The sequence below is a fragment of the Chiloscyllium punctatum genome, chromosome 18, assembly GCF_047496795.1.
Source record: "Chiloscyllium punctatum isolate Juve2018m chromosome 18, sChiPun1.3, whole genome shotgun sequence".
NCBI classification, from domain to species: Eukaryota; Metazoa; Chordata; class Chondrichthyes; order Orectolobiformes; family Hemiscylliidae; genus Chiloscyllium; species Chiloscyllium punctatum.
This window is the reverse complement of record NC_092756.1, coordinates 71,447,404-71,578,945: the sequence shown is the minus strand read 5'-3', so window position 1 is coordinate 71,578,945 and position 131,542 is coordinate 71,447,404. Positions and strand designations below refer to the sequence as shown.

The 131,542-nt window shown below is 42.2% G+C and overlaps 2 protein-coding genes across 12 annotated transcripts; one reads left to right on the top strand and one right to left on the bottom strand.

The window, feature by feature from the left end:
* Positions 1-29,752: 29,752 nt before the first annotated feature.
* On the top strand, positions 29,753-39,645 carry mb (myoglobin). Its single transcript, XM_072588455.1, has 3 exons — positions 29,753-29,922; positions 35,355-35,574; positions 37,817-39,645. The coding sequence occupies exons 1-3, from the start codon at positions 29,840-29,842 to the stop codon at positions 37,961-37,963; spliced, it is 450 nt and encodes a 149-aa protein (XP_072444556.1). The 5' UTR covers positions 29,753-29,839; the 3' UTR covers positions 37,964-39,645.
* A 23,371-nt stretch (positions 39,646-63,016) lies between these two features.
* LOC140489186 (putative RNA-binding protein Luc7-like 2) lies at positions 63,017-129,210 on the bottom strand. Of its 11 annotated transcripts, XM_072588446.1 has the most exons (15): positions 128,901-129,209; positions 127,281-127,367; positions 113,790-113,860; positions 107,643-107,697; positions 107,229-107,282; positions 105,344-105,438; positions 95,351-95,449; positions 89,513-89,623; positions 87,786-87,929; positions 84,947-84,985; positions 78,732-78,908; positions 73,748-73,836; positions 68,948-68,977; positions 66,121-66,333; positions 63,017-65,197 (listed from the first exon to the last, which is right to left on the bottom strand). In XM_072588446.1, the coding sequence occupies exons 7-15, from the start codon at positions 95,444-95,446 to the stop codon at positions 65,056-65,058; spliced, it is 1,041 nt and encodes a 346-aa protein (XP_072444547.1). In that variant the 5' UTR covers positions 95,447-95,449; positions 105,344-105,438; positions 107,229-107,282; positions 107,643-107,697; positions 113,790-113,860; positions 127,281-127,367; positions 128,901-129,209; the 3' UTR covers positions 63,017-65,055. The 11 variants fall into 11 exon arrangements, with proteins under 11 accessions (XP_072444547.1, XP_072444546.1, XP_072444548.1 ...); XM_072588445.1 differs by having other exon boundaries at positions 107,229-107,697; XM_072588447.1 differs by lacking the exons at positions 107,229-107,282; positions 107,643-107,697.
* Positions 129,211-131,542: the final 2,332 nt, after the last annotated feature.

Sequence of the window (131,542 nt, the reverse complement as noted above, 5' to 3'; positions counted from 1 at the left end):
GATGTGGAGGAAATATATAATTGTTTTTGTATTAGCTAAAACTGTATGTCAGAATGAGATGTGCCAGCAAAACAATGGTAGACATTACGGGCAAATAGATAAGATGTTGTGAGGGGATGAAGTTAAGCTAGATACGCCTGTACAAACAGTAGGAATAAACATCTGCTTCCCACTTTTACAAAAACACAGGAACAAACCCCAATTAAAAGGGTCATAGGGATCAGAACGGCCTCGGGAAAGGCACAGATGAAGGGGGTAGATAATGATGAAGAAAGAATATGCCTAACAATGACCTACAGCAGGATGAGGTCAAACAGCCTTGTGAGGCCAGAAATAAGCATTTTGTCACAGACAAGGCCGGATAAGGCAAGAAATAAACAGGGGTAATGGGGGCCGGTCTTAGGGAAGTGGAGGATGTAAACAGGGGAGGGAGCAATGTAAAACAAAAGACATCAAATCATATAAATATTATGTATGAATTGAACTTTGTGTGTGGATGTCCTCTACCTTATAGGCACTGGACATCACACCCACTTGCAAGTGTAAAATAAATGACACTACTGATTCAGATCTTGTCTCGGACTGAAATTATTGAAGTGAGTGGGCTTTGTTTCTCACATTTGGATTGTGAGAGGAAACCCACACAGACACGGGGAGAATGTGCAAACTCTGCACAGACTGTCACCCGAGGCTGGAATCAAACCCAGGGCCCTGGTGCTGTGGGGTGGCAGTGCTAACCACAGAGTCACTGAGACACCCTAATGATTAATGGTCATCATTAGACTCTCAATTTCCGATGTTGTTATGGAATTCAAATTCAAACGTCTGCTGTTGTGGGATTCAAGCCTGGGACCCTGAGACATTAGCTGCGTTCCTGGATTAATAGTCTCGTGATAATGTCACTAGATTATCACCTCCCTAAGTTCCACATGAATCCAATGGGAGGTGCAATCGGTCACATCTTTAACCCAAAATGAGGAAACTCTACCTCTACAACAAACATATACAATCAAATAGATGTGTACAAATATATATACAAAATTTTAAATTTAAAACATACATTCAAAGATCTACATGTAAACATGTAAATATATACATTCAAACAAATACATGTGAATGTAAATACATGCAAACATACGTAGAAACATGAACATGCAAACATTCATACAAATGTATATGTGCAAACATACATAATCATAGATACAAACATTTATATGAACATATAAAAAGGAAACACACAAATGTGCACAAAAAATATACATGCAAACATAGAGATACAAACATCAAATATAGACACAAACATCTACCTACAAACATATGAGTTAGGATTTGGAGTAAGCCACTCAACCCCTCAAACCTACTCCATCTGTCAAAAAGATCATGATTACTCCACAAATCCTGTCTATGCCAATAACACATTTCAAACCCTTGCTTAGCCTCTTTGCCTTTTACTTCTTCAACAGTCTTCTTCTTGTATGGCAGTCTTGTCCCGGTGTGGAGGTCTTGTCTCCATGTGGAGGTCTTTTTCATCTTCTGTCCAGGTGTTCCATCGGCCTGGCAGGTGATCGCACCCAGGAATGGTGGACTCAGCCCCACATGATGGTCTTCTTTGCCAGAGACCTTCGGCCCAGTGTTCCAGCAGACTGGCATGGCAGTCTTGTCCTGGAATGGCAGTCTTGTCCTGGCTGTATCTTCAGGGTATTCCATCGTTCCTTAATCAACTTTCCCTGATCCCAGGAGCAGTAACTGAACTGTGATGAACCTTTTCTGAATTTTACTTTTTTTCATATTATGCATGACTCCTGTCATTGGTGTAAATGCTGGGATGAGGTGACAGGACAGGACTTATACACTTAATGGTAAGATCCTGGGGAGTGTTGTCAAATAAAGAGTACACCTTGGCGTGCAGGTTCATAGTTCCTTGAAAATTGAATGACAGGTAAACAGGATAGTGAAGAAGGTGCTTGGTCAGCTTTTCTTTAATGGTCAGTACATTGAATACAGGAGTTGAGAGGTCATGTTGCGGTTGTACAGGACATTGGTTAGCCCACATTTGGAATACTGTGTCCAGTTCTGGTCCCCTTGCTATAAGAAAGATGTTGTGAAAGTTGAAAGGGTTCAGAAAACAATTACAAGGATGTTGCCAGGGTTGGAGGGTTTAAGCTATAGGGAGAGGCTGAATAGGCTGGGGGGCTGTTTTCTCTGGACCATTAGAGGCTGAGGGGTGACCTTATAGAGGTTTATAAAATCATGAGAGGCATGGATAGGGTTAATAGACAAGGTCTTTTCCCTAGGGTAGGGAGTCCTAAACTAGAGGGCATAGGTTTAAAGTGAGAGGGGAAAGATTTAAAAGGGCTTAAGGGGCATCATTTTCACACAGAGGATGGTGGGTATATGGAATGAACTGCCAGAGGAAATGGTGGAAACTGGTACAGTTGCAACATTTAACAGGTATTGGATGGTTATATGAATAGGAAGGGTTGAGAGGGATATGGGCCAGGTGCTGACAAATGGGACTATATTTATTTAGGATATCTGGTCGGCATGGACGAGTTGGATTGAAGGGTCTGATTTCAAGCTGTACATCTCTGTGAGTCTATGACTTATAAAACTATTCAATGTATGTTTCATGTAAAAGGACATATGGCCATAAATTTCTATTCTATTCTATTTACTTAGAATTAGGCTTATTGTCACGAATGATCAAGCATAGGAATACAGGAGGACAGTGAAAAGTGCACAAAGTCTGTGTGGAGTTTGCACGTTCTCCCCGTGTCTGCGTGGGTTTCCTCCGGGTGCTCCGGTTTCCTCCCACAGTCCAAAGATGTGCAGGTCAGGTGAATTGGCCACACTAGATTGCCCATAGTGTTAGGTGCAGGGGTAAATGTAGGAGAATGGGTCTGGGTGGATTGCTCTTCAGAGGGTCAGTGTAGACTTGTTGGGCTGAAGGGCCTGTTCCTACACTGTAAGGAATCTAAAAAAAAAGAGCCATAAGGTAAGAAAACATACAGATCTTAAACTCTAAAGCCTTATCTCCATATAGGTTTTCTCTTCTTTTACTTTTGTTCTCCTTTGTTTTGTTTGTTTTCTTTAAAACCTTTTGTGGTAATTCGCCGGCATTGTCACGGCAGTGATAGCAGGCCTCCTGGCAATCAGGGGTAGCAGCAGGATTGCAGGCAGTGGCCTCCCAGGCTCCTCTCATCGATCAGAGGCAGGGGCAGTGAGAGCGGCCCTTTCACATAATGGCGGCTGCCTGCTCGTGGTCCCGGTGATTGGATACAGCAGCAACAATGACATGGCTCCTTCTCATGTTCGGGGGTTGCGTCAGTGAGAAAGCTCTTCCTGGAGGGTTCCAAACACCTTTATGGAGATCAGACTTTTCAATCTATGCCTCCTGATTATTGATGCCTCTACTAATGGAAGAAGTGCCTTCCTTTATGCCCTTCAGTTCCCTGTTCCTGCTTTCTCCCCATGTCCATTGATCCCATTAGTCCTAAGAACTGTATCTAACTCCTTCTTGAAGACATTCAATGTTTTTGCCTCAGCCATTTTCTGTGGTAGTGAATTCCATAGGTTCACCACCCTCTGGGTGAAGACATTTCCTCTTTTTGCAATTCTGAATGACCCACCCCAAATCCATGGATTGTAACCCCTGGTTCAGATGTCCCCAGACATTGGGAACATCCTTCCTGCCTTTCCCCAATCTATCCTTGTAACTAAAACTCTTCATCCCTGGAATTATTCTTGTGAATCTTTACTGTACCCTCTCTCCAATACCTTCATATCCCAAGGTCTCGGACTATGTGCCAAGGATTACAATGTGTGTGAATGCACAGAGTGTTGTCAGTAAATTGCCAAGATACAGTCACAATTTTGGGGCAGGAATAGAGAACTGGCTCAATAAAGGTAAGACTGGCTGTAAAATATTTCCTGGATACAGATTTTCAGGAAAGATAGGAAATGGTGAAAAGGTGGAGGTATGGAGTTACTAATAAGGGGAGCGTTGCAGTGCTGGGAAGAAAAGACTGTCTCAGAAAGCTTATCGTATCAACCTGGTGAGAACTAAGGAGTAAAAAGATGCAGTCACAATGATCAGTGAGAACGGAGGAACACGTTTATGAGGAAGTTACAGAGAGGTCCAAGAATTAAGAGCATTTATAAAAGCGAATGATAATGGTCCAATTATAGATTGGGATAGTAGGAGGATAATGGGAAGAAAGGAATGATGTTCCTAAAGTCCCAGGCATGCCAGCAGCTCAAACCCTACCTGCTGGGTGACCACTCCTTCACCGAGGCTGAGGTTTCCAGCATTGATTGTCTCTGGTAGAGAATATTAATCAACCACCAATAACTCAACCAAGGGTCACTGAGCTCAGCTTGGATCCAGTCAAGTCATCAACTATTCCTATATCTCCACTAATTGTATTTATCTTTAAAAATATCCCTCAGTATGTTCTGCCACATTGCAACACTATGTGTTCTGGTTCTGGTGTGTGAGAGAGAGACCATAAGAAATAGGAACAGGAGTAGGCCATTCAGCCCCTCAAGCCTGCTCCATCATTCAACAGGATCGTAGCTGATCCTGACATTCCTTCTGTCCACCTCTTGCTCTTTTCCCAAACCCCTTGGCTCTCCAACTGATCAAGAATCTATCTCAGCTTTAAATATACATGAGGATTCTGCCCTCACAGCTCTCTGTAGTAAGGTGTTCCAAAAACTCTCATTCTTTGAGAGAAGACATTCCTCCTCATCTCAGACTTAAATTGGCAGGCCTTTATTCTGAGACTATGCCCTTTGGTCCTAGAGACCCATGAGGGGCAACATATTCTCAGTACTTACCCTGCCAAGTCCTTTAAGAATCCTCAATGTTTCAATGAGATCACCTCTCATTCTGATTAGTTATAATGAGAGACAGTTTGTGTGTGTGAGAGAGAGAAAGAAGGAAAGAAAGAGAGGGTGGGAGTTATGCTGTGGTGTCTGTTTATGGTGTCTGTGTGTGAGGGTGAGGGTGGGAATTGAGCTTTGGGGGTCTGTGCGTGAGTGTGAGGGAGAGGATTTGACTGTAGTAATGGATATGATGCTGAAGAACTGTAATGTGAGGTAGAGTGGATGTGAAGGTGGGATCATTTATGTGGTAGAAGGTGTTAATTGTTCAGAATTTTTCTTTTAAAGTACATTCTGAGGCCTTCGGATGCATTTTTTGCAGTTAGTCACTTTCTGGCCATATCCTGTGCCTCTGATTCCCAGTGTGACTGTCCTGGGCAAGTTCAGGAGGCTCTATCTCCTAGTTACAATGGGACCAATGTCTGTCGAATCTTCCCTGGGAGTTGGGCAGGATGTGAAGGTGGAAATTCCTGTGTTAAGACTAAGAATGTGATCCTGTCAGGAGCTCTTCTCAACGAAGGCATTACTGAAGATCAGAAATGTGGCTGCATGGAGATTCCATTGTAAATGTGTGAGATGCTGTTGTAAAAGGTGTTGGCCACCAAGTGGCAGTGCTGCCAATTGCAGTCAGGTTCAATGGATTCAGAGCTCTCAGATATTACCTAATGACTGAGACTGACTGCAATTAAAACCTACAGTGACCAGAAACTATTAGTGAACAAAAGATTCAATCTGCATTATCAATCAACAAAATTGTATGGATCACAACTGTAAAGTTTGTGGAGGATTCTAAACTAAGAGGCTTTGCAAACTGTGGGGAAAATAGTGTGGAACCTCAAAAGGGCGCACACAAATTGGTGAAATAGGAGACAGACCAGAGTGGGATTATAATCTGGAATGAAACAGAATGGGGCTATAATCTGGACTAGGACAAAGTGGGACTGTTTTTGGAGGGGACTTTAATCTAGAGTAGGACAGAATGGACTGTAATTTGGACTAGGAGAGAGAGGGACTGTGATCTATAAAAGGGCAGAGTGGGACTTTATGTAGTGTAGGACGGTAATCTAGAGTAGGGCAGAGTGGGACTGTAATGTAGAGTGGGACTGCAATCTATAGTAAGGGAGAGTAGGACTATAATGTTGAGTGGGACTGTCATGTAGTGTAGGACTGTAATCTAGAGTAGGGTAGAGTGGGATTGTATTGTAGTGTAGGACTATAATCTCAGAATCAGTCCAGCTCAAGTGAAAGGAGAAGGTTGGACAGAGAAGGGAAGGAGGGGTAACCAGAGTTGAAAAATGTGATGCTGGAAAAACACAGCAGGTCAGGCAGCATCTGAGGAGCAGGAAAATCAACGTTTCAGGCAAAAGCGCTTCATCAGGTAACCAGACAGTTTGCTCCAGACTTCAGTCACACACAATGCAGAGAGCTGCGGCTCACTGTGGGCCTGATGTAACCAGGCGCTTGTGCAGTAAAGGGAGTCTATGTCAGACAGACGTGGAACTGATCTTGAAAGAAAACATAAAAACTGCAGGTGCTGGAGGTCTGAAGCAAAAACAGAAACTGCTGGAAAAACTCAGCAGCTCTGGCAGCATCTGTGGAGCAGGAAACAGAGTTAGTGTTTCAGGTGCAGTGACTCTTCTTCAGAGCAGAAGAAATGTTGACAACCTGATCCTGAGGTGAGGAGCAGCTTGAAAAGGTATTGTGCAGGGAAGGGGCAGATCCATTTCTTGTGGCTGATTAGAGAGAGGGAAAGGAACACAGGAAGTGGGCTTCGAGTAGGGTGAGGCTATTCAGCCCTTTGAGCTTGCTGTACTATTCTGTAAGACACCCCACATGGCAGCCTGGTGGGGGGGGAGGGGAGGTGGGGGGCGGGGGGGGAAGCTAAAATGGTAACCTCTAGAGAGATGTAGGGAATGTATGCAGGAAAAAAACCTGAGGGACTGGTTAGTGTGGGAGGTTCAAATAATTAATCTTCAGACACATCCCAGATCTGAGGAACAACATTGACTGGGTCCCAGCTGAAGAATTAGAGAAAGGCCTGACAAAAGTGAAATCAGAAAGTCCAAACTCTTCTCTGCTGAAAGGTGGGATATTTAATAAACAGTTAATTTTAAACCTGAGACTGCTAGTTACTTTGTTCTGCTAAGGGCTGTGGGGTAAGGCAGGTATAGATCACCAAATAGTTACTGAACTCAGAGTGAAATAGGCTCCAGATGTGCATAATGGGACAATATTCTCTCCCTCTGGATTAGTGGTGCTGGAAGAGCACAGCAGTTCAGGCAGCATCCAAGGAGCTTCGAAATCAACGTTTCGGGCAAAAGCCCTTCATTAGGAATAAAGGCAGTGAGCCTGAAGCGTGGAGAGATAAGCTAGAGGAGGGTGGGGGTGGGGAGAAAGTAGCATAGAGTACAATGGGTGAGTGGGGGAGGGGATGAAGGTGATAGGTCAGGGAGGAGAGGGTGGAGTGGATAGGTGGAAAAGGAGATAGGCAGGTCGGACAAGTCCGGACAAGTCATGGGGACAGTTACTGAGCTGGAAGTTTAGAACTAGGGTGAGGTGGGGGAAAGGGAAATGAGGAAACTGTTGAAGTCCACATTGATGCCCTGGGGTTGAAGTGTTCCAAGGCGGAAGCGCCAGAGTTCGGACCCGAACAGGACAAATAGTTTCCTCAACTGTTCTAGAATCTTCCATCGGCCTCCGAATTCAGTCCGGCGCCATTAACCACGCGGCCGCTACAGCGCCCGCGGCAACAACCGCCGCCGCGGACCATGACGTCACTTCCGCCCCCACCGACCTCGCAGCCTCTGCGAACGCCGCCCAGACAACCGCTTCCACAATCGCCAGGAAGACCATCGCCGACCACCTGCCTACAGATTCAAAAACACCAGCAACAGTTCTCCTTCAAGATCCTCCGCTCCACGCTTGCAGCAATGCGCCGGCACCTAACCTCTCTCCAGTCAGCCCTACCTCAGCTGAGGGCCACACTCTCTCAGAATTGCAAAGGACCCACTCTGTACTACATCCTCAGGAGAATTCATACTCTCAACAAACTGTATTTCAATTCCATCTCAAACATCAAAAACTGGAAGTACAACAAACTTTTATCCACCCACCTCCATAACCAGCGCTCCTCAAACATTCCAGAAGATTCCCCTGGCCTCGGAACCTATTCCACCATTAGCCATGCGGCTGATGCAGCTACCACCCCCACGCTGATTGATGATGTCACTTCCACCCCCATCATGGCCACTCCCACAACCACTTCCACCCCTCACAATTCCTCATGCATCACACGTGACATCACTTCTGCCCGTCACATCATCGCTGATGCCACATGCTCAGTGACTTCCGCCATCCCTACTGCCGTGGTCACCACCACTTCTGCCCCCACCAGTGCCACTCACCTGCATTCTGCTGACGTGCCCCCCACAGACCCCACTGTCACTATCCCCACCCCCCAGAACCCCGAGGGGAACACTACCCCTGCTCATGACTCAACCCCCATTCCCCCCACCATCACACCCACTCCAGTTACAGGTTCCGCCCCCACTCCCAGCTCTACACCCACACCAGATCCCAGCTCCCAGCCCTCCCCCCAGAACTCCCCCTCACTGAGGACGAACAATCAGTCCTCAGCAAAGGACTCACCTTCATCCCCCTCTGTCCACGCATCAATGAATTTAATACACGCCGTGATGTCGAACAATTCTTCTGTCGCCTCCGCCTCTGAGCTTACTTTCACAATCAGGATTCCTGCCCACCTTCCGAGGACCCCTTCGCCCACCTCCAACACACTGCATCCACCTGGACACCCCGCGCTGGCCTATTACCTGCCCTCGACCTCTTCATTTCCAACTGCCACCGGGACATTAACTGCCTCAACCTGTCTACCTCCCTCCCCACTCCAACCTCTCACCCTCACAACGCGCAGCCCTCCAATCCCTCTGCTCAAATCCCAACCTTACCATCAAGCCAGCAGATAAAGGGGGCGCAGTGGTAGTCTGGCACACTGACCTCTACACCGCTGAAGCCAAACGTCAACTCGAGGACACCTCTTCCTTCTGCTCCCTCGACCATCCCCCCACCTCCCCATCACCAAACCATCAACTCCCAGACCATACAGAACCTCTTCACCTCAGGAGGTCTCCCACCTACAGCTTCCAACCTCATAGTCCGGGAACCCCGCACTGCCCGGTTCTACCTCCTTCCCAAGATCCACAAGCCTGACCACCCTGGCTGACCCATTGTCTCAGCATGCTCCTGCCCCACTGAACTCATCTCTACCTACCTCGACGCTGTCCTATCCCCCCTAGTCCAGGAACTCCCCACATACGTTCGAGACACCACCCACGCCCTTCACCTTTTCCAAGACTTCCATTTCCCTGGCCCCCAACGCCTCATCTTCACCATGGATATCCAATCCCTCTATACCTCCATCCGCCATGACCAGGGCCTCCAAGCCCTCCGTTTTTTCCTCTCCAGACGTCCCCAACAGTACCCTTCCACCGACACTCTCATTCGTTTGGCCGAACTGGTCCTCACCCTTAACAATTTCTCCTTTGAATCCTACCACTTCCTCCAGACCAAAGGGGTAGCCATGGGCAAACGTATGGGCCCCAGCTATGCCTGTCTCTTTGTTGGCTACATAGAGCAGTTGATCTTCCGTAAATACACCGGCACCACTCCCCACCTCTTCCTCCGCTACGTTGATGACTGCTTTGGCGCCACCTCGTGCTCCCGCGAGGAGGTTGAGCAATTCATCAACTTCACCAACACATTCCACCCTGCCCTTAAATGTACCTGGACCATCTCTGACACCTCCCTCCCCTTCCTGGACCTCTCCATCTCCATTAATGATGACCGACTTGACACTGACATTTTTTTACAAACCCACCGACTCCCACAGCTACCTGGATTACACCTCTTCCCACCCTACCTCTTGCAAAAATGTCATCCCATATTCCCAATTCCTCCGCTGTATCTGCTCCCAGGAGGACCAGTTCCACCACAGAACACACCAGATGGCCTCCTTCTTTAGAGACCGCAATTTCCCTCCTCATGTGGTTAAAGATGCCCTCCAACGCATCAAGTCTACATCCTGCACCTCCTCCCTCAGACCCCACCCCTCCAACCGTAACAAGGACAGAACGCCCCTGGTGCTCACCTTCCACCCTACCAACCTTCGCATAAACCAAATCATCCGCCGACATTTCCGCCACCTCCAAACAGACCCCACCACCAGGGATATATTTCCTCTCCACCCCTTTCCGCCTTCCGCAAAGACCGTTCCCTCTGTGACTACCTGGTCAGGTCCACACCCCCGTACAACCCACCCTCCCATTCTGGCACTTTCCCCTGCCACCGCAGGAACTATAAAACCTGCGCCCACCCCTCCTCCCTCACCTCTATCCAAGGCCCTAAAGGAGCCTTCCACATCCATCAAAGTTTTACTTGCACATCCACTAATATCATTTATTGTATCCATTGCTCCCGATGCGGTCTCCTCTACATTGGGGAGACTGGACGCCTCCTAGCAGAGCGCTTTAAGGAACATCTCCGGGACACCCGCACCAATCAACCAAACCGCCCCGTGTCCCAACATTTCAACTCCCCCTCCCACTCTGCCGAGGACATGAAGGTCCTGGGCTTCCTTCACCGCCGCTCCCTCACCACCAGACGCCTGGAGGAAGAACGCCTCATCTTCCGCCTCGGAACACTTCAACCCCAGGGCATCAATGTGGACTTCAACAGTTTCCTCATTTCCCCTTCCCCCACCTCACCCTCGTTCTAAACCTCCAGCTCAGCACTGTCCCCATGACTTGTCCGGACTGGTCCTACCTGCCTATCTCCTTTTCCACCTATCCACTCCACCCTCTCCTCCTTGACCTATCACCTTCATCCCCTCCCCCACTCACCCATTGTACTCTATGCTACTTTCTCCCCACCCCCACCCTCCTCTAGCTTATCTCTCCACGCTTCAGGCTCACTGCCTTTATTCCTGATGAAGGGCTTTTGCCCGAAACGTCGATTTCGAAGCTCCTTGGATGCTGCCTGAACTGCTGTGCTCTTCCAGCACCACTAATCCTGAATCTGGTTTCCAGCATCTGCAGTCATTGTTATTACCTTATATTCTCACCCTGTCCCTCTCTCGACCCTATCATTCTCTCCCATTCCCAAAAACTCTCCTTTCAATTTGAGGAAAAGCTGATTTTTTTTTTCTGATTTTTAGGGAAAACAAATTCAAATCTGCATCTCATTCCAAATTCCATTTTGTGGACATAAGCTGCAGCTGCACAATAGGTGGCGCTGCTGCCTTACTGTTGGGGATGGGCTGGGAATCATGAGAATGGGGAGCGGGAGTAGGCCCATTGTGTCCCTTCAAGCCTGGACAATACCACCATTCATTACTTGGAGATGCCGGTGTTGGACTGGGGTGAACAAAGTTAAAAATCACACAACACCAGGGTTATAGTCCAACAGGTTTAATTGGAAGCACACTAGCTTTTGGAGCGACGCTTCATCAGGGAATGGGAGAGAATGATAGTGTTGAGAGAGGGACAGGGAGAGAATATAGTCCCATTATGCACATCTGGAGCCTATTTCACTCTGAGTTCAGCAACTATTCTGTGATCTATACCTGCCTCACCCCACAGCCCTTAGCATAACAAAGTAACTAGCAGTATCAGGTTTAAAATTAACCGTTTATTAAACATCCCACCATTCAGCAGAGAAGCGTTTGGACTTTCTGACTATCACCTGATGAAGGAGCGTCGCTCCGAAAGCTAGTGTGCTTCCAATTAAACCTGTTGGACTATAACCTGGTGTTGTGTGACTTTTAACCAGTCATTACGATCATGACTGAGCTTACCTCAGACTCAACACCACTTTGCTGACTGCTGTCCATAATCCTTTAACCCATTACCAAACATGTGCAGGTTAGGTGGATTGGCCTTGGGAAATGTAGGGTTATGGGGTGTGTCTGAATGGAATGCTCTTTGGAGGGTTGTTGTGGACTTGTTGGGCTGAATGGCCTGCTTCCACACTGTAGGGATTCTAATTACTAATTTAAAAATTCTCAATCTCCTCCTTAACTTTACACAATGTCCCAGCATTCAATGTAGTCTGGGTTAATGAATTCTTCAGCTTTATAATCCTTTCAGAGAAGGTAAATCCCTCTCACCTCCATTTTAAATCTGTCATCCCTTACTCCAAAACTGTCCCACAAGTGCAAAAACCTGCCCTGCGTCTACTTTGTCAATCTCCTCTAATATCTTATATACACTTAGACCTCACATTCTGCTAAACTCTAGAGAGCATGGGCTTAAACTGCTCAATCTATTTTCATAAGACAAACCCCTCTGGAATCAATCTAGTGAACCTTTACTTCAATTGCAACTCTAACTCTCCTCTAGTAAGGGGGACCAAAACTGTACTGCAATACTACAGGTGCAATCTCACTTATGCCATGTACAGTTGCAGCAACACATCCCTCCACTTATACTCTATTCCTTTCACAATAAATATCAAAATTCCATTTGCCTTCCTTATTACCTGATGTACCTAAATACCAGTTTTCTGCGATTCCTGCATGAGGACACTCCGATCTCTTTGCATTGAAGCACTTTGAGGTTTCTCTTCATTTAGATGCCGGCACGGTGGCTCAGTGGTTAGCACTGCTGCCTCACAGTGCCAGAGACCCGGGTTCAATTCCCGCCTCAGGTGACTGACTGTGTGGAGTTTGCATGTTCTCCTCGTGTCTGCGTGGGTTTCCCCCGGGTGCTCCGGTTTCCTCCCACCATCCAAAGATGTGCAGGGTCAGGTAAATTGACCATGCTAAATTGCCCGTAGTGTTAGGTAAGGGGTAAATGTGTGGGTTGGTGTGGACTTGTTGGGCCGTAGGGCCTGTTTCCACACTGTAATGTAATCTAATCTAGATAATAAGTTGCCTTTCTACTCCTCCAACCAAAATGGATAGCCTCAGACTTATCCATGTTAAACTCCCATCTGCCAAGTTTTGGTCCATTCACCTAGCCATTCTATATCCACTTGTAAATATCTTATTTCTTCATTGCAATACAGTGCTGAATCAATTCAGTGTTTCAAAGGAAGGACAGCACCTCTGACAGTGTGGCACTCCCTCAGTATGGGGGAGGTTGTACTCAGCTCTCTGGAGTGGTACTTGAACCTACAACTGAGTGACACTGAGATAATGGAGAGGCGCACTCAGGATGCCCTGACTCTAGGAAGTGTGCGAAGTCTCCTGAAAGTCTGAATGTAAAAACTTGAATAAAGTCAGCCCAGGTGGAGGCTGGATTGGAGTTTGAGACCAAGCTGTAATCAGGTGAATAAGAATCTTAGCAGCCTGTCACCTTGCAAACTCTACATTCAGCAACACAGAGTCTGGGGCAAATGTGGGGTATGAGTGGGCAGATGTGGGGTATGAGTGGGTAGATGTAGGGTATGAGTGGGTAGATGTGGGGTATGAGTGGGTAGATGTAGGGTATGAGTGGGTAGATGTGGGGTATGAGTGGGCAGATGTGAGGTATGAGTGGGTAAATGTGAGGTATGAGTGGGCAGATGTGAGGTATGAGTGGGCAGATGTGGGGTATGAGTGGGTAAATGTGAGGTATGAGTGGGTAGATGTGAGGTATGAGTGGGCAGATGTGGGGTATGAGTGGGCAGATGTGAGGTATGAGTGGGTAAATGTGAGGTATGAGTGGGCAGATGTGAGGTATGAGTGGGTAGATTTGGGTATGAGTGGGCAGGTGTGGGGTATGAGTGGGTAGATGTGGGGTATGAGTGGGCAGATGTGGGGTGTGAGTGGGTAAATGTGGGGTATGAGTGGGTAGATGTGAGGTATGAGTGGGCAGATGTGAGGTATGAGTGGGTAAATGTGAGGCATGAGTGGGCAGATGTGGGGTATAAGTGGGCAGATGTGGGGTATGAGTGGGTAGGTGTGAGGTATGAGTGGGCAGATGTGAGGTATGAGTGGGCAGATGTGGGGTATAAGTGGGCAGATGTGGGGTATGAGTGGGTAAATGTGAGGTATGAGTGGGCAGATGTGGGGTATGAGTGGGTAGATGTGAGGTATGAGTGGGCAGATGTGAGGTATGAGTGGGCAGATGTGGGGTATAAGTGGGCAGATGTGGGGTATGACTGGGTAGATGCAGGGTATGTGGGTAGATGCGGGGTATAAGTGGGTAAATGTGGGGAATGAGTGGGCAGTTGTGAGGTATGAGTGGGCAGATGTGAGGTATAAGTGGGCAGATGTGTGGTAGGAGTGGGCCGATGTGGGGTATGAGTGGGCAGATATGAGGTATAAGTGGGCAGATGTGAGGTATAAGTGGGCAGATGTGTGGTAGGAGTGGGCCGATGTGGGGTATGAGTGGGCAGATGTGGGGTATGAGTGGGCAGATGTGGGGTGTGAGTGGGTAAATGTGGGGTATGAGTGGGTAGATGTGAGGTATGAGTGTGCAGATGTGGGGTAGGAGTGGGCAGATGTGGGGTAGGAGTGGGCAGATGTGGGGTATGAGTGGGCAGATGTGGGGTATGAGTGGGTAAATGTGAGGTATGAGTGGGCAGATGTGAGGTATGAGTGGGCAGATGTGGGGTATGAGTGGGCAGATGTGAGGTATGAGTGGGTAAATGTGAGGTATGAGTGGGCAGATGTGAGGTATGAGTGGGCAGATGTGGGGTATGAGTGGGTAGATTTGGGTATGAGTGGGCAGGTGTGGGGTATGAGTGGGCAGATGTGGGGTGTGAGTGGGTAAATGTGGGGTATGAGTGGGTAGATGTGAGGTATGAGTGGGCAGATGTGGGGTAGGAGTGGGCAGATGTGGGGTATGAGTGGGCAGATGTGGGGTATGAGTGGGCAGATGTGGGGTATGAGTGGGCAGATGTGGGGTATGAGCGCATATGAGTTGGATATGAGTGGGGTAAATATGGGATATGAGTGAGGTAAATGTGGGTGGGGTTTGTGTTAGAATGGTGTGTATATCAGAGTGATGTGTAGCCTGGAAGTTAGAATCAACCTGAGAGTATTTTGGAGCACAGAATAAGTTATGCTTTGTGAGAGGGGATGGTGTGTCCCTGGTCTCATACCTCCACTAATCCTGGGTTCAAATCCGAGCAGGAGACATGGTGGGATTTCAATTCGGTTCATTAAAGAAGTTTGTAATTGCGACTTCACCTCAGCATTGATGCCCGTGAAGCTATTAAAAACCCACCTGGTTCACTAATGTCCTTCAGGGAGGGAAACTGCTGTCCTTATTTGGTCTGGCCTACATGTAACTCCAAACCCACAGTAATGTGATTAGTCATTAACTGCTTTCTGAAATGGGTGAGCAACAAACACTGGTCCACATTCCTATAAAAGAATTTTAAAAGATGTGTATCACAAAGTTCTTCAGTTCATGCAGTGTTTGAAATGTTTCCATGATATTCACATTGTGTATCCCAGATCACAGGAGATGTAAAATATAGATAATTGCATTTTTGTTATTTTAACCCCTTTCACTTGCATTTCTTTTGTTTCTAACCCAGGTGTGGCAGGAAGGACAAGATCCCAGGAGGATTATGAGCTTGAGAGGGAGCTCTCCTGACACTCAGCCAACCTGGAGTCTGTGCTGCCCCATTCCTCTCACTCCATGACTGTCAATGTTGCTGACAAGCCTGTGGGGTATGTGTAGGGTAAACGTGGACGTCTGTGTATACACATCAACTATATTGCCCTCATTACCTTCTCTGTCAAGTTAGTGAAACACAATTTGCCCTTAAGAAATCCATGCTGATGTTCCTTAATGAATTCACACTTGTCCAAGGGACTGTAAATTTTGTCTGAAAACCTTCCCCACTGCTTAGATTAAATTGAGTGCCCTGAAGATACTGGAATTATCCTTAAATCCCTGCTTGAAATGATATTTTCAATTCTCCAGTTCCCTACACTGCCTCTGTAACTAGAGTATTGAAAAATTATCTTACAAAGTCATGTTTTATTCATGAAATTTGTAATTATGATAAAACTATTTCAACTTGAACCTTACAATATTTGAAATAATATTCAACTTGTCCCCATGCAGCATGTTCTCCTTAACATGATTGTTATAAATGTAATCAACTTGACAATGCGTTTCAAGTTGGAAATTGCAGGAAGTGCGTGGTCATTATGTGTCAGTAATTCCCACAAATGCTTTCCTAACCAGACAAGCTGCACTTTCATTGTGACATTGACAATGGCAGATGCAAAGCTCCCATTTAGTATCTCAACTATGTCCTCTGTCTTTACACACAGATCTCTCCTTAACTGACCTCGGTCTTTCTCTGTTTACCTTCCTATTGTTTGTAATCCCAGAGAGTATTTTGAATCCCTGATGTTTAGGAGGTGGTTAGGTGCCAAAAGAGGCCACTCAGCCCTGCAAGCCTGTTCAATAAGATTAATGGCTGCCCTGATTACTCCACATTCCTGCTGGCCTTCAATAACCTTTCACCCTTTGTTTGTCAATAATCTGTTAGGAATATTCAGAGACTGTGCTTCCGCCACGTTTTGAGGAAGAGTTTCAAAGAATTCTCAACCCTCTGTGAGGAAATTTTCATCATTTCACCAATTTCCTTATACCTGCCGAACCTGCAAACGACTTGTTTTGTGGTTCTTGAACTCAGATCACTCAGCATCTCAGCTCTCTTGATCTCACATCATTTAGATTATTTATTTTGTTTTACTATTCTTCCTGCCAAACAAACAATTTCACCTTTTCCTTCACTCATAACTCAAACTGGATGAAAAATTCAATTAGATTTAGGTTTTATTGTCACACACTCAAGTACAGGAGTACAGTGAAGTGTTCAATGTTGCCATCCCTGGCACCATCTTAAGTACAAGGTGACCTAGGTACAAAATCCTAGACGCAAAAACAGAAAAATAAAGATATAAGTTAAAATTTCATCACTACAGTTCTGATTAGTGTAAAGTAAGAATATAAAGAAATAAGTTAAAAGTTAAACGTAACAGTCCTTTCCTAAGCCATGGGCCTTCAGTCATTCCACGTTGACATTCTCCACACTGGCCAAACCCCACACTGACCATTCCCCACACTGGGCATTCCCCACACTGGCCTATCCCCACACTGGCCAATCCCCACACTGGCCGTTCCCCACACTGGCTGTTCCCTGCACTGGGCATTCCCCACACTGGCTGTTCCCCACACTGGGCATTCCCCACACTGGCCAATCCCCACACTGGCCAATCCCCACACTGGGCATTCCCCACACTGGCTGTTCCCCGCACTGGGCATTCCCCACACTGGCCAATCCCCACACTGGGCATTCCCCACACTGGCTGTTCCCCGCACTGGGCATTCCCCACACTGGCCAAACCCCACACTGGGCATTCCCCACACTGGCCAATCCCCACACTGGCCAATCCCTACACTGGGCATTCCCCACACTGGCTGTTCCCCGCACTGGGCATACCCTACACTGGCCAACCCCCACACTGGGCATTCCCCACACTGGCTGTTCCCCGCACTGGGCATTCCCCACACTGGGCATTCCCCACACTGGCCATTCCCCGCACTGGGCATTCCCCACACTGGCCATTCGCCACACTGGCCATTCCCCGCACTGGCCATTCCACACACTGGCCAATCCCCACACTGGCCATTCCCCACACTGGGCATTCCCCACACTGGCCAATCCCCATACTGGGCATTCCCCACACTAACCATTCCCCACACTCGGCATTCCCCACACTGGCCAATTCCCACACTGGGCATTCCTCACAGTGGGCGTTCCCCACATTGACCATTCTCCACACTGGCCAATCCCCACACTGACCATTCCCCACACTGGCCAATCCCCACACTGGCCATTACCCCCACACTGGCCAATCCCCACACTGACCAATCCCCTCACTGGGCATTCCTCACAGTGACCATTCCCCACACTGACCATTCCCCACACTGGCCTGTCCCCACACTGGCAATTCCCCAAACTGGCCATTCCCCACACTGGACAATCCCCACACTGTCCATTTCCCACAGTGGGCATTTCCCACACTGGCCATTCCTCACACCGGTCAATCCCAACACTGGCCATTCCCCACACTGGCCTGTCCCTCACTGGCCATTCCCCACACTGGCCAATCCCCACACTGACCATTCCCCACACTGGCCAATCCCCACACTCGGCCTTTCCCTGCACTGGCCAATCCCCACACTGTCCATTCCCCACACTGGCCAATTCCCACACCGGCCAATTCCCACACTGGCCAATCCCCACACTGGCCAATCCTCACACTCGGCAATCCCCGCACTGGCCAATCCCCACACTGGCCAATCCCCACACTGGCCAATTCCCACACTGGCCAATCCCCACACTGGCCAATCCTCACACTGGCCAATCCTCACACTCGGCAATCCCCGCACTGGCCAATCCCCACACTGGCCAATCCTCACACTCGGCAATCCCCGCACTGGCCAATCCCCACACTGGCCAATCCCCACACTGGCCAATTCCCACACTGGCCAATCCCCACACTGGCCATTCCCCACACTGGCCAATTCCCACACTGGCCATTCCCCGCACTGGCCAATCCCCACATTGGGCATTCCCCTCACTGGCCATTCCTCACAGTGGTCATTCCCCACACTGGGCAATACCCACACTAGCCATTCCTCACACTGGCCAATACCCACACCGGCCATTCCCCACACTGGGCATTCCCCACACTAGTCAATCCCCACACCGGCCATTCCCCACGCTGGGCATTCACCACACTGGCCATTCCTCACAGTGGCCATTCCCCACACTGGCCATTCCCCACACTGACCATTCCCCACACTGACCATTCCCCACACTGGGCATTCCCCACACTGGCCAATTCCCACACTGGCCATTCCCCGCACTGGCCAATCCCCACATTGGGCATTCCCCTCACTGGCCATTCCTCACAGTGGTCATTCCCCACACTGGGCATTCCCCACACTGACCAATCCCCCCACTGGCCATTCCCGACACTAACCAATCCCCACACTGGCCAATACCCACACTAGCCATTCCTCACACTGGCCAATACCCACACCGGCTATTCCCCACGCTGGGCATTCCCCACACTAGTCAATCCCCACACCGGCCATTCCCCACACTGACCATTCCCCACACTGGGCATTCCCCACACTGGCCATTCCCCACACTGGGCATTCCCCACACTGGGCTAAGTTCTGCCCGGCTTGACTTGCCACTTCACGACTGACTACCATTGGGGCTTGTGCTGGGCCCCAGCCCCTGCCACACTCCATCATCACCAGCACCTCCACGTTGGAGCTCTCTCCAGACAGTTAGTTAGAAAAACGGAAAAAGAGAAAAGAAGGGAAAAAGAAAGCTGATGGAATGGATGAGACCCAGGCTGATGAGCCAGGCTGCTGCCTACTCCACTGCTGCCTACTCCACTGCTGCCATTATGTTATGATCACTGTTTCCTAGAGGTACTTTCAATCTGTGGTCTCACCTCATTTCACAATAGCAAGTCTATTAAACCTGCTCTCTGGTCAGCTCCAGCACATGCTATTCTAAGAAACTATCCTGAAAGATTTTGATGAACTCCTTAACCGGGCTACTTTTGCACATCTGGTCGTCCCAATCTATACGTGGATTAAAATTCGAAGTGATTAAAACCAAAGCGTTCTGACAAGGTCCAATTGTTTCTTCCTTTATACTTCATCTATTATGTCAAGGGGCCTGGGCACTACTCCTACAAGTGATTTCTTGTTTTTAATTTTTTCTCATCTTTACCCAAACCACTTCTGCATTCTGGTTTCCTAACTTTTAATCATTCTGCTCGACTCTGCTAATAACATCATTGATTAGCAGCTGTACATTTTCCTGGCTTCCTGTTCTCTATAAATGTCCTGTAATCTTCGATATTCAGGTCAAAAGTTATGTTATTGTTCAACTATGTCTCTGGAATAACCATGTTATGTTCGCTGCCGGGCTCTTCTCACATTCTCTCTTTGCCTCCCTTATTTGCTTATTGACTTTCCCATGGAAATTTCAATATTAAGCATTGTCCTCACTTCTGCAATCCACCTGATATCTGTCATACCCATCGTTTTCTGCTTTCTGTTTTCTCCATCACATTCTTCACCCGGAGTTACTGCTTTTCCTTTATTACAACAAGAACGACACTCCGTGAACTACTTTGTTGACACTGAAGCTTTTTATGAGGCCCTGAGATGATATAAATCTAGGATTTGTTTTCTAACTGCAAAGAACCACCATTCCAACAGAAAGGTTTTATTTGGTCATGGGATACAAGCTTCAGTACCTGGTCCAGCATTTATCACCCAACCCTCGTGGCCCAGAGGGCAGTTAAAAGACACCCACATTGCTGTGGTCAGGAGTCACGTGTAGGCCAGCCCAGGTCAGAGTGGCAGGTTTTCCATCCCTAAAGGCCATTAGTGAACCAGATGAGGTTTTACGGCAATGAATGTGGATTACATGGTCATTATTAGGCTCACATTTCATTCTAGATTTTTTTGTTGAATTCAGATTTCACTTGCTGCCCTTGAGGGATTCGAGGTAAAAACAATGACTGCAGATGCTGGAAAGCAAATACTGGATTAGTGGTGCTGGAAGAGCACAGCAGTTCAGGCAGCATCCAATGAGCAGCAAAATCGACGTTTCGGGCAAAAGCATCCTGATGAAGGGCTTTTGCCCGAAACGTCGATTTCGCTGCTCGTTGGATGCTGCCTGAACTGCTGTGCTCTTCCAGCACCACTAATCCAGTACTTGAGGGATTCGAGCCCAGCCATCCAGAAGCAGGGCCTGGGTCAGAAATCAAAGGGCACAATGCAGCTCTTGGCCCAACCCCACACCCCTGCAGCCTAATGGGCCAGGCCTGCCCAGAAGGTCAGCCTGGGGTTCAGGCCAGCACCAGCCCTGCCTCCCCACTTGTACTGTGTGTTGAGTTGGAGCCCGGGAGAGAGAGGGCCTTATATCCTAGGGTGCTGTGGTGGAGCAACTTATAAAGTCTTTCATGGTGAAGTACATGACAATACGTTTCTATTGTATTCTGTTCTATTCTATCTGCAGCTGATTCTCTTTCCGTTCAGTCACAAGATCCCAGTTACAACATTCGTCTATCTATAGTTGGAATAAGATTTCTCTGAGTTGACATAACCCTCAGCAACTGGCCTTTACATCTTCTGCCCATGAGAGGCTAGCCTATTGGAATGTCAGTGGGCTTTCAAACATTTTCAGATTGTGGGTTTGAAGAGCTTGTCTCCCACTGAGTTATTGAACATTCCTGGGTGACAAGCCTGAGGTCTGAGCTCCAGCCCAGCGTGAGCTAGTGAGTGCCAGACTACTTGATGGATTGGGCAAAGGGAAATGTGCCCGAGGTGTGAAGTGTTGAACTCAGGCACAGTATTCAGAGATAAACAACGTGACATAGGGCAACAGGTGCCCTCTATGTCTTACCTCTCACAGACCTTCACAGACACACACACACACACACACTCACACACTCCTACAGACGCACAAACACTCCTACAGACCCATACACCCTCTCATACACAATCTCCCTCTCATATGCTCACACATACACTCCTACACACACATGCACCCTCTCACAGCCTTATACTCCTTTACACTCACACTCACACACATACACACACTTACAGATGCTCATCACCCCCCACACATGCACATATAAGTTTGTGGGGTGAATTTGGACTTGCAGAATTACATTTTATTTGGCTGAAAAATTGCGTGAATCTAAGTAAGGTTCTGTAAATCCGTTTTTTTCCGATAGAATCAGTCTGAACATTGTGGCACAGACAGTCTCACACAGGGCACCTCACACCGTCAATACATTGTCTGGGCCGACATGACACCAATTTTAAAAGTGCACTTGAGAATGTAACATTAAAAAAGTTTTGCAATTTACAAATGAAAGAACGGAAACCAACATGGTCATTCTAAAAGATGAGAGACTTAACAGACAATCCAGGTCTTTTTCAATATATAATTTCAGTTACATCACACTGTAAACATTTGCTATAAATTCTGTGTCTTATTATCGTATACTCCACAACCACCTGATGAAGGAGCAACACTCTGAAGGCTAGTGCTTCTCAATATAACTGTTGGACTATAACCTGGTGTTGTGTGATTGTTAACTTTGAAAAATACGTAAGAGCTTTTGAGGAACTAGATCCAGTTTCCAGGGGTGAAGGGTTGGGAACCGGAGGATATAGACTGAAGGTGATGAAGTAAAAGTTTGCACACACTGGGTGTATAATGAGAGGCAAGTTGCTGAGTCTGTGTGACCAAAAACTATTTGAGAGGAAAAAGAGTTGGGTGAGTATTCAAATAGGAAAACATTTTAAGGTGATGGGACTACAGCAGTGGAATGTAATTAACGGCCGATGATAACCTAGTGATATTATCGCTCGATTGTTAATCCAGAGACCCGGGGAATGTCCTGGGTTTGAACCCTGCAACGGCAGATGGTGGAATTGGTGTTCAGTGAAAATCTGAAATTAACAGTCTAATGATGTCCAATTGTCAGAAAAACCCATCTGGTTCACTAATATCTTTTAGGGAAGGAAATGCCATCCTTACCTGGTCTGGCCTACATGTGACTGCAGACCCACAATACTGTGGTTCACTCTTAACTGCCCTCTGGGCAATTAGGAATGAGCAATAAATGCTGGCCTAGCCAGCGATGCTCTCATCACGTGAATTAAAAAAGAAAACGCAAATCGGACAGCTGAGCCAGTACAGGCACAATGGGCTGAGTGGCCTCACTCTGAGCTTGGTTACAAACCGTCATCGACCAACTTTCTTTGGTTAATAGCTCGTTCAGTGGATTAGAACATAGAACATAGAAAAGTACAGCACAGAACAGGCCCTTTGGCCCACGATGTTGTGCCAAGATTTAATCCTAATGTAAAATATAGTAAGAACCTCCACACCCCTCAATTCACTGCTCTCCATGTGTATGTCCAGCAGTCGCTTAAATGTCCCTAATGACTCTGCTTCCACCACCACCACTGGCAACACATTCCATGCATCCACAACTCTCTGCAGAAAAAAACCTACCTCTGACGTCTCCTTTGTAGCTTCCTCCTGATATCTTCAAATTATGACTTCTCATACCAGTCAATCCTGCCCTGGGGAAAAGTCTCTGGCTATTGACTCTACCTATTCCTCTCATTATTTTGTACACCTCGATCAGGTCTCCTCTCTTCCTCCTTCTCTCCAGAGAGAAAAGTCCGAGCTTAGTCAACCTTTCTTCATAAGGCAAGCCCTCCAGTCCAGGCAGTGTCCTGGTAAACCTTCCTTGCACCCTCTCCAAAGCCTCTGTATCTTTCCTATAGTTGGGCGACCAGAACTGTGTTGTAAGGATTGTGTGTGTAAGCAGGATTTGGCAAGACAGAGTGAAGTTAAAACTGGATCCAGTGGACATCAAGCTTTCCCCAGATCAGGGGACTACTTCCAACAGTGTCTGAAACACTTCACAGCAAAACAATTTCACCAAAAACCGGGCATTTCCATCAATGAGCACCCTATCATTACTGACCATCCAAAGTGAAGCACTCCGTCAGCACTGACCCTCCGACAGTGCAGCACTCCGTCACTACTGACCCTCTGACAGTACAGCACTCCCTCAGCACTGACCCTCCGACAGTGCAGCACTCTGTCACTACTGACCCTCTGACAGTGGAGCACACCCTCAGCACTGACCCTCCGACAGTGCAGCACTCCCTCAGCACTGACTCTCCAACAGTACAGCACTCCCTCAGCACTGACCCTCCGACAGCGCAGCACTCCGTCACTACTGACCCTCTGACAGTGCAGCACTCCCTCAGCACTGACCCTCCGACAGTGCAGCACTCCCTCAGCACTGACCCTCCGACAGCGCAGCACTCCGTCACTACTGACCCTCTGACAGTGCAGCACTCCATCACTACTGACCCTCTGACAGTGGAGCACACCCTCAGCACTGACCCTCCGACAGTGTAGCACTCTGTCACTACTGACCCTCTGACAGTGCAGCACTCCCTCAGCACTGACCCTCCGACAGTGCAGCACTCCGTCACTACTGACCCTCCGACAGTGCAGCACTCTCTCAGTACTGACCCTCCAACAGCGCAGCACTCCGTCACTATTGACCCTCTGACAGTGCAGCACTCCCTCAGCACTGACCCTCCGACAGTGCAGCACTCCGTCACTACTGACCCTCCAACAGCGCAGCACTCCGTCACTACTGACCCTCTGACAGTGCAGCACTCCATCACTACTGAACCTCTGACAGTGGAGCACACCCTCAGCACTGACCCTCCGACAGTGTAGCACTCTGTCACTACTGACCCTCTGACAGTGCAGCACTCCCTCAGCACTGACCCTCCGACAGTGCAGCACTCCGTCACTACTGACCCTCCGACAGTGCAGCACTCCCTCAGCACTGACCCTCCGACAGTGCAGCACTCCCTCAGCACTGATCCTCTGACAGTGCAGCACTCCCTCAGCACTGACCCTCCGACAGCGCAGCACTCCGTCACTACTGACCCTCTGACAGTGCAGCACTCCCTCAGCACTGACCCTCCGACAGTGCAGCACTCCCTCAGCACTGACCCTGTGACAGTGCAGCACTCCCTCAGCACTGACCCTGTGACAGTGCAGCACTCACTCAGCACTGACCCTGTGACAGTGCAGCACTCCCTCAGCACTGACCCTCTGACAGTGCAGCACTCCATCACTACTGACCCTCTGACAGTGGAGCACACCCTCAGCACTGACCCTCCGACAGTGTAGCACTCTGTCACTACTGACCCTCTGACAGTGCAGCACACCCTCAGCACTGACCCTCCGACAGTGTAGCACTCTGTCACTACTGACCCTCTGACAGTGCAGCACTCCCTCAGCACTGACCCTCCGACAGTGCAGCACTCTGTCACTACTGACCCTCTGACAGTGGAGCACACCCTCAGCACTGACCCTCCGACAGTGCAGCACTCGCTCAGCACTGACTCTCCGACAGTGCAGCACTCCCTCAGCACTGATCCTCTGACAGTGCAGCACTCCCTCAGCACTGACCCTCTGACAGTGCAGCACTCCATCAACACTGATCCTCTCACAGTGCAGCACTCCCTCAGCACTGACTCTCCGACAGTGCAGCACTCCCTCAGCACTGACCCTCCGACAGTGCAGCATTCCCTCAACACTGAGCCTCCGACAGTGCAGCGCTCCCTCAGCACTGACCCTCCGACAGCGCAGTACTCCCTTAGCACTGATCGTCCCACAGTGCAACACTCCCTCAGTACTGACCCTCTGACAGTGCAGTACTCCCTCAAGCACTGACCCTCCGACAGTGCAGCACTCCCTCAGCACTGACCCTGTGACAGTGCAGCACTCCCTCAGCACTGACCCTCCGACAGTGCAGCACTCCCTCAGCACTGACCCTGTGACAGTGCAGCACTCCCTCAGCACTGACCCTGTGACAGTGCAGCACTCACTCAGCACTGACCCTGTGACAGTGCAGCACTCCCTCAGCACTGACCCTCCGACAGTGCAGCACTCCCTCAGCACTGACCCTCTGACAATGCAGCACTCCCTCATCACTGACCCTGTGACAGTGCAGCACTCCCTCAGCACTGACCCACTGACAGTGCAGCACTCCCTCAGCACTGACCCTCTGACAATGCAGCACTCCCTCAGCCCTGACCCTCTGACAATGCAGCACTCCCTCAGCACTGACCCACTGACAGTGCAGCACTCACTCAGCACTGACCCACTGACAGTGCAGCACTCACTCAGCACTGACCCTCTGACAGTGCAGCACTCCCTCAGCACTGACCCTCTGACAGTGCAGCACTCCCTCAGCACTGACCCACTGACAGTGCAGCACTCCCTCAGCGCTGACCCTCTGACAGTGCAGCACTCCCTCAGCGCTGACCCTCTGACAGTGCAGCACTCCCTCAGCGCTGACCCTCTGACAGTCCAGCACTCCCTCAGCGCTGACCCTCTGACAGTGCAGCACTCCCTCAGCACTGACCCTCTGACAGTGCAGCACTCCCTCAGCACTGAAGGAAAATGGGCTTCTTAATAGTGGGAGTGCTTTTGTCACTGAGTCAGAAGCTCAGGGGATTTTTTTTGTCCCATTCCAGGCATTTCAGTCTATAATTCTGGATGACAGCCCATTGCAGTACTGACGGGGTGCAGTATTGTCAGAGCTGAGATTTTTCAGATAAACAAAGGCTCTGTAAGAACCCTCAACTGGGCACGTATGGGGCCATGCTGTATTTAATATATTAGTCTGGTAGAGGATTGGCTAACTAATAAAAGAGATAAATGGGGCATTTTTAGGATGACAACCTGTAACCAGTGGAGCAGCACAGGGATCAGTGCTAGGGCTGCAATCATTTACAATATATCTTTAATGCCTTGGCTGATAGGAGTGAATGCACTAGAAAAAAGTGAGCACTGCAGATGCTGGAGATCAGAATCAAAGAGTGTGGTGTTAGAAAAGCACAGCCGGTCAGACAGCATCCGAGGAGCAGGAGAGTCAGTGAAGAGCGTATGCCCCAAACGCCGACTCTCCTGCTGCTCAGATACTGCCTGACTGGCTGTGCTTCTCCAGCACCACACCTTTTGGCTCTGAATGTACTGGTGCCTTGATTGTGGATGACACAAGGATCAATGGCAAGTAGTGAGGACCAAACAGAGAATCAACAGAGAGAGATAAATAGGTTAAGTGAACGGGTGAAACCTTGGCAGCTGGGATGTAATGTTGGGAAATGCGAGGTCACGCACTTTGGCAGGAAGAATAGAGCAGCTGAAAATTATTTAAATGGAATAAAACTCCAGAAAGCTGCAGCACTGAGGGATTTGGGAGTACTCATCAATTAATCATTGGAGTGGCACGGTGGCTCAGTGGTTAGCACTGCTGCCTCACAGCACCAGGAATCGGGTTCAATTCCCACTTCGGGCAACTGAATGTTTGCACATTCACCTCGTGTCTGTGTGGGTTTTCTCCCATAGTCCAAAGATGTGCAGGTCAGGTGAATTGGCCACGCTAAATTTCCCATAGTGTTGGGTGCATTAGTCAGGGGTAAATACAGGGGAATGGGTCTGGGTGGGTTACTATTCGGAGGGTCAGTGTGGACTTGTTGGGCTGAAGGGCCTGTTTCTGTACTGTAGGGAATCTAATCATTTGGCTAAATCTATACAAGGCACTAGTCAGGCCACAGCTGGAACACGGAATAGTTTTGGGCCCATTATCTAAGGAGAGATATTCTGGCATTGGAGGCAGTCCAGAGAAGGTTCACTCGGCTGATACCAGGTATGGAGGGACTGTCTAATAAGGAGAGGTTGGGTAGATTGGGCCCGTACTCAGTGGAGTTTAGAAGAATGAATGGTGACCTTATTGAAATGTACAAGTATCTTAGGGGACTTGACAGAGTCGATGCAGAAAGGTTGTTTCCCCTCGTGGGAGAGACTGGGAGCAGAGGGCATCACCTCAGAATAAAGGGTTGCTCACTTCAGACAGAGGTGAGGAGAAATTCCTTCTCTCAGAGGGGAATGAATCTATGGAGGGCTGTTGAGGATGGGTTGTTATGTGTGTTCAAAGCTGAGATCAACGGATTTTTAGTTAGAAAGGATTATGGGGAAAAGGCAGAAAAGTGGAGTTGAGGCTTACCAGATCGGCCACAATCTCACTGAATAGCAGAGCAGATTTGATGGGCTTTTTCTGCTCCAATGTCTTTTGGTCTCAAATATATCCGCCAACCGACATTGCTAGAGATACAGATAATCTGGCTGTTAAATTGTTTGTGGGATCTTGCTGTGCACAAAATTGCCCCACATTTTCTACAGTACAACAGATACTTTACCTGAAGTGTATGATTTTGTTTAGTAAAATGTTCTGAGGTTATGAAAGAGTGCGTTAGAATGCTGCTCCTACCCTTGTCTATTAGTCTAAGATTGCTCTATTGTACCCTCACACGTAGTCAGCTTTACTGAGATAGTGCTGTCTGAGTACCTGCCAGCAGCCAGGGATGTGTGACCTTTCTGTATTTGCTCTAAATAACGTCAACAAGAGGGAAAATGTGGTTTGGCAAAGTCACCACAGAATTACACTCCGTGGATTGACAAATCCTTTTATAACAGATGATACAACGTGACAGCACAGGAGAAACACCCCTTTGACCACAAGTCCATCAGGAAATGGTCAGCACATAGCGTTCGTCAAGACCCTGTGGGAAAAGGAGAGGGTGGATCCTGTCGGGTTGTTCCCTGAGCAGACTGTCAAAGTCATTCGGCAGAATGTCCCATCACCAGAACTTTCCAACAAACCCCAAGACATCACTCGGCTGGTGGGGAGAAGGGCACTGCCCGTCAGATCCTTCATGTACGCCCGGTCGGTCTGTGCCACCGCACGCTGCCCTCGAAGCGGCCATGGGGGGAGGGGGGGGGGGATAGAGACTGTCACACATCTCCTTGTGGGATGGGCCTTTGTAAAGGAAGTCTGGAGAGAGATGCAGTAGCTCAGTGGTTAGCACTGCTGCCTCACAGCGCCAGAGACCCGGGTTCAATTCCTGCCTCAGGCGACTGTCTGTGTGGAGTTTGTACATTCTCCCCGTGTCTGCGTGGGTTTCCTCCGGGTGCTCCGGTTTCCTCCCACAGTCCAAAGATGTGCAGATTAGGTGAATTGGCCATGTTAAATTGCTCGTAGTGTTAGGTGAAGGGGTAAATGTAAGGGAATGGGTACGGATGGGTTGCTCTTCGGAGGGTCGGTGTGGACTTGTTGGGCCGAAGGGCCTGTTTCCATACTGTAAGTAAGCTAAATCTAATCTAGAGGGTTGTGTCGAGGTTCATCCCGAGCAGCTCCGTGAGGCGGGACTCTGTGCTCTACGGGTCTGTTCCCCGGGACACACACCGAGACAAACACCGACTGCACCTGGAGGACCATCAACTCAGTGAGAGACGCTCTTTGATCTGCCCAAAACGTGTTGGTCTTCCAGAGCAAGGAGCTGACCCTGACCGAGTGTTACAGACTGACACCTTCCAAGGTCCAGGACTACGTGCTGAGGGGCCCACTGAAGCTTGGGGCAGCTGCTGCCAAGGGGCAGTGGGGAAAGGTCACTCCTAAGATTTTTCTGCTGTAGAGCACCAAGAAGTTATGGAGTGTAGATCTTGTCAGGAATGTGTGATTGACAAGAAGTTTAAATGCATATTGTAATTATAAGTTGTTAGTATTAACTGTAGTTAGTACCTCAGAGTTTGTGAACAGAAATGAGATCTCTATAATGTCAAATTTAAGCCATTGTATATATTTACGATTTAAGCATCATATGTCCTGGGCACAGTCCATTCTCCCCCTAAACCAATGGACACCCCAAATAAAGTATATTCCCAGAAAAAAGTAGGTGCCAACACAAGAGTATAGAAAACTCCAAAATGTGCACAGGGTGATCTGGGTGAGGGTTAACTGAACACAGTCTTTGTGCAGCCCTCATTCAGCGTGGCCCCTTCTCTAACTCTGGAACCCGAGATTCTGCACTCTCCTGTTCAAATCTTTTGTGAACTGACAGCCTGGGTTCTAGCAAAAGCAAATGTCACATTTCCTGTCATTCAACAAGGTAAAGCCCACAGCTTGTGGAGATTGGAAAGGTCTGCATGAAGAGCTGGGACTGTGTGGGGGGGTCTGTTAGTCCTCTCACTGACCAGCCTCTGCTCAGTACTGTTAGTCCCTGATAAGGACTTGCCAAAACCTCTCATACCTGTGCAGCAATGCAGCTCAAAATAGGCAGCTTAGAGTGCAGGGGATTGGCTGACTGATGGGAGGAGGGAGAGAGCATTCAGCAAGGTATAAAAGGTCCAGTTTGCAGCTACAGCCAGAATCATTCCTGGCATTTGTTTGGAGCATAAAGGTCTTTACACTGAGGTCTGAAGAATGAGTGACTGGGAGAATGTCAATACGGTCTGGAGTGCGGTGGAGCCAAACATAACGACTGTCGGGCAGAATATTCTACTGCGGTAAATCACTGTTCTGTCTCACTTCGATGTGTTAGTCCTGTGAAAGTAACTCTCTTGCTCCTTTTCAGAGTTGGGACCAGTGTCGTCTCTGACACGCGATTCTGTGTCCAAGTCCCACAAAAACATCACTGGACGCAGAATGGAAAATGCCATGAAAATGTAGTTTTGTTTAATTCCCAAAGGTGAGTCAAAGCCCTGACTTGAACAGACAGGTCACTTTCTGCAACTGAACGGTGAATATTTGGACCTTGAAATCCTGCTGGAAAAGAAGAAGGTGGATTCTGATGGTTGTTCCTCAGTGTGTTTTATTTGTTCTCTTCCTCCGTGACTAGTCTGCGCTCAGCCCCCCTTCTGCACCTTGACTATCAATTCCCTGGTTACAAATACCCGTCTCCACTAATGGGTCACTCCCCAACTACCTACCTCCCCCCTTCACCAATGGGTCACTCTCCCCCAAAGGGTTACTCCCCAAAACCCCTCTCCCACAATGGGTCAGCCTCCAAACGTTCCCTGTTTGACTAGTTACCCTTTAACCACCCCCTTCTATGTGCTGTCTCTGCGAAATAGCCCCCTTTTTCAACTAATCACTCCCTCCCTCCCAGATACATCCCGACTATGTTACCCCAAATGCCCCACTCTCCAACCAATCTCTCCTGAGCTACCTCTTTTATCCAAACACCCCATTCCCAGACATGACCCTCTGCAACCACTCACTATCCAACCAGCTCACTCACTGTCATGGCAATTATGTGAAATATGTGTCTTGTATTTACCAGAGAAACATCTTAAGAGAGAGAGAGAGAGAGAGAGAGTGTGTGTGTGTGTGTCTCTGACCATAGTTGACTCCTGTGAATTGCTGAGTGTACAGCGGGAAGTAAGGTTTATCTCAATGTCTGCTTGGTGTTCTCCGGCACCATAAGGTAAACGCACAGCTGAGCATCTGCACATCTTAAAGGGGACTTGCTCCTGTTCTGCACATTTATGACTGTTGCTAAGTATGGAATTGTGAATGGGCAGTGGGCAGTGTCTTCAGTGAAGCTGTGTGTACAGTCGATGCACAGATAGTAGCCTGTTCTGTAATAGTGTACATGATTGTTGTGAAGAGATGCGTGCAATGTTTGTAGTGTTGTGAATGTCTTTTGTGTAATGCTGTAAGTTTACCTGTTGTGGACAGGTGGGTGGAGCTGTCTGTTGTGAAGAGACGGTTTGTGCAGAAACTGATTGGTGTTAGAGGGTAAATATATAATCACATCAGTGCTCATGTAGGATGTGTGAACATAAGCGACTGTGTGTAATAGTGTAGCATCAGGAGGCAGTGACTGTTGAGCACCTTCCAAGTTGGTGTGAAATGGTGTGAGTGCAGTGGCTGCTGTGAAACAGTGGTTTCAAATGTGGACTGTCTGCTCACCATGTGTTCTCATCTCACAGGCTGTTAGTGAGTCTCCCTCTGGGACAGTGTTAGTGAGTCTCCCTCTGGGACAGTGTTAGTGAGTCTCCCTCTGGGACAGTGTTAGTGAGTCTCCCTCTGGGACAGTGTTAGTGAGTCTCCCTCTGGGACAGTGTTAGTGAGTCTCCCTCTGGGACAATGTTAGTGAGTCTCCCTCTGGGACAATGTTAGTGAGTCTCCCTCTGGGACAATGTTAGTGAGTCTCCCTCTGGGACAGTGTTAGTGAGTCTCCCTCTGGGACAATGTTAGTGAGTCTCCCTCTGGGACAATGTTAGTGAGTCTCCCTCTGGGACAGTGTTAGTGAGTCTCCCTCTGGGACAATGTTAGTGAGTCTCCCTCTGGGACAGTGTTAGTGAGTCTCCCTCTGGGACAATGTTAGTGAGTCTCCCTCTGGGACAATGTTAGTGAGTCTCCCTCTGGGACAATGTTAGTGAGTCTCCCTCTGGGACAATGTTAGTGAGTCTCCCTCTGGGACAATGTTAGTGAGTCTCCCTCTGGGACAGTGTTAGTGAGTCTCCCTCTGGGACAATGTTAGCGAGTCTCCCTCTGGGACAGTGTTAGTGAGTCTCCCTCTGGGACAATGTTAGTGAGTCTCCCTCTGGGACAATGTTAGTGAGTCTCCCTCTGGGACAATGTTAGAATCTCCCTGTGGAATGCTTTTAGAGTCTCCCTCTGGGATAGTGTTAGAGTCTGTCTCTGGAATAGCATTTGAGTCTCCCTCTGGGATAATGTTAGTGAGTCTCCATCTGGGAAAATGTGCAAGTGTCCCTCTGGGATAGCGTTAGAGTCTCCCTCTGGGATAATGTTAGAATTCCCTCTGGAATAATGTTTGAGTCTCCCTTTGGGATAGCGTTAGAGTCTCCCTCTGGGATAATGTTAGTGAGTCTCCATCTGGGATAATGTGCAAGTGTCCCTCTGGGATAGCGTTAGAGTCTCCCTCTGGGATAATGTTAGAATTCCCTCTGGGGTAATGTTTGAGTCTCCCTTTGGGATAGCGTTAGAGTCTCCCTCTGGGTTAATGATAGTGAGTCTCCCTTTCAGTTCCAAACTAGCATTAGCCCCTATAGGCACATTTTAACAAATTGCTTCCGCATCTCTGGGCACCTCAAGGAGGTCAGAGAACAGATGTAGAGACAATTGAGACATTTGGAAACCAAGCACCTCAGTGTCAGGACAAGGCTGCAACTCTCACTAATTGCTTCATCAATGACCTTTACTCTAACAGAAGGTCACAGTAGGTCAACTAACTGTTCGTTTCCATGTCTCATTCCTTCACCAAGTGGACAACATTCAGGATTCACAACTGACAAGAGACAACTGACATTGGCACCATCATAAGTGCCAGGTAATGGCCATCTCCAACGCAAGCAAATCTAACCATCTCCCCATGGCATCCAATGGGAATACAAAGGCTGAATGGCCTGCCATTAATATCCTGTGTTGCCCAACATTGATGTAGCTTGACCAGCTGTCTCAGTAATATGGTCATAGGTCAGAGACTGGGTAATCTGAGAAAGGGAACGTGGATCTCACCTTCCCAGAGTTGGTCACTCAGGTGTGAGACACAAATCAGAAATGGGACAGAATACTCTCCAGTTTCTTCACTGAGTGAAATTCTACCAGTGCTCAAGAAGGTCAACACCATCCAGGCCAAAACTTAATTGGCACTCCCTCCATCACATTAAACATTACACCATTCACCAAGATTTCACACTGGCAGCAGTGCAAAAGACATTTTGATCGTGGTGTACTGTGTCCAATTCTGGTCACCCTGTTATAGGAAGGATATTATTAAGTCGGAGAGGGTTCAGAAGAGACTTACCAAGATGTTGCTGGGAATGGAAGGTTTGAGTTATAAAGAAAGGCTGGGTAGGCTGGGGCTTCTTTCACAGGAGCGCAGGAGATTGAGAGGTGACTTTATAGATGTTTATAAAATCATGAGGGGTATAGGCAGAGTTAATGGCAGGTGCCTTTTCCTGAGGATGAGGGATTCAAGATTGGGGGGCACAGTTTTAAGGTGAGAAGAGACAGATTTAAAAAAGACACGAGGAGCAAACTTTTTTTGCACAGAGGGTGGTTCATGTGTGGAATGAACTTCCTGAGGAAGTGGTGGATGCGGATTCAATTACAGTGCTTAAGAAACATTTGGATGGATCCATGAATAGGAAAGGTTTGGAGGGATATGGGTCAGGAACTGGCAGGTGGGACTAGTTGAGTTTGGGATTATGTTCAGCATGGACTGGTTGGACCGAAGGATCTGTTTCCATGCTGTGTGATTCTGTAAATGTCACCAGTACAAACCATTGGGCCGAATGGCCTGTACCTTGCACATTCTCTATGTGCCTCTGTAGCTGGATTGCTGACAGTTATTAAAGGCATCTGCTAGGTTAGGGGCCAGCGTGAAATGGATGCATATTGAGGAATGCTTTTGTTTCCCTGGGGAGAGGGCAAGGTCAGGACATTGTCAGAGAGAGACTGACGGCATCCGTAAATAACATTTCAGTTCATCGGAATTCTTTCATTGTGACATATTTGGATGCTGAGCAACAAACTCAAAGTTAAAAATAAAGTTTGTGCACTGGTCAGTGTGTGGCGCAGTGCAGGGTTTGAACCTATGACCTAAGCTGACATTACCAGGGCAGGCAGTGCTACACTGTTCCTGCTGCCGTCTTTGGGATGAAATGTTAAACCAGTGGCCATTGTGGGGAGCTAACCTCAGTGTCTTGTCTAACGGTTACAAGCTCCCATTAGATAGGTTTCTGATATCCCCCTTGCCCTGGCCTTATTAGATTAGATACCTTCCAGTGTGGAAACAGGCCCTTCAGCCCAACAAGTCCACACCAACCCTCCAAAGAGCAACCCACCCCCCTCTGACTAATGCACCTAACACTACGGGCAATTTAACGGGTGCAGGTGAATTGGCCATGATAAATTGTCCATAGTGTTAGGTAAGGGGTAGATGTAGGGGTATGGGTGGGTTGCACTTCGGCGGGGCGGTGTGGACTTGTTGGGCCGAAGGGCCTGTTTCCACACTGTAAGTAATCTAATCTAATCTAATCTAATCTTAACACGGCCAATTTACCCTAACCTGCACATCTTTGGACTGTGGGACGAAACCAGAGCACCCATGTAGACACGGGGAGAATGTGCAAACTCCACACAGACAGTTGCCCGAGGCTGGAATCGAACCTGGGTCCCTGGTGCTGTGAGGCAGCAGTGCTAACCACTCAGCTACTGTGCTGCCCTTTTACCCTCATCTCCAGTTTCATTTGTTGAGAGTTATAAATGTTCAATAAAAATTTAGGGAAAAAAGGCAACTTGTTTTAATCATCCTTCTGGGCTGCTTGTCGTTGTTTCCTGGAGATTAAATTTTCATTCAGTGAAACTCCAGGGCAATCCCAGAGGGTTGGTAACCCTTGTCCTGCTCAAAGTTTTATCCTCGGCCAAAATGGTGGTGGTTATTATCATACCGCCATTAATGGCATCATGCTGTGTCCAAATCGGCTACTTTGCTTCCTATCTTACACACGTGACCGTAAGTTATCGGATCATTGAGATTGTGAAAGGTGCTATATAAATGTAAAGTCTTCCTTTTAATGCTTATTTCTTGGGTTATAAGGTGCCTTGCCTCCTATGTCCTGAGATTGAAAGGGTTTTGTGAAGCCAGAGCTGGTGTTATTTTTGAGGGCTGTCTCTGAGAGACTGGTTTGGAAAGACAGAAATGTGGCAAGAATGGAATGGGGAGCCGGGGGGGGAGGGGGCGGTTAAGGGGGAGGGAGGGAGCAGTTAAATGTCCGCAGCAACCCTGAGAAGTCCCCAGGACATTCCTCTCTCTCCTTTACCCCAATCCTCTTCAATTCATCTTTCCTTCCTCTGCCTTTTGCTTCATAACCCTAGGATTTCTTCCTCAACCCTTGTGCCGGACAAATCAAAAGTAAGAAGGTGCCACTTTAACATTCCTCTCTCTCTCTCTCTCTCCCTCCAGATTATTCAAGGAACACCCAGACACCAAAGCCCTTTTCCCCAAGTTTAAGGATATCCCTCTGGAACAGCTGGGGAACAATGAGGACCTTCGCAAACATGGAACCACCGTTCTCCGGGCTCTTGGCAATATTTTTAGACAGAAGGGAAACCATAGTGTCAATGTGAAGGAACTTGCAGATACTCATATCAACAAACACAAAATCCCACCTTATAACTTCACTGTGAGTACTGCAAGACCACGCCGGGCTGTTTCAGAGCCAACTGCTTAATTACGATACTTTGGCTTGTCATGTAAGGTGCCAGTTGACCCTTTACAGAGATGTACAGCACAGAAAATGACCCTTCGGTCCAACTCATCCATACTGACCAGATATCCTAAACTAATCTAGTCCCATTTACCAGCATTTGGCCCATATCCCTCTAAACCCTTCCTTTTCAAGTACCCATCCAGATGCTTTTTAAATGTTGAAATCATACCACTTCCTCAGTTAGCTCATCCCCGACCCACACCACCCTCTGTGTGACAAAGTGGCCCCTTAGTTCCCTTTTAACTTTTTCCCCTCTCTCCTCAAACCTATGCCATCCAGTTTTGGACCCCTCTACACTGGGAAATAGATTTTGTCTACTTCCCCTATCCATGCCCCTCATGATTTTATAAACCTCTGTAAAGTCACACCTCACCCTCTGACGCTCCAGGGGAAACAACCCCAATCTATTCAGCCTCTCCCTCTAGCTCAAACCCATCAGTCCTGGGGCAACATCCTTGTAAATCGTTTCTGCATCTTTTCAAGTTTCACACCACCTTTCCTACAGCAGGGAGATCAGGATTGAATGCAGTATTCCAAAATAATGCCTTACCAATGCCCTGTACGGTCCACGACATGATGTCCAAACTCCGATGCACATGCCAATAAAGGCAAGTGCGCCAAATGCCTTTTTCACCACCCTGTCAACCTGTGTCTCCACTTTCAAAGAAGTATGAACTCACACTCTAAGGTCTCGTTTACTCCTACCATTAAGACCTGCCGTGGTTTGTCTTACCAAAATGCAACACCTCACATTTATCTAAATTAAACTCCATCTGCCACTCCTTGGTCCATCTGATCTGAGAACTCCATCCTATGGCAGTTTCCAGCTCTTGAGCAGTACTTCTGTTGGTTACAGCTCCTCAAAAGTGTCCTGAGGATTTTCCCCAATTTCAAGGATACCATCTCCCAACCCTTGAGGCTGTGGCTCATGACCCCTCATACCCTCCAACCCATCAAGCAAATTTCTTTCAATTTCTGTCTCTTCTTACCGCTAAGGGATCGCGATCCTTCCTATCCATTCAATCTAGAGCCCTCATAGTGTCAGGGAAGAGGCACTGAATCAGAAATGAATCTTTGGTGTGGCACTGTGGGCCATGGGGAGGGTAACACCTTGAACTGACCCTAGCCAGATAGTTTAGAAAGCCAATGGTGGTCCTCCCCCATCACTGTCCTCAATCACCAGAAATCGCTGTCAAATTGAGTACAGGAGTTGGGAGGTCATGTTGTGGTTGTACAGGACATTAGTTAGGCCATTGTTGGAATATTGCGTGCAATTCTGGTCTCCTTCCTATCGGAAAGATGTTGCGAAACTTGAAAGGGTTCAGAAAAGATTTACAAGGATGTTGCCAGGGTTGGAGGGTTTGAGCTACAGGGAGAGGTTAAATAGGCTGGGGCTGTTTTCCCTGGAGTGTCGGAGGCTGAGGGGTGACCTTAGAGAGGTTTACAAAATTATGTGGGGCATGGATAGAGTAAATAGGCGAAGTCTTTTCCCTGGGGTGGGGGAGTCCAGAACTAGAGGGCATAGGTTTAGGGTGAGAGGGGAAAGATATAAAAGGGACCTAAGGGGCAATTTTTTCACACAGAGGGTGGTACGTGTATGGAATGAGCTGCCAGAGGAAGTGGTGGAGGCTGGTACAATTGCAACATTGAAAAGGCATTTGGATGGGTATATGAATAGGAAGGGTTTGGAGGGATATGGGCCGGGTGTTGGCAGGTGGGACTAGATTGGGTTGGGATATCTGGTCGGTATGGACGAGTTGGACCGAAGGGTCTGTTTCCATGCTATCCATCTCTAGGACTCTATGACTCTATAAGTCATTAACTCCCTTGGTGACCATAATCTTTCCTAATGTTAGCAGCATACATTAGGAAAGATTATGGTCACCAAGGGAGTTAATGACTTATAGAGTCATAGAGTCCTAGAGATGTACAGCATGGAAACAGACCCTTCAGTCCAACTCGTCCATGCCGACCAGATATCCCAACCCAATCTAATGTCTAAGTGGCCATACACTCACTCCACCTCTAGACAAAATGTAATTCCCTTGATTAAACTACACCCTCCCTCTCCAGACACACCCAAGACCTTATTTAAACATATTTATTTGCTAATGCCAGTATTCTTACTTTGTCTGTCACTTTCTCTCCCCCATAGTTAATCACCAATGTTGCTTCGGTCGTCTTAACTGAGATGTACCCAGGTGAAATGACTAAACCGATGCAGGATTCGTTCTCGAAGGTTTTCAAAATCATCTGCTCTGACCTCGAGCAATTGTACAAGGCGGCTAACTTCCAAGGTTAAAGAGGGCAGTGGGCACTCCTGAGCCTGGATCATAGCTAATGGCACGGAAATCGCAACGTGTAGTTTATCTGTAACAGCTTGGTAGTGGTGGTTACACAGCTATTAATATTTACGCAGTGAATTCTTCCACATGTAACAAACGTGTGCAAATTCAGTTAGATAATGAAATATTAACCCTTGCTTCTATGTGAATTCTTACCCATTCTTCCACTTTAAAGACCCCTAGATTTCCAGGAAATCCTCACTCCGCTGTGGGACATTCTATTACTGAATTCCAAAGTAGGGTTCAAACTCTTAATTCTATTTTGTACAAGGCTCCAAACCTCCAGGCCTGCTTTACCAGTCAGTAAGATCACAGCTCATTTGTGGGCATCACTGCTACTTGGCTGCACCGTCCCCATATCCCTCAATTGCCCGAGTCATGGTCATAGAGATGTACGGCATGGAGACAGACCCTTCGGTCCAACCCGTCCACGCTGACCAGATATCCCGACCCTGCCTAAAATGCAGTACACTTTTCTAAGTTTGCAGCTTAAATCGAATTGCTGATGCCGCAGTGCCATGGCTCCAGCTGTTGCATTGTGACGCCAAGACCCCATGTCCTTCCCTTAACTTAGAGGGATTTTAGGAGCTGCTTTTCAAATGTGAATTATCCAGGAGGATTTAATTGCCTGGGTCATTTTTGCTTCTGACTTAACACTCTCAGCATTTTCAGATGTAGGATCATTCAAATCCTAAAACATCTAGAAGATGCTGTGACTGTCCAGATTGGGAGATTTAAAAACAGTCAGTGCTATTGGCTGTGGACTGTCACTATCTCCCTCACAAGGGTGCCGTGGGGCTGGTCTGATTACAGGGTTAGCGGTCTCAGAGCAACAACAGCCCATTGTAACCCGAGCCATTGCATTCAGCTGCTATTGCATGGGGAGTCTGTACCAGGGTGCTAGGGTTCAGATTTTGTGATCCTCCCCCGTTGGATGAGAAATCCAGTGAGATCCAGTGAATTGTACACAACTCATCAATGAGATATGAAAATACCCACAGAAATGCTGTGAACACAGTTTTGCTCACTCCAACCCAAAGCTTAACAGGTACTCGGAGGATTAGATCCAACTTGGAGATGCCGGTGTTGGACTGGGTGTACAAAGTTAAAAATCACATAACACCAGGTTATAGTCCAACAGGTTTAATTGGAAGTACTTTGGTTGTACCACCTGATGAAGGAAGAGCGCTTCCAAATAAACCTGTTGGACTATAACCTGGTGTTGTGTGATTTTTAATTTTGATCAAATTAGAGTTTGTTTGGCGTACTGCTTGTGTATTTTACAGATACTCCATCCCAGGTCAGAAAGTTTTGAGCAGTAAATTTCAATGGGTGGGCCATTGGTGGTTACATGGGGGGAGTGCATGCATCTGTATATTCTATGGAAATAGCCCACAGAGGATTGTTTTAGTTAAATAATGCGTCACTTAACAATTGATGTATTGTGCCTTGTGCAGAGTGTTCAAAAGAGTATTTCTACTCATGGGAAGAATGGGAACAAAAATGGCCAAGTTGCCTCGGTTTCTGTGTTGGACTTTTGAGATTTGGACTGACCTTGTTTAGATAGGAAGGATCTCACACAAAGTTTATTAATCAAATTGTACATGAAAAGTTTTAATAAAGATTACACTCTGCTGTACTGTGTGATGTGGGTCCTTTTCAGATAAACATACCTCAAATGGCTTCACCTTTGCTGTATTTAAGCAAAATATATCAGAGGTTTAAATGATTTTCAGTTGTGCTGACATCATCATAAGGATTTTGCACACTTCTGTTTTCCATCACTGTTCCACCTCTAAGTTAAAAATCACACAACACCAGCTTATAGTCCAACAGGTTTGTAACCTGGTGTTGTGTAATTTTTAACTTTGTCCACCCCAGACCAACACAAGCTCCTCCACATCATGTCCCACCTCGACACGGTGAAACCATTCCCCACATCGAGAGCACTGAAATCATCACATATGTCTTACTATGTATGATACCTTATTATTAACCAGTCCAGAACCCCCTCAATATATTTTAAGGTTGCCTAGACCCTAACCCTTTCTAATATTAAATGTAGATGTGAAGTGTGTGTTCCAGATGTGATGCGACTGGTCAAACTATTCAATGTTAAGCAAAATACAATTTATTTAAATACCATAATTAAAATACAAACAACAAATAGAAGAATTTGGAATAACTTAACTATTGGAAAATGTAACTGAATAGATACAATACCTATTATTAATGAACTGTTCCAATATACTAACATCCCGTAAACATGTCTCTTGGCAAAAAGGCAAACTCAGACACATGTTCTCACATGCAGTTCTCCAATTCAGGAGGAAACAACATCAAGTGAAAAGTCAGAGGAAGTAGCTAGGAATCATTTGCTGATTCTGAGAGCCCCAACAGCTTCTGATGGTACAGCTTAAAAAAAAACTAGAACACTTGGTCCATGAGAGCTGACTACACCTAGTCAGGCCGCTTCCATTGTTTCAACCTTGCTTAAAAAAAAACCTCAAAGCCTCACATATTGTTTATTCTAGTGGTTCTTGTAGACTGCTTGGTGCCTCTGCCTTACAAGCTCTCTCAAAAAACCAGGACAAAATAACCTTTTAAAGTGACAGCAGCATCACAGCTGATATGCGACAAGTGTCTTGAGGTCGGGACTGATCCAAATCCCATTATGGCGTGTCGGTAATATGAATCGAGTTTATTTTAAAGTAATTACTAAAAGGAGGAAAACTGATGAGGGAGATGCTTTTTCATTTCAGCAAGTGGGCCTGGAATGCACCGCCTGACAGGGGGGTGGGCATCTGGAGAGCTGACACAGACACAACGGGCCATATGGTGTTGCTCTGTATGGTAACAATTCTGCAATTTTGTGATGAAGTAATTCTGGGATCAAAAGTGCCTCTGCGCTCACAACAATCTGACTCTTAACTGCCTTTTACAATGTGTTAGCAAGGCACACAAATGTAATAAGCAACCGCAGGAAGGACGCAATGGATCAGGACGGGCCTAAGCAATTAGCCTGCTGCATGTACACCATTGTCCAGCTGAGACCCTGCAAAATCTTCTATACTTAGATCTGGGTGTTTGGGGCAAACTTGGAAGAACACACAATTCAGCCAATGTGAGGCTTTGAGGTTTGAGGTTTTTTTTAAGCAAGGTTGAAACAATGGAAGCAGCCTGACTGGGTGTAGTCAGCTCTCACAGACCAAGTGTTCTAGTTTTTTTTTAAGCTGTACCATCAGAAGCTGTTGGGGCTCTCAGAATCAGCAAATGATTCCTAGCTACTTTCTCTGACTTTTCACTTGATGTTGTTTCCTCCTGCAGCATATTCTCTGGCCCTCAGTATACCCATAGATGTAGAACATAGAACTGCACAGCACAGGGACTGACCCTTTGACCCACGATGTTGTGCCAAACATGACACTAAATGCAATTAATCCCTTTTTGCCCTTCCATATCCCTCCATTCCTTGCATATTCACGTGCTTTAATAAAGTTCCTTAAATGCCCTTAACTTATCTGCCTCCACCACCACCCCTGGCAGTGCGTTCATGATTCCTCTGTGTAAAAAATCTGCCCTTCATGTCTCTTTTGAACCCTCCCCCTCTCACCTTAAATGCATGCCCCTCTAGACAATGACACAGGGGTACACCCAGGAGGCTACACTCCTGCAGATCCTCACTAAAGGTTTTGGATCCCATGAAATCTGACTGCAGTTAAATATTGCAAGGTAACTCCGCCAGCTGGTTAACAACCCATTGTTCTCTACAACAGCCCCAAACTGCAATCCTAGCTCCTGGACAACACTTGGGAGAAGCATGGAGGAGAGCAAAGGATATCATTTAAGTTGGGAGATTTCAATGTCCATCAACGCAAGTGGCTCCGTAGTAGTATTGCTGGCTGAGTCCTGAAAGGGCTGAAAATGTGTTGCTGGAAAAGCACAGCAGGTCAGGCAGCATCCAAGGAGCAGGAGAATCGACGTTTCGGGTTCCTGAAGAAGGGCTGATGCCCGAAACGTCGATTCTCCTGTTCCTTGGATGCTGCCTGACCTGCTGCGCTTTTCCAGCAACACATTTTCAGTTCTGATCTCCAGTATCTGCAGTCCTCACTTTCTCCTCTGAGTCCTGAAAGGTACTGCTGCCAGATTGCAAATGCAGTGGGAGAACCACCACGAGGGAATATCCTTGTCCTCATCAAATGCTGTGTTGATAAAACTGTTGCACTCAATTCATTGTGAAGTCCTGTCTTCTCATGGAGGATTCCCTTTGTTATGTTTTGTGACACTATCATGGCAATTTGACAGTTTGAATTGAGTTACTTAAATAAAGCTGAAATAAGAAAACGCTAGCACCAGTAACTGTGACCATAAAGCTACTGGACTTGCTGTTGCACTATTGACCTTTGGGGAAGAAAACTACCTGGCTTCAAAACGATAAGATTCAGAGAGAACTAGCAGTTGGAAACATCTTCCAATTCATTTGGAGATCAAAGATGGACCGGGTCTGAAGAGACTCTATGTACAAAGACCGGTGCAATGGGGGACAAAACACGCCCAATGCCACCCTCACCCTGATGGCCACCATTGTGTGTGGCTGCATCAAGCTGTGCGTGGATCCCCGGTACGCAAACACCAAGTGTCACTACGTACTGAGGTTCTACCTGTCCCCGGTGTTGCGAAGGATGGGCCTGGCCTCGCTGCCGCGGAACGCTCCGAGTAGTTGGACCGTTCCGTATCACCTGTCCTTCGTGGAGAAGTTTATGAAGAAAAACACCTTTGACCACAAGTCCATCAGGAAGTGGTCAGCACGTAGCGTCCTTGAGACCCTTCGGGAAAAGGAGAGGGCGGATCCTATCGAGCGGTTCCCTGAGCAGACTGTCAAAGCCATTTGGCAGAATGCCTCATCGCCAGAACTTTCCAACAAGCACCAAGACGTGGCTTGGCTGGTGGTGAGAAGGGCTCTGCCTGTGAGATCCTTTATGCACGCCCGGACTCTCTGCCGCACCGCATGCTGCCCTCGAAGTGGCTGCGGGGGGGACGAGACTGTCACACACCTCCTTCTGGAATGTGCCTATGCAGAGGAAGTCTGGAGAGGAATGCAGTGGTGCTTGTCGAGGTTCGTCCCGAGCAGCGCCGTGACGCGGGACTCCGTGCTCTACGGCCTGTTCCCCGGGACTCACACCGAGACGAACATTAACTGCGCCTGGAGGATCATCAACTCGGTGAAGGACGCTCTCTGGGCGGTCCGAAACCTGTTGATCTTCCAGCTGAAGGAGTTGACCCCGACCGAGTGCTGCAGACTGGCACATTCCAAGGTCCAAGACTACGTGTTGAGGGACGCGCTGAAGCTTGGGGCAGCTGCCGCCAAGGCGCAGTGGGGAAAGACCACCGTGTAAGATCGGCCTGTCTAAAGAAGAACAGGGGGCCCATACAGACGTTTTTTTTTGGGCTCTGCTGATGCCTCAGCCAAATATATGTATATATACAAGATTGAAAAATGCACAGGATTGTAAAGGACAAGGATAAAGTCGAATCTGTGTTTGTAAATATGGACATATGTATGGCATGATCAAATGTACAGACCATCAAATCATTTATGAATAAAGTATATTTTTGAAATATAAAAAAAAGCAGTTGGAAACTGGGACCCATAAGGATGCAACAGCAGCAGGAGAAGTATATTTTCGTAGAGTGTCTTCTCACCCTGTATATGACTCACGATTAATACTATCAAACCAGACAGCCATCCCCATGTGAACAGGAGAACAGACATACCTTCAAATGAGGTGCCAAACAGATGAAGCAACACAGGACTGTATCCATCCTGTTACAGTAGAAGTAGGGTCCTAGATATATAAAGCTAAGCAATCCCACAAACAAAGCTTTGAGTTGTAGGGAGAGGCTGAATACACTGGGGCTGTTTTCCCTGGAGTGTCAGAGGCTGAGGGGTGACCTTATAGAGGTTTTATAAAATCATGAGGGGCATGGATAGGGTAAATAGCCAAGGTCATTTCCCCAGGGGAGGGGAGTCCAAAACTAGAGGGCATAGGTTTAAGGTGAGAGGGGAAAGATTTAAAAGGGACCTAACGGGCAACTTTGTCACACAGAGGGTGGTGTGTGTGTGGAATGAACTGCTGGAGGAAGTGGTGGAGGCTAGTACGATTACAGAGGAACCTCAATTATCCAATGGACACGTGTGGGCAGTATTTTGTTTGGTTAATCGAATTCCGGATAATTGGATGCTTGATAACATTGTTGGCCAGGCATCGGGACCTTGCTATCTTGTCCGGATAATCCGAAATTCGGTTAATTGAATGTCAGATAATCGAGGTTCCTCTGTACAATACTTAAAAGGCATCTGGATGGGTACATGTCATGGGGAGACTGGGAGCTGTATTTTCTCCCTCAGTACAAATAGGAAAGGTTTAGCAGTATATGGGCCAAATGCTGCATATAGGACTCGATTAATTTTGGAAATCTGGTTTGCATGGATGTGTTGGATCGAAGGGTCTATTTACATGTTGTACATCTCTATGACTCTGCAGTCCTGTTGCACCCAGTCTATTTTGATTTGATTTGATTTACTGTAGTCATATGTAGGTTTTGTTTTGTGAATAGCACAGGCAAATCATGGCAAAGAAGGACATAGAGATCATAGGGTGCTTAGACAGAGCAAGAATTCCAGCAGGCAAGTAAGACCATAAGACCATAAGACATAAGACATAGGAGTGGAAGTAAGGCCATTCGGCCCATCGAGTCCACTCCGCCATTCAATCATGGCTGATGCGCATTTCAGCTCCACTTGCCAGCGTTCTCCCCGTAGCCCTTAAGTCCTCTAGACAACAAGAACCTATCAATCTCGGCCTTGAAGACATTTAGCGTCCCGGCTTCCACTGCACTCCGTGGCAATGAATTCCACAGGCCCACCACTCTCTGGCTGAAGAAATGTCTCCGCATTTCTGTTCTGAAATGACCCCCTCTAATTCTAAGGCTGTGTCCACGGGTCCTAGTCTCCTCGTCTAACGGAAACAATTTTCTAGCATCCACCTTTTCAAAGCCATGTATTATTTTGTACGTCTCTATTAGATCTCCCCTTAATCTTCTAAACTCCAACGAATACAATCCCAGTATCCTCAGCCGTTCCTCATATGCTAGACCTGTCATTCCAGGGATCATCCGTGTGAATCTCCGCTGGACACGTTCCAGTGCCAGTATGTCCTTCCTGAGGTGTGGGGACCAAAACTGGACACAGTACTCCAAATGGGGCCTAACCAGAGCTTTATAAAGTCTCAGTAGCACAATGGTGTTTTTATATTCCAACTCTCTTGAGATAAGAGACAACATTGCATTCGCTTTCTTAATCACAGACTCAACCTGCATGTTTACCTTTAGAGAATCCTCGACTAGCACTCCCAGATCCCTTTGTGCTTTGGCTTTATTAAGTTTCTCACCATTTAGAAAGTAGTCCATGCTTTTATTCTTTTTGCCAAAGTGCAAGACCTCGCACTTGCTCACATTAAATTCCATCAGCCATTTCCTGGACCACTCTCCCAACCTGTCTAGATCCTTCTGTAGCCTCCCCACTTCCTCAGTACTACCTGCCTGTCCACCTAACTTCGTATCATCGGCAAACTTCGCTAGAATGCCCCCGGTTCCCTCATCCAAATCATTAATATATAATGCGAACAGCTGTGGCCCCAGCACCGAACCCTGCGGGACACCGCTCGTCACCGGCTGCCATTCTGAAAAAGAACCTTTTATCCCAACTCTCTGCCTTCTGTTAGATAGCCAATCCTCAATCCATCCCAGCAGCTCACCTCAAACACCATGGGCCCTCACCTTGCTCAGCAGCCTCCCGTGTGGCACCTTATCAAAGGCCTTTTGAAAGTCCAGATAGACCACATCCACTGGGTTTCCCTGGTCTAACCTACTTGTTACCTCTTCAAAAAAGTCCAACAGGTTTGTCAGGCATGACCTCCCTTTACTAAATCCATGTTGACTTGTTCTAATCAGACTCTGCTCTTCCAAGAATTTAGAAACCTCATCCTTAATGATGGATTCTAGAATTTTACCAACAACCGAGGTTAAGCTGATTGGCCTATAATTTTCCATCTTTTGCCTTGATCCTTTCTTGAACAAGGGGGTTACTACAGCCATCTTCCAATCATCCGGGACCTTTCCTGACTCCAGTGACTCTTGAAAGATCTCAACCAATGCCTCTGCTATTTCCTCAGCAACCTCTCTCAGAACTCTAGGGTGTATCCCATCGGGGCCCGGAGATTTATCAATTTTAAGACTTTTTAACTTTTCTAGCACTATCTCTTTCGTAATGGCAACCATACTCAACTCAGCCCCGTGACACCCTTTAATTTTTGGGATATTACTCATGTCTTCCACTGTGAAAACTGACGCAAAGTACTTGTTAAGTTCTCCTGCTATTTCCTTATCTCCCATCACTAGGCTCCCTGCATCAGTTTGAAGTGGCCCAATATCTACTTTTGCCTGTCGTTTGTTTCTTATGTACTGAAAGAAACTTTTACTATTATTTCTAATATTACTGGCTAGCCTACCTTCATATTTGATCCTCTCATTTCTTATTACACTCTTTGTTATCCTCTGTTGGCTTTTGTATCCTTCCCAATCTTCTGATTTCCCACTGTTCTTAGCCACTTTACAGGATCTCTCTTTTTCTTTAATACATTTCCTGACTTCCTTTGTCAGCCAAGGTTGTCTAATCCCTCCCCGGTTAATCTTTCTTTTCTTGGGAATGAACCTCTGTACAGTGTCCTCAATTATACCTACAAACTCCTGCCATTTTTGCTCTACTGTCTTCCCGGTTAGCCTCTGCTTCCAGTCTATTTTAGTCAGTTCCTCTCTCATGCCCTCATAATTACCTTCATTCAACTGTAACACCATTACATCCGATTTTGCCTTCTTAAGCAATGGGAAGAGGCAGTTTTATAGACAATTCCACCTCAATGATTCGAGTGTAAAAGCCAGGACTGAAGGGCTTACAAACTCTCTGCAGCCAAATGCGCCAAGGTGGTGATCCACGTTAGCTTTCTCCTTAGGTCTCCATCGTCACAGAAGCCAGCCTTCTGCTAATTTGGTTGATGACCCCATGATATCCAGAAACAGTGCACATGCTGGAAACAGCAAACATTGGTTTGTGCAGTGCCAATCTCCCAGCTGCAGGGTAGGAGACCTCAGCTTCAGAACCAGTCCTCATCACTAATCAAGCTGTTCCGGGCAAGTTGTGGCAGCTACCTACAACGTGGGCATTTGGGCACAGAAATCAGATACAGTCAGTCAACGGGCGGCACGGTGGCACAGTGGTTAGCACTGCTCCCTTGCAGCGCCAGAGACCCGGGTTTGATTCCAGCCTCAGGCGACCTCCTGTGTAGAGTTCTTTCCATATCTGTGTGGGTTTCCTCCTACAGTCCAAAGGTGTGCAGGTCAGGTGAATTGGCCTGGCTAAATTGCCCACAGTGACAAGTGCATTAGTAGGAGAATGGGTCTGGGTGGGTTCGTTTTCGGCGGGTCGGTGTGGACTTGTTGGGCCAAAGGGCTTGTTTCTGCACAGTAGGGAATCTAATCTAAAAATTTACTATCCCAGCAGCCTATTTCCAACGGCAAAGCGATAGGAGGTGTTCATGACAATGCTATTAAATAGTACTTAGAAATAATTCCCAAATTTGTTCTCATCCAAAACTACTTGATTCCTGACCTTGTGACAACCTTTGTGTAAAAATGGACAAAAGTGCTGAGCTCGAGGTGAGATGTGGGACTATTAATGACTTGAAAATATCATTTGGTGAAATGTGACACTGAAGAGTGGTGGTGGCAGTGACATCAACGAGACTGGAGGGAAGATTCTCCACAAGCTGTAGCCATAATTAGCACAAAAGGAAGTTGTCAGAGGTCAATCATTTCATTTCATGCATTGCTGCAGGATTTCCTCAGGACAGTGTCCCTAGTCATAGAGTCACAGAGCAAGGAAACAGACCCTTCGGTCTAACCAGTCCATGCCGAATATAATCCCAAACTAAACTAGTCCCACCTGCCTGCTCCTGGCCCATATACCTCTAAAGCTTTCCTCTTCATGTACTTATCCAAATGTCGTTTAAACATAGTAATTGTGCCCACACCCACCACTTCCTCAGGAAATTCCACAGGCGAAACCACCCTCTGTGTGAAAACAATTGTCCCTCGTGTTTTTAAAAATCTCTCTCCTTAAAAATGTGCTGCCTAGTCTTGAAAACCCCCATCCTAGGGAAAAGGCACCTGCCATAAACAGCATCTATGGCCCTCACCATTTTATAGACTTCTATAAGGTTGCCCCTCAACCTCCTACACTCCAGTGAAAAAGTCCCAGCCTCTTCCAGCCTTCCTTTATATCTCAAACCTTCCATACCCAGTAACATCCTGGTAAATCCTTTCTGAACCCTCTCCAATCGGTGACTTTCATTTGATCATAAGGTTAGATTGGCAAGGTTTTCTGATAAATGTATACTGTTCATGATTTTTCCTCAGACAGTGAAATAGCCTGTGTACTCCAAAATCTGCTGAACACCGAGGTGGGCTAATAAGTAACAAGCAACGTGTGGAAAACACAAATATCAGACCGTTGAACATCTTATATCAAGAGACCATCTAGCCACCATCATTTGAGAGTCAGTTGTATTAAAAATGTTGAATTTCTTTCCCACATTGTGTTCTTGCGTGAATCCACGATCTTAAACTTTTACTTCCTCCTCCAACCCAATGTAGCTGCAGGGTGTGGCATCGATAAGACACTCTATAACAATGCCCCAGGCTTCTTTGATTGAATCTCCTAAAGACCATGATCTATATAATGGGAACACCTCAAACTCTCAGTAGCTTCCAAGTTATACTGCAGCCAGACTGACTGACATCATTGCTGGGTCAGAATCATAAAACTCCTAACAATGCTGTAGGAATACTTTCACCCCCATGGATCTGCAGCTCAAAAACGCAGCCTGTTCAGGGACAATGGATGCTGCACACAAATGAAGAGAATTCACTTTGATAACATTTACTCACCATCTCTAACTGGTCTGAAAAAGCAACCCGTGTTTCGAGGTTGTGCAATTGTTGAATCCAAAAGAAGGTATCCCTGGAACAGAAGCTCTTTTCAACAGAGCTGGTTTTGAGAGGAAATCAAAAATGACACTGCCAGATATGAAACAAACTGCAAATGTTGGAAAAGCACAACAGGTTCAGAAACATCAAGGAGGAATGGCAGGAATAGTTTTGAGGTGGAGCTCAGTTTTCCCCTCTTAATTTTATTCGTATTGGGCAGGATAAAACTCTTCTACATCCATTGGCACAAACACTCTTTTTCAGACCTAGGTCACTGGACTGAAATGTTAACTCTGCTTTCTCTTCACAGATGCTGCCGAGTTTCTCCAGCAATTTCTGCTTTTGTTTCAAGTAAATAAATGGCTGGTAGTACAGAACTTAGTTTGCATGTGGAACAATTTGCGAGAATACCAACTTAAAGGAATAAAAAAATCTTTTGTTTTTTTTTGCAGGTGGAGAATCTTTGACACTGATCCAGCTCCCTGAGAGCCAGCTCTCAGAGTAAACAAAACATCGGACACTCCTGATTTTTTTTTGTAAACTTTCCCCCACACTACCGCCGAACAGCAATAGTGCTCATTTTTTTCCCCAGCACCTATCTGTTGTGTGTGTGCAGGTGTGAGACAACAAATGTGTAAATCTTTATTGATATTCCACCACCAGGAAGAAAGCAAACACCCAAGTGGCCAGTGACAAGCATTACTCTTCTCAAAGGGCAATGCTGCGTGATCAAATAGGGATTAAATCAAAAGGGCAGCACGGTGGCACAGTGGTTAGCACTGCTGCCTCACAGCGCCAGAGACCCGGGTTCAATTCCTGCCTCAGGCGACTGACTGTGTGGAGTTTGCACGTTCTCCCCGTGTCTGCGTGGGTTTCCTCCGGGTGCTCTGGTTTCCTCCCACAGTCCAAAGATGTGCAGGTCAGGTGAATTGGCCATGCTAAATTGCCCGTAGTGTTAGGTAAGGGGTAAATGTAGGGGTATGGGTGGGTTGCGCTTCGGCGGGTCGGTGTGGACTTGTTGAGCCGAAGGGCCTGTTTCCACACTGTAATGTAATGTAATGTAATGTAATCTAAAAGTTGGAGGGAAGAAATAATACACTCCACTCCCTGCAGTGCCCATCTTTCCCTGAAAATCTCGAAGGTGTCAGTGGACACCGCAGACTCCTTCGCTAGGGACACTCAGGCTCAAAAGTAGCTGCAGAAGAGGGGCAGGCAAATGGCCCAAATGACCCCTTCCATGGCCCACTGCCCAGGCCCAGTAGCAGACCTATAAGGAGGTCCTCTGACGTGCCCTCACCAGGTGATAACCAACCTTGTTTTTTACCCACACTACACCCGATCAGTGGTAGTGCTTACTTTTCCCAGCATCTATGCGTTGTGCGTGCAGGCGGAGGCCACACTGAAGAACAAACGCGTAAATCTTTATTTACCATGTGATAAACCAACTTTTTTTTTAAACAGAGGCCGGTATCCCGTCACCAACTCACCCTTTGTTTACATGTGGAGACTCTTTGACACTGATCTAGTTTCCTCAGAGCAAGCTCTCGGGGTCAGCACCCATGTTGTGTGTGCAGGTGTAGGCCACAGCTAAGAACAACAAGTGCGTAACTCTTTCTTTACCAGGAGATAAACAATCTTTTATTTTCTCTTTTTTTAACCCCCACACTACCGCCTAACTGCGCTAGTGCTTATTTTTTTTCCCCAGCACCCATGTTGTGTGTGTGCAGGTGTGAGACACAGTGAAAGACATGAGGTGCATGAATCTTTATTCAATTTCCACCACCAGGAAGATAGGAAAAACACCCGAGTGGCCAGTGACAAGCACTGCCCTTCACATCAAAGGGCAATGCTGTGTGATCAAAACAGTGAAGGGGAGGGTAGGGATTAAATCAAAATAGAGTTGGATGGGGAAATAATGCACTCCACTCCCTGCGGCGCCCACCTCTCCCTGAACAACTCCAGGGTGTTAGTGGACACCGCATGCTCCTTCACCCGGGCTCTAACGTAACCCCGGAAGAGGGGCAGGCAGTTGGCCCTAACGACCCCCTCCACGGCCCGCTGCCTAGACCTGTTGATGGCCAGTTTGGCCAGGCCCAGGAGCAGACCCACGAGGAGGTCCTCGGACCTGCCCTCCCTCCTCCATACCAGGAGCATGGGACTGAAGTGCAATAACCAATTTTTTTTTTTCCTTTTTTTTCTTGCAGTGCCCTTAACCACCTGGTTTTTTTTTTATTTAACCCCCACACTACCGCCTAACTGCGGTAGTGCTTATTTTTCCCCAGCACCCATGGTGGGTGTATGTGCAGGTGTGAGACACAGTGAGAGACACAAAGTGCACGCGGAAAGATAGGAAAACACCCAAGTGGCCAGTGACAAGCACTGCCCTTAATAACCAATCTTTATACTGTGCAAGTGCGCTAATTCATAGAGGCGTTGTCATGGAGAATTCACCAGTTAACAGTGATTGACAATTAACTGCCAGGCTTGGTCTACATTTTAAACCAGGCAGGTTGATCTTGATTCATGAAGACATTGCCCCAAGGAATGCATCAGCAATGAGCTACCACACATTTTGTATAGTTGAGACAAGCTTGTCAGCTTAATTCTGCACATACGCAGGAATCAGCTATTCACTGGAGAACTTCTCAGGACAATGCTTTATCTAGAGTCAATCAGCTTAAAATTGAAACAAAGCCTGGCAGTTAACTGACAAATCATTAAGAGATGCATCCTCTAGGGCAAGCCTCCAGTAATTATAGTGCACTTGCTAATCGATCAGCATTCGTCTCTCATACAATATAAAGTGTTTATTCCCTTGACCTGGCATTCTTGCAAACTGCTTTCTTGAGTCCCAAAACGTAAAGCTTTCACAAAACATATTTCAGGAATAAAGAAGGTTTGATCTTTGTTCAACTTGACTTGCATTTTATGTCAGGCACATTTCACATTCATCTTCCTCTATCTTTCTGTGATGGGAACATTCTGCTAAGGCTGGCATTTATTTTTGGAGAGGTAGGGTTTTTAAAAAAAAAATCAATTTCAAACATCTTACATGGATCACTTCCAGTCTGATGAGACTTGAGTTTGACCTGATTAATGAAACTGAAGGCTTGCAAGATACCAGAAACATTAACTAACTCAGCCAAATAATAATGCACTTACTATAAATTTCTTGTTGCAAATAAAACTTCTTGCAGATGCTGTTGAATACCGATCCACCGATTTGTACAGCTTGGTTTAAGTCTATATGTGAAAGAACTTATTGTTATGTTCTAAGCTGTAATTACATTTGGCAGAAACTAGTATTTTGTTTGAGAATGCAGACCACTTGCAGTTCATTTTTTGGAAACTGTGTATGAAAAGTTCACTTAGTCTTGTAATGAAATAATACCAGTCATTTTGAGAGAGATCCTTTTTCTTATTTCACTTTCTCACAACAGTAGACCTTTGTTTCTGAGGTATGTTTAAATTTTGCATTGTGATAAGCTTCATTGACACTTGAGACAATTCCTTTGAAAATACAAACACCATTCCCCCAGGAGACCTAGCAGTGGCTGCAAAATGATAACTGTTACTCTGGAAACGTTTTGGTGGTGCTTTGTTACAGGATCTTTATCAATAGCTTCTACTGTACTGCAGCCACACAAAAAAAAATCATTCACAGAAAAGTGTTGCGATAAGCATTCAAAAGGTCTGAATGCCAACATAGATTTTCAAAATGCTAGCTCACTCCACAAACTTTGCTTTCTTTTGCAAGATGCATACGCTAGAAACCAGAAATAAAACACAATGCTGGAATTATTCAGCAGTGGCGAATGCAGAATATTTCATACAGTTGACCTTTTCATTGGAGCTTTGTGTTAAACAATTGATCTGCTAAATATTACATATACACTCCTTGTTTTCATTATTAATACATTTACAATCATAAATAATCACTAGGTCTTCTGTATGTAAGTGTGGTACTCACCTTAGACCTAGGTACTGTTACAGTCAGCCAGTGGGACATTCATTCCATTTAATCAGAATCATTTTTAGCTGAATTAGACTTTATTAGTCATACTTGACAGCATTTGTAATATTCTGGGAATTGGATGCACTTTACTGAATAATACTAGTGTGTTTGAGGAGAAAGTGAGGAGAAAGTCAGATGCTGGAGATCAGAGCCGAAAATGTGTTGCTGGAAAAGCGCAGCAGGTCAGGCAGCATCCAAGGAACAAGAGAACCGCCTGAAGAAGGGCTTATGCCCGAAACGTCGATTCTCCTGCTCCTTGGATGCTGCCTGACCTGCTGCGCTTTTCCAGCAACACATTTTCAGCTCTAATACTAGTGTGTGACAGGCATTTCTTTGTTCGCAAAACCACGTACAAAATGTACATGTTACACAGAACCATGTTGTGGCTCTCAACTCAGGAACAGCCATTCTCTCATTTTGAATTGGTGTTAATAGACTGCACAATTTCAAAGGCATTTCTCTTGCTTTTCCAGGTGGTAGGAACATTCTTTGCTATACGGCTGTTTACTTTGCTGAAAGCATGAACGTTTTTGCGTTTATGGCAAGGAACACCAGTGTCAGCCAGACTTGCTTCTATTCACTCGAATGACGCACCCTTACATCAATGCAGATACTGTTAACCCAAGTCCAATATCATCACTTACATAAAAGATACATCAACATGAGCTTTTTGAACTAAGTTGCATTTCAGATTGCTCAATTTTCATTCAAATTCACTTCTGACTATGCACAATTTCTCCATGAGAGGGAGGTAGTGATGTAGTGGTAATGTCACTGGCCTAGTACTCCAGGCTACTGAGAGGTCGTGGGTTTGAATCGTGGTAAAGTCTGAATTAAGTACTAAGAAAAAGCTGGAATTAAAAGCTAGTTTGATGAAATCAAATGTTCATATCTGACCTAACATACACGTGACTCCATACCCATAGTAATGTGGTTGACTCTAACTGCCCTCTGAGTAAAACCTAACTAGCCACTCAGTTGTGTCAAACACCTGTAAAACATAAAGAACAGGACCACCCCAAATCTCTGGTTGGAAACATACTTAGCACGAAGTAGGACATCTGGGGTTATCAGTAATCTCAGCTCCAGCCCATTTCTGCAGGAGAGGAGTTCCTCAGGTACTGTCCTAGACCCAAACTATCTCCAGCTGCTCCATCAATGACCTTCACTCCATCATAAGGACAAAATGGGATATTCACTGATGATTGCACTGATGTTTTTCCTGACTCAATTCTTTAGAGGCATAGATCTGTACAGTACAGAAACAGGCCCTCTGTCTAAGCCAACCAAATATTCAAAATAAATTAATTTCTGCTTTTCTGTTTGGCAGTCAGTGACTAGTGGTGTGCCTCAGGGATTGGTGTGGGGACTGCAATTATTCCCAATTCACATGGATGATTTAAGGTTGGGGACCAAGTGTAGTGTTTCAAAGTTTGCATGTGACACTAAGATGAGTTTCAGAGCAAATTGAGCAGAGGGACATAGTTTAAGTGAGTGGGTGCAGGTCTGGCAGATGGAATACAATGTTAATAAAAGTGAAGTCATCCATTTTGGGAGGAATAACTGTAAAAAGCATTATTACTTAAGTGGTTAAAAAGTTGCAGCATGCTGCTATGCAGAGGGACCTGGGTGTCCTTGTGCACGAATCACAGAAGGTTGGTCTGCAGGTCCAACAGTTAATTATGAAGGCAGTTGGAAATTTGTCCTTCATTGCAAAAGGGATTGAGTTTAAAAGCAGAGAGGTTATGTTGCAGCTGTATAGGGTGCTGGTGAGACCATACCTGGAGTACAGTGTGCAGTTTTGGTCTCCTGACTTGAAAAAGGATGTACTAGCACTAAAGAGGATACAGAAGACGTTCACTAGGTTGATTCCGGAGTTGAGAGGGTCGACTTATGAGAAGAAAATTAGTAGACTTAGATTATGCTCATTGGAATTTAGAAGAATGGGGGGGGGGGGGGGGCATCTTATAGAAACGTATAAAAAAAGTATAAAATTATGAAGGGAATATATAAAGTAGAAGAGGAGGGAATGTTTTCACTGGAAGGTGAGACAAGAACAAGAGGGCATAGCCACAAAATTAGGGGGAGCAGCTTTAGGACTGAATTGAAGAGGAACTTTTTCACCCAGACGGTTGTGAACATGTGGAACTCATACTTAGTGAAGTTATTGAGGCTTCTTCAGTAAATGTTTTAAAAGCTAAGATACACAATCTTTTGAACAAGAAAAGAATCGAGGGTTATGGTAAAAGGACGGGTAAGTGGAGTTAAGGCCACAAAATGGTGGAGCAGGCTTGAAGGGCCAAAAGGCCAGCTCCTGCTCCTTGTTCTTAAGTTACCTAACTCTAGTCCCATTTGCCAGCACCTGGCCCATATCCCTCTAAATCCTTCCTATTCACATACCCATCCAGATGCCTTTTAAATGTAACTGTACCTGCCCCCACCACTTCCTCAGGCAGCTCATTCCATACACGCACCACCCTCTGAGTGAAAAAGTTGTTCCTTTGGTCCCTTTTAAATTTTGCCCCTCTCACCATAAACCCATGCCCTCTAGTTTCGGACTCCCCCACCCGAGAAAAGATCTTGACTATTTACCCTATCCATTCCCCTCATGACGTTATAAACCTCTTAAGTTCATCCCTCAGCCTCCAACGCTCCAGGGAAAAGAGGCTCAGCCTATTCAGCCTCTCCGTGTAGCTCAAACCCTCCAGTCCTGGCAACATCCTTGTAAATCTTTTCTGAACCCTTTCACAACATACTTTTTAGAGCAGGGAGACCAGAATTGCATTCAGTATTCCAATATTGGCCCAACCAATGTCCTTCACAGCTACAACATGACCTCCAACCCCTATAGTCAATGCACTGACTAATAAAGAAAAGCACACCAAACACCTTCTTCACTATCCTATCTACCTGCGACTCCACTTTCAAGGAACTTTGAACCTGCATGCCAAGGTCTCTTCATTCAGCAACACACCCTAGGACCTTACCAACAACTGAACAAGTCCTGCCTTGATTTGCCTTTACAAAATGCTGCACCCTACATTTATCTAAATTAAACTCCATCTGTCAATCTTTTGGTCCACTGGCCTATCTGATCACGATCTCCAGCAGTGCCTTAATAACATCCAATCTTGAGTTGGCAAATGCCAGTCAATGGCTATCTACAACATGAAAACCTAATCAATCACCCCTTGATACTCAACGGAATTACCATCACAGAATCCCTCATTATCCCAACATAATGGGAACTACAATTGACCAGAAACTGAACTTGACTAGCATATGAATATTGTGGCTATAAAAGCAGGTCACAAGCTGAGTACTTTGAGGCAAACAACTCACCTCCTATCTCCCAAATGCCTGCCCACTATCTACAAATCTAAACCTACATCATTTAATCTGCATCCTGCCTAATGACTACCTATCCACCACCTTCAACTTGCACACTCCACCATTAACACAGTGGCAACAGTGAGCATCACATAGAAGATACATTGCAATATTTCACCAATTCTGGATTAGTGGTGCTGGAAGAGCACAGCAGTTCAGGCAGCATCCAAGGAGCTTCGAAATCGACGTTTCAGGCAAAAGCCCTTCATCAGGAATAAAGGCAGTGAGCCTGAAGCGTGGAGAGATAAACTAGAGGAGGGTGGGGAGAATGTAGCATAGAGTACAACGGGTGAGTGGGGGAGGGGATGAAAGTGATAGGTCAGGGAGGAGAGGGTGGAGTGGATAGGTGGAAAAGGAGATAGGCAGGTAGGACAAGTCATGGGGACAGTGCTGAGCTGGAAATTTGGAACTAGAGTGAGGTGGGGGGGGAAGGGGAAATGAGGAAACTGTTGAAGTCCACATTGATGCCCTGGGGTTGAAGAGTTAGATTAGATTAGATTACTTAGTGTGGAAACAGGCCCTTCGGCCCAACAAGTCCACACCGACCCGCCAAAGCGCAACCCACCCATATCCCTACATTTACCCCTTCCCTAATGCTACGGGCAATTTAGCATGGCCAATTCACCTGACCTGCACATCTTTGGACTGTGGGAGGAAACGGGAGCACCCGGAGGAAACCCACGCAGACACGGGGAGAACGTGCAAACTCCACAGAGTCAGTCGCCTGAGGCGGGAATTTAACCCAGGTCTCTGGCGCTGTGAGGCAGCAGTGGTAACCACTGTGCCACCCTAAAGGAGCCTTCCACATCCAAAGTTTTACTTGCACATCCACTAATATCATTTATTGTATCCGTTGCTCCCGATGCGGTCCCCTCTACATTGGGGAGACTGGGCACCTCCTAGCAGAGTGCTTTAGGGAACATCTCCGGGACACCCGCACCAATCAACCACACCGCCCCGTGGCGCAACACTTCAACACCCCTCCCACTCTGCCGAGGACATGGACGTCCTGGGCCTCCTTCACCGCCGCTCCCTCACCACCAGACGCCTGGAGGAAGAACGCCTCCACTTCCGCCTCGGAACACTTCAACCCCAGGGCATCAATGTGGACTTCAACAGTTTCCTCATTTCCCCTTCCCCCACCTCACCCTAGTTCCAAACTTCCAGCTCAGTAACTGTCCCCCAAGACTTGTCCGGACTTGTCCTACCTGCCTATCTCCTTTTCCACCTATCCACTCCACCCTCTCCTCCCTGACCTATCACCTTCATCCCCTCCCCCACACACCCATTGTACTCGATGCTACTCTCTCCCCACCCTCCTCTAGCTTATCTCTCCACGCTTCAGGCTCACTGCCTTTATTCCTGATGAAGGGCTTTTGACAGAAACGTCGATTTCGAAGCTCCTCGGATGCTGCCTGAACTGCTGTGCTCTTCCAGCACCACTAATCCAGAATTTGGTTTCCAGCATCTGCAGTCATTGTTTTTACCTCGCTGATTTCACCAATTTTGACAGCTTCAAACCCCCAGCCTCCACCGCCCAGAAGGACAGGGGCAGCAAGGAAACACCACCCACAAGTTTCCCTTCCAACTTGGAACTAAATCCTTCATCCTTCATCATTGCTTGGTGAAAATGCTGGAACTCCCTCCCTTACAAGCGCTGTGGATGTTCTCATCACTTCAGTGGACATATTTTCCAGGGCAATAAATGTTGGTGTAGGCTGTGATGCCCACTCCCCTTGAATGAATACAAAACAAAAATTATTGCCATGGTGAAATGTTAAATAATTTGATATTCAATCACTAAACAGCTTATTACTTTTGGTGCATCAGAAATTTTACTGCTTGGTCCTGACTGGACTTATGGGACAAAAGTGGGCCCTATATCAAAGTAGTTTGGGCAGCCTCATCCAACTTTATTTTATATCAACCTGGTTGGATACATTATGACATATCTCTGTTGGCATTATATCCTGAGGTGGCCTTCTGGCCCAGAAGTAAGAATGTCCCACTATGCCACACTTTGTGGTCCAGTTATTTGGCATGGATCTGAGCAGAGTTTTTCCAAATCTACAGTATACTGTTGTCTTAACCAGTAAATGAGTTGATGGCACAAATTCTCACGAATGGGTATGATTGAATGGCCATTACAGACACGTGGTTGCAGGGTGGTCACAACTGGGAGTTAAATATCCAGGGGTATCAAACTACTCAGAAAGACAGATAGGAAGGAAAGGGAGTTGGTGTAGCTCTGATATTTAAGGGTGATATCAGGGCAGTAGTGAGAAATGATATGATATAGGTAATATGGAAAAAAAAGGTTGAATCAATATGGGTGAAAATTAGAAATAGTAAGGAAATAGTCACGAATAGACAGAGCCTATAGACCACCAGATAATATCTTGGTGGGTGGGCCAAAAACTGATCCATGTAAAACTGGCACAGTAATTATCATGGGGATTTTAATCTACATACTGATTGGTCAAACTAAGTCAGTCAAGACAGCCTTGAGGAGTTTACAGAGTGTATCTGCGATAGTTTCCTCAAACAGTATGCAATGGAATCCACAAAGCAGCAAGCTATCCTGAATCTGGTCCTGTATAACGAAACAGGAATAATTGATGAACTCATAGCTGGGGATCCTCTCAGGAGGAGCGATCACAGTATGGTTGAACTTAAAATACAGATGGAGGGTGAGAAGGTAAAATTCAAAACCAGTGTCTTGTGCTTAAATAAAGCAGACTACAATGGGATGAGGGGGACATTGGCTAAGGTAGACTGGGAGCAAAGACTATATGGGGGGACAATTGAAGAACAGTGGAGGACTTTCAAAGCAATTTTTAACTATGCTCAGCAAAACTACATACCAGTGAAAAAGGAGGACTATTGGAAAAGGGATAATCAGTCATGGATAACTAAAGCAGTAAAGGAGGGTATCAAATTGAAAGCAAATGCATACTAAATGGCAAAGATTAGTGGGAAACTAGGGGATTGGGAAATTTTAAAGGTCAACAGAAAGTCACAAAAAAAGCTTTAAAGAAAGCTAAGGTGTATTAAAAGAGTAAACTACCTCAAAATATAAAAAAGATAGCAAATGTTTCTACAAATACATAAGACAAAAGAGAGTGAGTAAGGTAAAAATTAGTCATATACTCAAACATGTACAGCATGGAAACAGACCATTTGGTCCAACTCATCTGTGCCAACCAGATATCCTAATCTAATCTAGTCCCATTTGCCAGCACTTCCCCCATATCCCTCTAAACTCTTCCTATTCGTATACCCATCCAGATGCTTTTTAAACGCTGTAATTATGCCAGCCTCCACCACTTCCTCTGGCAGCTCATTCCGTACATGCACCACGCTCTGCGTGAAAACATTGCCCCATAGGTCCCTTTCATACCTTTCCCCTCTCACCCTAAAACTATGCCCTCTAGTTCTGGAATCCTCTATCAGAGGGAAAATACCTTGTCTATTTAAGCTATCTATGCTCCTCATGATTTTATAAACCTCTAGAAGGTCAATCCTCAGCCCCCAGTGCTCCAGCGAAAATAGCCCCAGCTTATTTAGCTTCTCCCTATAGCTCAAATCCTCCAACCCTACCAATATCTTTGTGAATCTTTTCTGAACCCTTTCAAGTTTCCGACAGGAAGAAGACAGAATTCCATGCAATATTCTAAAAGTGGCCTAACCAATGTCCTGTACAGCTGCAACACGACCTCCCAACCCCTATACTCAAGTGTTCTGACCAATAAAGGAAAGCATGGCAAACGCCTTCTTTACTATCATATCGACCTGCAACTCCACTTTCAAGAAACCATGTACCTGCACTCCAAGGTCTCTGTTCACCAAGGTGAGTGGTAGAGCAAGATCTGCAAAGGGATACAGATAAGTGAGTGGACAAGGGTCTGGCAGATAGCGTACAATATTGGTAAATGTGATGTCATCCATTTTGATAGGAATAATAACAAAATGGACTATTATCTAAGTGGTGAAAAATTGCAGCACACTGCTGTGCAGAGACCTGGGTGTCCTTGCGCACCAATCACAAGAAGTTGGATTGCAGGTTCAGCAGTTAAATAAGGTGGCAAATGGAAAATTATGCTTCACTGCTAGAGGGATGGTGCTTAAAAACAGGGAGGTTATGCTGCAGCTATACAAGATGCTGGTGAGGCCACATCTGGAGTTTTGTTCTCCTTATTTGAGAAAGAATATACTGGCACTGAAGGGGATGCAGAGGAGGCTCACTAGATTGATTCCATAATTAATAGGGTTGGTTTCTGAGATAAGATTGAGTAGTTGGTAGTAGACGACACATTGGAATTTATAAGAATGTGGGGGGGAAAAAGAATGGGAGATCTTGTAGAAATACATAGAAGCAGGGAGATTGTTTCCACTGATGGGTGAAACTAGAACTAGTAGGCATAGCTTTAAAATAAGGGGAAGCAGATTTTGGACTGAGTTGAGGAGGTATTTCTTCACCCAAAAGGTTGTGATTCAATGGAATTTCCTGCCCAGTGAAGCAGTTGAGGCTACCTTATTGAATGTTTTTAATGCAAAGATTGATAGATTTTTGAATAGTAAAGGAATTAGGATTATGGTGAACAGGCAGGTAAGCACAGCTGAGTCCATGAAAAGATCAGCTATGACCTTAATGAATGGTGGAGTGGGCTCAAGGGGCCAGATGGCCTACTCCTGCCCCTATTTCTTATGTTTTTAACACAGGACAATATCCTTGTTCCTTGTGATTCCACAAAAATATTCTTGAAAGTTTACAAACACTGGCAGAACCTCATGCTGTTTGTGTTACTTTTTATGCTAACTGCAAAACATACCTGGGATTGTCACAAAGAATTAGTCAGAACTACCACCACCTTCGGAATAATTAAAAAAAACCTGGGCATTCATATTCTTCAGAGACTGTTCACTTTCACCAACAGTAGGAACAGTTAAGTTGATCTTAATATTCCAGATTTGGAGATGCTGGTGTTGGATTGGGGTGTACAAAATTAAAAATCACACAACACCAGGTTCTCGTCCAACAGGTTTAATTGGGAGCACTAGCTTTCGGAGCAGTGCTCCTTCATTACCACCTGATGAAGGAGCGACGCTCCGAAAGCTAGTGCTTCCAATTAAACTTGTTGGGTTATAACCTGGTGTTGTGTGATTTCTAACTTAATATTCCAGAGTATACTCCAATTAGCAAGTTTTGAGAAGATTTGTAGCTCAGGTTGAGGGTTCTCAGATTCTCAATTCACTGTGGTTAAATCATGATCAATTAAGGATACTTGTCCTTCTCAAGCTGGAAACTGTTGACGTCTCTTGCAAAAAAGACATGGAATTCTATCTCAATTGTTACTAATTATGAACACTCTCAAAGGCTTAACCCTGGGACTGCTCACATCCATATAGGAGTAGACTTGTCAAATCCACACGATGCTTGAATCCCCAGCAATAAAATTTAGCGGTATAAGGTGACTTTTAGTTTCTGATTCAGGGAAATAAGAATGCAAAGCTATCACCGCAGAGACAAATTTATCAACAAATAAAATAGAAATCACATTGTCTATTGAAAGCACAGTAATATTAATTGCAGGAAGGTGGCATAGGGAACATCTTAAAAAACAAACATTCAAGCCTGAGGTTGATCAAAAGCTAACTTGACATACATTTCAGTGATGATATCATGGTCTAACATAACAACAGGCAACACTCACTGAGTGCAAAATAAGACAGTTTGTTTTTTTTTCTCTTACACCCCATTTTAGGTTTACTAGTTTTTTTTGAGAAAGCGTCAGTTGTCCTTGAGCCCTCATGTCAAGTTAATAATGCTGCCATTATACCATATGTGGCTTGAATAGTCATTCCTGACGATAGGAATTAAAATGGTGAGGATTTGAGCTATAGGGAGAGGCTGAACAGGCTGGGGCTGTTTTCCCTGGAGCGTTGGAGGCTGAGAGGTGACCTTATAGAGGTTTACAAAATTATGAGGGGCATGGATAGGATAAATAGACAAGGACTTTCTCCTGGGATGGGGGAGTCCAGAACTAGAGGGCATAGGTTTAGGGTGAGAGGGGAAAGATAGGAAAGAGATCTAAGCAATAACTTTTTCAGACAGAGGGTGTTACTTGTATGGAATGAGCTGCCAGAGGATCTGGTGGAGGCTGGTACAATTGTAACATTTAAAAAGGCATTTGGATGGGTATATGAATAGGAAGGGTTTGGAGGGATATAGGCCGGGTGCTGACAGATAAGACTAGATTGGGTTGGGATATCTGGTCGGCATGGACGAGTTGGACCGAAGGGTCTGTTTCCATGCTGTACATCTCTAGGACTCTAACTATTTCAACCTAACAAAAAGCAAAACAAACGCATTTCTGTTACCTATCTTAATTCTGCAAAAGAGTAGCATTAACTATGGAACGAGTGCTGGGCCTCATCAGTGGAATAGAACAACGCAAAAGTGGCCAAAGGTTCCAACAGACTCACCAAGTAAGCAGAGGAAGACAATATCAGGTTGTTTTAATTGCAAAGTAGCAAACAAGTATTCATCACAATTTCATACAACACAGGAAAACTTAAATTGTTTGAAAATCTTATTAAATGGTTTTCAGAAAATTTATTTCAATTGTTTTCAATTAATAATATAAGTATAGACAAGAAGTCATGTAAGGAAAAAATGATAAAAGGGGACTAAATTAAAACCTTGTTATTTGTGTTTTAAATTGTAAACTCAGAAATCTCTGACCAAATGACCATTGAGAACTTAGTAAGTGACGGGGGCAAGCAGTGTAACAGCTAGTAACCAAAGTATCTGATGCAGAAAAATAATGCTACTATGGATACTAAGGAACATCACACTGGACTATGATAGCACAGAAGTCAGTTTCTCAAAGTAAAGCTGACCACTTTTTAAAAAATAAAATCACAGCAATTGTGAGATGACCACAATTGGCTAACAAAAACGAGCAATATAATCATCATGGAATACATTGGTATATTTCAGATCTGAGACGCTCCAGTGCCTGCCACAGACAACACCTTAAAGCTGCCTGGAGTATGCCATGTATGCACAAACATGTGAAAATTCCAGGGTTCTCAACTCCTACAAAACAATACCCATAAGTTGTTTTTAATGTGTGGAAAATTGTTTTCTGTTCCTTGGATAAATAATAAACCATTTGTGTGTGAATAATAAGCACAAATTATTTTACGGGCATGATTTCACTGTCAAAAAATAAAAAGTTTGAGTAAAAATCCAAAATAACAGAGGATGTGTATTGTGTTCCAGAAGTGTGCTGAAGACATGCTAAAGTTTTTTTTTTGAGGATTACATGCACGCAAAGCCAATAAGATGGTGTTTCTGGACACAGTCCTAAAGAGCTACTGAAACCACATTAACTCCAGTTTTGGACCCTTTCTATCTGAACTTCCACTGCAACTGCAAGAATAAAACCTTTTAATTATACTAAAAGATACACATATAGACAAAATACAAACTTGGCAATTTAAGATTCTGGTTTCCAAAAATATCTTGGTGCATGTTCAGATCTATACTTTGGCAAAACTCTTCCCAATCAAATTTGTATTTTATTTATAAATGGAAAGGCAGAGATGGTGAAATGAAGGTGATGAAGGGGGTCAGGTTTATTTGACGCAGTTGCATTTTTCCTCATGAATCCTATTTGGTGACTTAACAAATGGGTAGCAAATTGCTTCCACCATATAAGTTAATTAAAATAAAACCTTTTTTTTCCTCTCCAACCAAACCAAGGGGGCTTTTCTGGCTATAACTGAATACAAAAATCAAGGTTCTGTCAGATTAACATTTAACAAACAATGCCAACTTTGTGGGAAGATGATGCAGAGGGAGAGAGGAGAGTTCCTTCTGGGTGAGAGAAGAGAAACGCCTAGGTTACCTTTGGACTGTTTCTCTTACCTGGACACAAGACATTCTGAAGGATTTTGCTAAATAGTTGCATGACAATTTCATTGTTTTCAACAATGTCAATGACACTTTGACAAGGATAAACATTATGGATTTTAGAGAAATTTCTGAAGTAAAAACTATCACAAGTGCAAGCCAGCACAACTGACAGTAACAAGCAAATAAGAAACTGCTTGCTAACAAAGCAGTAACTCCCCAAGCTACCAGATCCATTGCTTTTTATTTAGGCTTCAGAAAAGAAAATACCATGGGTTGCAGATCCACATTTTTAAAAAATGCAAAACAAATTATTTGATTATTCAAAACAAAAGAGCAACCTTGTGCCAATGGAAGGAGGCACCCTAATGTTTGTGGCATTACAGCACTGGTACATGCACACAGTACATTCCAGGCACCTCCAGTTGCTGCCTTCAAAACCAGTTGGTTAAACTGACAAAACTTCCTGAACATTTTCAACTATCTAATATTTTTTAAGTTATCAGTCATCTAGCTGCTGGAATTTTTTTCTAAGTCCAAAAACAAAACAAGAGCTCCCCTAGTTGAGTTAAACAATCAGAAAGACATTGTCTGCCCCAGTTCCAAAAATGTTTTGTCCGTTAGATTTCTCCTGCTTCGCGTTCCTCAGAGCTGTGTTCTGATTTTCCATTAGCACTCTCGTAGGAACGCTTTTTCTCCCTACGATCCTTCTCCCTTGATTTTTCTCTGTCTCGATCTCTGGATCTGTCTCGGTCTCGTGACCTAGAAAAATGGCTTAATCTTAGCTTAAAACATATTATTAAAGTTAACTTTTACAACCAATTCATGAGACATTAGTCCTACAAGACGCAACTAATGGAATTATCCCAGAATAGTTTTTACTATTCATTAATGTGAAAATTTGGTGAAGAGCTCTGCTTTTCATAATGTTGTTATACCAGTTCTTAATAAGAAACACAGCTGTTAATTGTTTGGAAAAGCTGGAGACAACTCCCAAAACAGTTTCACTATATCCAGGATGCAGCTGATGACCAGTGAAGTGAACCTTGAGATGTTATTCTCATCAATGGATTGCTGAGTTATTCTACACAATCTTGTTGTAGAAGACTATGTCTAACAGTTAGATAAGCAGTACGAAGTTCACTTATTCCGTTGACTGTCTCATTTTAGGATATTAAATTCCAGTAGAATGCCAAATGTACTGAAACAAATTGTGCAGTAATGGAAGGAAAAAAAAGACATCATAGTAGCATTGGGTTACCTGTGCGAGAATAACAGGCTTCGAGAGAATGAATGAATGAGCTGGTCACAAAAACAAAACATAAGTGAACCCAAATAAAGAAATGAAAGTAGAAGCAAGATCAAAGAGTCACTAAAAATGCCATAGTATTATATGAAATGTGGTATAGAGAATCTTTGTTAATTATTAAGACATTTACTAATCTCTTAAATTACTACGGATACCTCTTACATCCACTTCCAAGTCTGAAAGAGTCTGCTTTCATGATGGATCAGCATTTGACATTGTTAAAGAGCTTATTTCTCCTTATAGAAAATGATAAGTTCTTCTGATGTGGTTGTTTAATTGCAACAAACAATATACAAGATGGAAATGTCAGATTTCTACCACATTAATTAATCTCAGACATATTGACAAGGCAATCTATAACATTAAAGGTACATACTTTCTTTTGGAGCTTTTCTCTCTGCTCCGGTCTCTCTCTCGCTCTCTGTCTCTTGAGCTATGCCTGCTGCGGTGGTGACTACGACTCCTGCTTCTACTTCCAGATCGAGACTTGTGTCGGCGACGCCGGTCCCTTGAGCGAGAGCGGGAACGCTTGCGTCGATCATGGGATGCAGACCTGGATCGATGTCGACGACGTTCCCTTGATCTTGATCTGCAAAAAGATTTACCCCCAACCCATAATTAGTCCCTTTACAATCAGGTGTTCTTCAGATAATTCTGAAAAGATGATCAACAGGAACCAGCCAATTCTGCCCTTCTGCCTCATCCACTACAATGCTTATGAACTACATCTTCATCACTATAAAGATGGCTTTCATTTGGCTCGTTAAAAACTTTCTACTAGTGCTTCCATAGTGCTTTTTATTTTGCTAGAGATCCATCGCTACCATGTTTGATAGGGCCCTTGATTGTGTCTGCTCATTCCCTACACTCTTGCTCTTATCCCTTTTCTTTTCAGAACTAAGAGTTCTCAGTGCCCTCATTTTCACTCAATCAGCCTCCATATTCAGTGCAGACCAACTTCTGCCACCCCCAGCGTGATGCCAAACATATCTTCCTGCACCCCCTTTCTCAATGTTCTAAAGGAACTGTTTCCTTCATGATGTATTGGTCTACTATATCACACCCAACACCCGCTATCCTTCCCAAAGCATCTTCCCATGCAGATATAGAGAGATGTAACACCAACACTTAGATTAGATTAGACTTAGATTTAGATTAGACTTACAGTGTGGAAACAGGCCCTTCGGCCCAACAAGTCCACACCGACCCGCCAAAGCGCAGCCCACCCATTCCCCTACATTTACCACTTACCTAACACTACGGGCAATTTAGCATGGCCAATTCACCTGACCCTGCACATCTTTGGACTGTGGGTGGAAACCGGAGCACCCGGAGGAAACCCACGCAGACACGGGGAGAACGTGCAAACTCCACACAGTCAGTCGCCTGAAGCGGGAACTGAACCCGGGTCTCTGACGCTGTGCTAACCACTGTGCCACCGTGCCGCCCACTTAACTCCTTTATTCTCACTGTTCAAGACCCTAAACACACTTTTCCAGTGAAACAACAATTCACATATAATTTTTAGAATGTAATAAACTATTCACAGTTCACAAAGAACCCTCCTCTCTACAGTGCAGGTCAAACACAAATAAACAGACCAATTTGCAGAACACTTCCATTCAGTTTACAAGCAGGATTATTTTACATCTTGCCCGATTCCATTGCACTCTGGCCCCAACCCCCTAAACTGTCCCAGTGAAGTGCAATGTAAGCTCGAGAGACAGCAGACCATCTATTGCTTTGGTACTTTACAACCTTCCAGATTCAACAATGATCTCTAAAATGTCAAATTATGAGTTCTGCTCCTATTTTTAATTTGGTTGTCAGCTATCAGTGATGATTCTGCTATTCCCATTTCAAATTCTCTAAACCACTGTCAGATATACTATAATTGAGAAACAATTTTGAATAATTCCACAAGAATTGAATAAGAAGGGCTCAATAATTTCCTGCACATGGTATTCCAACGATCTTGTGTGCCAGACAGCTGATTTATATTGTAGAATGGAACTGCAATAAAAGAAATAGATTTCCCCCACTCAGTTCCTTTGAAACAGTACACCTGTATAACAAAGCATTTCTTTAAAAACTGATTCATTGGATGAGGGCATCACTGGATAGGCAGCATGCATTGTCCATTCCTAATTGCCCAGAGAGCAGTTAAAGGTGAACCACATCGGCGTGGCCTAGAGTCACACATAGGCCAGACCAGATACAGATGGCAGTTTTCTTCCCTAAAGGAAGGTAGTGAACCAGATGGTGAAATGATTTCATGGTCATCAATAGATTCATAATTCCAGAGTTCTTAAAAATTGAATTCAAATTCCACAGTTTGCCATGGCAGGATTCAAATGCGTGTCTCAGAACGTTATTCAGGTCTCTAGATTAGATGATAAGAATGAACAGGAAATGACATCACCACAAACCCCAGGAACCCCATCCAGGAGAAAAATATAAATAGAAAGCAGGAGACAACAGCTTCGCTTCACTTGGAGGTCGCCACTGATGATGTTACCTAGCCAGGTAATGAAACGTCTGGATATCAAACCTACAGCCTAAACCTCAACCTGAGCTACAAACCTTCATAAACCTTGCGATGATAATAACACTAGACCATCACCTTGCTACAAGTTCTGACTTTCTATCTTGCACTCATAATGACTATAATGCAAGAAACACAAGAGAGGTGCTGGGTCACCACTATCATAGCAGTGCAGCAGGAACAGTTAACGGTTAATCTTAGCTTTCATATCAGGCAGGTATTCTTTTTATGAGCCCTTGGGTAAAAGTTGCTTTATGTCAAGAGCAATTATAATCACCACTGGAATTCTGCTCATTAGCATATATAAAACGTATTGAGGTCAGCATTTTAAAAATTGAGAGAGAATCTAAGCAGAGTTTTGAAACAGTTACTGGTCAGAAGATATTTTGTTGATAGCTATACTAATTGCCTGATTAATTAAAATCAGCAACAAAAAATTAGAATATTACAAATGTTTTTGTGGAACAGTCTCTCAAAGTTGAAATTTTATATTTCTAACTGCATTAAGTGGACTTACCTTCTTGAATGTGGTCAGTTGGAGTGAACCAAATTTACACTTTTGACTGAAACATTTTTACTTCAAGTTCTTTCTTTTCATTGGCAAAGACCCAGAACTATGAATGTAAATATATAAGCTAAAATATTAAAACAAACATACCTTTTACGATCCCTGCTGCGAGATCTGGTCCTACAATATTAAGAGAAAACCATTAACAATCAAGATAAGTGAATCTGGTTGCCGGTGTTTGCGATAATAAAGAGTGTTCTGGCATTCATGTTGCATATGGGAATTTCTCAACTAATATACTCACTTATATGGAAAATACTACTGCTGGAAACTTAATGATGAATTCAGTCATTTCATGGACACATTTTAACAAGTAATAAATGCAAATCTTCCTTCTGACTTGAAGGAGACCATTAACACTTGAAAGGAAATTCAAACCTAGTTATTTACTGAAAGAATTTACCACATGACCTCAAGTTGTAAACAAAAACCTTTGCTGCTTAAGAGTTAAACAAAGTGAGAACTGCTAACACTATATTTTGCAAACATAAGCCAAAAATTGAACACAACACTTGTGACTCTATTTTTGTTTCCACCAAGAGTTCCCTTATTCTTTGCAGAACTTGAGGGTTTCTGTACTCTTCCTGGGACCACACCAAGGTGCGTCACATGCCTCAGGAACTCAATTACAACTTTCCTCAGTGTTCCCATTTTTTTGTTGAGGTGTATAATTTCTTGGGGATCCTTCCAACTGAATTCAGTTAAGTGACTTTCCAACTCTCAAGTATCTTATGATTGCAGATAACCCAAATCAAGCATGGGTCTCACTAGATTCTTGGAGAAAGTGAGAACTGCAGAACGTGGAGATCACAGTTGAAAGATATGGTGCTGGAAAAGCACAGCAGATCAGGCAGCATCCGAGGAGGAGAGTCAACATTTTGGCCATAAGGGGTCAGGGCTGCGCCACACTTTTCAACTCACTAGATTCTTGCTTAGTAATTCCTATTCAGGCAGTGAATTGTGAAATAAGTGAAAGGTTATTGGGTAGGGAGGACTGTGGTGGAATCAGTTCAACTGTAACCTTCATAAATGGTGGGGAACAGACCAAGTGCCTACTTCTGCAGCTTGTTTGCAAGTTTTTAATGGAGACTGATTGAGTTTTTTGAAGAGGTAACAAAGAGGATTGATGAAGGCAGAGCGGTAGATGTGATCTTTATGGACTTCAGTAAGGCGTTTGACAAGGTTCCCCATGGGAGACTGATTAGCAAGGTTAGATCTAATGGAATAAAGGGAGAACTAGCCATTTGGATACAGAACTGGCTCAAAGGTAGAAGACAGAGGGTGGTGGTGAAGGGTTGCTTTTCAGACTGGAGGCCTGTTCCAATGGAGTGCCACAAGGATCGGTGCTGGGCCCTCTACTTTTTGTCATTTACATAAATGAGTTGGATTCGAGCATAAGAGGTACAGTTAGTAAGTTTGCAGATGACACCAAAATTGGAGGTGTAGTGACAGCAAAGAGGATTACCTCAGATTACAACAGGATCTTGACCAGATGGGCCAATGGGCTGAGAAGTGGCAGATGGACTTTAATTCAGATAAATGCGAGGTGCTGCATTTTGGGAAAGCAAATCTTAGCAGGACTTATACACTTAATGGGAAGGTCCTAGGGAGTGTTGCTGAACAAAGAGACCTTGGAATGCAGGTTCATAGCTCCTTGAAAGGAGAGTCGCAGGAAGATAGGATAGTGAAGGCAGTGTTTGGTATGCTTTCTTTTATTGGTCAGAGTATGGAGTACAGGAGTTGGGAAGTCATATTCCGGCTGTACAGGACATTGGTTAGGCCACTGTTGGAAAATTGCGTGCAATTCTGGTCTCCTTCCTATCGGAAAGATGTTGTGAAACTTGAAAGGGTTCAAAAAAGATTTACAAGGATGTTGCCAGGGTTGGAGGATCTGAGCTACAGGGAGAGGCTGAACAGGCTGGGGCTGTTTTCCCTGGAGCGTTGGAGGCTGAAGGGTGACCTTATAGAGGTTTACAAAATTAATGAGGGGCATGGATAGGATAAATAGACAAAGTCTTTTCCCTAGGATGGGGGAGTCCAGAACTAGAGGGCATAGGTTTAGGGTGAGGGGGGAAAGATATAAAATGGACCTAAAAGGCAACATTTTCACGCAGCGAGTGGTACCTGTATGGAATGAGCTGCCAGAGGAAGTGGTGGAGGCTGGTACAATTGCAACATTTAAAAGGCATTTGGATGGGCTGGGTGCTGGCAGGTGGGACTAGATTGGGTTGGAATATCTGGTCGGAATGGACAGGTTGGACTGAAGGGTCGGTTTCCATGCTGTACATCTCTATGAACCTGACTCGGTAAGTGACATGAATGGTAGTAGTCAACCGCACTTTAGGCTTCTGGAAACATACGATTTAGGACCTGCTTCACCCTTCAGAAAGACTGTGGCTGATCTGGTTGTGGTCACAAATCCTCTTCCTGTCCATCTCCTATTAGCCTCAACTCCCTTGATATCAAATATCTAACTCTGCCTTGAAGAAATTCTATGATCCTGCCTCCATTGCTTCCTGGGGAAGAGAATTCCACATGCTATCAACCCTCCGACAGAAAAATGATTTCACCACAACCTCACTGTGCTTGCTGGTTCTCACCTCCTCAACAAGAGGAAGTGCCCACGCCATACCCACCATATCAAGTACCTCAAGATCTTTTCTTGTTTCAATAAGATCACATCTCATTCTTCCAAATAGGAGTAGGATCATTCAGCTCATTGTGTCATCCCGGCCATTCAACGTGATCATGGCTGATCAAACTCCAGTGTCGAATACACAATTCCATAACTGTGTACGCGGTTGGTAATGTGAAGTCCATCAATTGCTATCTTAAACATACTCAAAGAGTGAGCTTCCAGAGCCCTCTCTCCCTTATTTTATATTTCCTTCTCCTTGAAGGAAATAACATTCTGTCTGCCTCACATACCAGTAACCAAGATCCCTCAATACCCCTGAATTCTGCAATCTGTCTTCCTTTAAATAATATACTCTTTTTCTATTCTTCCTGCCAAAATGGAGAAGTTCACATTTCCTCCACGAGACTCAAGATGATACTTTTTCTGCCTATTCACTTGTCTATAACCCTTTGCAAACGCTTTAGCTACTCTTGACAACTTACTTTCCTCTCTACCTTAGTATCATCACCGAATTTAGCTTACATATAAAATGGTACCTTCACTTATTCACATTTATATAAATTGCAAATAGCTGAGGCCCCAATCATGATCCCTGTAGCACTCCACTAGTTATTGCCTGCCAATCCAAAAAAGGCTGTGTTTATCAGATTCTCACCAGGATTTTTTTTAATCTTATATTTACAAATTTCACTCTCACAAATAAATTTTGAAATCTGACATTTTTGCAACAGTCTACGACAAAAAATATGAAGTTAAACATTGGGATTACTACACATTGCACATGTATAAAAATGCTGAATTCAATGCCTCGACTCCCAATAAAAGTATGTAAGTGGTGACAGCATAGTGTTGTCCTTAACTTACTTGTGAAGGAGGGTAACATGTCTGCCAAGATTTCAACTTTCTAAGGTGCGAAGTTTTGCCTATTCTCAGGATGATTGCAAGGAATCTACAGCACTATGAGTAGGGGTATCCTCCCTGTTGTCATAGAGTCATAGAGATGTAAAGCATAGAAACAGACCCTTCGGTCCAATCCGTCCATGCCAACCAGATATCCCAACCCAATCAAATCCCACTTGCCAGCACCCGGCCCATATCTCTCCAAACCCTTCCTATTCATATACCCATCCAAATGCCTCTTAATTGTAATTGTACCAGCCTCCACCACTTCCTCTGGCAGCTCGTTCCATACATGTACCATCCTCTGCGTGAAAAAGTTGTCACTTAGGTCTCTTTTACATCTTTCCTCTTTCACCCTAAACCTATGCCTTCTAGTTCTGGACTCCTGCCCTTAGCCAAATCAGAGTACAACTCATTGCCTTTGAATCCAGCTACATTCAAATTGTCTGTCACGTTCCTGAATTTGCTAATAATTTCTGCTGAAAATCCTTATTAAATACCTTCTGAAGTCAAGTTGGGTGAAATCAATACATGTTCCTAATACACTATACTAGTATCCTCTTCAAACAACGCTCAAGTTGTTTACTTATCCATGACCCACCCTGCATAAATCAATGTCAACTCTAACCAGCAAAGAAAATGTGAACGGAGAGTGAACGAGTCGTAAATAGTAATGCAAGACAGGAATCAAGTCAAAAGGCCACACTCTAAAAGACAGATTAAGAGTAATTTCATCTCTCAGAAGGTTGTGAAGCTGTGCAATTCTTTACCACAGAAGGCTGTTATGACGGGGTCATTCAGTATATTCAAGGCTGAGATAGGTCGATCTTTAACCAGTAAGGGAATCAAGGATTATGGGGAAAAGGCAGAAGAGTGTTTTGGATTATCAGATTAGCCATAATCTCAATGGATGGTGGAGCAGACTCTATAGGCTGAGTGGCCTATTTCTGCTCCTATGTTTTATGATCTTAAAAAAAGGAAGGAGGGGGTGATTCCATCAGGAGCAAAGACCTTATCAGATTTTAAACAGCAGGGAATTAGCAAACATGGGAAGATTTGAAATTAAAAGGATAGTCATAATTATTAGCAAATTAGTGGTACTGGAACATCAGAATCAGACTGGATTGGAAAGTTTATAACCATCCGAGTGAAATAGACAAGAAGATGAATAAACTGATACATGCAAGATCTGATACAGCTATGTTGTTTTTAACCGTAATATAACTAGTGGACTATAATGTCAACAAAGGGGCATTTCAACTTTTATGAAGCAGGTGTAATTAAGCTGCTTTGCACAGAAATAGCCCAGAGTGTTGTGCATCTCCAAAATATGTAAAGAACAAGCCACTAACCTTCTTTTCATTCTTTCCTCCTTTTCTCTCTCCTCTCGCCGTTTCAGACGCTCTTGAGTTCTTTTCTCCTGTTTCTCAGCAACAAGTTTCTTCAGGAAAAAGAAAACAAAATTTCAGGAATAAATGGATTAAATCAAGGATAGGAAGACATGTCAAGGTGCTTAGCCCTTGAATACAACACCACAGATTGTTGAGTAGAAAGCATTGCAGCAAGATTTCAATTAAAAACCGCACTAACTAATGTCATAAACTGAATTCAACACAAGGAAAATAATTGTAATACAAATAGATATTACGGTTATTTGGTGAACCTCAAAAGCTTTGGTTATAGCCAAGTGAGGAAAAGATATTTCTTGATTTCCACGTGCAGATTTTATACTGTATTATGACTCCACTTAAATCATACATTATACTTGCCCAAACAGCAAAAAGAGGCAAAACCTGACAGGTATGGAACCTATTAATCCACTTGTAGCAAAAAGAAACAAAGAGCTTACCAATCAGCAAACATCAACCAACTAAAACTACCAAGGGAACTAACTAAACCTCAAATTTATTTCCACAAAACTTTATACAATCATAGATTGAAAGAAAATACAACTTTTAGCTTTTCATAAAATGTTACATCACAGAAAGAGACCATTAACTTGTTGAGTCAGTGCTGCCTATCGTGAGGTACAACTCATCTAGTGCCATTCCCTGCATATGCTTTCTTTTTAGATAAAAATCTCATTTTCTTTTTAATGAATTGATCGAACCTACCTCTGGCAGTGCATTCTAGAGCTTAAGCGCTCAGCGTGCTAAAGCTTTCCTTCGCGTTTCAATTGCTTCTTTTACTAATTTCCTGAAATCTGGGCTCAAATAGTCCTTTTTTGCAACCACAATTTTGAAATATTTTCTGAAGTAAGGCAATCAAGAAGAGTTTTCTAACAATGGTCTAACCAATGATTACATTGCTTTAATTAATTTGTACAACTCTACAATGGCTGGTTACCTCAGTTGGCGAGATAGCAAAGCAGAGTGATGCAAACAGCATGTGTTGAATTCCTGCACCAGCTGATGCCATGAAGGTCTCTCCTCTTCAAACTCACCTAAGGTGTAGTGACACTCAAGATTAAACTACCATCAGTCAATTCTCTATATTTGGTAGGACTATGGCAATATTATCTTTTCAACTCTATTTATAAAACCTAGGAACCTACTGCACAACCTTCAGCTTGAACGTTTCTGCCTTAACAAAGGATATAACTTGAGTGTCCAGTCTAACACCACACATTTACATGAATAAAAAAGCAATATTTGAAATGATCTAAATTGCTAACTGAATGCTGCCATCTATCTGCAAGGTATATATAACCTAATAGTGAAGATGTAATGTTTCAGTTTATATGGAGCTACAGTTATATGGTCAGACCCCATCACTTGGCTTCTCAATGGCTGCTAACTTGTTGCCGTGAAACATTTTCCAATCTGTCATTTTTCGATCCAAAATGGATATGCATAAAGAAAAGGATGATGCCATAGCACAGATCGCTTAGGAATAATACTTCCACAACCTTCAAGTAGATGACACTTCTTTTACGTATTCTCAGGCTCCTACAATCACAATCAATTATCAATTCATGTCATCAGGTAACTTTCAATTTCCAATAATCTCTTGCGTAGTATCTTATCAGATACATTCTGAAAAACCCTATGAGTAATATTCATAGATCATCCCATATACACCATATTAGTGGACTCTTCGCGAAAGTCCAAATCCAATAACCAAAGGCTGATAAGTTTTGGGGAGGCGATGGCCTAGTGATATTATAATTTGCGAGATGCTGCTCCTTGAACAAAGTTGTATTGCCCTTGCTTTTTTTTCAAAAAGTGTTTTATGACTCAGGTTCCAAAATGTCTGGCTTGATCTATTTGAATGAGCTTTTAAGATTAAAAAAAAACTTGTATAATGAAAGGAGAGTAGCCAGTTCCTCCAGGTCAGCTTTTCTCAGATTTGGTTTGGTTTGGGTTTTAGCAGTCTGGCTGTTCAAAGCAAAGTGTCAGGTTGCTTTGAGGCTGCTGGTCAAAGAAACAGCTACATGGAAGAAGGTGTTCCATGCTGAATCTCTCTGCCATTTCTCTTGAAAGACCTTGTGTTTGATTTTACCTTTTTTGCCAAGGAGGGTTTATGGGGTTTGTTGCAAGTATTTGGAACAACATCATTAAGTTGGGATAATCTTAACATTCCCTACATTCCAGAAAAGCCACATTAGATTGTAAAATGACATGTGAAAGGGAAATCATATTTCAGTAATTTACTGGAATTTGTAAAGGAAATAACATGGGTCATGGATAAAAGTGAACCAGTGGATGTTCTGTACTTGGATTTCTAGAACATTTGATAAAGTGCCATAGAAAAAGTTATTGCAGAAATATAAGCTCATGATATCGCAGTTAACATATTGGTATGGATAGAAGATTGACTGGTTAACAGGAAGCAAAGAGTAGAATGTAAGTTGGGAGTGCATAGTTTTTGTCCTGGATTTAATCTACTTGTGAAGGAGACTGAAATATCTGCTAACATTTCAACTTTTTACATGAGCAATTTTCTGGTTGTCAAGATGTAGCAAGTGACACCCCACAGGAATCAGTGCTGTGGCCCCAACATTCTAAAATTTATATAAATAACTTGGATGAAGAACCAATGTATGGTGGCTAAATGTTTTAATATCAGAGAGGTAGGAAAGCGAGTTGTCAAAAAAAAAAACAGCTCTAAAACAGTAGGCAAAAATCCGGCAAATGAATTCTAATGAGGAAGAATGCTAGAAGATTAAGAAAAAAATGTCTAAATGGTGAGAGCATTTAGGAATTAGGTATTATTAATTATTTATTAGACTAGTTTAGTTTGGGATTATGTTTGGTGTGGGCAGATTGGACCAAAGGGTCTGTTTTCGTGCTGTATGACTCTACAATTTTAAGAATCAGAAGGAACTTAGTGCAAGAATCATAAATGTTTAGCATGCAGGTTCAGTAAGGAGTCAGGAAAGCTAATAATATTCCTCTGTGGGATACAGGCATTGCTGTTCAGCCAACATTTATTGCCTATTCCTAATTGCTCAGAAGGGTCAACCATCTTACTGTGGATCTGGAGTCACATGTAGGCCAGCCCAGATTGTCTTCCCTAAAAGGACATTAGTGCATCAGATGAGTTTTCAGGTCAAATGATACTGGTAACGTGATTTCCAGAACTCACCTTTAATTCCACATTTCTACTGAAATCAAATTTTACCATTTGCTACAGTGCAATTCAAACCAATGCCCTTTTATTAGACTCGCTTCTGAATGAACAGTTCCACAACTTTACTACTATGCCACCCCCTCCCCGATCAGAGGAAAGCATGGGTGAAAATTACTGAGTACACAGTCATAAATTATCTGTAATTTTCAATTTAAAATGTTTTGTCCTCAGGCTGTCTACCTCATATGAAGTGTGTATTACAAACATTATATTACAACTGTATTGAGTGGAACATTCTGTATGGGTAGAAGTTGATTATTATACATTCTGGAATATTCAATTTGAAATGTGTTTGTCATGTTTTATTTTAAATATTATGAATAAAGAATATTTTTATGAAGATGAAATAATTTTTCAATACTCCTTAGTTAGAGGTACTGTAGAGAACTGGAAATTGAAAAGATTGCATCCTTATTTACAGAAAGGATTTAAGGATAAACCCAATACTTTAAATACTACATTCAATTTAGTCAAGTGGTGGGCAAGCTTTTAGAATCGATAATCAAGGACAAAATTAACAGACCCTTAGACAAATGTGGATTAATTAAGGAACTCCAATTAAGGGAAACAGTGTTGTAGAGTCATAGAAATATACGGTAAGGAAACATACCCTTCAATCTAAACTTGTCCATGCCAACCAGATATCCTAAATTAATCTAGTCCCATTTGTCAACATTTGGCCCATATCCCTTAACACCCTTCCCTTTTCATATAACCATCCAAAAGCCTTTTAAAATGTTGTAATTGTACCACCTTCTATCATTTCCTCTGGCAGCTTGTTTCATACATGTACCACATAAACTTGTCCCTTTGGTCCCTTTTTAAGTCTTTCCCCTCACCATAAACTTAAGCCCGCCATTTTTGGACTCCCCCACCCCAGGGAAAATACCTTGTTTATTTATGCTATCCACGCCCCTCATGATTTTAGAAGCCTCTATAAAGTCACCTCTCAATTTCCCACACTCCAGAGAAAACAGCCCCATTCTATCTAGCCTCTCCCTTTAGCTCAAACTCTTCAACCATGGCAACATCCTTATGAATCTTTTCTGAATTCTTTCAAGCTTCACAACATCCTTCCGATAGTTGAGGAGACCAGAATTATATCCAGTATTCCAACTGTGGCATAATCAATGTCCCGTACAGCTGCGACATGACCTCCCAACTCCTGTACTCAATGCACCAATTTACTGAAGGGCTGAGGAAGTAGTAAATACTATGGATTAAACAGCACCTGTAGATGTAATGTATTCATGATTCTAACATCAAATATTATTACACAAAGTAGAAGCTCATGCTGCTGGGAGTGGCATATTATAGGATGTAGGATCAGTTAGCTAACAGGAATTATTAGCGAGTTTTTTTTTTACAACTTATTTCAATGACTTTGATGAAGGGATAAAACATGGTGGATAAATTTGCAGACCTAACTCAAGCATAGGTAGGAAAGTAAGGTGTGAACAAGACATGGGAAGATTGCAAAAGGAATATAGATAGCCAAAGTGAGTGGGCACAAATTTGGCAGAAGAGAGTATAATATGGGAAAATGTAAACATGCCCACTTTACAGGGGAAACAGAAAAGGAGCATATCATTTAGTGCAAAATTCTGAGGGACAGAGGCATCTTGATATCCTGGTATATGAATCTCAGAAGTTAGCATGTTAGTACAGAAAGCTTGCAATTCTCAAAACTTTGCATTTCTTCACCTGTAGTTCTTCCAGTTTCTCTCTAATTTCAATGAATCCCAGGTGAAGTTTGCCACCAAAGTGGTCTGCAAGGCGTCGATCATTATCATGAAGACCCAAGTATGCCGAGCACACCTCACAGACTCGCAGTTTTTGCTGCTGGAAGCTGGAGGCTGGCATGGAATTTCGATAAACCTCCTGAGAAAGGGAACAGAAATAAATCATGTAACATTCTCTACTCAAGATGATTTTCTGATTGTATAAAAGACTGGTCCTGACAGTGGAAAACTGCCTAGTCAGATTTAAATTTTCTTTCGAAGGTGAACACTTTTCGACTTGCTTCTTTCTCAAATTAAAATACTGTTTAAGTAATTTTTCTCTTTAACCATAACTGATCAAGTACGAATATCATCTTGAAAATATAAATTTAACAGATTAAACAAAAATAAAAGAGCTAGAATGAGCCAGGTTAAAATAATTGTAAAATGGCAACCGTGACTTCAATGGCAATGCTGATTGGACACTGCCAAGTCTTCCAACGAATTAACAGGCAAAGTCCTAATAAAAATGAATAAACATGGAAAGTTATAATAGGGAACAGTGATAGTAGACCAATTAAACACATATTTTAGTTGTGTCTTCAAAAATGTGGACACAAATAACATTCCAAAAATGTTGGGAATCAGAGAATCTAGTGAGAGGTCAATTCCTGGGATGGCGGGACTACCTTATACTGAAAGACTGGAGCGACTGGGCTTGTATATCCTTGAGTTTAGAAGACTGAGAGGGCATTTGATTGAGACATATAAGATTATTAAAGGATTGGACACTCTGGAGGCAGGAAACATGTTTCCGCTGATGGGTGAATGCTGATCCAGAGGACACAGCTTAAAAATACGGGGTAGACCATTTAGGACAGAGATGAGGAGAAACTTCTTCACCCAGAGAGTGGTGGCTGTGTGGACTGCTCTGCCCCAGAGGGCAGTGGAGGCCCAGTCTCTGGATTCATTTAAGAAAAATAGTTGGATAGAGCTCTCAAGGATTGTGGAATCAAGGGTTATGGAGATAAGGCAGAAACAGGATACTGATTAAGGATGATCAGCCATGATCATATTGAATGGTGGTGCAGGCTTGAAGGGCAGAATGGCCTACTCCTGCACCTATTGTCTAAAATAGTGGATACAATGGTGGTCATCTTTCAAGATTCTATAGATTCTAGAACAGTTCCTATGGATTGGAGGAGAACTATTTTAAAAAAAAACAGGTTTGTTACTAGGAAACCTAGCTACCATCAGTTCTGAGGAAGGGTCACCAGACCCAAAATATTAACTTTGATCTCTCTTCACAGATGCTGCCAGACCTGCTGAACTTTTCCAGCAATTTCTGTTTTTGTTTCTGATTTACAGCATCTGCAGTTCTTTCGATTTTCACTTGGAAAATATTTAAAGGATTATATAAGAGTCAGTATGGATTTACAAAAGGCTTAACAAATGTTCTAGAAGTTTGAGGATGTAAGTACTAGAGTGGATAAAAGGGGAATCGGTGGATGTAGTTTATTTGGTCTTTCATAAGGCTTTTGCTTAGGCCCACATAAGACATTAGCATGTGAAATTAACGCACGTGATTGGGGTAGTGTATTGACATGGTTAAGGAACTGGTTGACAGACAGGAAACAAAGATTAGGAATAAATGGGTCATTTCCCAAGTGGCAGGCAGGAGTACCACAGGAATTAGCATTTATGATTCCAGCTTTTCATAACATATACTAATGCCTTAGATGAGGGAAATAAATGCAATATCTCCAAATTTGCAGACAACACATAGCTGGATTGGCAAATGAACTGTGAGCAGAGTGCAGATATGTTTCAGTGTGATTTGGTCAAGATGAGGTGGCAAATTCATGGCAGATGAAGTGTAATGTCGATAAATGTGAAGTTATCCACTTTGGCAGCAAAAACAGGAAAACAGATTTTCTGAATGGTGATAGATTGGGAAAGGGTGGAAGTGCAACTAGATCTGCGTGTCATGGTGTACCAGTTGCTGAAAGCAAGCATGCGGGTTCTGCAGGTGATGAATAAGGCAAATAGTAAGTTGGTCTTCATAGCGAGGGATATCTTACTGCAATTGTACAATGACTTGGTGACACCACAGCTGGAAAACTGTGTGCAATTTTGGTCTTTTTATCGGAGGAAAGATGTTCTGGCTATTCAGGAAATGCAACAAAGATTTACCAGACTGATTCCTGGGATGGCAGGACTGACCAATGAAGTAAGACTGGATTAGTTAGGACCATATTCATTATAATTTAGAAGAATTAGCAGATGATCTCATAGAAGCCTATAAAATTCTAGAAGGATTAGATTGAGAACATTCTTCCCGTGTATGCCCTATGACCAGTGAGTCCAAAACAAGGTGTCACAGTTTAAAGATGGAGGGTAGGCCACAAGGTGACATTTCTTCACCCAGAGACTGGGAAGCCTATGGGATTCTCTGTTATAAAATGCAGTTGAGGGCAAAACACAATACTTTCAAGAAAGAAATAGATATAGTTCTTAGGACTAAAGGGACCCAAAGGTCTAGGGAATAAGCAGGAACAGGTTACTGAGTTGGATGATCAGCTATGACCATATGCTGATTGGTGGAACAGGCTTAAAGGGCCAACTCCTGCTTCTATTTTCCATGTTTCAATGTTAATACCTTAATGTACAGTATTGCATTTTAATTCAAAAGGCTCTAATTTCCTAATAATCTATCTTAACCAGAAAGCATGACAGTCTGAAAGAGCTTCTACTGTAGCCTTCTCCCATTAGAATGGCCCGGGCACTTCTCGGAAATGAGGAAATCAATTTTAAGCAGGCACGGATATTATTTTGTCACCATCAGAAACTACTAAATTTATAAGGGCAAGTAAGGATGATCAAAAGAAAAATGAAAACCTTGAACAGATAATGTAAACACAGTTGGCAATTTAAACCTTACATTACATAAATTTAGTTATAAAAAAAATCTATCTTGCCTAAAGATCAAGTTTATTTAGCATTGTACTTCCTTGCTCAAGCAGCAGTAAAGATTGCTATGGATATGGGAAAATTATATGATAGTCTTAACCAATTACAATAACCACTTATGCAAATACTGTCTGGCACAAACAATTTTCTCTTTATAAAACACAGCAGCCTCCCCCCCCATTACAGTTGCGAGCATGTGTTCTTTTACTAGAAACTATTTTACAAACATGACATTCAACACTTTAAAAAAGTTTGCAGTCCAGAACATTAAAATTCTACAAGATAGAAATGATGTTTATCACCTAATATGCCATCTATACATAAGAACACTAATGGCCTCGAGAAACATGGTCTAAGGGCAAAAAATGAAACAAAGTTTCAGACATTTCGTTATGAGTAAAAGTTTAAGTTAGGCTTGTCTCCAAAGTAAAACTTAACGCAGGTAATTAATTTAAAATAAGTAAAAGGAAACTAATAAAATTGGAGTAACGATGATGAGATCAAAATTAAGGAACAGAACTTTCCAAAACAGCACACTCGGGCAGAACTACTCCACACTCAACAACTTCATACAAAAGGGTATTAAATATATGGAATAAATTATGAGTTCAGCTTTTTGAAGAAAATAATACCATGAGTTACAGACTAACTCCCAGATAACAAAGTGATCAAGGGATAAAGTTGGACGGTAGAGTTGACAAGGACCAAAAATGGCCTTTCACCTGTTACTAAAATTTCCAATGGTGCAAAGGTGATGATGTAGCAATGTTAGCTTACCAGAGTCCAAGTAGCACCTGGCCTTTCCCAGGAGTTTTGCGAGGTATAGGTCAGGGAGGGGAGCAGGGGAGGAAGAAGGGATACTTTACATATTGCTCAGTATATTTTCTGGCAGGAAAACGAAGGAATACCAATGATTCGGTCTGCAGAGATATTTCACAGGCAAAAGAATACTGTACTTGACAGTCTGTTAAAAAATTTACGATTAATATTGATGCAATCACTGTTGCTATTCTGCAGCTCAAAACAATAAATAGTATTTCACTTTCAGGGCCTGTAATTTGATGTGGCTGTGGGGACTGTTATGCCACAAGCTAAAACAAAATAAAGTGCATAACTGAATAGAAATTCAACTGCAAATTGAATTAATCATTCATAAGGAAGACATTGGGTAACAGCTAGGGACAAGTAAATACACAAAAACCACCACTTACAAAGCTGGTATTGTCCAGATACTATTTCTTACACAAAACGCTTAAATTTGCTTTTTTAATTTTTCAATTGGCAACACATTAAATAACACAATATTACAGTATGAAAATAGTCAATTGAACGAAAATATTTTCAGTAGAATGCAAATTGCCTACCCAATCTTGCTGTTTTCATAAATGATTTATTTCAAGCAGGAGGCTAAAACTGTTAAGCTTTTTTTTTAGAAAGGAGATACAATGGACTTTTGGTATCCTTTACAATGGAGAATTTAATTAAATAAACATGTTTAAGTTAAGTAGTACACCATGAGTGAATCTACAATTCAATTACCAGTTTTATTGATCTCTCACCCAACGATCATGCGGTCATTAAAATTTTCTAGCTTTGGCTTCATCAAAACACGTGCTGGTTTTCATCAGCAGCATGTTCTTCCATTCCAGCCCAATGCTTTGATATGGAATCAGTGCAAATGAAAAGGTCAAAATTCAGAGTATGCATGCAGATGCCTAGTTGTGCTCTAGTACAATCATCATGCTCAACTTATGAACTGTGTAGCTTAGACAATAATAGAATTAAAGCAAATCGCATGCTGCTGTTGGGGAACAGTAATAATAACAAGTCTTTTCTCTCTTCGGATCAACAGGATGCAAACATTTGTCTTGCAAGTCAACTATTACATATAGTGCATTGTAGAGATCAGCACTTCAGAAACCAATGGTATAATCCAGCTGCAACTAATCATGTTAAAAAAGGTATGCCTTTTCTCCTCTATCTAATGAAGTGATTTCTGGTAGGAAAGGGAAAGATTGCATCTAACGAAGGTCCTTCCCAAAAAGGAAATATTCCTGGTTTGCCTATCAAACATTTGATGCTTTCAGCCTCCATACAATTCTCTCACTGTCCCTAAGTTGTTACTACTACATTTACCAAAACTGAGCTGACTGATATTGAAAATTGCCAACATGACTGTGCACTTTGAAATGTTAATAAATTGTGCTCAGCAAACACTTCAGAAACATAGGAACAATTTATCTGAAATAAAATTAACACCAGATTAATAATCAGGACATTCTATTGATAAGAAAGGAAGATAATATTAATTCGGTAAAACCCTTCAACGGGCTTCCAGGCAGTAAACTACTTTTGAAGCACTGCCACCAACATTCTTAAGGTGAATTTGCATGAAGCATGTGCAACAAACAGTACTCAGAAAAATGATGTTGACTGGGGAAGAAATCATTTTAGGAAACCAAAAGTAATTCCTCTTCTTTTAATTAAAGTGATGCTGCATGATATTTTGCATAAGATGACTGAATAGTCGGGGCCTCAGTTTAATGTCTCATTTGAGAGAAATTACTCCTTTAGTACTTAATGGCATCAGCTTGTATCGCAGTGGGACTCTAATACAAAACTGACTAACTCGTTGGCAAGAGTGCTACAACTGAGTGAAAGCTGAGAAGTGGTTTAAAATATGAAGTGTTCACTTTATGTATCTGACTGTGCATTAGCAGCGACAACTTTGTGTTGACTGGGTGTTATCACTTTAAGGAAAGCTTCAGAGGAAATCTTCTTTGCAAGCTTAATAACTAATTACAAGGTAAAACTTAAAATGCCAGATTAGAACCAGGTTAAGATGCCATAGTCTCAAAGATTTTCACTATGAACTGCAGATTGAATTAAAAATGTGTTCCCATCACACACACATACACACACACGCACGCATGTGCACACATACACACATGTACATTGACAACACCTTGACTACGGTTTTCTTCTTGTAGTAGTTACTTACGCATGTGACTGTTAGAAGCTTCTGATCGGTGGTGGAAAGAAACTCACTAAAATTGGGTATATTTCTACTGAATAAAAACTGTAACCCTGGTCTAGGATTGCTAGATATAACTTATAAAGCATTTTATCTATAATTTTACAGCAAGATGTTCTAAATGAAGCAAAATTCTGTGGAAGTTGTATAACACAGTTACAGAGCACAAGGCAATCACAGTGATGTCATCCTACCCAGAATGCACTGGAGGAAGGAGAAGCAATGGTGTCCCCCTGGTGGTGAAAAAATGCAATGTTACAAGCTGTATTTCTCCATAACACAGTACAGAAGTACATTGTTGAGAACAGAGGACTCATTTAACAATTGAGATTTATCGTTTTTAAACAGGGTAGAGATCAATTACAATTATATCAGCAATGTTGGGTAAGCCAGGGAGTTACATGATCAATTACATGATTGAATTTTCCCTAATTTGTACAAACAAAGTTTAAATGTTATTAAAATATATTACATTTTTATGACATGTTCTGGAACATAATTCATATAGGGTTCTCCCCATATCATCTAAATTGGGTATTCACTCACTTTGAATTCTTTTGTGCCCATCCTCTCAAAAATGATGATGGTGGGTACCCAACTTCAAAAAAATAATGATGGTGGGTACAGGCAGCAGCACCACTTCAAAAACATTTTCCAGGGAGAACCCTCAAACTATTTGAGCAATCACTTTCCAAAGATGACCAAGCTATTGAAGTGGCTTAAGATGCACTGATGTCTCATTGCCTGAATAATAATAAGTTGCTCTGTGCACAAAGTTTGTTACAAATAACCTTTGTGAAGCAAGAAGTTTAACTATCACAAAAGGATACATTTGGTTTCTGAGTAAATTCCAAGCTTTCACCTAATGGGCTGACAATTCCCCATGGCCCAGTGGATTTGTATGTTGAAAATTTAAAAAACTATATTCTGAGAGGGGTTTCCTCTTATTCACTGTGAAAGAGTCATGAAATTCTTAGAAAGCATGGTTCTAAATGGTTGAAACTTATCAAGGCAAAAAAAAGGGTTTGCATTCTATTAACTGGTCCCATTAAGCAGCATCTTTAAAATCTCTTGTGTTTCTAATGAAATCTTTCAGGAAACTGGGTATTCTGACTAACTAACTGTTGTAGAGGACCCCAAACATACATACAAACATACACACACAAACATACACACACAACTGGATAACCAAGCAACATTTGGTTGAATCAAAGAAGGGGAAAACATGCAATTTTCACAGTTGTAAATTTCAGTCTGACAAAAGGAGTTATTGATAAACTTGATATCCCATGTTATGAGCCCTTTTGGTTTAATTAACGGTCCACACTTATAATCTATTCCAGAAAATGTAATTTTCAATTGGAAAGTTAACAGGGAACAGTGTATTGTATTGACGGTGTTGTAACCAGGAGAGAAATACATGCAAAGTTACTGGCACTTGTAGCAAATGGGAAAATGTCAGTGTTTGTATAAGAATAGGGCAGAAAGCAAGAACCAACATACCAGTTCATGTTTGGGTTAGGGGCCAAGCAGAAATTTACCTTCAACTTTTGAGCAAATAATTACTGCGGCAGATTTTCTGTGATTTAATTATGCATTGAACATTGCTAGAAAAAAAATCTTGTAATATGTTTCATTACTTAAAAGCAAAACAGATAAACGTTTGTGTAAAAAGAATTATTTTAAAAGTTTTTTTCCCTGCAGCCACAAAGACACGCAACATCTTGTGTCTAAACACCTGCTGAAAGGTCAATCAACTACTCCAATAAATCACTAGCAACTCTTTCAGTCTTAAATTCTAATCCAAAATTGATTTCAATTTTAAATTTTAGTCTCAATTGGATTTCACTTTGGAACTAACCATAATGTTAATGAATACTGATCATAGGACTAGTATATGGATATATAAAGCTGGTTTAATGAGTCTACGTTAAACAATTGCTTCATCAATAATGAACTCAAACAGATTTCTACAAAGCTGCAAGGAGAAAGAATATGCATTAGCTCTCTCTTATTAAGTTGGGAAGCATTAGATTAATAATAGACTAATTAATACAAGATACTTGAAATAGTGTCAACCTCCAATATTACATTTACCCCCCATTTCTCCTTCCCGAATGATTGTGTATTAGCACTTGCCAGTGGCAATTTTCTGGGGTCCTTAATTAGCAGGGTACTTGATACATTCAATCAAAAATTGAAAAATGCAATTGGACAATGAAATGTGCAACCTGCATTTTATTCCAGCAATGGTTAGATTGTAAATCATAATGTGGCTAGTACAACAAAATAAACCATAACAAATGTTTGCTTCCTAATTTAAAAGTTAAAGAGACCAATTTGATGCTCCATGTATTCACAGGTTTTAAACAGGGATGGTGTACATTTTCTCTCAATGTAATTTTGTTTGTTATGTGTAATCCAATTGGGTTGGGCTGCCTGTCACTAACAGTATTCTAGTTCTCCTCAGGATTGCTCTGATCATAATCATGGTTGCTGCCTGTACTTGTGCTCAAATTTTATCAAATGTCAAATATTGTTTTGACTACTGGCAAAAGTCTCCAAATAAAGCTCACAAAACTGATTGCTTGGCCCTTTATTTTAATTTGACAATTGGGCCTTTAAATACAAAATAGAACATGAGTATTATTTCTAAAAATGTTTGGCATTACATTACAGCTTAATTAATGTAGTTGTAGACAGAACTCCATTTTCTCTTTTATATGGATCACAGCTCTGATTAAATTTGTACTGGTTTCGGGAGTTTTAAAATAGTAACAAGTAACACATACTTTCGTCAACTTAATTTCAAATTCTGCTCTTGATAATTGAACCACCAGTAGAAAAAATACAATCAATTGAAAATTGTTCAAATTTCATTCCTTGCTACAGCAAATTAAAAGTTTATTTTGAGGGGAAGGGAAAAAAACAAAAGAATTCAAAGTGGGTGAGCTACGCACTTTTATTCCACATTAAAAACATTGGCAAATAGAATTAGAAGGGAAAGTCATGATCAATATAAACCACATTTACCTCAGCTTCCCTCTTCTTAGCTCGTGCCTTCTCAACTTCCTCCATGACCTTTTGGGATTCTTCAACATTTCCTTCTGCTCCCAACTGTTCTGCTTTGGCAAGCAGTTTCCCGATTTCCTCATTAAGTTCATGAACTCGCTCAGCCTGAGAGATGACAGACAGGCTAACATCAACATAATCCCAACATTGTTGTTCAAAAACAATTAAATGCATTTTTGACATAGATTTAAGAGACTGCTCTGATATAAGCATTCTGTCAGTTGTCTTAATGTTATATTATTAAAAGAATTGAATGTTTTTGAGTAAGTCTCAATTTATCAATAAATTTATCAAAGTTCTCCCAAACTTTGATTATCAATAAATAGTGAGAGCTGAAACACACTGCATGATTTTGTATGTCCATTTTTAATCCTTCTAACTCATGCTATAGTACATTTTCTTAGGCTTCAGGAACTATTTTATACTTTTCCCCATAGACAATTTGTTATTTGTGATATCTGGCTGGCTATGTGATTGGTAAAAAGAGATTAGAATCAGATGCTGTTGCTACTCAGAACTTGTGTGCACAAACTGCTCTTCAGGACAGGTAATGGTGATCTGGAATATTAAAGTCTAGCTGGTGGCATCTGAGCACAGTAGAATTCATACCATTCCTGAATTAATTACTCAACAAGCAAGGAGGATAGAATTTGGGGTGTCAACTAGATTTTGCATGGTTAGACAAATAGCATTTTTAAAATGCATCAATTTCCAGCTTCGACACAGTTCTGGCGATACAATGCTAAATATCTCACTTCCCTTAAATTATGAGGACCAATCGGGTCTCTGTGTTCATTTATGTGTTACAAAATAAACCTCCCATCAACTCCTACGAAGCTCATTTTGCTGTGTGGCAAAGAAGTTCCACAGCAATACAACTGTAATGTTGAGTATGTCTGGGGAATATACAAACCTTTTCTTGTAAAGGACACATTGATCAGATAACTTGCGTAACACCAATCAGAAAAGACCAAAGGAAAGGAGTGTCATTTTCATTAGCTTCATAAAAAGTGTCGAAATATATTAAGCGCTGTATCAGAAGTACATAAATCACTGATTCTTTGTACATTCCAAAAACATGAAACTTAGAAAAAGACGTGATATTTTGGCAGGTATGTTAAAAATGTCAACATTTTAATAATCACATTACTTGCAGACACATCACTACAGGTTACGAAAATATAGAACATGGCGACATATCAAGATTATGTATAAACAGGAGGAGAAAATCTCAGATAAGAGTTGCTGAAAACAGAAAAATAAAAAACTGCACTTCAAAGTTTATGGAGTGAGAAATTTGAAGGTCATTTGACATCAGAGGAATCTTCTTTAATGATGCTTTACAGAGGATGAATAACTTATACTGCTACAGCCTTTTAGTAGTCTAACTGTAAAAATAATTATAGAAGCATGAAATCAAGGTGCAATTAGCCTGTTGCACACATTCACATACTAAATTTGTACTTTTTAAACTTTAATAGAGTATTTTAACTAGTGGAAGAAAATAAGACGACTGTGATCAAAGATACATTTGGCAGAAGTTCCTACATCTTCCCCCTCAAGCTTACCATTTTCTTAAATTGATGATAAAGCAGTACACAAATCCTACTTATTCTGCTCCTGTGCAGCCAGTCTATTTTGTGTCTATACCCCTGTTTCATTAGATCACTGGCTAATACTGATTATACCTTTGCTGCCACCTCTGCACTGATTTCTTCTTGGGTTTCTGCCAAACGTTTTTTTGCAATTTCTGTTCTTCTGTCACAGTCTGTGATGAATGACTGCAGATGATCCATGGCCTAAAAATCAAAGATAACAGCATAAAGATTAATCTTGAAATAGCAAAATATCTGAAGTTAATGATCATTAAGTTTAGAATTAATATTAAGATTGTTACACAAAGGGCAACACAAGTGGACAAGGTGGTTAAAAAAGGCATACAACATGCTTGCCTTCATCTGTCATGGCACGGAGTATAAAAGTTGGCAAGTCATGTTGCAAATATATATAACTTTAGTTGGGCCACATTTGGCATATTGTGGGGACTTCTGGTCACCACATGTTAGGAAAGATGTGGAGGCATTGGACACACTGCAAAAGGGGTTTCCCAGGATACTATCTGGATTGGAGTAGACTAGCTATAAGGAGAGTGTGTGGAAAAACTTGTGTTTTGGTTTGAGCATTGCAGTCTTAGGGTAAATCTGAGAGATTTATAAAATTATGAGGGGCAAGGATAGGGTCGATAGTCAGGAGTCTTCCCAGGGTGGAAATGTCAAATACCAGAGGCATAGGTTCAAGTTGAGAGGGTGAAAGTTTGAAGATGATGCTCAAGGCAAGTTTTTTTTAAACAGAGGTTTGTAGGTGCCTGGAACATTGCCAGGGAAAATGGCAGAAGAAAAATGATAACAATGTTTAAGAGCCATACATGAACAGGCACGGAATAGAGGGTTATGGACCACGCATAGGTAGATGGGTTTAATATACAATGCCATCATGATCGGTGCAGACATGGTTGGCCAAAAGACCCGTTCCTGTGTTGTACTGTTCTATTGTATTAACGCCATTCTTAATTAACTGAGCAACCCCACCACCCATTTCCAGCTTCATGTTCATTCAAAATGTCACACATTCAGGAATATTTAGATCCCAGTCTTTGTCATCAAAGGTCATTGCTCAAGAATAAATATCAGATCATTCATATTTATTTCTATTTGAACGGACTATTCGTCCATTTCATTATGAATGCACTAAGCATTCAAATACAGAGCTTTTAGTTTGTCTTTGTAATGGTTCGAAGCATCTATCTTTATCTGTTGATACACACTTATATTTACACAGTCTGTCCCCTCCTGGGCCACAATGATTATTATTAATGACTTACATTACATTATTTAAACTACAGTGTCTAGTTACTTAGAAATTGGATAGGTTTAGAGCATGTTTAGAAACTGGAATAATAAATTTACAGGTATTGATAAAATATTGGGTTTTAAACTTCCATCAGTACAGCAGTGGAAATTGAAGGGGGCAGGCAGGATTTAAGCACATCTATGGCAGCAAATAAACACCTGATTACACCAGACAGAAGATATTCAACATAGTGTACAAAAACCTACTTGAATTATGGAACATTTCATTTCAGCTGCACGAGATGAATCTGACTCAGCAAAACTTGTCTGCCTCTAACTAGGAACCTGGACTCATGAGGGCAGAATCATAACAAAACTTCTTGGTTAAAACATAAATGTAAGGACACGCAGATCTCTCTATTATGGTTTCTGCTGAGAACATTATCACTCATCTAAAGATAAATTTACAGGACTCAGTCACTGGCCAGTGCAGGAGAATGTATCAGTAATTGAAATTGTCCCAAATAGGTATCTCATATGAGCAGTACATAATCTTAGCATCCTTTGCAAAATAGGAAATGTGATAAAACTTGAAAACTTCTTCCTCTTCCTGGAAGAATTGAAGGCGTAAAGTAATAAATAGAAAACAGGTAACTGACAAACGTTTTTCCTGTGTGAAGGACAACAGACCTGGCTAGCACTGGACAGAGAAAATGGCTCAAACAGATTGCATGAATTATACCTTTATTCAAAGAACTAAGAGCAGGAGGAGACATTTCAGCTCTTGGACCTGCTCCTCCAATTAATATGATCACAGCTGATCTCATTTAGCCCTCAACTCCTCTTCCCTGCCACTCCCCATAACCCTTTAATCTATTACTAATTAAAAATCTGTCTATCTTGTCAAATTTATTCAATGTCCTGGTATACTCTGCACTATATGGTAGTGAATTCCATGGGTTCACAGAAAAGTAATTTCTCATCATCGGTTCTAAATCTGCCAGTCTTCAGCCGAAAACTATGATCTCTCGTTCTAGGTTGCCCCACAAGAGAATCATTTGCTCTACGTCTACTTTGTCAATTCTCTTTAGCATCTATACCTCAGTTGGATATCCTTTCTTTCTTCTAAGCTCTAGCAAGTAAAGCCTAAACTACTCAATCTCTCCTCAGAAAACAAACCGTTCTTTTCTGGAGTGAAGCTTCTCTGAACTGCATTCAATGCAATTATATCCTTCTTCAGCTAAGGGTACCAAAATTACAAGTAGTACTCCAGATTATCTTACTCTACTGAGAGTAAAACCAGGACATTATGGACTTGTTTGTTTAATTCTGCAGAAATGAAGTAATTTCATTCTGCAATTTAGGACAGTATTCAAACACTCGAAAGAAATTTGTACTGATTAGAGAAAAACAACGTGGATCTGTAAAGATTGATCATATCTATCTAATACAAGTGCATATTTTGAGTAAAAAACAAAGTAGCAGGCAAGGAATGGCTATGGTCCTAGCTTCTAAAACTTCAGGAAGGTATTGAATAAGTATTGATAAGAGAATCTTAATTAAAATTAATTCCAAACACTGCTTTGTAAGATTAAATCACACCTTCCCAGGAGAGCCAGCCAAATGGATACAAAATTGGTTTGACGGTAAGAGACAGATGGTGATGGTAGAGGGCTGTTGTTCAGACTGGAGGCGTGACCAATGGTGTGCCACAAGGATCAGTGCTGGGTCCACTGCTGTTTGTCATTAAATAAATTATTTGGATGAGAACATAGGAGGTATGGTTAGTAAGTCACAGATGATACAAAAATTGGTAGCACAGTGGACAGTGAAGGTTATACAAATGCACAATGAGATCTTGATCAGCTGGGCCAAGTGGCCAAGGAGAGGCAGATGGAATTTAATTCAGATAAATGAGGTGTTGCATTTTGCTAAGTCAAATCAGTGCAGGCTCCAGGTAGGGACCTGAAGAGTGGTTTTGAACAGAGGCACCTAGGGGTTCAGGTACATAATTTCTGGCATCACAGCTAGACAAGGTGGTGAAGAAAGCATTTGGCATGTGCAGGAGGCTGAGGGGTGACCTTATAGAGATTTATAAAATCATGAGGGGCATAAATGAGGTGAATAGCCAAGAGCTTTTCCTCTGGGTAGGGGACTCAAAACTAGAGGGCAGAGGTTTAAGCTAAGAGGGGAAAGATTTAAAAGGGATCTGAGGGGCCACTCTTTCCACAAAGAGGCTGGTGCATATATGGAATGAATTGCCAGAGGAAGTGGTAGAGGTGGGCATAATTATAACATTTAAAAGACATTTGGATAGGTACATGAACAGTAAAAGTTTAGAAAAAAATGGCAATTAGGACTAGTTATGTTTAGGAAATCTGATTGACATGGACAAGTTAGATCAAAGCATCTGTTTCCACGTTATATAGCTATGGTTACATTGTAGAAAACAGCTAGCAGTAATTACAATTGTATTAGAGGGAACGGATTAATTACATCTCACGGCAATCTGGCTTCAACTATTTACTAACAACTTGAATGACCCAATTAACAGCCAAAAATTCAAATTTGCTGCTGATATCTATCACACAAAAAATACGAGGCAGCTAGAATGTAAAAGAGAAAACTTCAATAAAGCTATTTAAAGCACTTATAAGACTACTTCTGTGTTTCTGTTCACAATTCTGGGTACTGCACCTTAGCAAAAAGTATTTTTTTGGAAGGAGTATAGGAGTATTTCACAGTAACATTACCTGGACTTCAGGGGTTAAAGTATGAGGGTAGATTAGATGAATTTAATGTAGTCTTACTTTCTGGAAAATAGCTTAATAAGTGGTTGAATTGAGATACCATAAATTGCACACTATATGCAGAAGTGAACACCATTTTTACAGGCAGAAAGTCATAATTTTGTGTATACCCAATGTAAAAGTGGGATCCCCTTTTCAGCATGACATACTATATATGCATTAGTAGTCAGCCTTGTGTTTTCACTCTATATGTTTCACTTATTAGTAGATTACAATTGAATGGAAATCAAAGTTTGTGAGAAGATTTGTAGCTCGGGTGCTCGTTGTTGTGGTTCTGTTTGCCGAGCTGGGAACTTGTGTTGCGTCCCCTGTCGAGGTGACATCCTCAGGTGCTTGGGAGCCTCCTGTGAAGCACTTCTGTGATGTTTCCTCCGGCACTTATAGTGGTTTGTCTCTGCTGCTTCCGGTTGTCAGTTCCAGCTCTCCGTTGCAGTGGTTGGTATATTGGGTCCAGGTCGATGTGCTTATTGATAGAATCTGTGGATGAGTGCCATGCCTCTAGGAATTCCCTGGCTGTTCTCTGTTTGGCTTGTCCTATAATCGTAGGTTGTCCCAGTCAAACACATGTTGCTTGTCGTCTGCATGTGTGGCTACTAAGGATAGCTGGTCATGTCGTTTCGTGGCTAGTTGGTGTTCATGGATGCAGATCGTTAGCTGTCGTCCTGTTTGTCCTATGTAGTGTTTTGTGCAGTCCTTGCATGGGATTTTGTACACTACATTGGTTTTGCTCATGTTGGGCATCGGGTCCTTCGTTCTAGCCACGAAACGACACGTTCTAGCCACCAACTAGCCACGAAACAACACGATCTGCTATCCTTAGTAGCCACACACATAGAAGACAAGCAACATGAGTTCAACTGGGACAACACTACTATTATAGGACAAGCCAGGGAATTCCTAGAGGCATGGCACTCATCCACAGATTCTATCAATAAGCACATCGACCTGGACCCAATATACCAACCACTGCAATGGACAGCTGGAACTGACAACCGGAAGCGGCAGAGACAAATCACTATAAATGCCAGAGGAAAGATCACAGAAGCGCTTCACAGGAGGGTCCCAAGCACTGAGGATGTCACCTAGACAGGGGACGAAATGTCTGCAACACAAATTCCCAGCTCGGTGAACAGAACCACAACAATGAATGGAAATCAAACAACATGAACAATGGTGCAAAGATGTGCAGGAGTTTGAGACATACCCACACTTTTTATCTGATGCAGATGATTTTTCAAAATGGTGACCACCCACACACAATACAGCAATGCCCTTTTCTCACTTGGTATATAAATTGACATCCATTCTGGGGGGGAATTCCATGAGGCTTCAAAGGTTGACTTATATGATATTTTGTATTTTGAAAGTAGTTAAAATTGTTCATATTTATGCTTTGATGTTGGAGAAAAATAATAAAGTTATAATTAATCTAGTTTCAGTGAGAACAAAAATTTCTAGGTGAGAAGGTGAAATAGTACGCAGATCGTTATGAATAACGATAGTGTCTTGTGTTTCTCTCACAGACTGTGAAATCTATACCAATTAATTATTGTTTAATAATAAGACAGTTATGCAACTTGGACTTTCATCTGCAAGGACTACTAGAATGCATAATCTCATACTGTTTCATTTTGCATTAAACTGCATTCCATTCCTACATTCCAAATGCTTTGGACACGTATCTGTATTTTTGGAACCATCAGTGAACTTAATTTCAACTAAATGACTTCGTGTTTTTAAAATGTTTAAATAAAATGCAATTAAAAACCTAAAATATAAATTTGAAAGCACATCATTTTTAGTTTCTGTTTTAAGGTATCACCATACCTTTTAACTCTACAGCACTAATAATTACAACATCACTTACATCCATTTCAAAAAAGTGGTCCTTTAATTTGGAGGCAATTTCATAGTCTGCTCTCAGTGCTAGGTCATGAACTTTTGTGCACTCTCCAAGGTCCATTCTCTGTAGGAAATTTAAAAATAAATCAAATATTAATCAGCCAATAGTGAATGATATGAAATGCAACTGCAAATTAATGATACTACAACCATCTCTGTTGGCAAAAATGTAGATTAGATTCCCTACAGTGCGGAAACAGGCCATGTGATCCAACAAGTCCACACCAACCCTCCAAGAAGTAACCCACCAATACCCATTTCCTGACATTTACCCCTGACTAATGTACCTAACACAATGGGCAATTTGGCATGGCCAACTCACCTGACCTGCACATCTTTGGACTGTGGGAGGAAACCGGAGCACCAGGTGAAACACAGGCAGACACGGGGAGAACGTGCAAACTCCACACAGACAGTTGCCCGAGGCGGGAATTGAACCCAGGTCTGTGGCGCTGTGAGGCAGCAGTGCTAACCACTGAGTCACCAAGCCACCGTGCCATATTTCATTTATAAAAAAGGGAATCCTTATTACATACACAGTTACTAAAGCAGTTCAGAACTGTACAATTTTTTGCATAGAAAAGGAAACCAACATTGGAGTTTGACTTTGTTGATAGTTACCATTAATCCAAAGGCATTTCTTAATTAGGCAATGTACTAGGAATTATTCACATGTATCTGACGCATTGAGAGGATCTGATAAGTGAACTGACCTCATTGTCTTTTGGCAGAAAGACCTTAAAAGGCAGTCTTTCTCCACTGTGCCTTGGTGGCAGCTGACCCAAGCTTTAGTGCACCGTTCAGCATTTAGTCCTGGACTTTGGAATGTCCCAGTCTCCAATACTCAGTTGGGGTCAACTCTTTCAACTGAATGACCATCAGGTTTCAGGCAAACCAAAGGGCACTTTAACCGAGTTGATGGTCTTCTCACAATACCACACCATTGTTTCCCCAAAAATAAGCTTTATTCATAAAACGTATCGTTGTATATAGCCATAACAGTGATTAGGTTCTGTACAGTAGCATATCAAGAAAACAAACAAACATTGGAGATATACTTTATCCAAGCAAATAAAGGACAGCTCTTACACACCCAAGACTCTATTTACATGCATTTGAGGCACTAGGCGGGTTCGGAAACTGAAAGGACCCCCATTTAACTCAGTCAGGAAGACCTCAGACAGTGGTCTTTCCCCAAAGTGCCTTGGCGGCAATTGCGCCAAGCTTCAGTGCTTCCCTCAGAACATAGTCGTGGACCTTGGACACACCATTGCTTATATCCATCAATAATGCTAATAGGGCTTTGAAAATGAAAGGACAGTTAAAAGATCAGATGCTTGACAACACTGTTGGATTATGTTGATTTAAATAAAGAAACACCTATGGATGTAAACAACCAACACATATCAGTGCTAAACAAAGTGAACTAAAATGAAAGAAAAAGAGCATTTTCACTTGTACATTATATCAGATTAAAATATTACAAAACACGCGGTGCATAATTAAGTCATTGTAAATAATTTACATTTAGGTATAGCAGAGGAGAGTGTAGTTAAGGTCCTACTCTCAAGTTCTCTTGTTCCTCAAAACTTATCTAAAAAGAAAGTTTCATTAACCTGGAAAATGTTGGCTCAAGTTTTGACCCCACCCTCAATCTACACATTTTACTTGTTAAAAAAAAACTTCAATGGTTTAACAGCACTAAGGGACTAAAACGTTTTGAGTTAATAAAATGTCCAAGGCATCTCATGAGAACATTATGAAATAAAACAAAACATGACACTTCAGGATACACTACGTCAGATCACCAAAAGCTTAATCAATGAAATGACTTTTAACACATATCTTAAACAAGCCAAGATAATTTCACTGCTACAGAGTCATAGAGATGTACAGCACGGAAACAGACCCTTTGGTCCAACTTGTCCATGCCGACCAGATAGCCCAACCCAATCTAGTCCTACCTGCCAGCACCCGGCCCATATCCCTCCAAACCCTTTCTATTCATATACCCATCCAGATGCCTTTTGAACGTTGCAATTGTACCAGCCTCCACCACTTCCTCTGGCAGCTCATCCCATACACGTAACACCCTCTGCATGAGGTCTCTTTCGTATCTTTCCCCTCTCACCCTAAACCTATGCCCTCTAGTTCTGGACTCCCCCACCCCAGGGAAAAGACTTTGTCTATTTATCCTATCCATGCCCCTCATGATTTTATAAACCTCTATAAGGTCACTCCTCAATCTCCGTATTTCAACTTTAACTACAATTATGCTCTAGATTCATCAGACAGAACATTTCTATTAAAAAAAATCAACTCTATTAATCCTTCCATCATGTATCCCATAAAAATTATTACCTTTTTAGTATCCCCTTGTTTTTTTTTAAAAAGACTTTCCCAGTTGCACACATGTAAACCTTTTAGTTTAATGCTGCCTCAAACAACCATTGCTAATGAATGAAGTGTAAGTACAAAATTAGAGCTTTTGTCTTTCAGGTGTATATGTTTGCATTTACCAAAGCCTTTTGATCACTTCCCACTGTTGATCCGGTATTTCCTCAGCCCAATTTACAAAGGTCAATTTCTTTCTATCACCTTGAAGTTTGCCCTTGCTTAAATTTTAACTTTCACTTACACATCTCCTTCATTTGATCAAATTATGGTTAATATTTGCATTTGTTAAATAATTTAGACTTTTACTTATCACAACATCTAGCAGGATCGTATCCAATGCTGGTTCAAAAACATATGTAGAAAACTTATCAAACACATTTTAGAAACTCATTACCTCCGTTATTTGAGTTATTCAATTTTCTCCAGTCTACAAGAAATGCCCATGTTGTCCTGTATGTATTCATTACCCTCAAAATCATGGTGAGAAGGCATTTCAACAACTAACACCAAGGTTATGTATCCAATTTACATGTGTTCGTTTTACTCATTCACAATTTCTTTTGACTGCAGTAACTGTGTCTCAAAATTGCTCTACCTTCTCCTTCCTCAATTTGTCTGCTTGCTTAAAGGATTCTAGAGCTTGAAATACATATAGTAACGCTTAATAAAATTCAAACTGTAGCCCAACGGCTACTAACAAAACTTATTTTGAATTCCTTCATAGGATGTGGGAGCTGTTACTGATTTCAGCATTTATTGCCCTCAAGAGGATGGGGCGGTGGGGAGAGAGAAAGAACCATCTTCCTCAGCTTCTGAAGTATGAAGGCCCTCTCAGTGTAATTTGGAGGGAGTTCACACGTTTTGACTATTTATGAGAAACTGTAATGCTTCCAAGTCAGAATGTTTTGGAGAAGAACTTGGATGGTGGTGGTGTTCCCATGTACCTGCTGCTATTAATCGAGGTGGAAGATGTTCCAGGCTTGGAAGGTACTGTTAGAAAAGTCAGGTTGAGGTACTCCAATGCATCTTGAGATGGCATACAGAGGTTCAGAAGGGGAAATATTTTTTAAGTGATGAATGTTCGTCAGGCAAGGTGCATTGCACTGGATGGTGTTGAGCCTTGTGGAGTGTGTTCTTGGAGCTCCAAACATTAAGGCAAGTGGAGATTATCTCATTACACTCGTGGCTTGTGCTTGTAGGGGATAGGAATAGTATGTCATTTTCAAAAATAGTTATGTTTTATAACTTTGTGAAAACTGTCAAACGTACACATCATCTGATTTTTCAATCTTCAATCCCTTACCATATAAGTGTACAAGTCTCTGAACTGACAAACATAACATCCAAGGAAATAGAATACAATCATTCCTTTGCCAAAGGATAATCAATTCCTAAGTAACTGTATGCTGGGAAAACACTTTTCACTTTTTGGATCCAATAAGCAGCAGTTTCAAATCAAACAATATACATACAGTAGCGCCTCGACATACGAACAACCCCGTTCACGTACAAATCGGTTTACAAACAGGATTGTATGCAAAATTTTGCTTCAACGTACGTACGAAATTCAAGCTACGAATGAAGGTACAAACGCAAAAAGCCCTTGTGCGACCACGTGGTTTCATTGTTCTGCTTTGCTAAGCACTTGTTGAACGCAAAAGTTCTCAGGCCCAGAGTGATCTCATTCAGTTAGTCTTTGGCGTGTGCGCTGTGAACAGCCGTCCAAGCATTCTTACACTATCCGAACAATGGGAAAAATTAATTCAGTTCGGAAACTTTTTGGTTTGCGAACTGGGTCCCGGAATGGATTAATTTCCTAAGTTGAGGCGCTACTATAAACTCAAATTCCTCCTGCTTTGCTACCTATGTGATTTAACCCAACAATAAGCAGTAAATTCCTTCACCACAATGAGCACATTAAAGGCCTTAATAAGTGGAATGGCAGGCTACTGAAGTTTAAAACTCAAGGTCTACATGGTGGAATTCTACCCCATTTAAAAAAAAACTAACTCAAAATTAATTTAACACTTCTTTAAACAGTTAGCAGAAAGGGAAGGTTATCTTAAATCATGGCAGTCAACTGGAAACTTAAAATCCAAAATAGAATAGAAGAATAGAACTGAATCCCTACAGTATGGAAACAAGCTGAAAACATCCACACTGACCCTCTGAAGAATAACCCACCCAGATCAATTCCCCCACTACTCTACATTTACCCCTGACTAATGCACCTAACCTACACATCCCTGAACACTATGGTCAATTTAGCACTGCCAACTCACTTAACCTGCACATTTTTGGACCATAGGAGGAAACCAGGGCACCCAGAAGAAACCCACGCAGACAGTGTGAGAATGTGCAAACTCCATTCCATGTGCAAACTGCCCAGGGGCAAAGTATCAAATTGCATTAACCAGTCAAATCCAATCCAGTTTATTATGTAATGCTGCTGTAACAATTAGTTGCACCTTATTTTTAAAAATGTGGATGACCTATATTCAGTCAGAGAAACCTCGATTATCTGAATATTGGATTATCCGAAGGAGATCTTGAGGTCCCGAAAGAAACATTACATCGAAGAAGTGTTTCCAATACTGAGCGTGTCTTCTGTTTCGTGATTAAATGTGAACTTGGCTTACTGAAGAAACGCTATCGAGAACAGTCCTGGACATCGATGGGAGCCCAGGCACCATCTCCAAACGGTGACCTCCCACTCTCTCTCTCCCTCCACACACCTTCCCTGGAGTTCGACACAGATGTGCACCATAAACCCCCCTTGCTCAGAATCTCTCCAACATTTTCCTGTACAGTGCAAAGGTTTGGGGGAGGGGGACAAGGAAAAATTGCACATATTGCAATTATATGGCAAAATTTTCTATGTATATGAAACGAAGACCAGACTATATTTGATTGTTATGATGATTTTGGGGGGGGGGGCAATGGTTGGAGAAAGAGATAAATTTGTATTACCAGAATTATAAGAAATTTAAATTCTCTTGTGGGTCTCCAACAACTGGACACCATGTTAAGCAGGATAATACATCACTAGCATGACAACAGCAGAACAAATCAATATGTATTATTTGGCACAGTGCTTCTAAAGTGGTTTCTAAGGCAAATCTTGAAATGCTAGCTGTCTGACAATCATTGTCTGAAAATGAATAGATTTCTGACAAAAGCACAATGGCAAGCCATCTCAGGCTTTATTTATTTAATCAGCAATTAACGTCTCTGCTTTTAAATGGGCAAATCCCCAGTTAACATTGGAGTTCAACAGCCATTTCTGCAGTGTGTCAACATAACAGTACCATTAAAAAGGGGTTTAGGGTGTAGGTTTGCTCGCTGAGCTGTAGGTTTGATATCCAGACGTTTCATTACCTGGCTAGGTAACAGCATCAGTGGCGACCTCCAAGTGGAGCGTAGCTGTTGTCTCCTGCTTTCTATTTATATTTTTCTCCTGGATGGGGCTCCTGGGGTTTGTGGTGATGTCATTTCCTGTTCGTTTTCTGAGGGGTTGATAGATGGTATTTAGATCTGTTGATGGTATTGTGGTTGGAGTGCCAGGCCTCTAGGAATTCTCTGGCATGTCTTTGCTTAGCCTGTCCCAGAATAGATGTGTTGTCCCAGTCGAAATGGTGGGTTTTTTTCTCCGTGTGTAGGGCTCTGAGGGAGAGAGGGTCGTGTCTTTTTGTGGCTAGCTGGTGTTCATGTATCCTGGTGGCTAACTTTCTTCCTGTTTGTCCTACGTAGTGTTTGTGGCAGTCCTTGCAGGAAATGACATCACCACAAACCCCAGGAGCCCCATCCAGGAGAAAGATATAAATAGAAAGCAGGAGACAACAGCTTCGCTTCACTTGGAGGTCGCCACTGATGATGTTACCTAGCCAGGTAATGAAACGTCTGGATATCAAACCTACAGCTCAGTGAGCAAACCTACACCCTAAACCTCAACCTGAGCTACAAACCTTGCACTATTAAAAAAGAGACAAGGAAACAATAGAAACAAGCAAAAATGAAACACTTACTGGAGTGGGCAAAGTCAAAAATCATGATCTTAACCTCCACAACCACCTGATGAAGTAGCAGCACTCTGAAAGCTATTGCTTCCAAACAAACCTGTTGGACTATAAGCTGGTGTTGGGAGTTTTAACTTTGACAGAACATAATATTTCTAATTGTCCACCTTGTGCATGATCAAGGAGTTCATATTTTAATTTTCATAATTAAAGAAATACAGATGTGGGCTTACTACTTTCCTTGTGTTCAAACTGTTTAACTTCACATAGTTTATTTTAAATTTATAAGTCATCCATTAAGATTGACAAAGTACTTGGAAGTAAAACTGCGTCAGAAAAAAACGGGAGCTAAAAATGAGGGAATCTTGGGCCTAAATTCCTGACCATATCCATGGAGGAAACTCCAGGCATGGTATAAAATAGTGAATTTGGTTCACTTTGTAGCTCAGCTTAGACAGTTGAACATACGTGAGTTTCAAAGGTTGACACTGTAAATCACCAGATTAAAGTAGGTTTTGCATCAATTATAATATACGGTACATGTCGTTTCCACATGCACACTGACAACCAACTCAACCATCATAACGCTGCTCTCAGCCTGTGCAATGTCTCTAAAGCTACATACAATTTTGTCTAATTAAATATTGGGATAACTGAAACATTGCATTTGGTTGTCTTGACAAGCTTTGTTTCACAGCCACAAATGACAACCCTGAGGCTGAACCAGACTGTTCTGATCCCAAGATGAACTCCCAACCACAACTGTGTCATCACCATGATCTCTTATTTCCACTTCTGTAAGTGGTCTTCACATCGTCACCCTCAGCTCATCTGAGGCCCAAAAGCTCATGCATGTATTTGTTACCTTTCAATTTCACTATTCTAATGTACTCCAAACTTGACTTCTATGTTCTAGCCTCTTTAAACCTAAGATCATCCAAAACTCTCTCAATGATACCTATCATCCATCACAACTGCCCTTGCTGACCTATATTAGTTTCTAGTTAAACAACGGATCCACTTTAAAAATTCACATTGTTGTTTAAAAATCTCCCCATGGTCTAGCCCTACCTATCTCCATAAACTTCATCAGCTCTGCTACCTTCACAGATATCTTCACTCCTTCAATTTTGTTTTTTTTTAAAGCATTCCTTTTTTTTTGTCTAAGCTCTGGAATCGGTCCCCAACTCTCAACCTTGCTTTCCTCCTTTAAGACTCTCCTTAAAACCTAAGTCTTTGACCAAACTTTTTGTCAGCAAACCCAATATTCCATTTGTGAACTGATGTCACACTGATTTAAAATGCTCCTACGAATCATTTTGAGACATCTTATTACATTTAAGTTGATCCCCTCTATAAGAACAGATTGTTGACTTGCACATGGGAACGTTGATCCACTGGAACTAACTTCTCCAAATATATGGCAGCACCCAGAATCTCCAAGAAATTTAAAGTTAGGTTTATAAAATTCATTGTTTGCTTCATTTTTTCGGGTTTGCCAAAACAAAGTTACAAATTGAATGCTCTATGCCTTCTGTTAATACAATTGTTAATGCTAATTTCATTTAAGCTTATGTGTTCAACATCCCTTGTTGGTCAAAACAGTAAAGCAGTTTTAGAAAGGAGAGAGAGGATGCACAACTAGAGTAAAAGCCTGCTTCTCTATAACCAGTAAAATGAGTACAGCATAATTTGACCATCTCCAATTGTTACCTGGGGCCTGAGATTTCTGAGGAGAGAGAAAATAACCATTTCGCCCAATGCAGGGGGGGAAAAGGATAAATAAAACTGCACTCTCTGTAAGGTGGAGGTCAGTAGCCTGATTTCCTCCCACTCTTCAAGCATACCATCTTGCAGCTGTCCCAGAATCCAATGTCTGTATGCTGTATTTGATCCTTTAAGTGGTGTTTGTACTCTGGTGCCACTTCAGAAAAAGCCAGAAGTTGGGGCAGGCAAAATGCACAAACTTATCCCACCTGCCAAAATCAACAGGTGTGTTCCCTTTCTGATGTTACATTCAGAAACAGTGCCACATTTTGTTTTTGTTTAAATGTTTACAGTGGAATATAATGCAATTAAAAGCATGGAATTGCACAAAATGGTGGATGTTTCTCATCACTAAACATTCTGCTACAACTCCAGCGTTAGTCTGTAGCGAGTTTCAAATATTCACAATCTTGTGAATGAACATATTTCTCATCTCGGTCCTAAGTGTACAACTCTTTATTCTGAGACTGATTCAGTGCCTTAAGTTCCCAGTAAATAGAAACACTTCTCCAGCATTTACACGGTCAAGCTCCTTCAAGAATTTCAGAAATTTCAACTGGATGACCTATGACACTTCTAAACTCCAGGGAATATAAGGCTTATGCAATCAATTTCTTCCCACAACAACCAGGCTGCTGAATCTTTAGTGATACATTGCCATGGGGCAAGTATGGCCTTCCGTAAAACCAGAGTTGTGGCCTGAACAACCGAATTCCATTTCACCTGTTTTGCCTTGGGTCATTACAACAGCTTGTTCCCTTTCTGCCCCTACTAAGTTTGTTTCTCGTCATATCTTTTAATCTGGTCCTAGATCTTCCTCATCACCTTTTTCCTGTCAATTCCATCGCCATCAGTTACTTCCAAACTTTCACTTTGCAACATGACCCTGGAATTTCAGTGTGGAAAATTGTGGTGCTGGGAAAAGCAAAGCAGGTCAGGCAACTGAAGAGCTAGAGAGTTGATGTTTCAAGCAAAAGCTCATCACTCCTGTTGAAGGACTTATGCCCAAAACATTGACTCTCCCACTCCTTGGTTGCTGCCTGACCTGCTATGCTTTTTCCTGCACCACACTTTTTGATTCTGACTCGCCAGCATTTGCAGTCATCACTTTGTCCTGACATTTCAGTGTCTTCTTGGCTACTTTCTTCAACATTTCCTGAATCTAATCTGACCTCCTGAAGTTCTGGTTCCTGATTTGCTCCTTCTTGTTACTCATGTCAAATTCAGCATCCTCTGTGACCTCATCAACACTTTTATTTAGACTTACTACTCCAACACCTATGTAATAAAAGTTATACCTTCATAACTGTTTCCTATACCTGCATGTTAAGTTCTCACAATCTCTAATCATTCAAAACATATTCTGCTTTATTTTTCTTACCAAAGTGGATAACTTCACACTACATTGCATTTCATGATAGGTTTCATGATAAAATTACACCAATTTACCGTGAGCAACATCACAGGCAATCCATTAATAGATGTACAGTATACAATAGTAGCAAAACATGACACTGTTTTTATATAGTTTGATTTTAAAGATATTGGACAGTTTTCAGAATTGATCCAGTGTTTATTTCATCCTGGAGTTACAAGGAATATTGTACTAGTTTATTCATGTAACCAACTGCTGTTTGAATCCTCATTTTTAATTACAAAGTGTCCCTATTTTAACAAAATGCACAACACACATGTAAATGCTTGGTATTAGATGTGACCAATTTCAGTAAAAAAATCGTGAAATAAAATGAACTCTTTTCATCTACAAAATACATTACCGTTCCAGAAAGTATATCATGTGGGCAGCAGCTCAGGAGATGACTCTTGCAGACCCGATCGTCAGTAAATCTGATTCTCTGCCGACTGGCATCTCCTGTAATACAGAGGTCAAAGTGAAAAACAGGGTTAGATGGGAAACAATGAATCATACACATGCGTAAAAAGTACTCCCAGCTTCTATCCCTCTGACAAAGTATGTTTCCAATACCATTTGCCTTTTCTAAACTAAATGGACACAATTAAAAATACAGAGACTGGTCTCTGTAAATTAGTCCAGTAATAACTTGAGCAAACACTTAAAATTTAGTTGAGCAGTCTGAAGATGTTTGCAATAAAATTACCACAACTAAAGTCATTGCAAGTCAAGTTAATTCCTATGAGTTTTCAAAATTTGATATGAAGCAGGATGTGAATCTAAATACATATCAAGTTTACCTAAAATCAAACAGTTTTTAACAACAAAAGATGTGAACGATTATGAAAGCATACATTTTTGAATTTTGAGTTTAACCTTCTTGTATAATTTAGCATTCCCCTCCCATTCCTACCTTATTATTTGACATGGTTTGTCTCCTGGTAGTCATGGAAATCAAGATAGCTGTTTTGTGCACCTCCTGTAGCTGCTTGTTATTAAGTTACTCACTACTATAGGATTCTACAAAAGCAAAATAATTTTGTATAAATGTGCACTTGTGTCAAGACTTGATCATATACTAGAAATGTTCCACAAAGAAAGGGAAAGATAAGACTCTTTTAATGTTTCAAAATGTTGACAGATTCTCCAGCTGGGGCGTCAACTTAAAATTTTGAGGCTTAATATTTTGAGTTTGAAATATATCACTGTTACTTCAGGCTATAGTGATAACTTTCCAAGTGCAAACTTAAGTGTACATACCAATATAGCAGGCTATTACCATAATCAATACTTTACAGACAGCACTATGGTGCACAATGTTGAGTAATTGTTGTCAAACTACAACATTACAGAGCTAACTGGCATTAAAGACAACCTTTTCGAAGAGTACTTTTTATTAGAATAGGCTACAGTCTGTAAATAATTCAACATGAACAGATCTGTACAGAGTATCTCAAACCTCAAACTAGCGGGGAATCTTTGCAGCAAACACACATCATTTCCCAGTCCTAGCATTCTCCTCTCCCTTTCATGATAGATTACTCAGCCTTTTCAACACCTGAATATGCTTTCATGGTTTTGTCCAAGGCACAGTATTAATATGGCTGTAGTCTTCCATGGACTCTCTTTCTGTGACCTGGACTTGCAAAGCAAGGCGGCAATCGGAAACATACTTTTTCACCCAAGTAGTTTTACTGTATTACAAGTCACACAGATGATTTCACACTTGTTTAGGGCAACTTGTATTTTTAGAGATCAATCAGACTTTTGTGAAGAAGGTTCCAGGCAAGTACCATGTCTTGGAAATAAAACCAGTGAGAAAAATCAACATTGCGATATCTATAAGGCTGAATACAATTATCCCAGCTACAGGGAAAGAAATTCACCAACTAAACGGTCAGTCTATCTGGGCTGTGCACACTCAGAGAGAATGTGTCAAACAATGAACTACAGTCTAATTTCAAAATTTTTGAAACAGAAATAGTAGTCTACATCAATAAATTCAGTTAAACAACGGCTGAACTTTTTGTCCTACTTTAACAGAAACAAAAGAAAAATGTTTCTTCCCATGCGAAAACTCCTACTGAAGATTTAAAGAGGTTGTGCTATCAATTGATGCAACTAAAATAACTAACTTTCTGAACTCCATTTTGACAGCAATCATACCAAAAATAACCAAATCAAAATGAAGATTCCAATTTAAGCAAGGGTATTCAGATGCGGTCACTTACAGGATTCTCCATACTGACCTGATTCGAACCCACTTTATACACCTGCCCACGTACTTCTTTCATCTAGCTGCACTGGAGCCATTATATATGTGAGCGATAACGGACAGGAGAAAAACACATTGAAATCACATAAAACTAAAAAAAATTAAAAAAAGATCAAAACACCACTCATAAGACGAGTTATAAATACATTAAAAAAAGCACTGTCCAGAATTTTAAAACTTCAATTACATTGCAAGTGCAGTGCGTTCACTTGGTCTAAGCTACTCCAAAGCAGTTAACTTGTTAATTCTAGATCCATGTGCGCAAGTGACAAAATTTAGGATGCAGTTACAAAAAATACACGGGATATAACGTAAGCTCCATTAAGATCACACGTCAAACATAATGCAAATCTTCACAAATATAATTTTTGCAGTTGCATCACCCTACCCTACAGATGATGTGCTGTAGTGACCCAAACATAGACCGTGTATCAGGTGAGCTCCTGTGAGAGTAAAGCATCGTTTAATGGATATAAGCTACTCAAAGTACAAAAACAAATAAATAAAGAGCATTTAATTTTTAATAACTTTTAATAACTTTAGAGCCCGATAAGGCCAGACTGCACAGTTGACTCCATCTGTTCTATATGATGTTTATTAATCCTTCTACTTATCAGGATTCTGTATATAATTCTTTTCCAAGACATGATACCTTATGGAATTCTTTTAGCCCAGTAAAATTTCATTTGAAATCAACTGCAGAGCATCCTTGTGTTTTTTTTAGGAAAAAAAAAGGGATAAACAAAATATAGATTGAAAAAGTTTGCAAAGCAAGAATACACACTGCGAGTGCCCCAAGGACACCACCTTCCATCTCTTCCACTATTAGTGCCTCAGCTGCACAGTGTTTTACACCCTGGATGTTGGGAAGTTAAAAAGGTGAGAGAGTGTTCAGTGTTATACACCTGCAAGAAGGGACTTGCGCCAATCACACATCAAGCAGTTCTATAAAATGAAATGAAATTATTTTCTTTTGGACTAAAGCAGTGTTTTCAAATTAGTAACAGTAAACACTTGGTTGACTATACAGTTTATTCTCAGACGGCCATTCCAAATTAAAATGTAGGTTTAAACATTTGTACTATTCAACTGTGAGAAAGATCATTTCTCAAGCGAGCACTATTTAAATTCAAGGTTAAAATTAATAGATATTTCACACACTAAGTATAGCTCCAACTTTTTAGCATAATTGAAATCACTAATAAAAAGTATGCAATGAGAATTAGTTATTGCCTTTTCCTGATGAATGATTAAATAATTACTAGAAATTAAGGAAATGAAATCTTAGTGGAAAAATTAGAGGGGCTTAGGCTTGAATAGAATAAACTTTGGTCTTTGATCAGTTCTGCATAAATCTTTCATACACAGTCATGTTGCTAATTTGATCTGGCAGAGAATGTTATACCCAATAGATTGATACTTTTCTGAACAAGCCTTGACATACGGATAATTATTAGCAAAAAATAACTGATTCTTATACTTTGCTTATGTCTTAATTCATTGTAATGATCAATAAGCATTATTTTGAATATGTTGCCAACTGTGACTTCTAGTATAATTATGCAGAGTGATTGGCACACAAACAATATAAATTTGCAAAAAGGTTAATTTTGTATAAATTATTTGGTAAGCGAATGCCAGAAATATTGAATTTGATACAGAGGTCAGGGCTGGTCTCAAATTTAGAAATACCTTTGGTTTTACAGCAGAAAAAATGGCAACAAGAGCAAGGCAGTAGACATGTTTACAGAGAACAATCTATCAGGGATAAATCGTAGACTGAAAATCTTTGACCCTAATCAGTACCTGCCTCCTGAAAAATCAGAATTATACAAATTAATGTGGCTCAGTAGATAGCAATTACTCCATTAACATTGATGAAAATAAAATCTGAATTTGAGGCATTTCCTGGTGCCTAACAAAGTTATTGGGTATATTTGCTAGTCTTAAAAAGGCAACGACAAGCCCTAAAAGAAAATAGAATGAAATTCCCATTAATGAAGCGAGATCACCATCAATTGCTCTTAGAAGCATCTACGGTGAAATACTTAAAAGTAATATCAAGCTCTACTTTACAGGACCTGTACTTTCTTTCTTAAAGAATAACTAAGATGGCTTTTGAGGGGCAAAGGGGAGAAACTGTTCTGCACTTTGCAATCAGAAACGGATTTCAAACATTCAGATCTGCTCAGAACTAAAGTGTCAGAGTTTACAAGTTCTGTCAATAGGTATTACTGGTCAGTTATATAAATGTTCAGATTAGGTACTGCTACAATATAGTCTTTACGTCTTCCATTTTGGCAGACAGTTTGAGGTTGTCCAGATGACCTCTTTATTATAGATGTCACAAAATACAAAATCCACCATCATTCAGGAGCGGAGCCAAATTGGTCAATCTAAAGTATGCAATACTACTTTTATCTTTGACAACACTGCAAAAAATTGCCAAATCAAACAGGCAATTACATCAAAACACAAAGAAAGTCAACTCAAAATAAACTCACCAGCATACAAATTATGATGCAACATTCTATTTCAAAGTGAATGGACAGTAAAATCACATTGCAGGGTTTAGATAATGCTGATCAACTTAATTTTCATTCTTTAGAACATCAGAGTGCTCTACTGAGAGAAGTGCACTGGAACTCACTTTTTAAAAAAAATATGCCTTCATGGGATGTGATTGCCACTGGCTAGGCCAGTAATGGTTAATCTCTAATTGCCGTCAAGGAGGTGATGATTAGATGCCTTCTTGAACTACCATTGTCTATGTCATTTCCATATACCCAAAATGTTCTTAACATAATTCCATGTCAGGATTGTGTATGGCTTGGAGAGGAACTTGCAAGTGGTGGGCATTTAAGTGCATCTACTTGTCTTTCTCGGTGGCAGAGACTACAAATTTGGAAAGTGCTGTCAAAACAGCATGGTTGAGTTGGTGCTGCACATCGTGTAGGTAACCCAGACTGCTGGTACTACACATCAATGGTTGAGCGAGTCAGTGTTTATGATATAAATGGGATGTAAATCAAGCTGCTTTGTCCAGGATGTTGTTAAAACTCAAATGTTGTTGAAAGCACATTCATCTCAGTAAGTGGGTAGTATTCCATCACATTGCTGACTTGTGCTTGTAGTTGGTGATAAACTTTGGCAAGTAAGGCGAGTTACTTACCACTCTTGTAGCCATGGTATTAGTATGGCTAGTCCAATTCAATTTTTGGTCAATAATAACTCTTAGGACATTGATAGTGGGGAATTTTGTGACCGCCACCAAATTGTCAAAGGTGGCAGTTAGATTCTCTCTTGTGGAGATGGTTTTTGCATGGCTCTTGAATGGTGTGAATATTGCTTTTCACTTATCAGCTCAAGCCTGAGCTTTGTCTAGGATTTGATGCATATGGATAGAGCCAGATTCAGTATCAGAGAAGTCCCAAATAGTACTGAGCATTGCTGATAGTACAATGAAAATCCCACGTCTAATCTTATGAAGGGAAGATAATTGATAAAGTAGATAGAAATCACTGGACCTAGCAAATAACCTTGAGGAGCTTCTGCAGCAATATATGGGGTTGGAATGACTGGCCTTCAATAACCAGTACCACCTTTCTTTATGCTAGGTCGGACTGCAACCAATGAGAACACAGTGCCAATCATTTCCTGCTACTAAGTGAAATGTGTTTAATTTGCTGCAGATTAATATCTGCAATGATAAGGACCTCAGAAGCATCATCTACTCAGATTCTTACAAATGCTTATCTGTCACACCGATGTCTTGAAATCCCCCATCACTGAAGAATGAAAATATTTACGAAACTTCCTCTTGCAGTGAGTTGTTTAATTGTCCACCAGCATTTACGATGAATGGGGCAGGACTGAAGTGCTTCAATTACATCTGCTGACTAGGATTGTTTAGCTGTCTACAGCATTCTGCTTCTGTTACTGGGCATGCAAGTCATTTAGTTATAGCTTCACCATCAATGTGTGCACAGCACTGGTGAGGCCATCTCTAATTACCTATGAATTGAATGACTTCCTAAACCATGTCACAGGGTACTTGAGAGACAACCACATTGTCCTGGGTCTGCAATCATAACTGCCACACTAGGTAAAAAACAAACTAGACAGATTTTGTTTCCTACAAAGACATTAGAGATCGAAACGTGTCTTTATTAGAAGGGATAACGTAATTGCCACCATTACCAGAGCTAGTTATTAATTCCAGATTTACTAATTAACTGAACATGGTCATAATCCACAAACTGTAGCGAATGCATTCCAGAAGCACAAAGAATGGCCTTTATAGAGTCAACAGAAAAAAGGAAATAATTTTACAGTTGCACTTAACCAACAAATGTACCCAATAACATTGCTGTGCAACATATATCAGCACAATGTCAAGCCTTGTTTGATGCCTATGTACCAAGCTATTGTATATAACAGTTCTACATATTTTTCTTTAAAGTGAAATTTGGATGTATAATGCCCTTGGCAATTATGACACTACTCAATGACAGTTTTATTAATAATGTTTAATAACTGATCTTATGGAACTATGAGGTCAAGAACATTAACTGCATAAATAAACCTACTGCTAAGTTCTTACACTGTTGCAATTAAGGCCACTTGATTTAAAGCTGGGCTACTGCAAAACATCAATTATTTTTTAAAAAAGGTAGTTACAGATTCTATTTATTACAGGAAGTACACCGGATGGTTAAGAACTTACAGAAAGTTTTGCTGAATGCCAAGAATCAATATTGAATGATTACCCACTCCCTCCTGCTCCTCAATCCCCCATCACTTCCATAATATCATTGAGTAAATACCATTGCTCTTTATTTTGTTTGGATCCACTGGATGAGCAATGTGTAGCGGCATGGCATTAAGATTTTTTGTTTAAAAACATGAATGGACAGAACGCAAGTTGTATGTCTTTGGAAAGACAGGGAATTTCTCCTCTCCCAGCTTACTCTCCACCTAGAGATAGATGAAATGCACATTGCAGAATTTTGGAAAGGACAATTTCTGCTTGTGTGGCTGGAGTGAAAAAGGCATAAATGCACTGAATATTTTCAACTTCTCAGAGAAAACTGTCTTTCAGGAGTGATGTTATTACTTTCAACTGTACCTAAACCAGAAAACCCCTGTGAGAAAATATAGGCATAGGCTAACATAAACTCTGATGGAGTGGTCTGCATTATTTTCATTTGTCTAACAAATTGATCAAAGCACTTATTGTGAAGTTTTCTAAACTGGTTTACATTCACAATACACAATTTTAGAAATACTAAACAAGAATGTCAATTCCAGGTTCAGAGCGCCAGATCCAAGTAAACTCAGAGGAGCAAAAAAAAACTAAAACTAAGGATACTAGAACTAAAACACAACAAGAAAACACTCTCATGAACTAGCAAAAACATTAGTTGAATTTTATGGGAGCAATGGATGTGCCCAGCTACAGGGATCAAATTTGTGTATTTACTTTGATGAATCTGTGCAGTTCTGTCCACTAGCAATTTACAAATTTTTATTTTGCAGAAACTAATTTGATCACTGCTCCTCAGCACATTTGATAACTTTGGATACATATGACTAGAACAGTCAACTCAAAAGATCATCTCTCCCTTCCCTTTGCAGAAAAGCATGACAGTAGGATGTACACGAATAGAGCTGATCAGTCTGTAAAATTTGCCGTGTTCTACACAGCTGTACTCACTGAGGGAGAGAAGAAACTGTCTCAGTTTTCCTACAATATGAAACAGTCATAATTTCTTGGACAGTTTGCTTTTCACATTCATCTGATGAAATACAAATCCTGCATTCCCTCAGATATGACATGGCAGGATTTTCCAGATTTGTATTAACAGGATTTAATTAAGATTGTGCCTTCATTACAACAGCTTGGACAACACGAGTGACTGTTCTGCTTGTATGGCCTATCAATGTGATTTTAGTCAGTGTATGATATTCATACTTTTAAAGTACAACCCTGACTCAAGATGAATGTTTAATTTCAGATGAAGCAACTTTGCAGGCTTTCGTTTTAGACCTGGAGCTACAGCTGTATTGCACAGCCAAGTCAATTCATGTTTGGTATCACCTTCTCTCTGAAAAAAACATCTTCAGTGAGTGAAAAACCAATTCTAATTACCCAATAAATGACAAACTTGCATTCAAACCCATAGCAATAAAAGATGTGGCAAATCTTGACCAAATATTACAGAATTTGTTTTTTTGATATGAGCAAGCAATGCAATTAAATCACAGAATGTATCTAGCATATACGTGTCCCAGTTTAAATCTAGTGGTCTCAAATTGCTGCATGCAGGTTAGCAGTAGTATCTTTTCTATTGATTCCCCCAAAATTGAAGTAAACCTACATATCAAATTGGTCTGGCCAAGGTTGTTACTGCAGTGCAGTTTACTCATTTTCCATTCTTGTGTACACTGTATCTTTGTATATTGCAGCTATGAAAATTGACTGTTTCCTTGTCCACATTTATTAACACAGCTGGAAAAATTAGTCATGACTCACGGCTCGATGAACGCGGGGTGTTTCTGTAAATCCCTTGCAGATTGAAGTAGGCAGGCAAAGATACACTGAACCTTTATAAATAAAACAAGGGGCCAAATTGTTCAGTTTGTATAGGAAAAAAAAGAGTAACGCCCAGCAAATTCAACAATGCATCTAACTGCAATATTACATGTCCTGGAGGGAGGAAAAAAAATCTTTGTAATTATATGCAACCCAAATGCTTTAAATATAAAAGGACTCTTTTCCTTCCAGGTTAGATAATCAAATTTTGACTTGTCGTAATTGACAGTTTACAAAGTTTTACAGACAGTTCCATATTTTCCCCAGTTACTGTAACTTTTAAGTATCATAAAAGTCAATTCTGACTTCTCACCACCCAAAAAAAAAACCATGATAAGATTTCAAATTTGTTACTAAATCAAAGCAGGAAGAGGGAGAAGAGATAATTCTGCAATCTCGCACTGCCAAGTGTTTACTCCACATCAGCGTGACTTTCAACTGTAGCATAGGATTTTCATTGCCCTATAGTGCAACCATTTATCTTCTTTAAAAAGCTATTAGGAACATAGGTCAATGAATGACTTTACAAAGGTTGCTCAGAGAAATTTTTAAAAATTGTAGGGTTATGCGGCTTTGATCATTTCTACATAAAGTTCACCACAGAACACTTAACATCAATGAATCAATCCACAACAAATTGAGCAAAAATTCATACTTTCTTCTGAAAATATATTTTAGTACTGGATGTTAATAGAGAGACCTTTTGTGTATCTACATGGTCACCAGAATTGGTTCAATGAGACAAAGTATTATCTGACATGATGCAGTAATATGCTATGAATGACAGTGAAGCTGACCTTCGAAAAGTCTCCAGAAATATTCATTTTCAACAACAGATGTTTCTGCTTTATACTCCACTAAAGTCATTAGTTTGCTTGTGAGCTGACTTCTCTTGTACTGATACTTTTAAAATCTATATTTTGCCAGTCTTGTGAATCAAAAACTACATGATTGTGGGCCTCCTAACTTTAAAGATAGAAATTTTGAAAAGATCAGCAACAAAACTGAACCTTCCCAAAGAGGTGCTTTGGTGGAACCATACCATCAAATTACAATAACTATAGCTGTTAACGCATACTCAAACTGCTGTCCACTGTTTTAAGACTGCTGAGTTGGTTAGTAGCTGCAGTAAAATACATAATAAAATTTTTACTTAGCTCACAATTCCTGACAACGTTTTCCATTAAGTCCTTTGTCTGCATTTACACAGAAACTGCCATCATAAACATATATGCTGCATTTATGCCCTTTCATTATTGAAGGTGACAGTCAACAAACACTGACCCTGCCAGTGATGCACCCATTTTATGAACAAGAACAAAGTAGGAATTCATAATAACAAAGAGACACTGTAATATGTGAATCAAATCAATGTGATGTGTTTTAGTTTTGTTTACCTCAACCACTGCTTCATTTAATGACTACAATTAGCTGCAACTTCCCTCTATGAGAGATCAACTAAGGTGAGAAGCACTTCTAAAACCAAGTGTATATAGCATAACAAAATAAAGCTGTGCAATGTATACACTAGGCATTTGCAACTAAATGGGAATATTGATGTAGATTTCTGATTATAAGTTTAAAAATGAGCAGAGATGCTTGGGCATGCGCTCTCAATATGCATTTGCGTGGTGTATACAGTTACATCTTTATACTTCTGCACATTTGTTGATAAATAAATATTATGCCCAAAAGCACAGTATTTTTTGATGGATGCACATATTTTACTTCTTTGGTGATACAGGCATTCCGCATATTTAGGTGTTTCTTTTTTTACTAAAATAACGTTACCATAAATGCACATGTTTCTTGCCAGCATTTCCTATTTGATGAAACCAATTTAAAAGAAAACAAACTCACCACTCGTAGAGACTTTAGTTACACTTCTCAGAAGGTTTGAACTGAACAGAGGCAGTGTTCTCAATACTTTGGATGGTTATTTACTTCTTAAAAGGCCTACTGACTAATTTCCAGACTTCAGCCAGTGGATGATACTATAAACAGCTTGATTTTCGTCTCTGATTGGAAGATGGAAATGCATCAGTGTTTGGTCACTCAGCATTCCTCCAATAGAGAGAGAGAGACTGTGTGTACACTTGAGAGCGTGAGTTGGGTTGTTGGTGTCAGGGTGAGGAGGAGAGAAAAATTTTTGAAGTCTTAGAATCTTCGAATCCCTAATGTGGAAACTGCCCTTCAACCCAATAAGTCCACACCAACCCTCCAAAGAGTAACCCACCCAAACCCATTCCCCTACCCTATTATCCTGTATTTACCCCTGACTAATACACCTAACCTATACGTCCCTGCACATTATGGGCAAATTAGCAAGGCCAATTCACCTAACCTGCACAACTTTGGATTGAGTGGGGAAACCGGAGCACCCGGAAGAAACCCACGCAGAAATGGGGAGAATGTACAAAGTCCACACAAATCGTCGCCAGAGGCTGGAATCGAACCCAGGTCCCGGGTGCTGAGAGGCAGCAGTACTAATCACTGAGCCACCAAGCTGCCATTTGTTCTGATCAGCGCTGAATTTTGAGGTTCTTTAGAAGCCATAATATTTGATTTATTTCTATGAAGAATACATTTTGTTTTGCGTTTGGAGGGTGTGGAAGGGTAAAGTGATATAAACAACAAATTTACACAATTAATTTCATGGACCAACAAAACAAGACAATCCATTTAAACAAGCATCACAGACATACATTTTCACACATGTATTTCCATATATTTATGAAAACAAACTACTCAGTTAAAGAAGCCCACATACTTACCAATTAGATGTCTCGCTAAAGTGAATGATAGGCCTGAATAATGCTCAATGAACTTTTTCAAAAGGTAAGTGTGGTGTTTCAGTAGATAACTAACAAAAATGCCACATCCAAACAGTGACCACTGGACAAGGCACTTTCATTGAAGGGTTTTAATATAGAAGCTTTCTATAAACCAGAGTGTCTACCACTGATGAAGCATAGATTTGGCCAGGTTGACCATTTAAGGATCAAGTGTGTTAGTGGATGATCTCAGCAAAGCTATCAAATGTGACACTGCACCAATAACTGTCCTCTGAGTCAGTTCAGAGTTAGAATATATTCTATGTTCAAAACTTAGAAATGACTGGAAAAGGTCTCTTTTTCAGTGGGCTAAACTGCCAGGGAATTTAAGATTTAACATACAGCAATGCTACCTCTGCACACAGTCAGAACCTCATAAGTACCACATCACCAATGCTCCCTTCAAAATTTAATTGTTGAATGTCACATCTTTAAATATTTTTGTACAGTTGCGAAACATTATTTTGTTTAAGCTGGAACAATGCCTGATGGTATATTCCAGGCTGTTGTGTGATTGCATGCAACCTATCAGAAAAGGGTAATAGTGATATAATACTATTGGTCCACAATATGATTTCATGCACGTATGTCCTTTCATGAACAATGGCCTATTAAAAAGAAAAGTTAACAGCGCCAAATGCCAATATGCAGCTCTGATCATGCTCCACAAGGACAGGAGCTCCATTTAACGTGAACAGCGTTTACAAGGGCATTACAACCATTTACAAACAATCCAAAAGAGCTCTGTTTTGATATAAGTATCGTAGTGGTTCAGGGTCTAATTACAATTTCTTTTCCAAGAACCCACATAACACATGGACATCCCATTCTTTAAAAGTGACTACTAATAAGCTGCAGGATCCGTTCATAATATTGTTTTCCATCTTTATTGGCAACATTCTTGGGATCTTGCCAGTTAGTGACGCAGTAACAAGGTAGAGGACTTGTTTGATCTAAAATTATAAACTTCCATATGTGATTAATCATTGCTCTGGAATGTACTTTCTACTTTGGTAACCCAATATTTCAGTCAGGAACTCCCAAATACAAAAAGTTGTGTTAACCTCTAATATCAGAAGTCAACAGTACAGGTGTAAATGTGAATTTTCCACCTCCCACATTGTATTTTGAATAACAGAAAACCAGTTTGTCAGCACTTGGTTCTTATTGTCACTTTAAAATCCTTCCACAACTTTGCCCTCCATATCAGCAATCTCCTCCATCTTCTCAATCCTCAGAGATATATGTATCTGTACTCCTCAAATTTTGTCCTCTTACACATTGCCCAGCACCTAACCAAGCTAACAGTGCTCTTCAATTAATTGATGATTTTTGAAATATTGTTACTGGTATTTTGTAATCTCACATGACAGTCAGTCAGTCTGCACAATATAAAGGTCCAGAAAGATTTGCAACTATGTTGCCAGGGTTGGAAGATTTGAGCTATAGGGAGATGCTGAATAGGTTTGGGACTGTTTTACCTGGAGCGTCAGAGGCTGAGGGGTGACCTTATAGAGGTTAATAAAATCACTTGGGGCATGGATAGGAGAAAATAGACATGGACTTTTCCCTGATTTGGGGGAGTCCAGAACTAGAGGGCATAGGTTTAGGGTTTCATGCAGAGTGTGGTGCGTGTATGGAATGAACTGCCAGAGGAAGTGGTAGAGGCTGGTACATTTACAGCCTTTAAAAGGTATCTGGATGGGTATATGAATAGGAAGGGTTTAGAGGGATATGGGCCAAGTGCCTGGCAAATGGGACTAGATTAGGTTAGGATATCTGGTTGGCATGGACAAATTGGTCTGTTTCTGTGCTATACATCTCTATGACTCTATAAAACAAACAAGAATTGTATTAACAGGTAACCTGTTTGTGGTGGTTAACTGAAGGACAGTTGTCAACAATGACGCCCAAAGAACTCCCTCTTTCCTTTGAATCTTCTTTAAATCCTTTGAAGCCTCAGTTTAACATTTCATCCAAAAAACAATGCAGCATTTACCCAGCCAAGATCACATGTTTAAGCAGGTTTTGGAATTTGAGTTCAGAATTCTGACTCAACTGCAAGAATACTACCAAATCATGCAAAAACTTCCATGAGATAAGAATTCTAGCTCCGTTTGCTCGCTGTTCATTACAAAAGGTGCAGCAGACTGCACGGATAGAAGTTCGAATATTGTGTGGGTAATACCTTATCCACAAAGGGCCATACTTGAAGTCTACATTCTCAGAAAGAGACAACTCAGTCTTTTTGTCTAAGAACTGCAATTCAAAAACTGATATAAATATAAATCAGTCATCTAAAGAGAAATATTAGCTCTTTGTGGGCTGACTCAGGTTGTCATGTCGTTATTGTGTTTAACCTGTAAAAAAATTGGCATAATCATAGCTTAAATTTACCAGGATATGTCTACCTGCAAATAAAAATTTTTATCCAAGTCATTACTGTCAGGGACAAGCACCAATTACTGATCTGTTACTTATGCATCAGACATATAATCATTTTACACCAAGGTAACCCACATAACCTATTTCCCCTCTGGTTCTGACACAAGGTTTGACACTTCTTTGAATGAAATTAAATGCCTGCTTTTTTTTGAAAATCTAAATAAAGAGGGAGAGAACGAGTCTAAGTGGGATTTGGGAAGTACAGGAGATGGGGTGAAACTACATTAAAGAAAAACCGAGAGGACTGGCAAAAGTAGATGGCAGAGGAGTTTTTCAAAACAAAAATGATGTCTTGAAACAGATAAAAGTGGATAAATCCCCAGGACCTGATCAGGTGTACCCGAGAACTCTGTGGGAAGCTAGGGAAGTGATTGCTGGGCCTCTTGCTGAGATATTTGTATCATCAATAGTCACGGGTGAGGTGCTGGAAGGCTGGAGATTGGCTAATGTGGTGCCACTATTTAAGAAAGGTGGTAAGGACAAGCCAGGAACTATAGACCAGTGAGCCTGACGGTCACTGGAGGGAATCCTGAAGGACAGGATGTACATGTATTTGGAAAGGCAAGGAATAGTCAACATGGCTTTATGCATGGGAAATCAAGTCTCAGAAACATGATTGAGTTTTTTGAAGTAACAAAGAGGATTGATGAGGGCAGAGTGGTAGATGTGATCTATATGGACTTAAGTAAGGTGTTTGACAAGGTTCCCCATGGGGGACCAGTTAGCAAGGTTAGATCTCATGGAACACAGAAATCTAGCCATTTGGATACAAAACTGGCTCAAAGGTAGAAGACAGACGGTGGTGGTGCAGAGTTATTTTTCAGATTGGAGGCCTGTGACCAGGGAGTGCCACAAGGATCGGTACTGGGCCCACTACATTTCATCATTTATATAAATGATATAGATGTGAGCTTAAGAGGTATAGTTGGTAAGTTTGCAGATGACACCAAAATTGGAGGTGTAGTGGACAGCGAAGAAAGTTACCTCTGATTACAATGGGACCTTGATCAGATGGGCCAATGGGCTGAGGAGTGGCAGATGGAGTTTAATTTAGATAAATGCAGGATAATGCATTTTGAGAAAGCAAATCTTATCAGGACTTATACACTTAATGGTAAAGTCCTAGAGAGTGTTGCTGAACAAAGAGACCTTGGAGTGCAGGTTCATAGCTCCTTCAATGTAGAGTCGCAGGTGAATAGGATTGTGAAGGCAGCGTTTGGTGTGCTTTTCTTTATTGGTCAGGGTATTGAGTATAGGAGTTGGAATGTCATGTTGCGGCTGTGCAGGACATTGATTCGGCCACTTTTGGAATATTGCGTGCAATTCTGGTCTCCTTCATATTGGAAGGATGTTGTGCAACTTGAAAGGGTTTAGAAATGATTTACAAGGATGTTGCCAGGGTTGGAGGATTTGAGCTATAGGAAGAGGTTGAATAGGTTAGGGCTGTTTTCTCTGGAGTGTCTGAGGCGGAGGGGTGACCGTATAGAGGTTTAGAAAATCTTGAGGGGCATTGATAGGGTAAATAGACAAGGTATTTTCCTAGAGTGGGGGAATCCAGAACTACAGGCCATAGGTTTAGGGGTCCTATATAGTCTTCAACACTTCTCCGATTATTCACATAACTGAAAAGGCTTTCTCAATTCCTTCCACAATTCTGTGATTCTCTTTTGTCATTAGACTATTGGTTGATCTAAAGCAACTTTTGTTTTGTTATTCATGACACTCGGTTGAGTATTAGATGTGTTTAATTTAAAACAACTTGCACTTACATAACACCTTGGACCAAATAAAAAGTCAAACAAATAATTTGTTTATATTTTACGTCTTTTTAAAAAAATCAGATATCTTAGCTTTTTCGTGCAATCTTCCCCTTTCCCTTAATTGTTAAAAACATCGAAGTGAATTGAATATATTGTCACATCTACCGAGGCACAGTGAAAAGCTTTGTCTTTAAAGGGATATAGACATCATTGGCAAGGCCAGCATACCTAACTGCACTGAATGATTTGCACGTAGTTCCAAGGGTCCCAGTGGTCCATAGCTACATGTCAGCCAGACCAGGCAAGGCTGGCTGACTTACTTCCCTTAAGAGCATTAATAAACAAGATGGGTTTTTATTTATGATGTTAATTGTCCCAGTACCCCCAAGACTAGCTTTTATTCCAGCTGCTGCAGTAGGATTTGATCTGGTGTTCCCTAAGAATTAGCCTGGTTCTTTGGAATACTAGTGCAATCACATTACCATTCTGCTGCAATTGTCCTATGTATCTGTCTTCAACTTTTTTTTAATCTTGGTTCAATCTTTATTCTAGATTGATTTGATTGCCACCCAGTAGAGGGTCTTAGTTTTTTCATGCCAAATTGTCTACCCTTTTATGAAAGTTGCTCTTCTGAAATCTTTTATAAGCTGCAGATTCTCATTACCTTCAGTTATTCCAACCATCAGAACCATCTAATGTTGCAGTCATGGTCACCCAGATGTTACCCCACACAAACAGATGATCAGGGTCATTACTAAGTATTAGATCGAATATGTGATTACTGTTAGCCTTATCTATTATCCCTTTTCATTAACATACCGGGACAAGAAAGATTTCATACTTCAACATTTTTTTTCCATTGACTTTACACAGGTGGTAAACCATTATGCCACTCAACTCCAAAGCATCAAAGTTGGCATTTTATACTAAAATTATTTGCAATCTGCTTCCATATTCCCAAAGTATAGATGTCTACCTGGGTCTCTAAAAATGATCAATAATCAGTTCTAAGGAAGTTATATAAAATTGAAACACAAACTCTTGTTTTTCTCTCTCCAGATGCTGACACACCTGTTGAGTTTCTCCAACGCTTTGATTTTATTTCGGACCTTCAAATAGGCCCTATTTGGACTACTTGAATCTAATGGGGCAAAATGCAGTCTCCCCTAGCTGTTAGATTTTCATAGTTAATAGTAGTAGCCCACATCCTCTTCAAGTTCCTCTATCTTATCTGAATTACTTGCAATCTTTTCAGTGAATTCCTGCCTAACAGCTTTCATCAAACTAATTCTCAAAAATGCATCCCATTTTAACACTGTATATAAGGTTACAATTCTAACTACTTGTTTCAACATGCCTAACACATACATAAAACAATGTAAAATCTCACATCAACCTACTTTCATTTATTCATCATTCCTATATGCTTCCTGTATTCATAGTGCTTAAAATTTATTTAATAATCTAGGTCAGTAAAGCTACCTGCAAATGTATCTACCGTTTACACAGTTCCCTTAACTAGTTTAAATGCTTTCTAAAATTAAGAGTAACACCTTTTGCAATCCCAGACATTTAAATAGAATTCATTCCTCTTGAACATTCCACTTAATCCATGAAATTTCTCTCAATTGTCAATAAAATGGAACTTTGTTTTATAAGAATTCCAAAGCTAGCTGTTAAAAGGAAAATGACATAGTTGTTTGTCTCCAGAAATTTGGTTCCCGATCAGTCCGAGTCAGAGTCAATGCTGGGGGCAGTGTGAAAGACTGACTGTAGGATAATGAATGGGATTCTTTACTCCAAAGCAACATGTTCCAAGATATGAGAGAAAAATAGGGAGTTGAGTCAGTAGTTAAATACAGGGATAGATTTTTCTGAGGGAAGTATGATAGCATCTGGTAGATAAGTAGGGCTGCAAGGAAAATATAGAACGATTAATGAGGTTTGTTAAAAAAAAGGGCAAAAGATGGAAACATAATAGAAACAGGACAGTCACTGAAATAACTTCATGGATGACGTAAGGGAAACTATGGTGTGAAGTGGAGCATGATGTCAGTTGGCAGCAAATTGATAAAAGAAACACCACAACAGCCAGAATAAATAACTGATTTGACACAAAAGTAGGAACTAGCTCCTTAAATTTTGTGTTCAACATTAAAATGGAGAATACATTGGTGGCAGCCAAAAAAGAAAAGGTCATTCATGGAAGAGATGGTTTAGAGTTGTTGATACTACCCAAGGAAGTACTATGGCAGTTTGACCCTGGTCTGGAGATAAGGATAGGGGAGGTGGTGGTCAAGCAGACTTAATTTTCTACACTCTCCTGTTTTTTTTTTCCATTTTTCTAAAACATAAATTCACAAGTGGATTAAGGCTCATAATGCAGAAACCTACAAGATTGAAATGAATAAAGTCTTAAAGGAATATGAGGCAATGCCAAGTGTAACTTTGAAACTTGAAGGAAGCATCGAAAAATAATAGATTCAACAGTTTTGAGGTCCTGAAAAAGTGAGAATGTCTCCAAGCTTGACAGCTCCCTGGAATAAATCTTTGCTGAAGATTTTACTTTCAACAGTAAAAACTGTTCTTATTATCACTATGGCATCTCACAAAATGAAAATGGCAAGTGATGTAGAAAATAATTTTTCATTGCAAATTGTGGTAAAGAGCTTAAATGAAGTCTTCAACATCACATTCACCAAGAAATCCAAAATTCAGAAGAAACACCTTTACCCAAAGAGCGCTGAGCCTGAGAATGCAGAACTTGCTACTATACAGACGGTCGAAGTAAACAATACGGATGCATTTGAGGAAAATTAGACAAGATAAAGGAGAGAGGAGTTTGTAGATTTAGATAAGACATGATGGGTAGAGGCTGACATGAAACATAAGCACTAGCACAGACTGGTTGGCCAATGGTTGATTTTCGTAATGTATATCCCATTTTAAAAATTTACCAGCGTAAACTTTTGTAGTAAACTTTAGAACAAGACAGTCACTCTTTACAACTTGAAGTTTTTGCAAGTTCCACTAGACACTAGAATACACAATAAAACACACAGAATTACACGTCCAATGAATAACATTAATAGCTGGATAGTAGAAAAGCAGCAGTGGCTACACTTACTTCCCTTATTTTCCCCATTGTCATTTTCACTTCTTGAGAAATAAGAATGCAATATACTGACAGGTAGAACTCAAGCCCAACCCATAAATTTAATATTTAATTAACTCTAATTAAATGAGCCAACAACTGAAATACTCTTCTCGGAGAGACAGAATGGAAAAACATTAGGGCAGGAAAAATCCTAAAAGATTCTTATGCCTAAAAGGTTCTCGACCCCAAAACATAACCAAAAATTTCAGGAATTCATTAGTGGTAACACCATTCTTTCCACCAAAATTTTAAAACTAAAAACATCCACCAGATCAATTTTTATTCACAATGTGATGAAAAATCAGCTCAACCTGCATCTGTCCACAGATGTAACTGATCTCAGTATGCGCAGCACAGCTTGCTTTTATTTACGGTATTTTGCTTTTAAACAGTATTTGTTTACGTTTTCTAATTATCGTCCAGTAATCCTACAATACGGTGTCAAGTTTTACTCCCCACTGCTCCAGTTTCTTTATTTCCCCATCAATGCAGCACTTTTCCCAATTGGTTTTTATCAGAAACGAGATACATTATCAGCCAGATCATTTTCATTCATCATTCTGGTGATGACATCCAATCAATCAGGTTATGATATAGCTCCTAAGATGCCTCTATGCCACATTCAGTGACCATGCTATATAAATCTATGACTCTATGAACAGAATACAAGAATTGGAAAAAAATGTATGGGATGCGGACATCACCATCAAAGGCTAGTATTTATGGCCCATCCCTAGTTGTCCTTTGAATGAGTGATGCTCAAGGCCATTTCAGGGTCAATCGTATTGCTATGGCTTTGTAGTCACATGCAGATCAGACCAAGTGAGGACAAAAGATTTCTTTCCCTACAAAGAACAATGGATTTTTACAATTGATGGTTGCTATTAGACTAGCTTTTAATTCCAAATTTTTACTGAATTCAAATTTCACCATTTGCCGTGGCAGGATTTGAGCCAATGTCCTCAGAACAATAGCCCGAGACTCTGGATTACTGGTTCAGTGACATTATCATAACAGCTCTGCCTCCCACCTCAGTCAAGTGTACCGACCCAACTTGAGCAAGGTTATCCTTCAGTTATTTCAAAATAACTGAAACACAAGGGAATATCCAATCCATTAAAACAATGGTAGTTGTCTAAGTGGCTGAACGCCCGATTCCAATGTTAATTTGGACTGCACTAATTGCCACCCCTTTACATTTGTCACTGTTGATTTTTAGGAACTTCTTCAGATATTCACCAATTCCAATTTAAAAAAAACTTGAAATGTTAATATGGTTTATTGAAATGGCTAATCTAAACTTGTTTCCCCATGATGACATCCTCCTCTCTTAAATGAAGCATCACTTTTGCATCTTAGTTCCTCTGTGTGGCCAGGAAAATAACTCTGAAGTTTTGGGAAACGGTTTCTGCTTCACAAATGGTCTGAGCTTAGGCTTGATAACAACTTAAAATTGTAGAATCAATGCCATGTAAAAATAAGGACAGACTTTTGAAATGGAGATCAAATTAAATTTCTGACCCATGGTTTAATTATCCACTCACGATCTGAAATCCACCCTGATCTCTTCAAATTTTAATAATGTTTCTTTTCATCTTCAAGACAAACAAAGTTCAGGTAATGGAGGTTAGGAATACAAAGCTAAATACATAAATACAAAGCTAAATACCTAATACAAAGCTAAAATCACTAATTGTCAACTGACAGATCATTGACTTCTCATAAGTCAATTCATAAATTCATGTTATTATTCGCTCAATACATGTTTCTTGCTGGACTTAACAAAAATCCAAGAAACCAAAAGAAAATTACTAATTTTAGTTTACAAGTTTGTCACACCAACTCACTTAATACTAAAAACCAAGAACTTTATAAATATGGATATTTAGAAGATATTTTTGGTGTAAATTTCCTCAGAAAAATGGAAAAAAAAAGACACAAATATGGTCTTTGTCTGAATTGTAAGTGCAAGGGTGGAGGAGAGAGACATCCAATCAGATTGTTTGCTTTGTAAATACTGGAGGTGAAACTGAAGACAGTACCCTCATTGCTGCTTCATTGGTGCGGATCACCTCAAGGTGAGAATTGACAAAATCCTAAACTATAACATCCACTAGTGAAATTATTCATTACCAATATATGAATGGTAGACTACAGACCTGGGGTTCTGAATCTGCAAGTGCATTATACTATGCAAGAGTCAATCCAATATCAAGGCAGCAACATGCAATTATCTATTAAGCCATGACAAATTAACGGGTCTTCAGTTGGATTTAACTTCCAAGACCAGTAGAACATTGACTAAGTTACATTTCCCTTGAAAGGTTAGCTCTGAATGACTTACTCCTGAATTTGCCAATCATTACATGTATTTTGTCAAACATTTTTAAACAGAGCAATTGTTTAAAAGAATACATACCCATATTTAAAAAATTCAAAATACTCAGAAGATAGATTGCGATCCAAACATTAAATTCTACCACAGCCATGACCTTGCTTTTATAATACACTTTCAGCATTATCGATTTGAGTCAATTAGCTGAGTTGTAAAACAGGCCAGGAATTGTGTACCAAGAACAAAAAAAAACTGCTGTAAAGACTCAACAGGTCTTACAACATCTGTGGAAAGAAACAGTTATTGTATCATGTCAAGATAAAATTTCTGATGACAAGTCAGCTCAATCTGAAATGTGAACTGTTTCTCACTCCACAGATGCAACTGATCACAGTACATCCAGCACTACTCACTTTTATTTTAGCTTTCCAGCATCTGCAGTATTTTGTTTAGGCTTTATTGCTTGGACTAACTTGGATTATAAGAGATAGACGAAGATTTTCAGGATCAGACCCAGCTCGTGAGTAATGGAAATCCCTATTACAAATGAAAATTTCCATTGCTTACCAGGCAATCAAGCCTTAAGATCCCAAAACCTGGCATCTGCATTTTGTGATGTAACACATTTCAAATGAAGTTTTCAAAGAAAACTTACTTGTTTTTTCTCATTTTTAGTGCACTTTTGACAGAAACGTATTGTCAGAACATCTCCATATTCCCTCTGCGAATTAGGTAAAAATTATCAAGACAGCAGTTATCCCTGGTCAGAAATTAGTATAGTTCTAGAATACAATTTACTTCTCATTACATTCTCAAGTAACGTTAATCGGGAATTATCAGATTGCCTTCACTAGTGACAGACAGATGGAGTTATGGTGACTTTAAAAGAGGGACTCTCACCACTTCAGCTGTATGTGTTAATTTAGTTCCCTCATACCGTTGGTAACTCCTCTCCAAGCCATTTACCCCCGATGTCTTCAGCACTCACTGTTTAAACAAAGATTTAGAAAGACAAAAGAAATATAGAAAAAAATCAAAGGGTTATCAAATGCTGGTCCTAATCCTTGCTAACTGGTTGCTTTTTAAAATCTTTTCTTTTGGTCCTGATGCAATACAGTCTTTATTATTGATCAAACAGAGTATGATCCAGTGTTGCAGAAAGATATAGACTAAGATCAGAAATGTTTAAAAAATCCTTCACCTGAGTCAGATATTTCATAGGTGCAAGAGATCTGATGTCATATTGATCACCTAAGAATGATTGCAAAGACATAATAGTGACAACTGTACCAGTTAAACAAGCAGGTTGTAGTAATTACTGTATGAATCCTGTCATTGATAACACCCGTTAAACTGCATAAAAGGTACTTATGACACAATGCATGTGTTGAATGACATTTGAAGGGAGGGGACCAGGCAAAGAATGGAACAGTCCAACTGCTCGTCCCCAGACACTTTGAACGTATATACATTTGCACCGTTTTTAAAAATTCTGTAATGACCCCAAAAACTAAGACAAGAAGGAATTTTCCTGCCAGAGTGGCAGCAATTAAAGGCCAATGTAAAACGTGTCACAGGTGCAGGATGAGGTTTATTTGCGAGATGCAACAAAAAAGTGAAAGCTTATTATAGACAAAACCACATGAACTAAAATGGGAACGGGAAAGAGTGATATCAGAAGAGAATTACTCTACAAAGCAACACCAGAAATAATTTCAGATCTGCAGTTTTCCCAGAATTTCTGTATAATCTCCCATAATCTTGAGTTTGTAAATGCATACCCTACATGAGTACGCAAGTAAGGAGGGGTGAACCAGATCAGTGGAAGCTGCCCCTGGTGAAAGTATAGTTCCCGGTACAGAGAGAGAGAGAGAGAGAGAAAGGCAAAGAACTGACTCAAAAATCAGAAATTACTGGCGAAACTCAGCCGGTCTGACAGCAACTAGGAGAAGAAAACAGAGTTATCGTTTCGTGTCCAATAACTTTCCATCAGGCTCTGCTTTCTTCCCACAGATACAGCCCCACTTGCTGAGTTTCGCCAACTATTTATGTCTTTGTTTCAAAGTTTCCATCGTTCGCGGTTCATTATTCTGTGAAGGTTTTAGCTCACCCATCTCAGGGAGCTTCCCCCAAATCACCCAAGACCCACCCGCCCATTGACCATTCACGGCGCCCGGTCGTGCCCTGAGGCCCCGCCTTCCTCCAATACGACCGGCGACGTCCGTGGCGCCAATTGGCCAGTCGACTGGCGCGCGCGTCCCCACCGGCTCGGGACGCTCGCACTCCAGCCAGAGGCCGCCGCCCATTGGACACGGCCACGGTCACTCCAGGGAGCCGCCGTCGCCCATTGGCCTAGTTGCGCACGTCAATCAGGTGGGGCGGGGCACAGGGGCGGACACTAGGCTTCTTTCCACCATATTGGCCGGATTCTTTACAGCGGACATGTTTACTGCGATTCAACAAGGAAACACTCGGTTTTCAACAGCAGTAAGGATAAACGTTCGCCATTATCGCGCTTACCGTCCCTGGATGTCCCCATGAGCTGGTCGAGCATAGCTCGCATTTGGGCCTGTGCCGACATATTTTTTTTTCTCTGGCTTTTAGAGGATCCGCCGCACAATTTTTTTTTAAAAGCCGGCAAAAAAAAAAGCAGATACCGCTAGCTACTAAAGTGATCCGATTTGCTGCAGGCTTTTTGTTTCCTTTCAAAACGTCCAAAGCCGCTGGTTTGCATCGAGGGATATTTTATTTTTCCGCCTCTTGTTTTTGCTCGAGCTCAGCGCCCTCGTCTCGAGCCGCTAGGCCGGAACTGACGTCACGGCCAACGGCCCCGGCTCGTGACGGGGACTCCACCAAGTTCAAAAACTGCATGGGGGAGGGAAGGGGACCTGGCGAAGAATGGAACAGTCCGACTGTAGGTCCTGAGACATCTCTCTTTCACATATACACAGCTGCATAGTGTGTGTTTTACTCTGTAATGACCCCAAACCTTTGAAAGTGGCACCTTCCTCCTTCTGGGGAAGAGAGAGGCCAGTTAATTGGGCAAACTCATTGGAATCAATGATTGGTAGACAAAATAAATTCCCAAATCTTCCCAGCCCATCATTCCTGGTAACAGCTTTCCCAACTGGCAGGAAACCTAATGTTTGAAATGGTTGGCACTGAGTTTATGATGATCCACCAGCTTCCTCACAGATGCATATTAAATCTTTATAGTACATTTGTTCCCAGCCTACGATTAATGCAACAATATCCAAACTTGGGTTGTCAAAGGGCAAGTATCAATCGTGTTACACAAATGCCAGGCAGTGACTGCCTCCAATAAGAGATTATCTTAACCACTGCCCCATGTCAATCAATGCCATCAACAGCACTGAATCCCCCATTATCAATGTCCTGGGTTACCATTAACAATAAACTCACCATGAATAAACACAATGACCACAAGAGCAGGTCAGAGTCTCGGAATACTGCGGCAAGCAACTCCCCTCCTGGCTTCCTAAAGCCTGTCCACCATCTACGAGGAACAAGTCATGTGTTTGATGGAATACTCCCACCAGCTGGATGAGTGCAGCTCCAACAACACTCAAGAAGCTTGATGTCAGCCAGTACAAAGCAGTCCTACTTAATTGGCACATATTCACAAACTTTCACCACTGACACTCGGTAGCAGCAACGTGTTCTATCTACAAGATGCACTCCAAAATCCACAAAAAATCCTTCGGCAGCACCTTCCAAACCCACAACCACTTCCATTTAGAAGGACAAGTTCAGCAAATACATAGGTACACCGCCTACAAGTTGCTCTCCAGACATTCACCATGCTGGCTTGAAAAATATTGCCATTCCTTCACTGTCACTAGGTTAAAATCCTGGAATTCCCTCCCTAAGGGCATTGTGAGTCTACCTTAGTGCATGGACAACAGGTGTTGAAGAAAGTGACTCACTATCACTTTCTTGAAGGCAACTAGACATAGGCAATAAATGTAGGACATCCAACAGCATTCATGTTATAGACTCATAGAGATGTACAGCATGGAAACAGACCATTTGGTCCAACCCGTCCATGCCGACCCTCACCCTCAATAATGTTTCCTTTGACTGCTCTCATTTCCTCCAAATCAAGGGATTGGCCATGGGCACCCAGATGCGCCCAGCTATATCGAACAGTCCCTCTTCAGTACCTACACAGGCAGTGTACTGACTGGACCTCCCAGTCACTACCTCTTTCAGTTCCCCCAGCCACGCCCTTTCTGATATGACCATCCTTGGCCTCCTCCGTTGCCACAACGAAGCACAGCGCACATTGGAAGTGTACTCTTCCGCCGTTACATCGATGACTGCATCGGTGCAGTGTCCTGAACTGGAGAAGTTCATCGACTTCTCCCACAACTTTCCACCCCGCCTTCAAATTGATTTGCTCCATCCCGGACACCCACCTCCCCTATCTTGACCTCACTATTTCAATCTCCAGTGAGTCTCCAGACAGACGTTTACTATAAACCTACAGACTCCCATTACTACCTGGACTACACCTCCTCCAACCCAGTATCCTGCAAGAACTCCATCCCATTCTCCCAATTCCTCCTCTGCATCTGCTCAGATGAAGGGACATTCCACTCATAAGCATCCCAGGTGTCCACCTATTTTGAACAACGGTGCTTTTCCTCCCTCTGTCATCCAGACAGCTCTCCACCATACCACCTCCATTCCCTGTTCCACCACCTTAAATCCTCCCCTCCCATTGCAATAAAAACAGAGTCCCCCTTGTCCTCACTTTCCAACCCACCAATCTCCTCAACCACATTAAACACTTCTGCTAACTCCAACCAGACCCCACCACCAAGAATATCTTCCCCTCCCCACCCCTCTCTGCCTTCTGCAAGGACCGTTCCGTTCGACAGTCCTTGGTTTGCTCCACTCTCCCCACCAAACCCCCAGGTACCTTGCTCTGCAACTGGAAAAGATGCAAGACCTGCTGGTACATCACCCCCCTCACCTCCATCCTGGGCCCGAAACAGTCCTTCCAGGTGAGACAGAGGTTCACCTGCCTTTCTTCCAATCTAGTTTACTGCATCAGGTGCTCGCGATGTGGTCTTGTCAACGTTGGGGAGACCGAACGTAAACCTAGGGAACGGTTTACTGAGCATCAGAGCCAGGCT

What these genes read in the sequence shown, in the direction of transcription:
- mb (XM_072588455.1), top strand. Translation starts at nt 29,840, where the DNA reads ATGAGTGACTGGGAGAATGTCAATACGGTCTGGAGTGCGGTGGAGCCA. An exon ending in GGGCAGAATATTCTACTGCG is followed by an intron (nt 29,923 to 35,354) that starts GTAAATCACTGT and finishes CTCTCCCTCCAG; the next exon opens with ATTATTCAAGGAACACCCAG. An exon ending in TCCCACCTTATAACTTCACT is followed by an intron (nt 35,575 to 37,816) that starts GTGAGTACTGCA and finishes TCTCCCCCATAG; the next exon opens with TTAATCACCAATGTTGCTTC.
- LOC140489186 (XM_072588443.1), bottom strand. Translation starts at nt 128,961, where the DNA reads ATGTCGGCACAGGCCCAAATGCGAGCTATGCTCGACCAGCTCATGGGG. An exon ending in ATGATATACTTTCTGGAACG is followed by an intron (nt 95,450 to 105,343) that starts GTAATGTATTTT and finishes AATTTCCTACAG; the next exon opens with AGAATGGACCTTGGAGAGTG. An exon ending in GAGGAAAGAATGAAAAGAAG is followed by an intron (nt 68,978 to 73,747) that starts GTTAGTGGCTTG and finishes TTAATATTGTAG; the next exon opens with GACCAGATCTCGCAGCAGGG.